We start from the raw sequence: 144,179 nt of genomic DNA, 5'->3' as shown, positions 1-144,179 counted from the left end.
GACAATGGTTGACATGGGATACGGCCGACGTGAGTTTCTGGGGATTTTTATTCATTTTTTGAATTTTGACACAAAAAAAATAAAAAGAACTCGTGTCGACCTTTTCATGTGTCAAGCTGTCAACCTTTTTGCCATGTCAACCTTGTGCATGTTGACCTAGACATTGCCAACCTTCTGACTGTCGACCCTTTGATCCATAACTGTGTCTTTTTACTAGAGGACCATCCCAACTCCAACTGTAAAGGCATCTACTTCTATGAAGAAAGGCCAATCAGGATATGGTTGTCATAGAATTGGTTCTGAAGTAAAGAGCTGTTTCAGACAAGAGAACACTCTCTCAGCTTCAGGAGGCCAAACTGGTATTTTGGGACTTCCTGGCAATTGCAGTGATGGGATCCACTACAGATATGAATAATTACTGATGAACTATCTGTATAAATTCTAGAACTCCAGGAATCACTAAATTACTTTTAATCGTTTAGGACGGTGCCAATTGGAGATGGTGGAAACCTTCTCAGGATAAATTTTTAGACTGGAACCAGAGATGATACATCCCAGAAATGCAATTTCCTCTATCTCAAAGATGGATATTTACAAATTGTGGGACTATTCAATTGCACGTGAATGTTTCATAAATCTTGTGCCGCAGGGTTTTTCCCCACAGACACAAGACTTTTGGTATTCAATTGGGTGTGTGACTTTTATTTATTCACGCAGCACTCTATTTTTTTTTAGCATCTTCTGAGCAAGTCCAATTTTTACTAAAATGATTATTTTAAGGAAAAGTTGTTAGGACTTGTTTCAGAAGACCTTGTGAACCTCCCCTTTCCCCCCAATGACTATATTAAGCAATTGGAAACTTACATTTTGCTTAATTAATCCATAATAATTACCTTCTGGCAGCACTGTTCTCTCTGTACGGTTCCCTAACGGGATCAGTACGAATTACCGCCAGACGGAATCCCGGCGGTCGGAATACCGACACAGGGATCCCGACCGGCACAATCCCGACAGGGGGGCGAGCGCAACGCAGCCCCTTGCGGGCATGGTGCCTCGCTACGCTTGGCACACTAATTTATTCTTCCTCTATGGGTGTCGTGGACACCCACAGAGGGAGAATATGTCGGGATTGTGCCGGTCGGGATCCCGGTGTCGGTAATCCGACCGCCGGGATTCCGTCCGGCGGGATCTTGACCGCATACCACCCTAACATGTTGCTCATTGTGAGAAGCTTGCATTCTAAAGTGAAGCTTGGATTTTTAAGTGAATTGTAAGTTTGAAACAGAAGCAGGTGAATTAGAATACAGAAAAAGGAGAGTTATAATACACAAACAGGAACACAAATATTGGCAATACCATTAATATCTGATACAATGTTTGGGCTAGTGCAGTGCAGTGGATGTAATACATTTGTTTTGTGAGAGGCATTCTGGAGACTGAACTTCTGTCCAATCTGTGAGCAATTTTCTCGGCTGAAGGAGGAGATAGCTAAACTGCATGCTGAGATATGTAGGATGTCGGTGTACCTGAGGCCACCACTGCCTCAGAGAGCCACCAGAAGACATTCTGCCTGGACTACTGTGAGCTCCCAAAGGCAGAGATTTCCAGCGGGACACAGACACCTCCCACAAGCTGTGACACTGAAAACCTCATATACTGCTCTTGCAGGGCTGGAATACATAACTAATAGAGGCATAACAGAACAGGAGGATATGGGGACTTCTACTAAATATAAGAAAGGAACAGGAAAATTGCATCTCCAAAAAGGATCACACTTCTCTTGGGAGATTCCATTATTAGAGGAATACATCTGGGAAATGCAAATGAAGTAGAGAAACAAGTAAAGGGGGGGTACTCACAGAGCGATTCCAGCCTAAAATTTAAGCAATCTGACTAGATTGCTTAGATTTTAAGAATGATCTCTCCGTGTGTACCCCCCCCCCCACAGCGATAGCGATGCGCAGCCCCGCGCATCGCTATCGCTGGTGCTAGATTGGCCTGCATGCAGGCTCAATCTAGCAGGTCACTCATTTCACCTACTGGGTGAAATGAGCGCCCCCCAGTGCCCCCCCCCCCCCCCCCCCCCCCTCGAGCGCTCAGCACACATCGCGCTGTGCTGAGCAGGAGGAGAGATGTGTGCTGAGCGGTTCGCTCAGCACACATCTCTCCCCACATCTGCCCGTGAATACGGGCCTTAAGGTGCTTACCTGGAGCTACAGCTCCAAGAGATAAGAATTGTGAAGGCAGCAAGAAAAGATGGGGAGGTGTATGTCACTGTCCACCATGGACAAATGACCTGACTAATTCTGTACTCAAGGCCGTAAAAGATTCATTTAGGAAATTAGGAACTGCTCTGAAGCAGGTGGTGACCACTGTGTCTTTTTTAGAAGTATTGCCAGTACACAGAGGGGAAGATAGACCTCATTGCATCAGAAACTTCAATGTTTGGCTAAACACGTGGTGCAATGAGGAGAAATTTTAATTTATAGACCATAGTCACATCATCTGGCAAGATAGGAGCTTATACAAAAGTGATGGCCTGCACCCATCTTCAAGAGGAATGAGAATACTAACTGAACAGTTTGGATGCTTCATCAACAACTAATTAAACTAGCAGAGGGGGCAGTGAACCAAATAGGAATAAAGAAATCTGCTCACCCAACCGAGAGTTTTTGTTTCTACAGGCAAAGGGAATAGGAAGCATATCCACAGCAACAGAAGATAATTCAGATCAAAACCAAATAAACATAGGCAGAGAGATGAACATAGCTAGGAACAGCACAAACAAAACTCTATAAGCTATGTGTGCAAATGCTAGGAGCTCAGGAAATAAAATCCGAGAACAAATTGCAATAATGACAAGGGATGATCTAGATATTGTGGATATTACGGAGTCATGGTGCAATGAAAATCATGACTGGGACATAGCTATACTGTGATATACTTTATTTAGGAAGGACAGAATGGGAAGAATTGGAAGAGGTGTAGCAATGTATGTAAAAAAAAAAAAGCATAAATACTACCTTAATACAAAGTATTGTAGAAAAAACAGAGGCCTTTTGGGTGAGCACAGAAACGGGAGAAGTCGATTATTCGTATTGGAGTGAGTTACAGGCCACCAGGTCAGGAAGAGGAACTGGAAAATAACCTATTGCAGGACATCACTAAAACGGTAATAAAAGGAGAGGTAATAATAATGGGAGACTTTAAATCTTCCTGATGTAAACTGGGAGGTGTCTGTTGCTAGTTCCACTAGAAGAAAGAAATTGGTGAGGGAGCCTCCTCGGAAAGACGCAATATTAGACTTAGGGCCTAATTCAAGGTTGATCGCAAAAGCAAAATCTTCCTCTAACGGGCAAAAGCATGTGCACTGCAGGGGGAGTGGGGGGGGGGGGGGGGGGGGGGCAGATATAACATGTGCAGAGAGAAATAGATTTTGGTGGGATGTGTTCATACTAAAATCTAAATTGCAGTGTAAAAATACAGCAGCCAGTATTTACCCTGCACAAAAACAATATAACATACCCAAATCTAACTCTCTCTGCCCATGTTATATCTGCACCCCCAACCCCTGCAGTGCACATGGTTTTACACATTGAAGGATTATTTTGCTTTTGCAATCAACCTAGAATTAAGAATTAGGCCCTTATTATTTACAAATGGAGACAGAATATCTGACACAAAAGTGGGTGAAAGCCTGGGATCCAGTGATCATCAAGGAGTATGGTTCAGAAAAAAGTCAGAGACTTACTGACTTATCTCTTACAAAAATAGGATTTTAATTACTTACCAGTAAATCCTTTTCTCATAGTCCGTAAAGGATGCCGGGTCCATATTAGTACCATGGGGTATAGACAGGTCCACTAGGAGCCATTGGCACTTTAAGAGTTTGAGAGTGTGGGCTGGCTCCTCCATCTATGCCCCTCCTACCAGACTCAGTCTAGAAACTGTGCCCGAGGAGACGGACATCTTCGAGAGAAGGATTATACACAGATAGTGGAGAGATTCACACCAGCTCACACACAAGGCAAACAAGCTAACTAGCTTGAAACATCAGCAACGGCTGAACAATATTACTTACCAAGTAACGAAACAGTACTTGCCAAGAACAAAGCAGTACTGAACTAAGTAACCACTGCAGGATCACGAAGTGCTGGGCGGGTGCCCAGCATCCTCTACGGACTAGGAGAAAAGGATTTACCGGTAGGTAATTAAAATCCTATTTTCTCTTACGTCCTAGAGGATGCTGGGGTCCACATTAGTACCTTGGGGATGTACCAAAGCTCCCAGAATGGGAGTGAGAGCGCGGAGGCTCCTGCAGAACTAATTGACCAAACTTCAGGTCCTCAGAGGCCAAAGTATCGAACTTGTAGAACTTTGCGAACATGTTCGAACCCGACCAAGTAGCTGCTCGGCATAGTTGTAAAGCCGAGACACCCCTGGAAGCCGCCCAGGAAGAACCCACCTTACGAGTAGAGTGGGCCTTAACAGACATAGGCCCTCATTCCGAGTTGTTCGCTCGCTAGCTGCTTTTAGCAGCATTGCACACGCTAAGCCGCCGCCTACTGGGAGTGTACCTTAGCTTAGCAGAATTGCGAACGAAAGATTCGCATAATTGCGAATAGAAATTTCTTTTCAGTTTCTGAGTAGCTCGGGACTTACTCTGCCACTGCGATCAGTTCAGTCAGTTTCGTTACTGGTTTGACGTCACAAACACACCCAGCGTTCGCCCAGACACTCCCCCGTTTCTCCAGCCACTCCCGCGTTTTTCCGCACACACCCATAAAACGGCCAGTTTCCGCCCAGAAACACCCACTTCCTGTCAATCACACTCCGATCACCAGAACGATGAAAAATCCTTGTTATGCCGTGAGTAAAATACCTAACTTTTGAGAAAAATAATTAAGCGCATGCGCTCTGCGAACCTTGCGCATGCGCAGTAAGCCACTAATCGCAATATAGCGAAACTCGGCAACGAGCGAACAACTCGGAATGAGGGCCATAGCACACGGCAGGCCTGCCGTAGAATACACATGCTGGATAGTGAACCTGATCCAGCGAGAGATCATCTGCTTAGAAGCAGGACACCCAATTTTCTTGGGATCATACAGGACAAACAGAGAGTCCGATTTTCTGTGACGAGCAGTCCTCTTCACATAGATTTTCAGAGCCCTTACAACATCCAAGGACTTTGATGAAATTGAGGAGTCAGTAGCAACTGGCACCACAATAGGTTGGTTGATATGAAATGCCGACACGACCTTCGGAAGGAACTGCGGACGTGTCCTGAGCTAAGCTCTATCTTCATGGAAGATCAAGTATGGGCTTTTACATGACAAAGCACCCAACTCCGACACACGTCTAGCAGAAGCCAAGGCCAACAAAGTGACAGCCTTCTACGTGAGAAACTACCTCCTGTAGAGGCTCAAACCAGTCCGACTGGAGGAACTGCAACACCACGTAAAGATCTCAGGGCGCCGTAGGCGGCACAAAGGGAGGCTGGATGTGCAGAACTCCCTTCACAAAGGTCTGAACCTCAGGGAGTGCAGCCAACTGTTTCTGTAAGAAAATGGATAGGGCCGTAATCTGGACCTTTACAGAACCTAATCACAGGCCCATATCCACACCTGCTTGGAGGAAGAGGAGAAACCGTCCCAGTTGAAACTCCACCGTAGGAAACCTCTTGGATTCACACCAAGACACATATTTTTTCCAAATGCCATGGTAATGTTTAGACGTTACTCCTTTCCTAGCCTGTATCAGGGTAGGAATGACTTTGTTCGGAATGACCTTTCGAGCTAATATCTGGCGTTCAACCTCCATGCCGTCAAACGTAGCCGCGGTAAGTCTTGATAAGTGAACGGCCCCTGCTGCAGCAGGTCCTCCCGAAGAGGAAGAGGCCTCGGCTCTTCTAGCAGTAGATCCAGAAGATCCGCGTACCGAACCCTTCTTGGCCAGTCTGGAGCAATGAGGATTGCCTGAACTTTTGTTCTCCTTATGAGTTTTAGAACTCTTGGAATGAGTGGAAGTGGAGGAAACACGTACACCGACTGGAACAGCCACGGCTTGTGGGTCCCTCGACCTGGAACAATACTGCCGAAGCTTCTTGTTGAGATGAGAGGCCATCATGTCTATTTGAGGTGCACCCCAAAGATCTGTTATCTCCATGAACACCTCCGGATGAAGGCCCCACTCCCATGGATGGAGATCGTGTCTGCTGAGGAAGTCAGCTTACCAGTTGTCTACTCCCGGAATGAAGATTGCTGACAGCGCCAACGCGTGTTTTTCTGCCCAGAGGATGATTTTTGTTACCTCTGACATTGCAGCTCTGCTCTTTGTTCTGCCCTGTCGGTTTATGTAAGCCACTGTCGTTACATTGTCCGACTGCACTTGAATGGCCCGATTTCTCAGAAGGTAGACCGCTTGTAGAAGACCGTTGCAGATGGCTCTTAGTTCCAGAATGTTTATCGGCAGGCCGGCTTCCAGACTTGACCACCTTCCTTGGAAGGTTTCCCCTTGAGTGACTGTGTCCCAGCCCCGGAGACTTGCATCCGTGGTTAGAAGGATCCAGTCCTGAATCCCGAACCTGCGGCCCTCCAGAAGGTGAGGCAATTGCAGCCACCAGAGGAGTGAGATCCTTGCCTTTGGCGACAGACGTATTCTCTGGTGCATGTGTAGATGAGAGATCCCAACCATTTGTCCAGGAGATCCAGTTGGAATGACCGAGCATGAAATCTCCCGTACTGCAGAGCCTCGTAAGAGGCCATCATCTTTCCCAGAAGGCGAATGCACTGATGAACTGACAATCGGGCTGGCTTCAGGACATCCCGAACCATTGTTTGTATCATCAACGCTTTTCCCTCTGGAAGAAACACCCTCTGCACTTCCCTGTCGAGGATCATTCCCAGAAATTACAACATCCTGGTAGGTTCCAAATGTGATTTTGGAAGATTCAGGATCCAACCATGTTCCCTGAGAAGCTGGGTCGTGAGAGCTATGGACTGTAACAGCTTCTCCTTTGACGATGCCTTTATCAGCAGATCGTCCAGATATGGAATTATGTTCACCCCCTGTCTGCGGAGTAGATTCATCATTTCCGCCATCACCTTGGTAAATACCCTCAGTGCTGTGGAGAGGCCGAATGGCCGGGCCTGGAATTGAAAATGACAGTCCTCCAGTGCGAATCGGAGGTAAGCTTGATGCGGCGGACAAATCAGAATGTGGAGGTACGCATCCTTGATATCCAGGGATACCAGGAATTCCCCCTCCTCCAGACCTGATATCACCGCCCTTAGAGACTCCATTTTGAACTTGAACTCCCTCAGAAAGGGGTTGTCAGAACTCTGGTATTTTGTGTATCCAAGTTAGAATCAATATGTGGTTCTGTGGTGGGCACACAGTGCAGGAAACTTGGTGGGCGTAGATAAGACTTGCGGATGAGGTACACAGGAAGATGAGGTTAATATTGATATGCTTTATTGTAGATTACATGAAATATACTGGCAAAAGAATCAGTTCAATATCTGGATTTCTTGAGCCGGACTGGAATCCAGTGAGACAACTGGAACTGGAGTCAGTTAATATCCGACTTGCTTGAACCGGCCTGGAATCCAGTGAGACAACTGGAACTGGAGTCAGTTAAATATCCGACTTGCTTGAACCGGCCTGGAATCCGGTGAGACAACTGGAACTGGAGTCAGTTAAATATCCGACTTGCTTGAACCGGCCTGGAATCCGGTGAGACAACTGGAACTGCAGTTCACATGAATTCACACTGATTAGCTTGCACTTGGACTGAGCTGTTTCAGGAATGCTTGCAGCAGCACACTCAAGGACACACTGGAAGATTATTTAACTTCAGGAAACTCAGCACAGGTGTTACTTCACAGTTGTAGGAAGAGTCCAATTGAGTATGGAATCTAACTTGGCAGGATCCATACGGAGTTCAGAGCCAGATATAATGTATCCAAGGAATGGAATAGGTGAGACTTCGAATGTACAGTTTGATAACTTTCCATACAAACGATTCTGACGAAGACGGCTGAGAACTTCTCTGACTTGTTGACGATGTGTTGCAAGATCTCGAGAAAAAATGAGGATATCGTCTAAATAAACAACGACAAATTTGTACAAAATGTCTCTGAAGATTTCGTTTACAAAATGCTGATACACTGCAGGAGCATTACTTAACCCAAAAGGCATCACAAGGTATTCATAATGACCATCTCTAGTGTTAAAAGCTGTTTTCCATTCATCTCCTTTGCGTATTCTTATAAGATTGTAGGCGCCTCGTAAATCAAGCTTGGTGAAGATAGTGGCTCCTTTAACTCTGTCAAAAAGCTCGGTAATTAAGGGCAAAGGATAACCATTCTTAACTGTAATATCATTAAGACCACGATAATCTATACAAGGTCGAAGACCACCATCTTTCTTTTTAACGAAGAAGAACCCAGCGCCTGCAGGAGATGAGGAAGGCCGAATGAAACCCTTTTGGAGATTTTCTTTAATGTATTCTGACATTGCTATAGTCTCAGGAACAGATAGTGGATAGGTACGTCCCTTGGGTGGAGTTTTCCCTGGAATGATATCAATGGGACAGTCCCACTCTCGATGAAGAGGTAACACATTTGCAGCTTGCTCACTGAATACATCTGAAAAGTCCTGGTATACATCTGGTAATACATCTGAAGCTTTAGTCTGTCGAACGGGAATAACATGCTGTAAACAGGACTTGAAGCAAGAGGGGCTCCAAGCAGAAATCTGAAGAGTGGACCAGTCAATGGATGGATTGTGCAATTGCAGCCATGGAAGACCTAGAACCATCTCGTGGGTAGCCTTGGGAATCACAAAGAACTCAATCTGTTCAGAATGGAGAATCCCAATACGTAAAGAAAAAGGTGCTGTCTGAAGGGTGATATTACTTTCTGGTATGCGACTTCCATTAACCGCAGTCAAAGCTATAGGCCTGAGTAATGTTTTAGTAGGCAGACCCAATTCATGTACTACAGAGAGGGTCAGAAAGTTGCCTGCAGCTCCTGAGTCTGGGAGTGCTGAGAGAAATCTTGTACCATGGAAGTATTCCAGAGTTGCAGGCAGAATACAATCTTTCTGTGGAGAAGTTTTCTGAAGGATTCCTAACCTGACTTCCCCTTTACAGGTTAGGCTCTGGCGTCTCCCAGACGGGTGGGACAAGAACCAGGAAATGACCTGGAGCAGCACAATAAAGGCACAACTTCCGTCGCTGTCTTCGAGAGCGCTCCTCAGAGGATAGGCGTGATCGATTAATCTCCATTGGTTCTTCTGAGGATGCAGATGGAGAAGATGCACAAGGAACAGAGTGTATCTTTGTGTGGTCACCCCTGAATCTCTCACTAATCCGTTCTCTCATACGTAGATCAATCTTAACGCATAAGGAGATCAGGTCATCTAACTTAGTCGGAAGATCACGCGTTGCCAGTTCATCCTTTAGTTTATCAGAAAGTCCATGCCTAAAAGCGGCCACCAAAGCATCATTATTCCAATTTAGCTCGGATGCTAAAGTCTGAAACTGAATTACAAATTGCTCAACAGGGCGTGATCCCTGCTGTATCTGGAGAATGTCAGCAGAAGCGAAGGAAGACCTGCCGGGCTCATCAAATATTCTTCTGAAGGTGCTCACGAAGTCTTTGTAGTTGGATAACAGAGAATCAGCACGCTCCTATAATGGTGACACCCAGTTCAGAGCAGAACCTGACAGTAAGGACACGATATAGGCCACTTTAGTTCTATCCGTAGGAAAGTTATGAGGAAGTAATTTGAAGTGTACTTCACAAACATTTAAAAAGCCTCGGCAGAGTTTTGGATTGCCGTTAAACTTGCAAGGTGTGGGCAGCTGAAGACATGACACCCAGGTGTCGGCTGTTGCTAGCTGGATTGATGTAACTGGTGCAGGACTGGATACTGGAGTAGCTGAATTTAAAGATGATTGCATGTTATTAAGATGTGTAGAGACCTCTTGCAAGAACTGAACCACTTGCCACTGGGCGGTTTCATGACCTTCTAGTTTGGTTATAAGACTTTGAAGAGCCCCTGGACCAACACTCTGATCATCACTTGAATCCATTGGTCCAGAACAAACTGTCAGAACTCTGGTATTTTGTGTATCCAAGTTAGAATCAATATGTGGTTCTGTGGTGGGCACACAGTGCAGGAAACTTGGTGGGCGTAGATAAGACTGGCGGATGAGATACACAGGAAGATGAGGTTAATATTGATATGCTTTATTGTAGATTACATGAAATATACTGGCAAAAGAATCAGTTCAATATCTGGATTTCTTGAGCCGGACTGGAATCCTGTGAGACAACTGGAACTGGAGTCAGTTAATATCCGACTTGCTTGAACCGGCCTGGAATCCAGTGAGACAACTGGAACTGGAGTCAGTTAAATATCCGACTTGCTTGAACCGGCCTGGAATCCGGTGAGACAACTGGAACTGGAGTCAGTTAAATATCCGACTTGCTTGAACCAGCCTGGAATCCGGTGAGACAACTGGAACTGGAGTCAGTTAAATATCCGACTTGCTTGAACCGGCCTGGAATCCGGTGAGACAACTGGAACTGCAGTTCACATGAATTCACACTGATTAGCTTGCACTTGGACTGAGCTGTTTCAGGAATGCTTGCAGCAGCACACTCAAGGACACACTGGAAGATTATTTAACTTCAGGAAACTCAGCACAGGTGTTACTACTATGAGCTGGAATCACAGTGTTAGTATTGCTGCAGTGAGTAGAAATCACAGTGCTGGTAATACTTGCTTTGAGCTGAAATCACAGTGCTGGTAATGCTGCTAAGAGCTGAAGTCTCTGTGCTGATGATATACAATGAGCTGGAATCACAGGTAGTTTAAAGAGCTTCAGGGCACAAGGAGTGAACCCTGAAGTCTGAGTCTAGACGCAGCTAGGAAGCGACGTTGTTCTGGACGATTTGCTAGGGCCCTGCCCAGCCCCTTTATCCCCCTTGCTGGACAGTGATTGGGCAGTGGAATCATGTGACTGAACCGACAGCCGTGGTTGGTAGAGTTGCGGTCAGCTGATCATCGGCAACATGGCGGCAACCAGTACCTGCGGCCAGCGGGGAGGATAGCGGTGAGCTGGAATGGAGTTCAGGGGTACTGGAGCCAGCACAGTGGGAAGCAGAACAAGTGGCGACATGACACCTGCAGGACCACCGAAGCCGGACTAGGCTGCGCACTGGTAAGATCTGTGACGCTAAGTCCAGATTCCTGACAGGGGTTTAGCGATTTTAAGTTCAGAATGGGCCTAACCGAACCATCCGGTTTCGGTACCACGAAAAGGTTTGAATAGTAACCCTTGTTTTGCATCTGGGGAGGAACTGGTACAATAACCTGTGCCTCCACCAACTTCTGGATGGCTCCCTGTAGGGTAGCCCTGTCTGCCGGCAAAGCTGGCAAGCCTGATTTGAAGAACCGGTGAGGAGGAAGATCTTGAAACTCCAGCCGGTACCCCTGGGACACAATATCTTGAACCCAGGGATCCAGGCCAGACAACACCCAGACGTGACTGAAATGTCTGAGTCTCACCCCCACCGGCCCTACCTCCAAGCCGCGCGGTTCACCGTCATGCTGAGGACTTTGGCATACCTGAAGCAGGCTTCTGTTCCTGGGAACCTGCAACAGCAGGTTTCTTGGATTTTGGTCGACCTCCTCTAAAGAAGGTGTTGGACGGTTTGGCCTTTCTTGTTTTAGCAACCCGAAAGGACTGTGATGTAGCGGAAGAAAAAGGTTTCTTTGTAGCAGGTGCAGCTTAGGGGAGAAAAGGTGACATACCCGCTGTAGCCGTGGAGATTCACGCATCCAACGCTTCCCCAAAGAGAGCCTGCGTAGGGTCTCCACACCTCTCCTGGATTCCGCGTCGGCAGACCACTGGCGCAGCCATAGGCCTCGGCGAGCTGAGACAGACATGGAAGATATTCCTGCAGCCATTGAACCCAGGTCTTTCATGGATTCCACCATAAATCCTGCAGAATCCTGAAAGTTACGTAAAAACAATTCAACGTCACTTTTATCCATTGCAATTAAAATCCTCAAGTAATGTGCCTGACCACTTTACTATAGCTTTGGAAATCTATGCACAGGCAAAAGTAGGACGTAGTATAGCCCCTGAAGCCGTGTATATGGATTTTAGCGTATCAATTTTGCGATCAGCCGGCTCCTTTAAGGTGGTAGATTCAGGGACAGGTAAAACCACCTTTTTCGAGAGTCTGGATACAGACGCGTCCACTATGGGTGGGCTTTCCCATTTCTTTCTATCCTCCTCAGCGAAGGGGAAAGCAACCAGAACTCTTCTATTGATCTGGAATTTTTTCTCTGGGTTTTCCCATGATTTTTCAAAAATAGCATTTAATTCTTTGGACGCGGGGAAGGTTAGCGAGGCTTTCTTATTATCAGTGAAGTAAGCCTCCTCAACCTGCTCAGGTGTTGTATCAGCAATATTCAACACATCCCTGATAGTCTCTATCATTAACTGCACCCCTTTAGCAAGAGATGCGGCCCCCCTGAGCACATCCCCATCACCGTCTGCCATGTCAGAATCGGTACCCGTGTCATCTTGCATAATCTGGGCAAGAGCACGTTTGTGGTAACCTTCAGAGGGGGGCCCTGAGGTAACAGAACCAGACCAAACTGCCATAGAGGTCTGTAAAACCTGAGTTGCAGATTCATTTGTGCAACCCTAGTAGAAATCTGAGAAAATAGGATTTTGGTTACCTACCGGTAAATCCTTTTCTCGTAGTCCGTAGAGGATGCTGGGGTCCACATTAGTACCATGGGGTATAGACAGGTCCACTAGGAGCCATTGGCACTTTAAGAGTTTGAGAGTGTGGGCTGGCTCCTCCCTCTATGCCCCTCCAACCAGACTCAGTCTAGAAACTGCGCCAGAGAAGACGGACATCTTTGAGAGAAGGATTTAACACAGATAGTGGCGAGATTCATACCCGCTCACACATACAAGGCACATCAAGTTAACTTAGCTTAAAAACTCAGCAACCGCTGAAACATTACTTACCAAGTAACAATGCAGTACTCAACTAAAACGAAGTTGTACTGAACCAAAAAACTATAGCAGGAAAACGAAGTGCTAGGCGGGGCGCCCAGCACCCTCTACGGACTACGAGAAAAGGATTTACCGGTAGGTAACCAAAATCCTATTTTCTCTTACGTCCTAGAGGATGCTGGGGTCCACATTAGTACCATGGGGATGTAACAAAGCTCCCAGAACGGGATGGAGAGTGCGGAGGCTCCTGCAGAACTGATTGACTGAACTTCAGATCATCAGAGGCCAAAGTATCGAACTTGTAGAACTTTGCAAACGTGTTCGACCCAGACCAAGTTGCAGCTCGGCAAAGTTGTAAAGCCGAGACACCCCGGGCAGCCGCCCAGGAAGAACCCACCTTACGAGTAGAGTGGGCCTTGACAGTCGTAGGACACGGCAATCCTGCCATAGAATACGCATGCTGGATAGTGAATCTGATCCAGCGAGAGATCGTCTGCTTAGAAGCAGGACACCCAATCAGAGAGTCCGATTTTCTGTGACGAGCAGTCCTCTTTACATAGATTTTCAGAGCCCTTACAACATCCAAGGACTTTGATGAAATTGAGGAGTCAGTAGCCACTGGCACCACAATAGGTTGGTTGATATGAAATGCTGACACAACCTTCGGAAGAAACTGCTGACGTGTCCGGAGCTCAGCTCTATCTTCGTGGAAGATCAAGTATGGGCTATTACAGGACAAATCCCCCAACTCCAACACACGTCTAGCAGAAGCTAAGGCCAACAACGTGACAGCCTTCCATGTAAGAAATTTGACCTCAATCTCCTGTAGAGGCTGAACCAGTCCGATTGGAGGAACTGCAACACCACGTTAAGGTCCCAAGCTGCCGTAGGTTGTACAAAGGGAGGTTGGATGTGCAGAACTCCCTTCAAAAAGGTCTGAACCTCAGGGAGGGCAGCCAATTGTTTCTGGAAGAAAATGGACAGGGCTGAAATCTGGACCTTCACAGATCCCAACCTCAGGCCCATATCCACACCGGCTTGTAGGAAGAGGAGAAAACCTCCCAGTTGAAACTCCACTGCAGGAAATTTCTTGGACTCACACCAAGATACATATTTTTTCCAAATTCGATGGTAATGTTTAGACGTTACTCCTTTCCTAGCCTGTATCAGGGTAGGAATGACTTTGTTCGGAATGACCTTTCGAGCTAATATCTGGCGTTCAACCTCCATGCCGTCAAACGTAGCCACGATAAGTCTTGATAGGCGAACGGCCCCTGCTGCAGCAGGTCCTCCTGAAGAGGAAGAGGCCTCGGCTCTTCTAGCAGTAGATTCAGAAGAGCCGCAGACCAAGCACTTCTTGGCCAGTCTGGAGCAATGAGGATCGCTTGAACCTTTGTTCTCCTTATGAGCTTTAGAACTTCTGGGATGAGTGGAAGTGGAGGAAACACGTACACCGACTGGAACACCCACGGAGTCACTAGGGCATCCACCGCCACTGCTTGTAAAAACAATTCAACATCACATTTCTCCATAGTATCCAAGTCTTCAAGTAACGTGCCTAACCACTTTACTATAGCTTTGGCAATCCAAGCACTGGAAATAGTGGAACGTAGTATTGCCCCAGAAGCCGTGTACATGGATTTGAGCATATTATCAATTTTACGATCAGCCGGCTCTTTCAAAGCGGTAGATCCTGGAACAGGTAAAACCACCTTTTTTGAGAGTCTGGATACTGACGCGTCAACAATAGGCAGGTTTTACCATTTCTTCCTATCCTCTACCGGAAAAGGAAATGCCACCAGAACCCTTTTAGGTACCTGGAATTTTTTATCTGGGTTTTCCCAAGCCTTTTCAAAAATACATATGGTCAAAAGAATGCCATTAGAATCCAGAGGCGCTCAAAAAAAACATAAATAAACATTCATAGTGTATCATACATATACAGGACTGATTCAGATGAAATCTTTTAATAAGCCTTGTACCTATAATTGAGTCTACTTTTTTAAGAGTAGACAATCACGCTTTTTGGGGGGAGCTGGAGTTCCACCAGTATAGGTTCTGAATGGCTTTGGTCTTCCTCTCCACAAGTATGACCCAAAAAAGAAAGATAGAAAACCTCCAATGGTGCAATATCTTTTATTCACTGTGCTGAACATATACAAGACAGGGATAAGGGTGGCATGCCTTGATGAAGATACTGCTTGTGTCGAAACGCGTCGGCAGGATGACTTGTCTGTTGTGAGGGAGACGGTTGGGACATCACCTGTGGAGTTGAGCGGCCGGTTCCGGGGACGCCCGAGTGTGAACATCTTTTAAAACCTGCTGGTATTGTCTACTTTGTAGACCACTTCATATGGTGAGAGACCACCCTTATCCCTGTCTTGTATATGTTCAGCACAGTGAATAAAAGATATTGCACCATTGGAGGTTTTCTATCTTTCTTTTTTGGGTCATACTTGTGGAGAGGAAGACCAAAGCCATTCAGAACCTATACTGGTGGAACTCCAGCTCCCCCCAAAAAGCGTGATTGTCTACTCTTAAAAAAGTAGACTCAATTATAGGTACAATGCTTATTAAAAGATTTCATCTGAATCAGTCCTGTATATGTATGATACACTGTGAATGTTTATTTATGTTTTTTTTTGAGCGCCTCTGGATTCTAATGGCATTCTTTTGACCATATCGATTTCTGGAGTGTGGGGTGACACTTCTTTGTCCATTTCCTGAAATCAGAGGCAGCCATCATTGGCGCACGGTATCTTATCATTATTGTTTGTTTTTTCAAAAATACAATTTAATTCCTTTGACGCAGGGAAGGTTAGCTAGGCTTTCTTATTTTTAGTGAAGAAAGCCTCCTCAACCTGCTCGGGTGTTGTATCAGAAATATTCAACACATCTCTAATAGCCTCTATCATCAACTGCGCCCCTTTAGCAAGAGATGCTGCCCCCCGCAACACATCCCCGTCACCATCTGCAGTGTCAGAATCAGTATCCGTATCATCCTGCATGATCTGCGCAAGAGCACGTTTATGTGAATATACAGCGGGAAGCCCTGAGGTACCAGAACTGGGCCAGACTGCCATAGAGTTCTGTAAAGCCTGAGTTGCAGATTCATTTAGTGCAACCCTATTTGAAATCTGAGAAATCATAGATTTGATAGAGGATAACCACTCAGGCTCCCTTGCTGGTATCTGTGCTAAACCAGTGCAATCCTGATTACATGGAATGGGATCATCCTGAGAGGAAATATCCTCTGAAGCATATGACACAGAGTCCCTGGACATTGCTTAATGGAGACCACAGACACTCCACACACACACAGGTGAGGACAGACAGAGTTTCACCCCCAAGAATGGCAAGAGAGACACAGAGATTGGAGCCAACCCACACACAGCACTTTAAATGTAAAGGGAGATCCCTACTAGCGCTGACTGTGCATCTTAATAGGTTACACAGTCTTAATGCAGCCTCCCCCCCTTCTACAACCCCCTGGTACCATGAGAGATAGCTGGAGTTGCTGTGGAGGGACTTGCTCTTCCTGGACAGCGCTGTGCAGGCAGGAAAATGGCGCTGAACACTGATGGGTCCGCTCTGAGGAGAAGCTCCGCCCCCAAACTGGCGCTGTCTTTCTGGTCTTCACAAGGATTATACTGGCCTGAGGTAAACTGCTGACTAAGATCCACGGACCCCGACAGGCTTGCTGACCAGTGCAGGGTTCAGGCGCTGGCCCAGTGCGCCCCTCACATCGCCGACCCATGAGATGGACGAAAAGCTCAGTTCAACGAATTATCTGGTCTAAACTTTGTTTGGTCCTCCCTTTGATCGGTGATCTGCTGGCTGTATGCTCAAAGGGAGGACCAAACAAAATGTAGACCAGATAATTTGTTAAACTGAGCTTTTCGTCCATCTCATAGACCATAGAGCAAGATCGAATCATCACTAAAGGAATCATCAAGAAATAAGTATTTTCCATCTTTATTTATCCAGGACCCTGACAGCGCCCCCAGGTTCATTTCCAACCAATTTCCGTTACCATTACATTTCCAGGACCCAATTAGGGATGAGTTCTTTATGAACCCAGAGGCAGCAGTCATCCACCAACTTGAGCGCCAATTAGACTACACATTCTATCCATACATTTAAATAGTTGTCTGGTATTGTTCTAGTACTAAATGGGAACTTTAAGAATTTGATATTTATTGACAAAATAATATTTGATCATCATGCTGTACCTTCTAACTGTTGCTATTTTGACTGTACAGTCTAGGGCTGGACATTGGAAACGGATGGTTGGCAGATATCAATGTTCCTGTCTCAATGGAAATCACATGCTTGTCGATTCAACTACCGACACCTGGAAGTGGTGTCCGTACCTTCAGTCTCTGGCTGAGCGGCGGGCTACTTTGCAACCACTACATGTTATCATCGCAAGGAGCAAACCTGAAACGTGATTTGAAAGGGAAGGGGCTTACAAGAACACAAGGGCTTAGGGTTATTAGGACGGTATCCGGTTGATAGATAGACAGTGTCTAGTTAGACAGTCAATAGACACCATATGTCATATGTTAGACAGACATTAGGTCGACAGGGTCAAAAGGACGACAGGGTCAAAAGGTCGACATGAAAAAGTAGACAGTTCAAAAGGTCGACAGGGTCAAAATGTCGACAGGGACAAAATGTTGACATGAAAATGGTAGACATAAAAAAGATTGACAAATGTTTTTATTAAATGTAACATGTTTTTGGACTTTCATACCTTCTCTATCCATGTCGGCATAGAGTTGGTTATAAACCTTGTGGCGAGCGCAGCGAGCCCCGCGAGGGTATGCTTTTCTACAATTGGGGGTCCCAGATGACAAAACTATCCAGACAAACCACAAAAATGCAAAAAACATGGTGTCTAACTTTTTTATGTCGATCATTTTCATGTCGACCTTTTGACCCTGACGATCTTTTGTACTGTCTACCTTTTTTCATGTCAACCTTTTGACCCTGTCGACCTAATGTCTGTCTAACATATGGTGTCTATCTATTGACTATCTAACTAGACACTGTCTATCTTTTATACCACACCCGCCGCCGCCCACTGGGGAGTGTATTTTAGCTTAGCAGAAGTGCGAACGCATGTGTAGCTGAACTCTGCAAAAACAGTTTGTGCAGTGTCAGAGTAGCTCTGAACCTACTCAGCGCTTGCGATCACTTCAGCCTATTCGTTTCCGGATTTGACGTCATACACCCGCCCAGCAAACGTCCAACCACGCCTGCGTTTTTTCAGACACGCCTGCATTTGTGCAAACACTCCCTGAAAACGGTCAGCTGACACCCAGAAACGCCCCCTTCCTGTCAATCTTCTTGCGGCCCCCAGTGTGACTGAAAACTTCGCTAGAACCTGTGCACAACCACAACGGGCTTTGTACCCGTACGTCACATGTGCGCATTGCGGAGCATACGCATGCGCAGAAATGCCGATTTTTAGCCTGAACGCTGCGCTGCGAACAACGGCAGCTAGCGATCAACTCGGAACGACCCCCATTGTGTCACAATTTTTCCAGAGTGAAGAGGTGAGATGTATCAAATCACGTTCAAGTGGAAAAGTTGTCCATCGCATACAATCAGCTCCTATCATTCAGTTTTATACAATAACAGTTAAAAGTTAACATTTGATAAATCTCTTCCAATATCACACTAATCTACTAACATATTACATAGCAATGCATTACATTAGACTGGATATAAGCACACACAGAGACCTCCTATGATAATCCTTTAGCGGCCAACTAATAATATGTCCCGTGAGTTACACACAGGGGACCCCAGCCCAGAGCGAGTCATAATTTATTAATGTGTTATCCCGCTATACCCTCACAACTCCACTAGCAAACGCCCAGCACATCCATTCACCAACGTCAGCTCCTCTCTCTCTCTCTCATCAGTCTCTGTCTGGTCACCTTAATAGCGAAGTCATGAGAGCTGCAGTGCTATTGGCTATCTTCCTGCCACTCAGCTATTGGCTGTGATTGTGTAAGTGGGCGGGGCGGGGCCGGTGTACGGAAGTACTGGCAGCGCGCAGTGTGGGTGGGGTACGGAAGTACTGGCAGAGTGCAGTGTGGGCGGTGTACGGAAGTACTGGCAGAGTGCAGCAAGGGTGCCCGGTGCCAGATGATCACCCGCAGCTTCCGTTACACCCTGTGCTCCTGCGTTGGCCGGGTGCGTGGTGTGTCATGTGACGTGCGGTGCACCGCCTGGCTGGGATAAGTAGTGCACAGCTATGGCATCTGGTATGTGCCACCATAGCGGGTGACAGTGCTGGCATGTGTACACAGGTCCGGTAAGTGGCATGGCAGGGTGGTTGGTCCCTGCTGGTTCAGCATGTAATATTTTCTTTGTCAATGTGATCTGCATGTATTAGTAACCACAGCAGCACCTAGTGATTCTTATCTTTAGAGCTATTGTCATCATTTTGCATTAAGGGGTTCAGCAAATGCTATTTTCTATGCTGATTGTGAAATAGACTCTTCATAGTGTAACTATATTTGCCTTTGCCCCTGTGGTTGTTAATCTGTGTAATAAGAAAGGAATGCTATGGGCTAACGTTGTGGCTTGCTCTGGTTCTGAGAGTTTCACACCTTGATGCAGAGATGGTAAATGAGCCCCCTGGTTATTTGTTTATATGTTAGAGCAGGGCATGAGTCTGAGGGTTGTGTAGTTGGCGTACCAGCAGCATCTGGGAGGGGAGAGACGCAACTCGTTAAAGGGACATTAGACAGAAATGTAATACTGTTTGCAGGAATGTAGTGCTTCTTATTGATGCAGCTGGTGGGGCAAGTTTTCAGTCTGTGTGACCTATTAAAAAAACTATATTGGATGTGATCTTTCTGCTTTACAAATGCAATAAACAAAATATATTTGTGTATGTGTGTGTGTATATATATATATATATATATATATATATATATATATATATATATATATATATATATATATATATGTGTGTATATATATATATATATATATATATATATATATATATATATATATATATATATAAAATATTACACACCAACAGGTGTGTGTATGTATGTATGTGTATATATATATATATATATATATATATATATATATATATATATATATATATATTACACACCAACTGACTGTTTTTCTAGTGCACATTAGAGGTGAAAGCAGTTGCCTAGTTGTTATTGGTTACAGTGCTTTTTTTATGTAAATGTGTGGAAGGACCGGGAGCCAGGTATCTCCTGCACAAATGACTTATGCACAGAAATTGAAAATCAACAATCGATAAAAGTATAAGCAAAACATTTTACTTTGTCCTTGGTTTAAATTATAACGGCATTATAAGTGCATCCTGTAATGTATCTGAAAGTGTAGTCTATACTTAGCATTGCTATTGGTCACCATGGTTTCTTACTGAACAGTAACATGGCTGTCAGAGTATAAGTGAACATGAAGGATAAGCTTGTCAGACTCTGGGGTCTATTTACTAAGCCTTAGAGAGAGAGAAAGTAACCAACCAACCAGCTCTGGTATCCCTTTTCATATGTCATGTTTTAAAACATTTGTTACCAGAAGTTTGTAAACAAAACAGAAACTTTTTGATGCCTTGTACACAATGTAATCTTATGTTAGAAGGGCACATCCATGACCCTGTATGTGCAGTTTTGTGTCAGATATTCTGTGAGTTTGTTTGGCAGATACTTGCATTTGCTGTGCTTCTTCCAGTTCCCTTTCTGTCTGAGCCATTTTGATTGAAAATCAATAAACCGGAACCCAGCAAAAAAGGTACATGAATATGTACAGCTTAAAACAGAAATAACTGAAAGTTATGGAAAGCCGGATTTATCAGTCCTTCCGTGTCAGAATATTTGTGCCCTTACCAAAAGGGTCTGAGTAGTGATGCTGATCAAAGGCTGTACCACCCATTGTTGATGGATTTAAAGAATCGGTGGTTGTAGCTATTGATGGCTGAGTACAGCGCACTCACAGACCTCAGCCTTGCACTGCCGATGTTTTCCCACCATCAGCCGTCCCCATGTATGGTGCAACATCGTGCTATGTCATCGATGGGAAAAACCCACTCGCCATCGATTGCAGTCCGTATGCCTGAGTGCATGTGTACGGCCACAAAATTGGGGTTCTGTCAACCTCCCAGCTCTGATTTTGACTGCAGACCCTGTATGTCTTATACTAGGCCTCCAGTACTGGATTTACCAAACTAAAGGGAGCTTTCTGTAGCTGGTGGACATGTGTAGCACTTAGGGAGACAGTTCAAATGGAGATTGTTGAGGCTTATCTGTCTGGATGACTTTTAGAGGGGGAAATTCAATTATCAGAAAGTATCTTGACCGGACGAATTTGCATGAAAACCGCCACACTTTGTGGCGGTGGGATCTCAGTCAAAAATGTTTACTACCCCAAAGGATAGCAAGCACTTCTGGGTGAATAGACCAGGTGAAGGGTGTGAATCGGGCTGCCGTTGCCGGCGTTTGAACACCACGGCAATTCGCCCCCATCGCTGCAGTTGAATTCCCCTTAGTCCTGGTTTAGATATGTTTTGAATCTGGATTTGCTAACTGCATAATGTGTTAAAACATGTCTTTGAAAGTCTGCCCAACACCCTTAGCCTCTGCCTACACTACAGCCAAGGTATACACAGCCATGTGCACTCAATATGTGCTCTGCGGGCTTCTACTTTTAAAAACAAATAATTACAGTTCAGAAATGTACAAATTCTGAGAAACTATTGCCCATTATTATGAAATGAAAAACAAGAACCTAACGTTGACTAAATAATTTCCACATCTTTTGCATTAGTTCTGTGTTTCACATTCTCTGCTGTATTTAATTATTATTTGTGCAGATGCTGCATTCCTGAGGGGACAGAATGATTTGTTAGTTGGGTAGAGTCTTTTGGAACCATCTGAGAAGCGCAGAAAACATGGCAACCCCTTATGTGCCTGTGCCAATAGGAAATACCTCTGCAGGCAGCGTGACCAATAGAAGCCAAAGGAGCTCATCGCTCGGAAGTAGCTCTACAAGTTCAAACTCCTCAAAGGACCCACATGAAGACGCCAACCCCAGGATCCGCAAGAAGCTGAGTGCGCCCGATCAAGTGAGCTGCATGTCCTCTGTATGTAGCAGCCCCCTCATCAGGACTAAGTTTGACTCCTCCGTGGAGTACACTACACAGCCGGGTGCACACAGACATGTTGATGATTCAGCAGAATTGGAGGAGAGGCCATCCACCCCAACCATCTTGGGATATGAAGTGATGGAAGAGCGGGCTAAGTTTACGGTAAGTTGTTGCTTTGAGTGTTTACGTGGCCTCTGTTGCTTGTAGTAGCTTTATTTAAAATACTGTAATATTTGTCTACAGACACAATTCCAGATAGCAGGCCTATGGTGAGAGGGGTTGGGTACGGGTGACCGGCGGTTGGTATACCATCGGTCACCATAACGACGCGGGGATCCTGGTGTTCAGATTGCCTGGGGGAGGGGGGGAGTGCAATGAAGCCCCTTGCAGACACCCACAAGTGGGAATGGTCCCTGTCAGTCGGCATGCCGACTGTCGAGATTACCCCGTGGGGGGATTCCGGCGTCGGTATAGCGACCAGCGGTCTCCTGACCGCATCCCGGTGAGAGGCCTATGCTCTGGACTTTTATGGAAAAGGTGTTATTTCTTGACCTCAGGTACAGAATGCTCTGTTCCTGGGTTTCCTTCTTAAAGTATGATTGCCATCACCTGTGTTGAACTAGGTTATTGATGAAAAAGGTGTGTCAGCACAGGTGATGGCAATTATACGATATGAGGGCCGCCATGGAGCAGGGTATTTTGTACCTGATGGAAAGGGTCATGTTGAAGGGTCTGTATTACTATATTGGTTAGGTAAAAGATCCAATAAAGAACAGATTGCCATAAATACTGCACAGAGAAACACCAGTGGGCGTAAGTGATTGAAAGATAAACACAATAATAATGGTTTGTTTTTTATGCCGTGTGGGAATGTTTCAGGTCACAGACTCCCTTCTACTAGAACACGAGTCTAAATAATTGCTCATAGTAGCATAGGGTTTGACGGCAGATAAGAACCCATATGATGATTTTATTTATGTGGCACATATAGTGGATTTAAAGACAAAAATAGATTTAGTGACTTCTACAGATTATTTCATACTGTGGAAAAAGAAATGCGCAGAAAATGGATTTACATGGGCTATAAATGAGACTGCATTTGCACGTCTCGTGACTGATCACTTGTTACAGGCTTACACTTTCGCTGTACTGGCTGTTTATTCGTTATTGGGATGACACAAATGTACAACACAGCTTCTGTGTCTAATAGCTGGCTAGTTACACTATAGCAGAGTATAGGTTACATTTTGTGCTGCTTGTTGTGCAGAAGGTCAGATATATGCAGTTGTCTGTCCACTCCCCACCATAGATATACTTGAAATTCATTGGTTTGCACTGAATGGTGTCAAAAGCTGCAGAACTATTGGTTATCCCTACCCGGCCCTCCACCCACTTTATAAATGCTTGATTTGATCTGTATGAACTTATTGTAATCAACTTTATTGTGAAGGCAGATTGCTGCAGAATGAAGAAGCTGACTGTTATTTAATTAGGGTTTACATACTCAGTATAATTTGGCTTTTACCTGTTATGTCCCGGATAAGTACAAACTATTGTTAGGCAGGGGATATTGACTGTAACAGTTTGCAGAACACACAAGCCCTTATCACAGGCATTCTTTGTTTGAAATGGGCATATTGTACGGAGTTGTTCCTGTTCACTATCATGCGCATACTTTCAGGTGCGGGGAAAGGGATAGATGTGGTATGACCTCATGTATGATAGGGATGTCACTGGTACAGAGGTGTCCTCTTACATCTTTGCTCCGTGCGCTACAAGTTGCGTTACACATAACTCGTGAGTGCCGTCTGACTCTGTAGCGCCAAGTGTCTTTTTGTTTTGTTTTTTGTTGTTTTTTTGTGTTTATTCCGTAAAAAATCATTGTATAGGCAAAGTAATGCAATAGGACAGACAGCTTCTGCTGATGAAAATGATATGCAGCATGCCTACATTCTGTGTATGACTGCGACTGTATTTGCATACAAAATGCTCTGCTACAGTGTTTTCATGGAAAACTCTGTAACATGGCATTTCACATGCAGATACAGCCGCAATTACACACATACAGGCATGCTGCATATCATTTTAATCAGCAGAAGCTGCGTGTGCATCCCATTACATTACTTTGCGTATAAGATGCATTTCCGTGGAAAATAAGTGCAAAAAAAATGCTTGGTACTACTGAGTCCCACCATGGCATGGCGCGACTGCAAGGGCTGTTTAGCGTGACTGCAGCAAGGATGTAAGAGGACACATCTATATGTTAGTTTATCCTTTTCATAAGATCAAGAAAGTGTTTGTTAGTTCTGAACTTTCTGAGCCAGATTATCTGCAAGTTGCTTTGGGTTCTGTAGTCATTCAAAATAGTGCATAGAACTTGCTGAAATCTATAACTGGGTCATAACAAGTCATTTAAAATGTCTGATATCTCTGTCTTGCTGTTTTATTCATGCCTGCTACCATTTATTCAATGACTGTAATCTATGAGATGTCATTTTTGTTATGGTGCAGGATAAAATATTGCATCACTTTTCACTAAAGGACAAACATGACACTCCTGGCTCTTCTTAGAGTTCTTTATACTGCTAGAGGTGACCTTTGTGCTAGACGTCTCTATTAGGGCATTCGAAAGGCAATATAAGTACAACTACTAGCAAGTCAAAGCTATAGGGCAAACATAATAATAATAATACTAATAATAATATTCTCCTTTTTTTTTTTTTTTTTTTTTTTTTTTTTTAACAAACTTAAAAAAAAAAAAAATCTGAGATTACCAATGGGGAGAGAAGTCATGTATTCACATCTAAAAAAGGACATATCCTGGGAGGAATTATATGTACTGTGTATGTGAACACCACTGTACTGCCCACTTTGGGAGCTCTCACAGTGATTAGTCTAAATGAACAGATACTGTATAATATGTTGTACTTCCAAGTTTTCGCAAACCTTTCTGGTTTACTATTGACAGGTTTACAAAATTCTCGTTAGAAGAAGCCCAGATGAGAGCTGGGTTGTATTCAGGAGGTATACAGATTTTTCAAGGCTTAATGACAAGGTAAGATAAATATTTTATTTCACAGATGGGTCGAACCATAGACCTCGCCTCCTGTATTTTAGTGGAGTATGGAGGTATTAGGTATGAACGATCGGGCATAAGCAACATGCCTTGCTACTGGCAATCTATAGTGCCATTTGGTATATACAAGTGCGCTTCACATGTTGGACCTCTGTATTGTTATTGAACAATATAGCTCCAATTTTTGGGAATATTTGGGGTTTAAATAGAATGAATTCCCAATTTTTATGTCAATTGTTATGTATTGTGCCAAATTTGGGAGGTTTCAATTTGTATTAATTTATGCATTGCATCGCAATGCAGGAACACGGTCACCAGCGGTGGTGACTTTTGGACTGTGAAGGGGAAGAGCAAGAGAGGGAAGTTTATAGATTTTAGAATTCTGTGAGAATGATGAGGGTGATGGGGTTGGAGATAAAGTGGTCATGGATGGAGGCCAATGTGTTACAGACAGACCTGATGTTCCAGAAGGCAGAGGAAAAGTTAGGGGGGGTTGAAGAGGGGGAGATGAAGATCGTAAGACCAATTGTGCTGGGATGATAGCATGGAAATACTGTAGTATGGCGAAGGCACATGCAAGGGGTGTAGGGGAGAGATGAGGGCGTGTTGCAAGAATAAAGGGGGTAAGCGGGGGGGGGGGCTTGGCAGCTGCAGCTAAAAGGGTAGACAGAAAGAAAAGAGAATGGGAGAGTGCGAATGGCAAGTGAGGGCTGGGAGAAGACAGATACAGGGATGAATGTAAAAGTGGCAATAGAAGAAGAGACATATAAGGTGCAGAATGTCACTCCTATAAGCCGGGCTGAAGGCTGCAGTGTATGGGGGAATGGCTTGGACCATTGGAGGGAGGGGGAAGCGGATGTATGAGGTGGGCACAGCAGAGTGAGTGGCAATAGTAACAATCACTTACATAAAATCACAATTATCACTTACTGTAAGTTAAATGACTAACAGTGCATTAACCACTGAACAGAATTTAAGCGGGACTAAACAAGATTATTGTGCAGCTATACTAGTTAAGCAGATGCTTATTTGTATAATAACTACGAAGTGACACAAGGAGGCTAGGCTGTACACTGGCTGAAAAGTCTCTAACACTTAAACGGAGAGTGGCGAAAAATAAATTGTAATAACAAAATGGCAACAATATGTATAAGTAGAAAGAAGTGATGGACTGCAGAAATCAAAATGACACTTGCATGCAAGAACAATATGGCTGATGGCTAAGGAATATGATGAAAAAAGCTAAAAAAAAAAACACGTAGGGAAAGGTATAAAAAGGTTATTACCCTGGTGGTATTGTCTTCGTAACACTTCCTTGTTGGTATGCCTTAAAATGTCGTCATTTTGTGAGTACGAATTATAAAAATTAAATTGAAAAAGATATAGAAAAGTAAAATAATTGTGAACAAAACAAAGATTGAAAAAAAAAAACCTCACGTATATTTATAGAATCAGTCACTAATTACTGTTATGTATCGCTCATTTGAAAAGTCCTAGATATCTGAAATGTAGTTGGATCCTCTTTATGCGCTCCTAAAGTGATCTCAATCCCTAACAATAATAGAAAATCTTTATACAAGCAATCTTTTTAGTGTTAAGCAAAGCTTTTTTTTTGCCAATCTTCTATTTTATTTGCATATTTGTTTCATATCTCTTCACGCTTGGGTTTTTATTGCAATGTTTTTAAATCTTATGACTCAAGGTAAATATTATGACATTTTAACGCCTACCAGTAAAAAATATGAATTTTAAGTATTTCTACACCTCGGGGCAGGGGTTAGCTAACCCAGCTTCTAACAATTCACGTTTTCCACACCACCTATGGTGCACAGGTTACAGACGCATTCTACAGATCCACAGGTGGCCTGGAAACCGTGAACTGTTGGTAGCTCTTGAGAACCAGGGTTCTCCCCCTGCTTCAGGGTAATAACCTTATTTCCCTCTACAGTATTCACTACTTTGGCATCCAATAGACAGCTGTGTTGGTAGAGGTAGCACCCCCTATAGGTACATATAAGATATTATAAATGCACACATTTAAATTATTAGGTAGTGATACATTTTGAAAGATTATAACAAGAACAAAGTAAACACTGACAGAATAACGTCTTTTATTCTTTACAATTGGCAGTCAGTGAGTGAAAATAATCAGTTAAACTAAAGCTAAGCAGACGGGTTCAAAAAGACGACATGGAAATGGTTGACGTGGGGTTTTTTTAAACATTTTTACTGCACTACAGGGGTAACTCAGAGTTGATCGCAGCAGCAAATTTGTTAGCAGTTGGCAAAACCATGGGGGTCATTCCGAGTTGTTCGCTCGCAAGCTGCTTTTAGCAGCTTTGCACACGCTAAGCCGCCGCCTACTGGGAGTGAATCTTAGCTTATCAAAATTGCGAACTAAAGATTAGCAGAATTGCGAATAGACACTTCTTAGCAGTTTCTGAGTAGCTCCAGACTTATTCGGCATCTGCGATCAGTTCAGTCAGTGTCGTTCCTGGTTTGACGTCACAAACACACCCAGCGTTCGCCCAGACACTCCTCCGTTTCTCCAGCCACTCCCGCGTTTTTCCCAGAAACGGTAGCGTTTTTTCACACACACCCATAAAACGGCCAGTTTCCGCCCAGAAACACCCACTTCCTGTCAATCACACTCCGATCACCAGAACGAAGAAAAAACCTCGTAATGCCGTGAGTAAAATACCTAACTGCATAGCAAATTTACTTGGCGCAGTCGCACTGCGGACATTGCGCATGCGCATTAGCGACTAATCGCTCCGTTGCGAGAAAAAAATAACGAGCGAACAACTCGGAATGACCCCCCATGTGCACTGCAGGGGGGGCATATAAAACATTTGCAGAGAGAGTTAGATTTGGTTGAGTTATTTTGCTTCTGTGTAGGGTAAATACTGGCTGCTTTATTTTTACACTGCCATTTAGATTTCAGCTTGAACACACCCCACCCCAATCTAACTCTCTCTGCACATGTTATATCTGCGCCCCCCCCCCCCCCCCCCCCCCTGCAGTGCACATGGTTTTGCCCAACTGCTAACAAATTTGCTGCTGCGATCAACTCTGAGTTTCCCCCTAAGTGCAAAGTTAGGCTATGGGAGAGGACAGTTAGGGTTAGGTATCAGCGGAACATTTAAAGCTGCATTCACACAGTGCGATATGACTCACACTCGCTTACAAAGCCCTCACCCACTCCTCTCCCATCTACATCTCTGATCTTATCTCCCTTAACACTCCCACCCATCCTCTTCGCTCTGCTAATGCACGCCGACTCTCCTGCCTACGGATTACTTCCTCCCACTCCTACCTCCAAGATTTTTCACGTGCTGCACCACTTCTCTGGAATTCCCTACCTCTCCCCCCTCAGACTCTCCACCTCTCTACAAAACTTCAAACGGGCTCTCAAGACCCACTTCTTCACCAGCCAAATCTCATCTTTACCCTCTGTTCTACACTCTCCATGTACCCCATCTGTGTCACCCCTATCTGTCTACCCCTCCCCTTTAGATTGTAAGCTCTCACGAGCAGGGCCCTCTTCCCTCATGTGCTTATCCTTTGTCTTACTTTAATAATCTTCAACTGTACCACATCCAGCAGTCTTCTGCCACCTGATACTTATTCCAGTGTCATCTGCTGATGTAACTATGTTTATTTACCCTGTACTTGTCCTATAATGTCATCAACTGTAAGTTGCTGTTTTCCTGTTTGATTATTTATGTACTCTGTAATTGGGTGCTGCGGAACCCTTGTGGTGCCATATAAATAAAGGATAATAATATCGCACGGAAATATAGTGCATGTTGCACAGTGTGTATAAGCTTGCGATGCTGATGTGGAGTCCCGCGGGATCGGCATCGCAAGAAAATATAGTGTCTGCAGGCGGGGACGATACTGACTACATGACTCCGGGCACAATATAGTTAGTATCTGCCAAAAGCCTGTATCGTACTGTGTGTATGCAGCTTTAGAGTTAGGCACTAGAGGAAGGGTTATATTTGGGCTAAAATAACAAAAAAACATGTGCTGGCTATTTCTTTGTCGACCCTTTGTACCTGTCGACCTAATGCATGACTTCCTGCCTCTTCACCGTCAATCTATTGACTGTCAATCTATACGTTATCAATCTTCTAATTCACACCCCTTGGGGTAATACACAAGCATTTAGCTCACTCCATCCTACAGTTGACCTCAATTTCATCAGGTCACCTGCATGTTTCCTTTCTACTCTCTCTGGAATTACCAAGAATTGCAATCCATTCCCTCCCCTTACGCTATGTCAGCTAGTCAGTATAGCTTGACACATATGAAGTAGTAATTCCATGTATGAAACGCGTAATGCCAGTGTTTTAACATATTGGTCTGCACCAGTAGAAACTTTTAAAAGGTGCATATTGCTTTGTTGCATTAGTGGTCTTATTTAATGAGTCCTGGTAATATTCCTGTGTGATGGGACACTGCTGTATTGCTGCTTCGGTCTGTTGAAATGTTTTCTGGGTGTTGATGTCACATGTGGAAGAATGACCCCTCATATTTACACGCAGGTGTTTGTTGTAAGTTCAGTTTCCAAGTCTTAAGATTCCTTCCCTAATGATGATTATTTTTCACATGCTGTTTTGTTGAATTACCCTCTTCTAATGTTGTATTCTTAAATCCCTGCTAGCTAAAAGAAATGTTTCCTGGTTTCCGACTTGCTCTTCCACCTAAACGTTGGTTTAAGGACAATTATGACTATGACTTCCTAGAGGAAAGACAACTGGGCCTGCAAGCATTCCTACAGAATTTAGTGGCTCACAAGGACATTGCAAACTGGTATGGCGACCATTTTCATTATGGTTATTTCCTTTAACCACACTCTGATCTGTGAATAATACTGAGTTTGTTTTATTTTATTTTTTTGTTTACTTCTATTTCAAAATATGATTCTAGACATCTTATGGTTGGGTACACACTTGGGCAACCGATCTAATGATGAACAAATGATCTTGTGCATACTTGCTTACCAGTCATCCGCCAGATGGATTCAGTATGATTTCCCGTTGGACGGGATGCCGGTGGTCAGAATACCAACAGCGGCATCCCTTCCATCAGAATCCCGACACTTCTTCCTAAAGTACCCTAACCTCCCTTGTGGGTGCCTAAACCTAACCCTCTCAGGTTGTGCCTAACCCTCCCCGCTTGATGCCTAACCCTATCCTCCCCTTTTGTGTGCCTAACCCTAACCTTCCCAGCTCTACACCCTAACCTCCTTTCTTCTGCCTAAACCCCCCTCCCCCATGGCAGGATGCTAGCACGTCCCGCTTCAGGACGATCTGGCTGTCGGTATAGTGACGCCGGTATCCCATGTGGCATCGGTGTCTAGACGCCGGGATTGTGTCCTTCTTCGGGATCCCAGCATCAGTATAGCGACCACCGGGATCCCATCTGTCGTGAAGCTTACTACTTCCCCGCCACATATGTCTGGCCAGCAGACCCAATTGAATATGCCCACCCATTTGTGACGTCCTATTTAATGGATTCTGCGTGCAATTTATTGCTTGATCTGCGGGTCATCCGTACACACACAGATGCTCTATTTGGCAAATGCTATGCTGCAGCTATAACACTGCAGGCATGATTGGGTCCTAGGCCTTGCTTCCCGGCCAGTGATGCCTATTGAGAAGGGGGCATTTCTATACAAATCAATAGTTTTTTATTTAAAGAGTACTTGTATCCTTTTTAATTACGGTCTACTCAAAGCCTAAAAAATAAGTACCATATCCGTGCTGTAGACCACTGAGGAACAATCATGGAGCTGTACCATAGGGTTTGCACTTTCTATCTATCCCTTTTAAGCTTATTTAGGCCTTAAATAGTATAAATTCAGAACTGTGCAGGTCCCTCTTTTTATCTTCTTCTTTCTTCTGATCCCCCAGATACCAGTACTGCATTTCATCGTGTGCTATCACTTGTAGAATCCCTGCCTTTGAGTACAGAGTTCCCTTTTGTAGAACTACAATAGTTCTTTCTATTTGTTTTGCCTATTATTATTATCTACATTTTACGTTACCAATTTGTAAATTTAGTATTTGATTTTAAGCTAGACATTTGAAGTTGTCAAACAAGTTTTACTCGAACTCTTTATAATTGTTATACATGTGTAATATAATCTGCGCACTGAAGCTAAGCCTCTATACATTTCACCATTGTGGTCGGTGAAGTATTTCAAATCCTTGGATAATTAATGGCAAACTGTTTTAAAACCACTTTGCGTGAAACAGACCTATCTACAATCCATTGAAAGAGTTTAGAGATAGATGAAGGCTAGCTATTTTCTGGACAGAATTACTTCATATCCTAGTAACAATGGTTTTTACATCGTATATGTCAGAAATAGTTAGTGTAACACTTTTATTTACGTTTCTTTTTCAGTTTTAATTCATGGGGCTTTTTTTTTGTTGTTGCAAATACTATAAGGTTACGGAAAACCAAAGTACAAGTGCCTAATTTCAAATCGCCAATTTTAAAAGCCAAAACTATATATATTTTCCCCCAGCTGTCAACTTGTGCTTTAGCTTTGCTTCCACAACAAATGTTCCTTTTAGGAGTGACGCCTGCTGTCCCCTTAGGGTGAGAGAGGTCATTTGGAAATGTCTGAACAGAGAACAATGTCCCACATTAGCCCTGGTAGGATAATAGGTCTTTGAAGTGAGGGAACACAAGAATAATTGGACGTTCTCCTTTCCAGGCTGTTGGGACTATGTGGGCTAATGTCTCTCCCGTAACTAACAAGGGAGGATGCCATACAAGTTTGGCAGATTGCTGCATTTCATACAGTGCTAGATACAGTCAGTCTGTGGGAATTGGATGAATGTCTTTCCCCCCGAACAATGCACTTACTGTACAGTACCCCCTTGGTCTGACATCTAGAACATCTGAATATTCTGATCTCAGGACGTCTTGACCACCTGCAGTGCTCTGCAACCCTGAGGAGCAGTGTAAACACTTCTTAATTTATTGGCTCAAATGTTCAGTTTGTGATATTTATAGCAAAGTAGTCTGGAAGACTTACTGTTCTGCTTTACCAGCTGTGGAAGCAGGTGGGCATCAGCCTGGATCATAACTTTAACCAGCCAACAAGGAGGTCATCTTGTTTGTCATTTGGATTGCCAAGCCTAAAATCTACTAAAGTTTGTGGAAATTGCTCTTATATATACCCCATACTGCCATTGCATTTCCCTCCTGGTTAAACTATGTACTAGAGATCCTCATATAAATTCTAGGAAAAATCATCATAGTCATGTGAACTTGCTGCTTTTGCAGGTAAAATAATTAGTTGTGAAGCACTACAGCATATGGTGACGCTATATAATACATCCCATACTTGTATATTTTAACGCTAGATGTGTCGGTGCTTTTATTAAAAATATAAAGTACTAGTAAAGGGACACTGTATATGCTGGGCCATCTCAGTTTACCCCACACCTCACATCCTCCCCCCACCCAGTCTGACTATGGGCTAGCACCCCTGCTCTGATTGTGGGCTCTCCCCAATCATGCATTCAGGAGATGGAACAGACCATATGAAATTACTATATAGATTAGAAACGATACAGAAGATTTGTAAATATGCAAATGTAAGAAACACCTGTTAAAGTGGCATTTTCTGCACCCTCTGAGTACAAGGGCTTCACATAATGGCCCAGATTTATCAAGCCTTGGAGAGTGATAAATTGCACAGTGATAAAGTACCAACCAGTCGGCTCCTAACTGCCATATTACAGGCTGTGTTTGAAAAATGACAGGAGCTGATTGGTTGGTACTTTGTCACCTTGCAATTTATTACTCTCCAAGGCTTAATTAAATCTGGGCCAATGGGGCAGATGTTTTAAGCCTGGGGAAGTGATAAAGCAGTGATAAGTGCATGGTGATAACGCACCAGCCAGTCAGCTCCTTACTGTCCATTTACATATTGGAGCTGATTGGCTGGTGCGTTATCACCTTGCACTTATCACTGCTTTATCACTTCTCCAGGCGTATTACATCTACCCTAATATCTCTAGTTCTGCAAGAATGAAAAGTGAGTTATGTAATATATTCCGCATTTACAAAATATTGGCTGAATTTACTTTTCTGTCTCTGCATAGTATTCCCAGGCACTAGAATTTATTTTTTTTATATGGGAAGTATCTGATTTACTACTGACTCTGAGACCTTTGTGTGACATTGTGATAAAGGGTATATATCTGTTTCAGTGCCTCAGTGAGACTGTTCCTCTGCTTGGACGATCCTCCTGGTCCTTTCGACAGTCTGGAAGAGAGCAGGGTGAGTAGGCGAGATTGGCTGTTGGCATACTTGGTAGAAGTCTGGCTGCGCGTGTGACCCTGTACCTGTATGTGTGTGTCCAGGCTTTCTGTGAGACATTAGAAGAAACCAATTACAGACTACAAAGGGATCTTGCAGAGAAACAGAAGGAGCTTGAAACCCTAAAGAAGTTGCTAAATGAGAAGCAGTTACACATCCAGACGCTTGAAGGACAGATTCAGTAAGTATTACCCTGAGATAAGGTGGAATACAGTGAATTCTATTTGTTTTCATGGTTCTATACTTAACTCGGCGTTTTTCTCTTCATTGTTGTATTTTTCTTTTTTCACCTATCAGTTTGTTTGAAACCAGCGGTCTTGTCTAAATATGCCCAACCACATGGGTTTTATTGTACTTGTTTTTAATAAATGGTCTGGGAATATAACCCTCCTAGGCCATCTGCATCCATAATCTATTTGCAGGGGGTATAAAAGTTATTTACCCCCAATTGATTTAATTAGAATTTATTCCCTCTAATCATCACAAAGCACTCGATAATATGTGAAGGAAAACTTGAATCCAACCATTTGCCAAAGTGAATTTGGAACAAGATACTGGTAATAACTGACTGCATAGTATTTCCCTTCTTGCTATAGCCATAATAGATTTCCACTGATGTTACCAACTTTCTTCACAAGTGTCAGACCTAGCTTATTAGAGGCCACCTGTGGTCAGGTAAGGTGTGCCACATAATTGCAGCATAGATACACCTGTACCTGTGAGCTCCCCCAAGTTGTTAGTGTATTTCCAAGCATAGACAAAAGAACATTCCAAGCAGATCCAGGACAAGGTCATTGTAAGCACTAATCTGGGGGAAAAGGGTACAACAATATTTGCAGTACACTGTATATACCCTGAAGCACAGTTATGACCATTAAAAAAAAAAATGGAGATAATATGGAAGAGCTGTGAATCTGTCTAGAACAGGTCATCCTCCAAAACGAGAGTACAGGCGAGAAGAGCTGGAGTAAGTGTGGCCAACCGCAACTCTAAAGGAGCTAGTCTACATGGCAGAGATGGGGGTAACTGTACATTGGACAACAATGGCACACATGCTTCATACATCTGGGTTGTATGGGGGAGCGGTGGCAAGAAGAAAGCCCTTGTTGAAATGAACTCCAATCAAAGCATGGCTGCAGTTTCTCCCATGATAGGACCATGGGAGGAAAATTCGGTAGTCTGACGAGACCAAAAACGAACTCTTCAGAGACAACGGTAAGAGCTATGCTTGGCGCAAATCTGACACTTTACATCACAGTAAAAACCTCATCCCTACAGTAACTCATGGTAGTGGCAGCATCATGTTCAGGAGATGAGTGCTTGGACTTGGAAGATGTATCTTCCAACATGACAATGATTCAGAGCATACATCAAAATCCAACCTCTAAAACTGCTGACTACCAACAATCACCATCCAGTTTTGCCCAAGAAGAGTGGGCTAAACACTAATGCCATCACTTATTTTTAGTTCGTAATTTAACCAATGCTTAGGTTTTTTTGTTTTTTTTGTTTTAACCACATTCGAGCAGTTGCATTGATTAGTGGGAATAAATTTCAATTAAATCCATCATGGTTCCATGTTATAACCGCAAAATGTGAAGAAGGCCAAGGGGTGAATGCCCTTTTATAGTCTTTGTACATTCTCTAGTGTGTAGAACACGTCTGTGGACCACATTTATTTAATCGTGGAATGGATATTTCCCATTTGTGCTGTGATGTCTGCAAATGAAGAGTCCAACCATAGACAGTGCTGTCCTGAAGATCAGAGTTTGGGGAGTGTACAAGATAATATTGAAAATATGATCGTATTTATATTTCCAAAATTAAGACCCCAAGTAAAAATTATATTGGCCTTTAAAATTGTGTTTAATTCTTGGAGATGTAATGGTGCCATTATCCGCTGTAGATCGCTGATTTGTGTAAAATAGAATTTTGCCTCCGTAAATCAAAAAGACATTTCCCATTCATGCTAAATATAGCTAAGCAGAAAATGTGCTGGTTTTGTTTTTACATCAACACGGTCACAACAAAGTAAAATAAAAATACTGTTGGTGCTATCTGACAAGATTATCAAATTTGTTTGATGTCCACTGAAATGTACAGCACACAATTAGCTTACAAAACCTTCTTCGTGTTTATGCTAGCAGGCACCAGAAAATGTAGTATTAATAAGTTGCTAAACCTCTTAGAAATTGGGGAGTGGCTTATGTGCCAGTGCCAAAATAAAATGTACTGTAAGTTCCATTGTTGGTATTTGCCTAGAGTAATTTGACAATAGATGTGCCAGGATATGTTTTACAGAATTTTTATGCAAACACAAAGGTGACTGTAAATTAGATTTATTTAGGTAATATAGGTCGAATTTTAAAGGAACATACTGTTTTGTGCCAAGTAAGCACACATGGACAGCTGTATCCTCTCACTGATGGCATCTGTTAAACCTAAAAAAAATTATATATATATATATATATATATTTGGTTTGACATACCTGTGGTGTGGGTCCTACATAGAGAAATCAGTGTGTCTGGCTGCTTGAAGGAGAGGGTAAGTGCTATGAGCACTGTGCTTAGAGTGTTTTTAACATGATTAGTGTTATTTATGGTGCCCATACACTTGTGCGATTACATTCAACGCAATATCGGACCCGATTTCCCTTGAAGCTCACCTTGAGATAATTTGCATCGAAAGTGCTTTTTTGTGCATTCGATGCGCTGACAATGCTAAATTCCTTTGTCGTATAACAACCCTTTATGAAGCTAAGAACACTGTACGCTGTTTACTTAAGAAGTACCGTAATGGTACGCTAGTTGCGTAACGATCGCTCAGCCGTAGGCGAGACGCTCAAGCGTCACGTTCGCTCACGGCCCAGCGATCACAGGACACGTTATTGGTTATGTCTAGGGTAATGATTCGCTATGGCGTAGCTTACGCTCGAGACCACGAGGAGGTCACCAGCGATGCAGACGCTCACAACACTATACCTTTATGATAAAACCTTATACCAATGAAATACACTGAATACCTTAATGTGAGTACAGGGTGTAAGTGCAACCTTGTGTAACCTGACTAACTACAAAGCTGCTTGAGCGTCACCGACGCTCAAGTGAACACTTAACACTATAGGAAATACACATATGCTGGTTTAGGTTCCAAAGCCTATTAACTGTATTATTTCTAATATACTTGTAAAAGGGGATAACAGTACAAATGATACACTACAATATAACAGAGACTTCCTAACCACAGAACTAAACAATAAATACAAAAAGACAATACTACACTGACCTAAATGCAATACAATACAATACTATCTAATACAATACAATACTAGCCTAGTCTAGGGGAGATATGAGAGAACAGAACAGAGAGAGAGAGAGATGAGATGAGAGAAATTGGCTCACAGAAAGACAATGATAACGGAGAGAAACTTACGCACAAAGGGTATGATCGCCTGCGCCTCGATATCCAGCTCCCGGCTATCAGCAGATAACCGTTGATGAGAGAGAGTGAGAGCTGGATGTGGTCGGCCTGCCTATTTATGCCCCACACACAATGCAATCTCCTGGTCCTACAATCCCATTGTCCATTGGCCGAAGGAATTCGGCCCTGTATCATAACAAAAGGTCATAGGGTGATTCATACAGGTGGGCTGTGACGATTTCCAACAGCTCAGGTGGGTGGGAAACTGGGTTTCCCGCCGCATACCTGAGTATGTGTAATTAATAGAAATGGACATAAACTTCTTATGTTCATAACTATTCGCACGAGCGATTAATACGCTCCAAACCAACACCGGAATATTGCTAATTAAATACTCTTCCGATGGGTACCAAACACTGCTGTGTGATTCCTGTTAGACCCTTTGTACGATATAAAGAGGGATTCCTCAGCTCTGGGACATTGTATTTTAACCAAACTTTCAGAATCTATCAAAGGGACCATGATCTATAAACTACATTAATTGTGAACATTTGTAACGAATGAGTCGCACGCTACGACTACATAAACTCTACCGTAAATACGCATACCGCGCCTGCGAGTGCACGTTATTGCGGGTATGCGAATCCACGGGAGAGCGCATGCACGCGCAGCGCGGACCAGTGTGCGGTGCAAATATGGCAACGTGCATTGAGACATTTTTCTGACTTTGACAGTCCACCCTTTGGCAGTCAATAATAACTGCCACAAAACATTTAAGGAGAAAAATGTAAGTCAGGGGTTAATTGATTTCCATGGTTGGGTAGGGGAGGAGAGAGGAGAAGGTGTGAAGAGGGTATGACCTAGTGAGAAAGCAGAAGCATGTGTGTATGAGTCCATGTTTGGAGGGTCATGTATCATCGTGCCGTACGTGTGGTAAATCAAGCTTCGAGGTATTGCGAAGTATACATTTGAATTCCTTCTTATCCTGTGGTACAGGTCTGTGGATGGGCTGTCAAACTCTACCGAGCTCATTTCGGATTTTGAACAAAATGGGGAGCACATTTTAGTTGATGATACATGAATGGGGGAGGTATGTGGTTGCTGATATCTGTGCCTGTATTCCCTATCGTCTATGTGTGTCGTTACCTGAGGGTTGTAGAGATGAAGATAAAGAACACTTACGAAAAATGCAATGATATTCTATGTCAGGGAAATGTACATCTGTCGTCGAAGTTGTTTTCGGTATCTGTTGAGAGTCGTCTTCTTTGCGCTGTATTGCTCCTTAGGCATGAGCAAATAGCTTTGTCTGAGCCATCAGATTTACAAAAATGTTGGGCTAGCGTGAGTTTAAAAATACTAGGGAAACTGGGGATCCATGGCAAAGTTCATCAAGTGTCCATATTTAAAGTTGTCAAATCTTCTTCTTTGGTCAATCCGTTGTCTGTATACATCTCGTCTCGTCAGCTTCCTCGTCCAAGGGGGTCTTTGTATCTTGGAGAAAAGCAGAAAAACAGGTGAAAGAAACGGACCGTATAATCGCATTTTCATCACATCCTGGTTTCTATCATTGGGTCATAAATCAAATCCAGGTTAATTACAGTTTCCTCACTCCTCAAGCTCATCACTTTTGTACTTTGTTTGCACCTCATTAAAGCCTGCCCGCATCTGAATATCAATCCAATCGATATAACGACACCCAAGATACATAGTAGAAACTTTCCAACATCCATTATGACTCCTTGAGCCCAGTCTCCTAAACCGGAGAACCAATTTCGCGGGTTCAACCATGACACCCAACCAGTCAGCTCATTACCTACAGCAGCAAGGGTGAGATTGTGTTTTCGACGAAATTCCCACTTCAATTGGAGAATATCGTCCATCTTTTGGTCTATGACCTCTGGTATCTGAGATATCATCTCTTCTACTTGGGATGGATTCCTATTTGTCATAATGGAATGTGACATTAATTTTGATGGGGAGTCTAACATGTCTCGTACTTCCTGAGCGTGATTCTCAGGAATGTCCAAGAATACACCTTCAGGGGTACAATAAATGACGCAACCCATTTTACATAGTAAGTCTCTTCCCAGGAGATTAGTTGGTGCAGATGCAGCCAGCAAAAAGGAATGCTTGGTATGCAAAGGCCCTATTGTAATCTCGGCTGGTTTGCTAACAGGGTAGTGCTGGACTACTCCTGTTACTCCCATGGCTGGAATTGTCCTACCAGTGGTTCTCATGCCCACTGTCGAATTTATCACTGACTTGGCCGCCCCTGTGTCTACAAGAAAGTTTAAAGTTTTACCAGCTACATTGATTGCAATTTCTGGTTCGCTTCCAAGACTGGCAATCAACTTAACTGGGTGCAGATTACAGGTATGGCCACACCCCTATTGGGTATGCTGACCTCCCTGAATCCCGCTGGCAGCAACTACTTGTGAGGGAGTTAGGGAACTACCAGAGGCATGCCAGTCTCTGTTTGGGGGATATCTTTTTGTTTCCCCTGTATGTGGCTCAAAACTCCGCCTCTGTGGACCCTGCTCCCAATGTCGTGTGTTGTGTTGTTGTCTAGGGGGTTGAAAAGACCTTTGTACATTCTTTGTTGTACATTCTCGTGCAAAGTGTCCCGGTCTGTTACAAGAAAAACATGTTATTACACTTGCCTTACCCACAGGATTCGGTGGTACATACGCAGGCTGCCTTGTGGTCAGCGCCTGTATACTTACGGACATCAACTTATCACTTTGCGATTCCCTGTGCCTAGTGATGTTTCTGTCGTGATCAATAGCAGCCTCTCTCAAGCCGGACACTGACAGACCTCGCCAGCACGGTTGCGTGGTCTGAACCCTAGTCTTTAATGTTTCCTTTAAACCATCCATCAGTACAGATACTGCTACTTCCCGATGGTTTGGGTTGGTCTTAATGTCTTCTATACCAGTGTACTTTGCCATTTCTAATAGTGCCCGGTGAAAATATTCTGTTGCCGTTTCGGACTCCTTTTGCTTAATGGAAAATATTTTATTCCATTTAACAACGGCTGGGAAATACTCTTTTAGCTGTAAATTTATCCTCTTTACATTATCCTTGTTGTACACGTCTGTAAGCGGTACATCTTTATCCAATGCACAATCAGCTAAAAACTGAGTTGCATCAACATTGGAAGGTAAACAAGCTCTTAGCAGTATCTGCCAATCCTTGTTGTTGGGTTCTACGGTGTTACCTAGATCCCTGATGTATTTTTGGCTAGCAACTAAATCCTTCCTGGGGTCAGGAAATTCGGACACTATTGTTCTTAATTCCATTCTGGAAAATGGAGTGTACATGGCAATGTTCCTTATGGGAGTGGCTCCAGACACATCTGTTTTTCCATTGGGAACTGCTATTACCCTTACAGGAGCAATTCTAACAGCCTCTTCCTGTGTAGATTCTACAGCTTGTTGTGGTACAATTGTTTCAGTGTAGTGCATGGTGCCGTACTTACCCGTTGACACGACCTCACCTATCCCTCCGCTAGGGGCTTTCACTAATCTCGTGGGTGTCGCTGTGCCTACTGTGGTCTCTGCTATGGTGGCTGCAAGAGAGAGAGCTGAAATTGTTGCTGAATCGTCTTCTTGATCACACTCCTGAGGAAGGTTCAAAACAGGGTACATCTTGCACGGGTTAATACTTGCATGAGTTATTTGGTTAACATCATTAACATTTACAGGGTTACTAAGAGTTTGTGTTTTACAACCCAGTGCGTTTCTCTCCGCAATCAACTTCTCTCCTGCAATGTATGGTGGAGGAGGAGCTGTGGCAATCAACTTCCTGACTGCCCCAGATCCTGCCGCCAGAGCCAAACCTCTCTGTATCTCACCTTCCTGGTGCCATAACTGTAAACAATCATGATGTTGAATTCGTCTCTTTGTTGATTTTACGAGACATATCCTCCTCCTTAAATTTTGTAACACTTCTGGACTAAAGCTACCTATTCTTGGGAATTTGTCCCTGTCTTGTACAGTCATTCTCTCCCATTCATCACATAAAGATTCAGTGTGAATTCCATATTTTTCACACATTACATATCGTGCCGACCCAACTGGTCGGTTCACAGAATCAACCTGAACCAGGGTTGATCGCCCCCTACCTGAACAAATGGCCCCCATAATCTGCAGGCGTTGCTTATTCCTCCTTGAATATCAAGGCTTTCAGCGAACCCTTACAAACAAACCAAGATGTCCTTGGGCAGGCCGGCGGTGGTGGTTTATCAAGTACCCCACTTACTTCTCGCCCACGTTGGCCTGTGCTGCAATCACTGTAGCCAGAGCTGCTGGACCCAACCTAGGGCCCCTGTGAACCTTTAGTTTACTGGAACATATGAGGGTTACCCGCAGGACACTTACTCTTTCCAGTAAAGTTGGGGTTGTTAGATAGTTCCTGAGTGACCAGCGAACTTCCCTTCCAAAAATAAAAAATTACACAAATCACGTCAGAATGTACAGATAGCGTTTGTGACCACTTTACTCTAATGGTATTAGGTCAGATTACTAACTACTGCACACAATAACGTGCGGTCCAATCGTTCAGTATACGAGCACTACTTGTCATGTACTGAAAGATCAATGGAATCTATGTTTCCGGCTGCGATTCCTTCAGCCAGAGCTTGTATGGCCTATATGGGTTCTGCACCAACACCCCAGGCGTTGTACCACTGGACTTTTATAGCGGACCTTTTACCTTACGACCTCCTGGTCTTGTTACCTTATGACCTCCTGGTCTTGTTACCTTATGACCTCCTGGTCTTGTTACCTTATGGTCCGCTATACTCTAATGCTCAAATATTATTTAACCAGAGATGCCTCCCTGGCCACCGTATATGTCACTTACACGTATGTCCCTTGACGAGTACCCGGCTTTCCTTTTGGTTCCACCTTGAAGTTATATAAACTTTTGTATACAAAACACACTCACTCAACACAAGCACACTTTTGTTTCTATATCTATTTCTGCGCAGAAATTGTCTTTAGGCCAAAAGTGTTACCAATTAGGAGCAGGATCTGTTAAACTAAATTTCAGATTTTCCAAAAATAGATTTGCGTTATTTACCGCGTCGCGTTATCTACCGCTGTGCGTTAATTATCGCCTTTGCGTTACTTCACTTTATCACAACTTGAGCTACGTGGGCGTAACCGGACGCTACGTTGCGTAATGTACGCTGCGTGCGTCTGCCTTTTGGATTGCGTACGCTAGTCTTTGTTAGCGACACGTGTATGCAATGCAAAGGATCCACCGTAACACAATATATTTTTATCAATGTAAATGATCCCTGATCATCTACCGCAATCCACACTGACTGCCTTGTATCTCAGACAAACCGTGTGTTTGTTCTATACTTTAACTATCACCTCTACTATTAAATAACAGCAAATCTCTTTTTAGCACTTTCTATCAACTATAAAATTTGGCAAACAGGAATAGTGATATACGAAAAATGAAATACACAAGTGAAAAGAAATGCAGGTATGTATGCGTACGCAAGACAAAAGAAAAATAAACAGTTTTAAAAAGACACAAGCGTTTTGTTCTTACTTCCGGTTACCGGGTTCCTTCAGCACTCTTTATCTAAGCGAAGCAGACGCTTATCCCGCCAGCACTATGAGACAACCTCCCACCCTTTGCTGGAGGGATAATGTCTGCTGATCTACCTAGTGCAGATATGAGAAGGATAGGACGAGCCCGCAATTGACAATGCTAAATTCCTTTGTCGTATAACAACCCTTTATGAAGCTAAGAACACTGTACGCTGTTTACTTAAGAAGTACCGTAATGGTACGCTAGTTGCGTAACGATCGCTCAGCCGTAGGCGAGACGCTCAAGCGTCACGTTCGCTCACGGCCCAGCGATCACAGGACACGTTATTGGTTATGTCTAGGGTAATGATTCGCTATGGCGTAGCTTACGCTCGAGACCACGAGGAGGTCACCAGCGATGCAGACGCTCACAACACTATACCTTTATGATAAAACCTTATACCAATGAAATACACTGAATACCTTAATGTGAGTACAGGGTGTAAGTGCAACCTTGTGTAACCTGACTAACTACAAAGCTGCTTGAGCGTCACCGACGCTCAAGTGAACACTTAACACTATAGGAAATACACATATGCTGGTTTAGGTTCCAAAGCCTATTAACTGTATTATTTCTAATATACTTGTAAAAGGGGATAACAGTACAAATGATACACTACAATATAACAGAGACTTCCTAACCACAGAACTAAACAATAAATACAAAAAGACAATACTACACTGACCTAAATGCAATACAATACAATACTATCTAATACAATACAATACTAGCCTAGTCTAGGGGAGATATGAGAGAACAGAACAGAGAGAGAGAGAGAGAGAGAGAGATGAGATGAGAGAAATTGGCTCACAGAAAGACAATGATAACGGAGAGAAACTTACGCACAAAGGGTATGATCGCCTGCGCCTCGATATCCAGCTCCCGGCTATCAGCAGATAACCGTTGATGAGAGAGAGTGAGAGCTGGATGTGGTCGGCCTGCCTATTTATGCCCCACACACAATGCAATCTCCTGGTCCTACAATCCCATTGTCCATTGGCCGAAGGAATTCGGCCCTGTATCATAACAAAAGGTCATAGGGTGATTCATACAGGTGGGCTGTGACGATTTCCAACAGCTCAGGTGGGTGGGAAACTGGGTTTCCCGCCGCATACCTGAGTATGTGTAATTAATAGAAATGGACATAAACTTCTTATGTTCATAACTATTCGCACGAGCGATTAATACGCTCCAAACCAACACCGGAATATTGCTAATTAAATACTCTTCCGATGGGTACCAAACACTGCTGTGTGATTCCTGTTAGACCCTTTGTACGATATAAAGAGGGATTCCTCAGCTCTGGGACATTGTATTTTAACCAAACTTTCAGAATCTATCAAAGGGACCATGATCTATAAACTACATTAATTGTGAACATTTGTAACGAATGAGTCGCACGCTACGACTACATAAACTCTACCGTAAATACGCATACCGCGCCTGCGAGTGCACGTTATTGCGGGTATGCGAATCCACGGGAGAGCGCATGCACGCGCAGCGCGGACCAGTGTGCGGTGCAAATATGGCAACGTGCATTGAGACATTTTTCTGACTTTGACAGCGCATACAATCCTGTGATTTATCGCATGCCCCTTACGACCACAAATCGGGTGGCATTGGATGATCGAATGTGAGCGCATCGCATGCTGACCAAAGATTTTGAAAAATTTTAATAGAGGGCTGGCCTATCTGGGGGATATATAAACAAGCAGCCATTTTAACTTTGTGCACTTCTGTTTGCTCTGTGACTAGAGAAGTTTGGTTTATACCTGCTGCTCGTTCCACATTGCTAGCTACCATGCACTGCTTTGTTCTGCTTGCATTACAAAGTCTTTCTATACTGGTGTGTGTGTGTGTGTAGAGATAGATTCTACTCGCTATCGGGCTCTCATGTGCTAATCTGTGCTCAAGATGAGGGGAAACAGGGAGAGGGTCCAGCAAAGGCGGAGGGAGAGATCTTGCTGGACCAAGCAGTGGCTGCTTAAGTGGCCTACTCGTTTCTACATACCCCTCCTGGATGAGATCAGGGAGAACAACCCGGCCGACTACGGTAACTTCCTGCGCATGGATGATGACGCCTTCCAGGAGTTGCTGCATCTGGTGACCCCCCCCCCCCACATACAGCAGCAGGATACCAGATGGCGGGTGCCTATCCCTGCTTAGGAGAGGCTCGTGGCTACCCTGCGGTTCCTTGCTACTGGACAGTCGTTTGAGGACTGAAGTTTGGGACCCGTATCTCTGTGCAGGCTTTGGGACACATCATAGCTGAAACCTGCAAGGCTATTATCAAGGTGCTTCAGTACAAGTACTGTAAGGTAAGAAAATGACACCACACATTGCTTGTCGTGTAACAAAATATTTTATTTTGCAAACTGAATTTGGTCGAAAAAATTTGCTTTTTATTTCAAGACATCATTTTATTAAATGGCTAAATTTTAGCAAACAGTATACATTTTCGTAAGGCAGCACATCTGCATCATTACATTTATGAAATGAAACAGCTATATACAGTATAGTGACAAATGTGGTGCATTCTGATACTACAGTGTTGAGTGTTACCGGTGCCAGGGGTGCAATGCACACATGCAGCTACGGGCAGGAAGATGGGTCCCCGGTACCATCAACCTGTCCCTAGCAGCATGTGTGCATTGTCCGCCTGAAAGCGTTGACACTCACCGTAGTATCAGACTTCACCACATCTGTTGGTATGTATAAGGGCAGCAGTAAATGAGAATCGCCCTACATTTGGAAGAGACTTGTCTCCTCTGCCTCCTCTTGTCCCCCCTGTGACATCAAGGAGGTCAAAATTGCGGAGGGGACGGTGGATGTGTGGCTGGCTTGGGAAGGGTAGCTGGGTTGAGGAGGAGAGTGGATAGTGGGGGAAGGGTGGATGGGGGTGGGCGTTGACGATAACTGGAAGTGTGGCTGGTTTGATGAGGAGGGGTAGGTGGATGGGGGCTGCGGTTGCAGATAACCGAAATGGTAGCTGGTATGCGGAGGAGGATGGGTACTGGAGGAAGGGTAGGTGGGTGGTGAACTGAAGGTCAATGGGAGATGAGGAGCAGGTGCTTGAGGTTCTGGCCCATGAACGTTCCAATCTGGTGTCCGTTGTCCTGTGAGTGTTTTGTACAAAACCTGTAACACCAGACGCTGGCACTCTACGTCCTGCTGCTCGGAAACCTTACACATGGTTTTGCTAACATATGACGCGAAGTCATCAAATTCATCAGGTTTCCAGGGCAGCTGTGAATGGGCCTCCAATAGTAACGGGTCTTCTACAAATGTTGTTTTCCGTGGCTTCCTCCTGGAACCCTGTAGCTGTGGAGATTTCTGTTGCTCTGGTAATGTGTTGTTGAGGTCAGGGGTACGGCTGAGATCTTCAGGTGTCTGTAGGGTAAAAAAAAACATATTTAGTAAATATTGAAACATATATTTATTTATTTTTCTTTTCCAGTTCCCTACAAGCGTGGCAAGCTATTGCAGAGGATTTTGACAGGCACTGGAATTTCCCAAACTGTGGTGGTGTGATAGACGGGAAACCTGTGCACATCACCATACCCACCAACAGCGGGTTGGACTACTTCAATTATAAAGGCTACTTTAGCATTGTTCTCATGGCGGTGGTCAATACAAACTATGAATTTATTTTCATGGATGTTGGGAAAAATGCTCGTTGCTCAGATGGTGGATCCTTGAAAAATATGCGCTTCTATGATAGTCTCACCACCAACTCCATTCATCTGCCGCCTGTGGAGCAAACAAAGAATGGCCTGGGATTTATGTTTGTGGCAGATGAGGCCTTTGCACTGCACGAACACATAATGAAGCCCTACGCGCAAAGAGTCCTGAACCACGATAGGCGCATTTTCTAATACTGCCTTTCTAGGGCCTGTTGGGTTGTTGAGAATACATTTGGCATTCTCTGCAACCGGTTCAGGATCTTCCACAAACCCATCAACATGAGGCTGGACAAAATTGACTGTGTAGTAAGAGCATGCTGTATACTGTACAACATGCTCCGACGCAAGGCCACAAGGCAAATGCCTTTGCTCCCAGCAGGACCGGAAGACCCCCAACCAGCCAGTGGTGACAGTGCCGATTTCCTCGGTGGGACCATCTGCAGTGACTTTACGCGGCACTGCAAGTGCAAAAGAGGTCCGGGAAAAATATTATTCCTTTTTTAATGGGGAAGGAGCTGTGGCATGACAGGAGGAATATATTAGGTAATGACAATTAAAAAGCAACTTACCCCTTTGGCCTCCTCCACAGCGAGACTTCCCTCCTCGGCCATCACACTAGAGACTCCTTAGCTGACTGTTTCTCCACTAGGAAGTTTAGTTCTTTGTAGTGCCACAGCTGCATCACATACACCTTGTCTGTACCCGCCCCTGACCTCTTGGACTCCTCCACCTTGCGGTTCTCTTTTGCAAAGACTGTCCGTATATTGGCAATTTTCTTCCAGACCCAGGCCACCGAGGCAGCAACATAGGTGGGCTTTGAGTACTCCACTAGGCAGTTATAAGCAGCCTCCCTCTTCTGTTTGTTGCTGTAGTCTGGTGAGGATGTCAGCCAGAGACACTCCACCTCACGGTACAGGCTGATAAAGCCCATTAAGAAATCACAGCTCTCATGGGACATCTGCAGAAAGCAAAAAATAGAAAATGAAAAAAGTTCCATTATTCTGGTTACATAATCTTTGTTTTCTAGTATTATTCTGGTTAAATAAAGTTTGTTTTCTAGTTACTGCTGTGAGTTGTCTGATATATGTTGTGATAATACATTGGTGTGCAGGGTGCAGCAGCATAATGGTGGGCTGTTGCTTGCATTGGGACAGCATAAAGGCGTTTAGGGCGCAGCCAGTGGCTTGCAGTGGTGCAGCATTTTGGGCAGTGCGCCAGTATATGGTTGGTGCAGCAGCACAATGGTGGCTTGCAGTGGCGCAGTATGATGGCATTTAGGGTGCGGCCAGGGGCTTACAGTGGTGCAGCATTTTGGGCAGTGGGCCAGTTTATGGTGGGTGCAGCAGCATAATGGTGGATTGCAGTGGTGCAGTATGATGGCGTTTAGGGCGCGGCCAGGGGCTTGTAGTGGTGCAGCATTTTGGGTAAGGGGCCAGTATAATTATAGGTAGAGCAGCATAATGGTGGGCAGTGGTGGTAAAACATCATAATGATCATTGGTGGCCAGTGGTGTAGCCTGCCTACCTTGTCCGCTGTTTGGGAGCTCAGCAGCGTGCTTGCAGCCTCCTCTCCAGTCATGTGCTCAGTGGGGGGAAGAGGAGTGGCCAGGAAATTTGCTCCTGTCTTCACATATCGCAGTGTGATAAATTGAAAGTGGTAAAAAATAGCATGCGATCGCACCGCGATTCGATAAATATTAAGTGCAGCACATACTTGAGACGCGAGATTTGACCGGCGTGCCCCCACATCGCGTCGCAAGGTACCTAAAATGTGCATACAATCCTTCGATTATATCACAGATGCTGTCGAAATCGAAGGATAGTACCCGATATCTCACAAGTGTATGGGCTACATAATAGCTACAAAATATTCTCTGGGATCAATTTGCACATTCAGTCCCTTTTTAAAAAGATAATAAAATAGATAGATTTTACATATATATCTGTGTGTGTGTATTTCTAATTAAGCAATAACCAGAACTGTACTTTTGTCTATTGAGTGTAGTAAATATAAACTGGAGTGTGTGTGTGAGAAGGTCCACCTAAAATCTGCTTTATGATTGGTAGATGTTTCTAACAATGTTGCCATAGTTACTGCTATGTGTGGTTTTCCATGAAGTTATTTAAGGAACTGGAAACTCTCCTTAGGGTAATGAGCGGTCGGCATGGCGAGGCGCGCAGGCGTTCTGTCGAAGAGAGTGAGTGCAGCGGAGAGGTGGAGTCCTCTGCTATAGAAGCAGACCAGGTGGCCGCCGCGGTCAATGGGTAAGATATGTGATATGTGACGGGGCTGTGAGCTTGATTCAGAACTAGGACCAAATAAAATTTGATCCGGGAACAAACTGTTGCAATGCAAGGAGTGCAAATGCATTTTTTTTTTATATATATATATATATATATATATGCAGGGTAAATGATGGCTACTTTTTTTTATTTTTTGTTTTTTGCTTGTCATTTTTGGATAAAGCTACCCTATTTAACGTGTAGTGATCCTTAAGCACATTTGTATTATTTTTAAATTATAAATTGCAGTATTATGTCTGATTACCTTATTCCTGCAGCCTTATGCCAAACCTATTCATGACTGTAAAACTGAGTGCACACTAGTGCGACCTGCAATCGCGTCGATGTGCAGAGCGATTACCCTTTGCCCTGCGCGTCGAGAGATTGCCGCTACACACTAGGCAGATATTAATGAGCCCTGAAATGATCACTGTTCTGTACCTCCTTAATATTCACTGCATCGCCTGCGAGGTGGTGTGCAGCATGACTAATTACACGACCTCGCATGTGACCCGCTGCCGCGGGAGCGTGCAATCCGCTGTACACCCTGCACGATACACCCGATTTGTCGTTCTGATTCGCCAAGATGGGATGAATCGGCACGATATTGTGTAAGTGTGTACCCAGCTGTTTTCTGTGATTTGTCTTTATTGAGATTTTTATTTTATTACAGTTTTTTGAGGATAGAGTGTGGGGGGAAGGGGGGGGGGGGGGTAGCTGATGAAATGGTTATATCTAATCCATAACTTGTTCTATTGCCCTTGGTTTCCAGCTCCTATAAAGACAGCCATGAGAACTGCTGGAGCGAGTCCCTACACGCGGATCTGCTGCCAGAGATTGAAGTAGCAGAGGTGGCGGATCCCGATGAAGACATTTAATGTGCCTGTAGTAACACTAACCATGTACTGCGGATCCTCATGTACTCTGAGCTGTTACCGTACAGTGAAGCACCAGGGCCCTTGAACGGCTAACACAGGATGTTTGCGCATACGAGTAACAGACAAAGAACTGCTGTTTTGCTGCTACTTATCCGCCTGAGAAGACGGCTTTACAATCAGAGGATATAAAGGGCTTGCACCTTAGCAATTGAATAAACAAGGCCCTCCTAAGGACTAATGTACACTGAGTTACCAGTTATGGCCTAGCTGTGTCCGTATAGTGGCATAATTCAAGCACTTTTCTAGACGTATACATTATTCCCGTGCCACAAGGGCACGTTCTGCTTTGCCATCACGCTGTCTCTTTATTTTTATACACAAAGAATCACTTGTTTCATGCTCTGGATGCTGCCAACTGAGTTATTTTAATCAGCCGCTGCTCCGATAGAAAAGCTTTTCTAGTAACTGAGCAACAACATATAAGTACAGGTTGTTCTATTATTAGCTCGGTGTGACTCATGTAATGCTGCTCTGCCGTCAGCTCACCTGACTTCCAGCACCTCCCTGTGAAACTGATTGGAAGTTTCTGTGAAGACATAAACACTGGGGCAGATGTACTGTGCTAAGCCTTGGAGAGTGATAAAGTGGAGAGAGAGAGAGTATTTTTTAACTGTCCATTTTTAAACACAGCCTGTAGCATGTCAGTCAGGGGCTGATTGGCTGGTACTTTCTCTCTCTACACTTTCACTCTCCAAAACTTGGTACATCTCCCCCAAAGTGTGCTCTGTGACCCATATAAATAGAACCTCCGCACAGATAATTCATATATGTTAGGTGGGTACACTCTATGCACATACGTCATCCTACATTTTTTTAATTAACATCATTTTTTTTTTTTTCAAAAAAAATTCTACACGTAATATACACTATATTAACAAAAGACATTTGGTCAGAAGAAAAGTATCAAACTGAAGTATTTATAAATTAAGAGGGAGTATCAGTTGTGTATATTTTATACCATGTACAAGGAAAAGTGATAAAAAAAAATTCTTTTTTTTTTTTTTTCTTTTTAAGTATATTCTCATCCCCCGTAAATGGTCTGCTATTTGCAGCGGAAATGTAAATCTAGCCATTCTTAATCATTTTCAAGCCATACTAAGGTTCTTCACCACGATTAGCTGGTCTTTTACGGTGTGCATTTTTTTTCTTTATTATAGAGTACTTTTTATTTTAGGGACAGCAATGTGATTATTACATCAAAGCCATAATGAAGTAGTAGCCTGCTATTCATGTTTTAAGAACTTGGTATTGTAACGGAAACTTATTCATATTCCATTTAACTCTGAACTTTAATCCTTTCCATAAAGGATTTCTATCCTCATTGACGCACGCACAGTTGCCATGGTAATCTTCATATATAGAAGTGGCTTTTGTTTGCTTTTACCGAAACACTAATTTCAGTGATTTGTGCAATGTTATTTGTATAATGGTGATCAAATGGAAAACATTTTTATTATAGATAAATGATGCATTGTTTCAAATGCAGCCTTGTATATTCATTAAAGATGAAAGCAGAAGTTCCCATGTTAAGTTGGTCATGCAATGGAATCTGAGGAATAGAACTGCGGGATCTTCTCCACCTGGTGATGTGAGTTGCTGGGTGAATTTGCGGTTACCGCATCCTTCCATCTTTAGTGGCCTGACTCTATGTGACCACTGTCTACGAACAGCCACTGGCTGCTGCATCATCGTGGAACGGTATGTTTTACTGGCAGATGGGATGCTGGCTGTCAGTATGCCTGCAGCTGCATCCCGTCGGACGGAATCCCAGCAGCAAGTTCTCTCATGGTCTTTCCACGCTCACCACACTTTGGGCCCAGGTTATATTCCCACTCGGTTGGTGGTGTGGACCCATCAACTGAGTGGGAATATCCGGCGGAGGTTGGCATTCCATCCGGTGGTATTTCACCTGACTGTTGGGATTCTGGCGTCTGTCTCCTGAACGCCGGTATTTTAACTGCATCCACATGTAGTGCAGCGTTGTGTAGTGTAGTGCACTGCACAAAGCAACTAACTAGTTGTATTATTTGTTTCAAACACAATGGACCTGTCCTGTAATGCATTTGTGTATTCTACAGAAACAGCTCATGTCGTAGTAATTTGCCATTATGAAAGCTGAACTGTCATTTGGTAGTCCCAGCAAAATGCATGTTTGTCTTTCTTAGGAATTGATTATGCAGCTGTTTGCCAGACCAAAGTATAGACCATAGTGTTGGCCACTGGGCTTTACACCGCTGCAGCTCCTTGTAGGGGTAAAGCTGTGTCTCCTGCCTGCTTCTACTTTAATATAGTGAGGAAAGCCAGTTCAGTGGCAGTCTTCTGGTAAACTTTCTATGGGTCTCTGCTATGGAATTCCTGCTGATAAAAAGCAGCATTTGATTTGCAGTTTTCTATACATGCTGTTTATGCATAAGCAGAGCCATCTAAATGCATAGTAATCCATTCTTAAGGCTCAATCCAATTGGCTGCAAAGAGGGCAGGTTGCCATTGACTGTCGTAGAAACACCAGCACCGCAGTTCGCCCCCACTTGCAGCCCAATGTCACCCCAGACGCGCAGATTTTTGTATGCAGCCCTATGGGACTGCCCAAAAAAACTGCAAGTTTGGTGGCACCATAAGTGCAGCATATAGTCACACTTACTCGCGCCCACAAATGTAGTAACAGCTAATTGGATTGAGCCCTATTTATAGTTTTTGGCTGTTTTACTTTTGCTAAAGTAAAATTGACAAAAAAAAAAAAAAAGCCTTAATAACAAATATATGAACTTGTGTTTAAACAACCAGATATGTGTTCTTAGGCCCTCAACTTGTGAGCCATTTGGCCACTCTCTTATTTGTCCATAATGTAAAAAAAAAACTTTATTGCAGTACAGAGGCAGAGCACGATTTGTTCAGCCACTGAGAGAACGGGCTGCGTGGGTGGGCTGTACCTGATCATGCTATACTTTCACTGAGCACTCTGTAAAAACTATTGAACCGCAAGTGATTAGGACCTCTGATAAGTCTTGTGACAGGCACTCCGTTGCACCCTTTCAGTTGTGTCCAGCTTGCACAGTGGTTGTGTTCACATTGCCTAGGCAACAGGCATATATTTAAAAATTCCTGCTCCATCATCTCCTTGTATGTGTATTGTTCTTTTAGGATTAAATAATGTACTATATAAATTTAGAAAACTATTATAACATTTCCAGTAGTAATATTTTCTTTGTTTATTTTTTTTTTTAAAGGTTATCCTCTCGTAAAGCGTAGCCCTGGCCAAAGTGTTTTATGTAAAACCAATATAAAAGGATTAGTAAATAATTAACGGTCTATAAATCTTTCATATAAAATACAATGCAGAAACTTTGCAGATTTCTTTTTTTCTACCTTAATCCTCTAGAGTCTAGTCATGAAAGTTGCTTATGCAACATTTAACAATTGTATCATTCTATATGTAGCAGATTTTAATAATGGATTATGAAACTCTGCCCCCAAACCTCTCCCCTTTCTCAGTGTTACAGATTTGTATATGGCAGTGGCCTTCTCTGTAATGGTTGCTGCAACACAAACTGCCTAAATTTGAAACGACTCCTACGGTATAATTTAGCTAAATTGAAGAGTTACAAAAATACTTGGTGCAATATACTGTACTTTAATTTTATTTCTTTTGCCTTTTTTTTTTTTTCTTCAACATCGAAGTCTCTTATTTTTCCTGGTTTCAAATGCATAATCTATGACTTTGCTCTATTTCCATCAATAATTCTTAGAATGTTTTGGATGAGTTTCCATTCCATTAAAAACATCTAGAAGCTTTAAAACCCCTGTGCCGGAGAATGAAAAGCAGTAGATCACTGGGGAGGGACATGTCCAATGACGCTGTTTAACAGCTCACATCAAAATGGTCTAATTTTATTGCCATCTGGGAAATTGTTTCATGCAGTTAGCCAAGGGCAGCGCAGGTTCCTGTCTGTGGGAAAGGAAAAAAATAAATACATTTGGAGTTCCCAAGGTATATGAATGTTCTCCGGAGAGATTAAAATGCAGGAGAGAGTATAAAAACCAATTAAAAAGTGTTGATGTCAAATTTCACAAACTGCTCATTGGAACGTAGCTTTGCGTGGTGCTTTTCTGTTAATTAAGATTATCGTGGTAAAAATATTACTCTGTAAAAGCTAATCTTGTCCATATCATTTAGCTTTCATTTAATTATTTTCATATGGAAGTATTGATATTTCGGTTGGGGTCACATAAGCACTTGTGCACCTGTAGCTTAGTGATTGAAGCTTGATGTTCAGCAGCTGGTTTACTATCACATGATTAAGGGGTCTATTTACTAAGCTTTGGATGGAGATAAAAGTGAACGAGATAAAGTACCAGCCAATCAGCTCCTGTCATTTTTCAAACCCAGCCTGTGACATGGCAGTTAGGAGCTGATTGGATGGTCCGTTAACTTTATCTCCATCCAAGGCTTAAGGGGTACTCATGGAGCGATCGCTGCTTAAAATCTAAGCAATCTGACTAGATTGCTTAGAATTTAAGCATGCTCTGTCCGTGTGTTCCCCCCCACAGCGATAGCGATGCGCAGCCCCCCTCATTGCTATCGCTGGTGCTAGATTGGCCTGCATGTAGGCTCAATCTAGCACATTGCTCATATCACCCACTGGGTGAAATGAGCGACCTCCAGTCTCCCCCCCCCCCTCCCCCCGCACGCTCAGCACGCATCTCTCCCCAAATTGGGCCGTGGATACGGCCCTTTAGTAAATAGATCCCACAGTATTTAATGAAATGTTGCATTGGACTCATCCTTTCCTTAACTGCCAGCACACAAGTCTCAGAATAATGCATTTCATTGTCGGGTTGCACAATTTAAATCAGACTATTTAAATCAAATTATTAAAAAGTCAAATGATTGATTTAAATCAAAACATTAAAAAAAAAACTTTTACTTAGAAAGAGACAGACATGTAGGTGGAGGCAGTCCTTCTTTTTTTTCTTTCTCTAGCCCACTTGGGGAGAATAATGGATGGTGTATGGGGGATTCTACCAAGTATATACTACCAGGTGACGTACGCTGGACTACTATTGCACACTGTTTGGAGTCCTTTCTGAAAAACTGTCTTATGCTTGTTAGAGTATGTGATGAAAATAAAGATGATATCCCACAAGACATTATTTACAAAGTTAATAACTTTGGTATTAAGCGGAGTGCTGAAGATTATTTCGCTCGACTGAAACCTGTAGCTGTAGCCCTGGATCGTGCACAAAGACGCAACTGCATAATCAGTGAGGTCATACAAGTGTGGAAGAAGCTGTTAGATCAGGCATGTCCAAACTGCGGCCCTCCAGCTGTTGTGAAACTACATATCCCAGCATGCCCTGACACAGTTTTGCTGTCAGAGAATGCTAAAGTTGTGTCAGTACATGCTGGGATGTGTAGTTTCTCAACAGCTGGAGGGCCGCAGTTTGGACATGCCTGTGTTAGATGATCTTGAAGAGACTGGACACCACATCATTGTAATAAAGAAGGCAAAGGCAAGAGCTAAAATTGCTCTCACAGATGCCTACTTGCTGGCTAATATACTTGATCTTAGGTACAGGGGAAAAAAGCTTAGAGGGAAATTCAGATCTGATCGTAGCAGCAAATTTGTTAGCAGTTGGGCAAAACCATGTGCACTGCGGGGGCGGCGGGTGGAGCAGTTATAACATTTGCAGAGAGAGTTAGATTTGGGTGGGCTATTTTGTTTCTGTGCAGGGTAAATACTGGCTGCTTTATTTTTACACTGCAATTTAGATGTCAGATTGAACACACTCCACCCAAATGTAACGCTCTCTGCACATGTTATATCTGCCTCCCCTGCAGTGCACATGGTTTTGCCCAACTGCTAACAAATTTGCTGCTGCGATCAGATCTGAATTAGGCCCCCAGTCTTGATGAAACTGAGACTGCTATAGAGTTTGCTCATGTCAAATTATGGCGATCATCATCAACTTTCGTGCATCCATGAAACCATTTGCACCATACATGTTTGAAGTGGACACTTTACGCCAAGTATCTCCTGTAGCCTGGTGGATGTCCTACGCACCTCAACTTCAGTTAGACACTTTTGTAGTAAATCTTCTGAAGCAGATGTTCACCGCAGTTTAATCAAGTGCAGGAATTGAAAGGATTTTTCCAACGTACGGTTTTGTACAATCCAAAACACGGAACAGATTGGGAAATGAAAAAGCAGCTAAGCTGGTTGGATGCTACAGAGCTTTTTCTGTCGAGGACAAGCGTGAGGACGTGGACAAAGACATGTACATGTTTGACTCAGACTCAACTGATTGAGTGAAAATCAGAGCCTAATTATACTTCTTGATGCAACTGTTTAGTGTGTATTTATTCTATTACTGTGTTCATTTTGTTACTGTTACCACTTCAAAAATTGTTCATGTATTACTAAAACATGGTGGAAACATCTAAAATTAAACAGTTTACTTTAAAAAATATCCTATTTAAATCCATAAAAACCGATTTAAATCAAATAAATCCATTTTTTTTTTAATCCGATTTTTATGCAACCCTGTTTCATTGGCTGAAAAGATATACATGTCTGTAATGCCAGCCTGACCTATGCCAATCTTTTATTTTGAAGGACCAAATTTGGGATTTTCATATATGAATGAGAAAAAGATAACCTGCCGCGCTCAATATATGAACCATGAAAATAAAATACTGTTCAGTGGCCAGCTTCCATTGCAGCTGAGAATGTAATTTGGTGAAGCGTGACATCACTTGCTCTGCATCTATAATATAATTTGGTGAAGCGTGACATCACTTGTTCTGCATCTATAAAACAGCCAATCCACATGTTGTATGTCTTTAAGTCTAGTCTAGTAGCTTTGTCTGTGTTAAAGAAGCACTTTTCTCTGGACATAGCAACCTGCTATAGAGGAATGTGAGCACATTGGATGTATCCTGTGTCGGCCATGGCAAGGTGCTTCAGTGTGCTGTATATGTAGGATGTAAGAGACTCCGGCCAGCGCTGGATGTATCTAGCAAAGTATAGACCCGGACTATTTCATGTGTAATACACAGCCTTTGAATTATAATATACCTATGGAATATAATGTATTTTCTAGACTATTGGCATTCTCCGTTTGTAGAAATGTATTGTTACTTTTGGGTTGGGTCACATGAGCACTTCATATCTGGCATAAATATTTCCATATTTCAAAGGGGGGGGTGTGGCTTGGTCTGCACACCCTAATTCTAAACAAAATGAGAGGTGCTACCATGCCAAGACTTGTAGTTTCACATAGAGTGTGCACCTGCATTTTCTCTTTTTCCTAAGTTCCAAACACGGATATCAGAATAATTATAATAAACTCTGCAATAAAACATTAAAACACCCTTGGGCAGGTGGGAGGGGTTCATGGGCAAAATTATACTAAACACCTCAATTTTTATATTGCAGAGTTTATTATAAAGAATATTTTTATAGCTGAACTAATTAATTTAAATTGCTGATGAAGGAGCATTGTACCGGTAAAGTCAGCTGGGTCAGTATTTATATTCTGGGTAAAATGTCATAGCCTTTGTGCGAGTCTAACAGGCTTTTAAAACGGCAATCGTTTACACTACAAAACCAACCTGCCACCTTAAAAACCTGATCAGACTAGCACAAAGTCCCCCACAGGCTATTACAGGTTATAGGTTGTACTTTACATTAAATGCAGCATAAAAAGTCCCTGTCACAGGACAGTTATTGTCAGACTACAATATTTGAAGGGGAATTTTTTTGCAAGCAGTAACTTTAATATGCAAATTTGTATAACATCTACATTCGGATATGGAACTTGCTTCTCTTTACATACAGTATGTAGAGACAGAATAGGGGAGGGGAGGAGTATTTGCATATATGCCTGGCAGGATCCTGTGTCTTATTTGCACAAAACAAGTAAAAGCAACAAAACTACTTTGCTATACTGCACGGATCATTCCGATGTTCTTCAGCTGCGACTTTGCATATATTTAAAAGGAATTATTTATTTATACTTATATAGTTCAGCATATTCCGTTTCGCTTTACAATTAGAACAACAGTAATAGAACAAAACTGGGTAAAAACAGACAGACATAGAGGTAGGAAGGCCCTGCTCGCAAGCTTACAATCTGTGGGGAAATAGGCATAGATACACAAGGATAGATGCTACCTATTGCATAATGGTCCACCAGATTGCTAGGTTCTTAATGGGTTGTATGATATGATCACCCCGCAATATTGGGCAAGTGGCAGGAGGGTCTGAGAGTAAAGAAAGACAAGATATGTGATGTTATGTACTGTACAGAGAGGATGTAATTAGATAGGGAATCACTGACGGTTATGTGGGTGGGTCTGGAATTTGATAGGCTTGTCTGAAGAGGTGAGTTTTCAGGGAACGTTTAAAGGTCTGGAGACTAGAGGCAAATCTTATTGTGCGTGGGAGGGCATTCCACGGAGTGCGTGAAACCCGGATAAAGTCCTGTAATTTTGAGTGTGGAAAAGTAATGCGTGTGGATGAGAGACGCAGATCTTGTGCAGAGCGGAGAGGTCGGGTAGGGAGATATTTTGAGATGAGTGATGAGATGTATGTTGGTGCAGTTTGGTTAATAGCCTTGTATGTTAGTAAAAGTATTTTATATTTAATATGGTAGAATACTGGTAACCAATGGAGGGACTGACAAAGCGGATCTGCAGACGATGAACGTCTAGCGAGGAAGATTAGCTTCGCAGCTGCATTCAAAATGGATTGTAGTGGTGAGAGCCTATGTTTGGGAAGACCGGTCAGGAGACTATTACAATAATCAATGCGGGAGATAATGAGAGCATGCATTAGAGTTTTTGCTGTGTCTTGTGTAAGATATGACACCTAGGCAGCAAGCTTGTGGGGTAGGGATGATTGCCGAGTTCTCAACAGTGATAGAGATGTCAGGTTGGTAATTACTATTGGCCGGTGGAAATATAATTAATTCTGTTTTGGAAATATTAAGTTTGAGGTGGCGAGATGTCAGCCAAGATGAAATGGCAGAAAGGCATTCAGTGACTCGGCCCAATACAGATAGAGACAAATCTGGGGAGGATAGGTAGATTTGAGTATCATTCTCATACAGATGGTACTGAAATCCGAAAGAGTTCATTAGTTTGCCAAGAGATGTGATATAGAGAAAAGCAGAGGATCTAAGACTGAGCCTTGCGGTACTCCAACTGACAGAAGTAGCGAAGAGGAGGTGGAATCAGAGAAACGAACACTGAAGGAGCGATTAGATAGGTAGGATGAGAACCAAGAAAGGGCTGTGTCCTGAAAACCTAGGGATTGTAGTATTTGTATTAGAAGAGAGTGGTCAACAGTGTCAAAAGCAGCAGAGAGATCAAGGAGAATAAGTAGTGAGTAATGGCCTTTAGATTTAGCAGTGACCAAATAATTCGCTACCTTAGTCAGTGCTGTCTCTGTGGAGTGTTGGGCACGAAATCCTGACTGAAGTGGGTCCAGTAGACTGTGGGGGTCATTCCGAGTTGTTCGCTCGCAAGCGGATTTTAGCAGATTTGCTCATGCTAAGCCGCCGCCTACTGGGAGTGAATCTTAGCATCTTAAAATTGCGAACGATGTATTCGCAATATTGCGATTACACACCTCGTAGCAGTTTCTGAGTAGCTCCAGACTTACTCGGCATCTGCGATCATTTCAGTGCTTGTCGTTCCTGGTTTGACGTCACAAACACACCCAGCGTTCGCCCAGACACTCCCCCATTTCTCCGGCCACTCCTGCGTTTTTTCCGGAAACGGTAGCGTTTTTTCCCACACGCCCATAAAACGGCCTGTTTCCACCCAGTAACACCCATTTCCTGTCAATCACATTACGATCGCCAGAACGATGAAAAAGCCGTGAGTAAAAATCCTAACTGCATAGCAAATTTACTTGGCGCAGTCGCAGTGCGGACATTGCACATGCGCATTAAGCGGAAAATCGCTGCAATGCGAAGATTTTTACCGAGCGAACAACTCGGAATGACCCCCTGTGTGAGTTAAGAAAGTATGTGAGGCGAGTGTATGCAAGTCTCTCAAGTAGCTTGGAGGGGCATGAGAGCTGAGAGATGGGACGGGAGTTTGAGAGAGAGTTAGGGTCAGAGTTTTTTTTTCAGAATGGGTGTAATCACTGCATGCTCGTACAGTGGAAAGATACCAATAGACAGAGAGAGATTGCATATTTTAGTTAAGGTTGGGATGAGCACAGCAGACAGAGCTATACTAATTTGTGAATGTATAGGGGGTCATTCCGAGTTGATCGCTAGCAACCGTTGTTCGCTGCGTAGCGATCATTGAAAAAAGCAGCTAATCTGCGTATGCGTATGCACCGCAATGCACACGCGAGTCGTACAGGTACAAAGTCCTCTGTGGTTTTGCACTGGTTCTAGCAACGATTCCAATCGCACAGCCGGATGCAAGGAGATTGACAGGAAGAGGACATTTCTGGGTGTCAACTGACCGTTTTCTGTGAGTGTTTGGAAAAATGCAGGCGTGGCTGGGCGTTTGCTGGGCGGGTATCTGACGTCATTACCGTGTCACTCGTCGCAGCAATCATCGCACAGGCTAAGATACTACAGGGCTGGTCTTGTCTTGCACAAAATTTGTTTGCAGGTGCTCTGCTGCACAGGCGTTTGCACTCCTGCAAAGCAAAAATACACTCCCCCGTGGGCGGCGACTATGCGTTTGCACAGCTGCTAAAAACTGCTAGCGAGCGATCAACTCGGAATGACCCCCACAGAGTCAAGGGGAGAGGTATTAGAGTAGGCAGATGAAAAGAGTGCAAATACTTCATCTTCATTTTTAGGATGAAATGAAGATAAGGTGTTAGAGGGTTCAGGCAGGGAATTGAGCAGGTCACTTGCAGTGGAAGAGAGTGAATTCATGTTCATTAAAGTCGTAGCCCAGCGTCTGCATACCTCCCAACTGTCCCAATTCTCGCCGGACAGTCCCGTTTTTTTGGGACTGTCCCGCTGTCCCACCCGCGGGCCGCAGTGTACTGCTGTAGGGCAGTTGGGAGGCTCCTGTCACTCACTGCTCTGCTGTAGAGCAGTGGTGAATAGATGCTAAGCGCATGCGCACACAGTGACTATTCACGGAGACAGAGGGACTGGGGGCATGCCAGCAGCTCACAGAGTGCTGGCCATGCCCATATAGTGATGGAAGATGGCGTGGCTCGCAATCGCAGCATTAGTGTGAAGCCATGCCCCTTTTCCAACGGGTGCCGCATCGCTGCGCAGGAGTCCCACTTCGTGCTTAATCAAAGTTGGGATGTATCCGTCTGTAATAGACTTTTAGTGGTGTTTTGCTTCATTTCCAAAGCAGGTAAGAAGCATTTCCTCTCTGAGCAGCACGGTGACACCAAGCATCTCACGCATTATGGAGGCTAGATGTATGAGGACACATCTGTAGCTAGCTGTTCCTGATAAGCAAAAAAATAATCTTGAAAACATCCGAGACCTCTGACAATCTCGGACACCATTACATCTCGTCCACCGTATTATTATTATTAATAATAATAATATCATACAGGTAGAATAAGGCCAGTGTAGCACATAAGTAATGGTCAGATTTATCAGCTTTATTTTTACACTGATATTGAGTTGAGCTTCAGCCGCCATTCCTTACTATGCTCCCCCTGCAGTGCAGCATGGGTGAGAATGAAACCTTTCTGTTGCATTTACGGAATGTCTTCCTCTGTGCTCAAATGCATGATTCATTTATGCAATCCGCTTTGTTTTCATATGTGGATATGAGACCTGTTGTGTTCAATGGTGCTATTATTGCTACAAATCCAACCCCTCTTACATTCTGTATGTTGACTGCAGAGGTAGGGAATGTTTACCCATGCTCGTATGGACTGATTAAAATACACACGAGCAGCTTCAGGTGATGTGCTTTCTGCTCACATGGGCATCAAGAAGAAATGAGCAAGAGACTCGACACACAAAGCCGCTGTCGTGTAATTGAGGGGTGATTTATCAAGCAGCACAGATAGTGGAGAAGAGGACCAGTTTACCACAACAACCAATCAGTTTTGAGTTGGCATAAACTCTATAAAAGGATAGATAGGAGCTGATTGATTGCTGTGCAACTTCTCCACTCTTTTTTCACTGGTTGATACCTTGTTCACTAACCCCTGATTGGCTCCCTAAAGTCAAACTATGCAATATCAGTTGCTCTCATGTTATATACCTCAGTTGGATTCATATGTAATGCCTGCTGACTGGATTCCGGCTGTCAGGATCCCGACTGGCTGAATCCCAGCAGCAAGCACAGCAAGTCCCCTTGCAGGCTCGCTGCACTCGCCACGCATTGGGCATTGTACTGGCAGCCGGAATTCCAGCATCGGTCTTCTGAACGCCGGGATCCCGACAGCCGGTATATTTAGTGCATCCCACCTGAGCTACCCTAATAATGTTAACAATTCATTAACAATTACAAAAGGCTTGTATTATTGTCTGTGATTATCCGGTGATCAAACCAGTTCAGGCACCAGTGACTCATTTACCACAAATGAATGTGCGTGTCCTACATTTACCATAGCAATGGAAGAAATGTGCTTCGTAAATAAAATTACAGAAGGAAAACAATGCAAGCGGTTATTTAAAGTGGTGCTATTTAAATTCCATCTTCATTTATAGTAAAAAAAAAAAAAAGTGTGTTCCTGTAATCTGCCCCATAAATGGGAATACACTGTCATTCTGCAGTTGCAGTAAGTACCATGAGAACATATTCTGTAGAGGGACAGTAAAGGGGGGTGCATGATGGATAGATCGACAATCAATAGGTCAAAACCATATTGTCGACAGTCAAAAGGTCGACAGTACACAACGTCGACATGTTTAAAAGGTCACCACACATATTGTCAACACATTTGGGTTTTGGGTTTGTTTGTTGTTGTTTTTTTAACTTTTGTTTAATTTACTATCCATGTCATCATCTATTACCTTTACCCACCTTGCCTGGCACATGGTGAGTGAAGAGAATCCGTGAGGGTAATTTTTTGTACTAATGTGGGTCATATATAATTAAACATACAAAATGACACCCAAAAATAAAAAAAATTGTGTCGACCATGTTCATGTTGACCTTTTTGCTGTCGACCTTTTGTACTGTATACCTTTCTCATGACAGCCTATGGACCCTGTCGATCTATTGTACCTGTTGACTATTCACCATATGGTGTTGAACTATTTACTGTCGACTTTCTGTCGATTTGTAAATCCACACCCAAAGGGAGCCGGCCTAGTGTGCCTGTGCGTCAGGATTGGATTCTAATGTACTTACTGTAAGTAACACACTGAGCAAGCAGACTAGGCTTAATACAATGACCTTCAGCCATAGGTATTTCTATAATGAGTGCAGTGTGTGTGGTGCACATCCTGCACCCATCTCCTATATAATAGCCCAGATCTGTGACTTTGTGCCTCATTTGCTAATGCTGGGAGGAGTCACAACACTGGGTGGAGTTAGTCAAATAAGTCACAGATCTGGGCAAATCTATAGGAGACTAGGAGCAGAAGCAGATGGTATGGGCATGGCACAGGCAGGGGTGCATACCTCCCAGCTTTATTCAGGCAGACAGGGGTGCATACCTCCCAGCTTTATTCAGGCCGAAGGAGGGACACATGCGCGGCGAAAAGGGGCGTGGGCAACGAAAAAGGGGCGTGGCTTCACGATCGCAAGCCACGCTCCCATTTTTGTCAGTGAGGGGGCATGCCCAGCGCTCTGTGAGCTGCTGGCATGCCCCCAGGGGCGGATTATGAGTCCGGGGGGCCCAGGGCACTTGAGACTGGGGGGCCCTATCTCATTGCTGTACCTGCTGCGGGTTTGGGGCGTGGCCTAATCGCTGGACGCGTGGCCACGCCCCTTATGCAAATTCCGGAAATTGTGTTTTTGTTTTTTTTTATGGGATTTTGGCCCCCTCAACTAGGGGTAAATCCAGAGGGGGTGGTCGCTCCCCCCTACACACCCACACAGGCAGAAGAAAGCAGGGAGGCTGCTGCCTCCCTGCAACACCACAGACCTGCCAACACGCAGCAGCGTGTGCTGACTGTAGCACAATGCTGCTGCTGTTGCTGGCAGGACGGGGGAGCTTCAGAGCTGGGACAGAGCTACTCTAGCCGGGGCCCCCCTAAAACTGTGGGGCCAGGGGTACGTACCCCCTGGCCCCCCCCTTAATCAGGCTCTGCTGCCGGGTCCCCCCCCCTTAATCCATACCCCCTGATGCCCCCTCTCCTCCTGTCTCCACTAAATAGATGCTGTGCACATGCGCACAGCGTCTATTCATCGCTGCTCTGCTAAGCAGAACAGCGAGTACAGGAGCTACCGAACTGCCCACCCCCCCACCGCGGGACACTGCTGCCCGCGGGTGGGACAGCGGGACAGACCCAAAAAAAGGGACTGTCCCGCGAAAATTGGGACAGTTGGGAGGTATGGGGTGTGTGAGGGGGTATGCCATTCAGACAGACGGGCACCGGCTCACTGTGTGCTTGACCCCCCACATCAGCATACTCAGCAGGGGCTCTCTGGCACGGAAGAGCGTCACTTTCTGGCAGTTTTGTGGGGCACCTGCCGCTGTGCAGGTTCCGTACTGCCTCTGTTATCTCCAGCCCCGGCAACCCCACCGCTAGCTGCAGCACTGCCACCCGCACTGAGGTGCGCCCAGCTCCTTCTCACACTTTAGCCGGCGGGCAGCACTGCAGAAGTCTGCGCCGCGTGCATGCTCTGACCCCCTCCTCCCTCCAGCCGCAGCGTCTCCTGGGGGCTAACCAGTCACTCCCAGTCTCCCCTTACCACAGTGCCCGGCAGCCGCGAGGTCTGCGCCGCATGCATGCTATGACCCCCTCCTTTCTCCAGCTGCAGCGTCTCCTGGGGGCTAGCCAGTAACTCCCAGTTTCCCCTTACCACAGTGCCTGGCAGCCACGCGAGATCCGCGGTGTGTGACTGAGGAGTGGGGGGGAGGGATGCAAGCGGGCGGAGGAAGCAGGACTCCAGCCTGAGAGAGTCAGCCATGCCAAGTCTCCAGCAGCAGCAGATCCCAACAGGTTGGAGTGGAACAGCAGCAGCCAGCGGCAGTGACTCTGGTAAGACACATCTGTCTGTAATCACTGTTTTGTACCCAATACCAATCTCTCCCGTGCCCTGTGTTCTGTCATGTCCCTGTCACCCCTGGCCTTGCCCTGTCACCCTTATCCTGGCCCTGTCACCCCTATCCTGGCCCTGTCACCCTTATCCTGGCCCTGTCACCCTTATCCTGGCCCTGTCACCCTTATCCTGGCCTTGTCACCCGTGTGCTTGCCCTGTCAACCCTATCCTGGCCCTGACACCCCTGTCCTGCTCCTGCCGCCCCTACCCTGGCCCTGTCACCCCCTATCCTGTCCCTGTCATTTCTGTCCTGGCCCCGCCGCCCCTGTCCTGGCCCCGTCACCCCTGTCCTTGCCCCGTCACCCCTGTCCTTACCCCGTCGCCCCTGTCCTGGCCACGTCACCCGTGTTCTGACCCTGTCACCCCTGTCCTGACCCTGTCACCCCTGTTCTGACCCAGTCAACCCTGTCCTGGCCCTGTTACTGCATACCCTCCAACTACCTTTTTGGCAAGTACAGTACCCGCAGTGCCTCCAGACCCCTCCCCAATGCACCACACCTCTGCACCTTCCCCTCCACCACATGCGGCACCCCACCCATCCCCCACATGCTGTGCCTCCAGACCCCCTACACCACCCGCGGCTCCCACTCACCCGCCCCTCCACCACCCACAGCACCTCCAGACCCCCTCCACCATCCACCCCCCATATATGTCTCCTCCCACACCTTCCCCCTTCTCCACCCGCAGCATCTGCAGACACCCTCCTCCATCCACGGTCCCCCCCTCCCCCACCCACGGCACCCGCGCACCCGCCCCTCCACCACCTGCAGCGCCTCTGGACCCCCTTCCCCATCCGCCGCACCACCCGCACCTGCCCCTCCCCCACCCACGGCACCTCCAGACCTCCTACCCCACTCCCGGCACCACCGCCTCTTCCCATCCCACAGCACCTCTGGAACCCTTCACCCATTCGCAACACCTGCCCCTCCCCCACCTGCAGTGCCTCCGAACCCTTCCCCCATCTGCAGTCCCCACTCCTCTGCCCCTCCCTAACCCGCAGCACCTCCCGACCCTTCCCCATCCACCCCCCCCCCCTCCGCATCCACCCTCCACCCGCAGCATCTACAGACACCCTCCCCCATCCGCAGTCCCCCCCGCACCCGCTACATTCTGTACATTGTGCCCTGCCGTTGCAAGGGGCTGCGCCTCTTTCACCATCGTACGCCCTTTCATTGTGCAATATTTAACCACTAACAAAGGAATACAGGTAATACTCCATATAATACAAATATTGAACCCCAGAAAGGCATGCAAGGGTTAAGGGGGCATAGCCCTTTGCGACGGTGTGAAGAGCGCCCGTAGGGCGCGATGAAGCACCTAGTATATTATACTTACCCTTCTGTTGTCCCATGGAGGCAGCCCTGCAGTGCAAACACAAATCACTTGGGAAATGGCTTTCTGGACAGTTTGCTCATGCGCACTGGAGATGTCCCCAGGAACAAGGCGCGGGTGCCATCTTCCTGGAGACCTGCACATGCGCAGTAAACTCTGCCATTATGCCAGAGTCTACTTGCTGTTGGAGGCTGCACGCGGGTGCCCTCCTGTCTTGAGCTGCCCCTGCCTTCGGCAGTCCTACCATTACAATAAAGAAGCTGTAGATTTAATTTTTAAACCTTAAGAAAACAGCATAATGTGTTTACCCTTAATGGAACTGTACTGCTTATGTTTAAAAAGGTAATAAACATGCCATATTGCACGGGTATAAATGAAAAGGTTATCGCAAGGCTGCATGTATGGCACTAATAGCTCTGTATCCTTTTGTGGGACTAGGGTAAAGAGTGGCAATTATTTAATGCTTCTACGTCTCTAATCGATATGTTAAAAAATACGTTTTAGGGCCGGATGTAATGACGCCCAAGTTCAGCGGCCGTGCGGATGCCAGCTGAACTTGGAGGGTTTTTTTAAACGGCAATCACTTACAAGACAAAACTATGCCTTGTAAGTGATTGCCCATTTAAAAAAAAAAATGGCCATGTTCGGCCGGCAACCCAACAGGGCCGCCGAACTCGGGCGTCAATACATCTGGCCTTTAGAACCAGATTTCTTCCCCTGATTACAGATACAGATGAAAAGCACCATGCCTGTACAGCAATGCCTATTTTAATCTATGTGGGTACTTATAGATGTAAGAATTCATCTTTTCCACCCCTTTCCAATGAACATGATTTCTCCATCCTATTTAGCACATCATAACGGAGATACACATATTCTCCATAACCTGCTAGCCATTTATTATTTATTTGCCGTTTCTTACATAGCGCAGCATATTCCATTGCACTTTACAATTGGAAACATTAGTGATAAGACACACTGGGTAATAACATACAGATATAGAGGTAAGAACCCTACTCACAAGCTGATGATCTATAGGGAAATAGGAAGGATACACAAGGATAGGCTCTATCTATAGAATAGCAGTCCCACCAGATTGCAAAGATAGTCCTGATGGGCTGTAATTAGATATGAATGCTTCTGAAGGTTATGTGGGCGGTTCTGGAATTTGATAGGCTCGTCTGAAGAGGTGAGTTTTCAGGGAACGCTTGAAAGTTTGGAGGCTAGAGGCAGGGCCGTAACTAGGTGTGTGCACTGTGTGCTTTGCACACAGCACACTCATGATAGGAGCATATCACATGCGCCTTGTTCCCGATTGGTCGTCCTACCCTGGGAGTGTGGCAGTGACGTATTGAGCAGAGTGCCATGCGTAAACTCCGGCAGCTTCGTTGCAATGTAGAGTCTCCTCCTCCGCTCCTCGGACAGCCCTGGTGGTCTAGTGTTTTACGTGGCTATAGCCGCGGCTGCTATCTGACCGTGACTGTCAGCTGCAGCCACGGTCACATGATCTCTCCACAGCGGGGCCAGATTTACAGCCTGTGCGGCCATTGCTGTGACAAGGGGAGAAGACCCGGTCCTGGGATGAGCTCGGAGCCGGAGTTTGGGGTGTAAGGAGAGGCGGCTGCTGCTGTTGCTGCTTCTCCAGTGTGCTGGGTCTGCCTGTGGTACCGCTTATCACACACTACTACAAGAAGGAAGGTGAGGCCTGGGGCACAGTGTAATTGGTGATCCCATGTACTCTGCCTGCCGTAATGTGTAAAAAAAAAAAAAAAGGGGACTATGCCTGCCTAATGTGTAAAAAGGGTGTCTGTGCTGCTGTAATGTGTAAAAAGGGTGACTGTGCTGCCGTAATGTGTAAAAAGGGTGACTGCTGCTGTAATGTGTAAAAGGGGCTCTACCTGGAGTAATTTGTGACAGGGGCTCTACCTTGTGTAATGTGTGTAAGTGGCGCTACTGTGTGGTGTAATTTGAATAATGGAGACTTCTGTACAGTGTAATATGTATTGGTATTATTTTGTGTCCACGCCCCTTCCCCATGAAGCCATGCCCCTATATTTTTGGTGCGCGCCAACCCTGTTTTGTGCATTGGGGGGGCGCTAATGGTATTTCTTGCACACAGCGCTAAAATGTCTAGTTACGGCACTGGCTAGAGGAGAGTCTTATTGTGCGTGGGAGGGTATTCCATACGGTGGGTGCTGCCCATAAAAAGTCCTGCAATAGTGAGTGGGAGTAATCCACGCAGCTGAGAGACGTAGATCTTGTGCAGAGCGAAAAGGTCGATTTGGGTGATATTTTGAGATAAGCAAAGAGATATATGTTGGTGTAGTTTGGTTAATAGCTTTATATGTGAGTAGAAGTATTTTATATGTAATATGGTAGAATGCAGACAACCAATGGAGGGATCTGCAGATGATGAATGTCTAGCAAGGAAGATCAGCCTCGCAGCTGCATTCAAAATGGATTGTAGTGGTGAGAATCTTTTCTTTGGAAATTGTGAATGTCTAACAGATATACCAACCCCCTAATACACTAGATAACTATAATATATTACATGATAAAAAATACGCTATGGGGGTCATTCAGGTGCGGATGCAAAGTGGCTGTTGAACGCATAGCGATCAATGTTTTTGCACTGCGCCTGAACGGCAGTGCACATGTGCAGCTAATGAATCGCAGTGCAGTCCAGCGAGATTTTAGTTAGAAAGCTAGTGGCAGGAAGTCAGCATTTGGCAGTGGCCAGGCGAATGCAGGCATGTTATGGCTGTTCGGGCGGCATTTTCTGGGAGTGCATACATTTGCAGCTGCGATCACACTTTCTACTGGAGAGAACTGTGCACCTTGGGAGTGCAGCTCAGCCAGCACGCCTTTAGAGTCACTCGGGCTTGGTGTGGCGACCCGATGTGTGACTATGTAAGCGATGTTTCTGCAATCGTGCGGCACCGTACACAAATTATGCAATTGCAGTGTGTGTTCTTTTGCATGGGTTAGCTTCTGCCCATATTAGTATATAATCACAATTCCATACGGCAAATCACTGCAACAAGAGTAGGAAGAACAAATGTACCTGAATGCTGCTTTTTCTTTGAGAGTAACAAGGAGTTAGACCTTACAAACAATATGGGAGGGGCTGTGATTGGGGACCTCACTCAGTGCATGTCGTGCAAGATGTATGCACACCTGGAGCTACCGGCCCAGTGTGATTACATCTGCACGAGGTGTGTGCGAACGGTTGCCCTGGAAGCCCAGGTAACTGATCTAGAGCAAACCGTTACGCGACTGAGGGAGATTCACAATCTCGAGCGAAGTTTAGACAGAAAGGTGGAGGAGTTGCGGGAGGGGTCACTGGTAGAAGAGGATGATGATCAGGTAGCCAGCGTGGTCACAGTTAGAAGGAAGAAAACAAAGAGGGGGAGGCTCGACATCTCCGAACTATCAAACCCGAACAAATTTGCCCGACTGGATGAGGAATCGGAGGATGATAGTGAAGAAATGACGGTGCCGGAGGAGACTGCTCCCTCTAGCATCCAGAGGTGCGGTCCCTCTGGCGCGGTTGGGATAAAAGATAGTGAGGTACCTAGTCAGATGGTGGTGGTAGGGGATTCTATCATCAGGAAGGCAGATAGGGCAATCTGCTACCGGGACCGTGATTGCCGTACAGTCTGTTGTCTCCCAGGTGCTCGGGTACGGCACATCGCGGACCGGGTAGATAGATTGTTGGGAGGGGCTGGGAAAGACCCGGCGGTCTTGGTGCACATTGGCACCAATGACAAAGTTAGCGGAAGGTGGGATGTCCTTAAGAAAGACTATAGGGACTTAGGAAAGAAACTGAAGGCAAGGACATCTAAGGTAATATTCTCTGAATTATTACCCGTGCCACGCGCTAGTCCAGGGAGGCAGAGGGAGATAAGGGAGGTAAATGTGTGGCTTAGGGATTGGTGCAGGAAAGAGGGGTTTGTGTTCCTGGAACACTGGGCGGACTTCTCAGTCAGACACCATCTCTTTTGTCGTGACGGATTGCACCTGACTGAGGAGGGGGCAGCGGTGCTGGGGGGAAGGATGGTTAGAAGGATGGAGGAAATTTTAAACTAGGAGCCTGGGTGGAGGGTTTAGCTAGAAACTACGGGTCATGCAGTGAGAATAGTGGGGATGGCGGTAGTAAACGAAATGGGGGAGAAGTTGGGGGGAGGGTAAGAGCAGGCGGTAAGGTTACTAACATGGGTACTAAAAGAGATTTTACCAAAGCACTAACCAATGACGATTACAGGTCATCATTGCTACATAAGGTGAAAGATGTCCCTAACGCAAGGGAAAATACTTATCTTAGTTGTATGTATGTAAACGCCAAAAGCATTACTGGTAAAAAGGGCGAACTAGAAATACTTGCAGCAAGCAAACAGTATGATATTATAGGCATTACTGAAACTTGGTGGGACGAATCTAATGATTGGACAGTCAATCTAGAGGGCTATACACTGTTTAGGAGAGACAGACTAAATAAAAAGGGTGGAGGGGTGTGTCTTTACGTAAAGCCGTTTTTAAAACCTGATATACGGGAAGATATTCAGGAGGGGACTGTAGACACTGTCGAGACATTATGGGTAGAAATTGCATGCGGGGAAAAAGGAATACAAAAGTTAGTATTGGGTGTATGCTATAGGCCGCCTGGTATCAACGCATCTGATGAGGAATTGTTACTAAATCAAATTGAAAGATCAGCAGGAGTAGGAGACATAGTAGTGATGGGAGATTTTAACTATCCAGAGATAAACTGGAAAAACGATTTATGTGATACTTCTAGGGGCAATATGTTTTTAAACACACTTAATGATAACTACTTAGTTCAACTAATTGAGGAACCAACTAGGTACAATGCAATCTTAGACCTGGTATTAACAAACAATGGGGATTTGGTATCAGGTATTATAGTAGGGGAACCCATAGGAAACAGCGACCACAATATGGTCACATTCAATATCAGTTTCCATAAACAGCCCTATACTGGCTCAACTAGGACTCTAAACTTTAGCAAAGCAAATTTTGATAAGATGAGGGTATTTTTCAGGGATATTGAATGGGAAGGTTTGTTTTTAGGAAAAAATACTACGGAGAAATGGGCGGTACTAAAATTCCTGCTAGCTAAAAATACACTCAAATTTATTCCTACGAGCAGCAAAAAAAGGAATAAAAATCATAAACCGATGTGGCTTAACAAAAAGATTAAGAAATTTATGGGCAAGAAAAGGCGAGCATTTAAAAAATACAAATCTGACGGGGAAGCAGAGTCATTTCAGCACTATAAGGAATGTAACAAAATATGCAAAAAGGAAATAAGAGCGGCTAAAGTAGAAACTGAAAAACTAGTAGCAAAGGAAAGCAAAGCGAATCCCAAAAAATTATTTAAATACATTAATAGCAAGAGATTAAAGAAGGAGAGTATAGGCCCTTTAAAAAACAAGTTGGGAGTCTTAAGCAAAAATGATAATGACATAGCAGACACTCTAAATGAGTTTTTTTCAACAATATTTACTAGAGAGGACCCAATTCAGGGACTAACATATAATCTCAATAATGAGAATATCCCACTGATAGGTACTTATTTAAGCGAGGAAGTAGTCTGTGACCGATTAAAACATTTAAAGATTAATAAGTCACCAGGTCCCGATGGTATTCATTCACCCAAGGGTTCTAATGGAGCTTCATTCTGAACTTACAAAACCGCTATTTTTGATCTTTAAGGATTCAGTAATATCAGGTATGGTTCCCAAAGACTGGTGTATAGCGGAAGTAGTGCCTATATTCAAAAAGGGAAGTAAAGCTGAACCAGGTAATTACAGACCAGTTAGTCTTACATCTATAGTGGGGAAAGTATTGGAAGGTATTCTAAGAGATAGTACAGGTTGAGTATCCCATATCCATATATTCCGAAATACGGAATATTCCGAAATACTGACTTTTTTGAGTGAGAGTGAAATAGTGAAACCTTTGTTTTTTGATGTCTCAATGTACACAAACTTTGTTTAATACACAAAGTTATTAAAAATATTGTATTAAATGACCTTCAGGCTGTGTGTATAAGGTGTATATGAAACATAAATGAATTGTGTGAATGTAGACACACTTTGTTTAATGCACAAAGTTATAAAATATATTGGCTAAAATGACCTTCAGGCTGTGTGTATAAGGTGTATATGTAACATAAATGCATTCTGTGCTTAGATTTAGGTCCCATCACCATGATATCTCATTATGGTATGCAATTATTCCAAAATACGGAAAAATCCCATATCCAAAGTACCTCTGGTCCCAAGCATTTTGGATAAGGGAGACTCAACCTGTATTCAGAAGTTCCTTGAAGTCAATAAGGTCATTAAAAGGAATCAACATGGGTTTATGAAGGACAGATCCTGTCAAACCAACTTACTTGGCTTTTATGAAACAGTAAGCGAAAACCTAGATCAGGGTAAAGAGGTGGATGTAATCTTTTTAGATTTTGCCAAAGCGTTCGATACTGTACCACACATGAGACTTATCTACAAGCTATAAGAATCAGGGCTAGGAAGCACAATATGCACTTGGGTCAAAAACTGGTTAGATAATAGGGAGCAGCGCGTTGTGGTTAATGGATCTTTTTCAACTTGGACTGAAGTGCTAAGTGGTGTGCCGCAAGGCTCAGTATTAGGACCGCTATTGTTCAATATTTTCATTAACGACCTAACAGAAGGTCTAGAGAGCATAGTGTCAATTTTTGCAGATGATACCAAATTGTGTAAAGTTATAAATGCGGAAGGGGATGCTGAGTCGCTTCAGAATGACTTAGTTAAATTAGAAGCTTGGGCAGCGAAATGGAGAATGCGCTTCAATACAGACAAGTGTAAGGTAATGCACTGTGGTAACAAGAACAAAAATAACACCTACCTACTAAATGGGGTAAAATTAGGGGATTCTGTACTGGAAAAGGACTTAGGTGTCCTCATAGATAGCAAACTAAGCAGTAGTACCCAAAGTAGGACTGCAGCAAAGAAGGCTAATAAGATATTAGCTAGAGATGAGCGGATTCGGTTTTACTCGGTTCTCAAAACCGAATCTTATTGGCTATCCAAAACACGTGACATCCGTGAGCCAATAAGATGTCGTTTTGAGAACCGAGTAAAACCGAATCCGCTCATCTCTAATATTAGCATGCATAAAACAGGGAATTGATGCTAGGGACGAGAGTATTATACTCCCGTTATATAAATCACTTGTGAGGCCACACCTTGAATACTGTGTACAATTCTGGGCACCTTACTACAAAAAGGATATCCTGGAGCTAGAAAAGGTTCAAAGGCGGGCAACCAAACTAATTAAGGGTATGGAGACGCTGGAATCCGAGGAAAGGCTTACAAGACTAGGCATGTTTACACTGGAAAAGAGGAGATTAAGAGGGGACATGATCAACATTTACAAATATATAAGGGGACAATATACAGATCTCGCGCAGGACCTGTTTTTGGTTAGATCAACACAGAGAACTCGTGGACACTCGCTCAGGTTAGAGGAGAGGAGATTCCACACAATACGGCGTAAAGGCTTTTTTACGGTAAGGACGATACGTGTTTGGAATTCCCTGCCTGAGGGAGTTGTAATGGCCAACTCAGTCAACACCTTTAAGAATGGGTTAGATAAATTCCTAATGGATAAGGATATCCAGGGTTACGGGGCATAGTCACGCACTATGGTTATTATAAAAAAGAGGGGTTAATCGTCACGGCAGTCAGCAACTTCAGTCAAAATTTTATACAAAATAATCGTGCACAGGAGACCACAAATAGATTGAACCCGAACCCGATGGACAATTGTCTTTTTTCAACCTTAGATACTATGTTACTATGTTACTATGTAATGACCCCTATATGCCTTCAGTTTGCATTTCGAGATACCCAGCAAAATAATTATCAATCAATAGTCCCCAGATTTCGAGCACAACAGTATTTTATTAAAACCGCCAAATAATAAAGAAAAAATACCCCTTAAATACAGATCATAGGGGGTAATTCCAAGTTGATCGCAGCAGGAAATTTTTTAGCAGTTGGGCAAAACCATGTGCACTGCAGGGGAGGCAGATTTAACATGTGCAGAGAGAGTTAAATTTGGGTGTGGTGTGTTCAATCTGCAATCTAATTTGCAGTGTAAAAATAAAGCAGCCAGTATTTACCCTGCACAGAAATAAAATAACCCACCCAAATCTAACTCTTTCTGCACATGTTATATCTGCCTCCCGTGCAGTGCACATGGTTTTGCCCAACTGCTAAAAAAGTTCCTGCTGCGATCAACTTGGAATTACCCCTATAGTACAGTGCATATCACATGTACAATAAAGTGTTTTTGGAATTTTAGTAATTTACAGCATTTATACCCCCAGCATACATTTATTTCAACTCTTTTCTAAGAAATAGTGATGACATACAGAAAACATCACACCGTAAGCCTCCTGCAAGAGAGATGACTTGGTATGTAAGCATGTATATGTCCACACAATGCATGAAACATTGACATCTTTGTAGATGATAGCTGCTTCTGTGATAAACCTGTTATCTTACGCAGCTGCAGCATGCCCTGACAATTATTATACAACAGTTAAAGTGGCATAAATTCATTATTCCTAAAATAGAAATAGGTACTTGGGGGGGGTGAGGGGGGGAGGGCGGTATCCAATTAGCTGTGAGGAAACATTAGGAGCATAAAATTTACGTTTTTAGTGATTTTTCCCCAATGTTTCTCCGATATTTTTTTCAGCCTAACCTATTGGGATCACCTGACCAAAAAAAAAAATTCTCCCAGAAACATATATGTTCAGTGAAACCTGTGTGATTTAGCTGGCTACAGTCCTGTTTTTGCAGGAAAATGGGGCTGCTTTCAGGGATTTGGTTTCATCTGCATTAGGTAGGTCAGGCCTACCTAATGCAGATGAAACCAAATACCATATTACATATTTTGTTTCACCTACCATATTACATATTTTGTTTCACCTGGTAGGTGAAACAAAATCCCTAATCAGCTGCAGCCCCTGCCAGATCATTGGGGCTAATTGGATAGCACCCAGTGAGACAATTACCGATGTAATTTACTGCGGGTAATTGGATACCCCTCCCCCCTCCCCCCCCCCCCACCCCTCTGTGTATATACAGTTTATTATCCTGTGTACAAATCTGTACAGCTGATAGAAGATTAAAATTGTTCCAGGTTAAGTGGCCCAAGCGGCCAGCATCTGCATGTCGTCTTCATCCTCCACCCTTCTCCGGGATGATGCTGCAGATAAACAAAGGAACACATTTAGTTTGGCGATAGAACAGGCATTATTCTACATCATTGTCATAGCTCATTTATCAGACACTACAGATGAGTACAACATAACCAATATATGAATATACATAAGTATAATAACAAAGACAAATTAGCATAAGAGCAGGTGTGTGGTACTAAACCCAAGTATGAGTTATGCCTGAGCTATTGCAGAGCTACGAAGTAGATAGACAGACATGAGGTATAGGGTAGAGAGGAACCTGTCAGTGTGCACTTACATTCTGGAGGGTGGTGGTAATGAGAGGCAGTAGGAGTAAGTGAATGTGGTGGGTAAAGTCGAATGAGGGTCTAGACCAGAGGCAGCCAAAACGTCGATCGCGATCTACCAGTAGATCGTGGAGCTCTCGCCGGTAGATCACGATCCAAGTGTGACTTGCCGCCTGAGTGCGGAGCGTTCCCTATGATGCATTGCGCGGGTGACATCATGACGTCAGCCGCGCAATGCACGATTGGGAACGTGATGTGAGGAGCCTGTGCGCCTGCTGGATCTGGTTTGATCCAAGCAGTGCCGGCGGCAGCAGGACAGCAGCAGCGGCGGGAAGTGGGAGCAGGCATGTGACAGTGGGGATCCAGCCAGCCAGCAGGGAGACAGCAAGCGGGGATCCAGCCAGCTAAAGTAAGTTAAAGTAGATTAAGGTTAGTGTGGGCACATGGCACTGTGGGGGCATATGTGGCACTGTGGGGGCAAATGTGTATCTGGCACTGTGGGGGCATATCTGGCACCAGCGATGGACTGGGGCTCTAAATCGGCAGGCATTCATGAGCGCGCACACGTAACGGGGGGCTTGCTGCCACGATGTACAGGGGCGTGCTGTGAGTCATGGGGGCGTGGACTCGTGGCACCCCCCGTTACCATGGCAACATTTGCTGGGGGCTGAGGTGTGCCGCGAGCCCAGGGGCGTGGACTCACGGCACACCCCATTTCCATGGACACTGGTGGGGGCGACTGAAACAGAGAGCCGGAGGCTGCGCTGCACGCGGCCTTCCCGGCTCTCTGATGGACCGGATCAGCCCACCTGCCCATCGGCCCTTCTGGTATGTGCCAGATGGCCAGTCCGGCCCTGTCTGGCACTGTGGGGACATATGTGATTGACGTTTTACCTGTGGGGGCCAATGTGTGATTTAGTGCGAGACAGTCATTACACCCTGTGCAGCAAGGCTATGCTTCTTTTTTGTTATACCACGCCCCCTTTTGTTATGCCACGCCCCCTTTTTTGGGCGTACGCCGCAGTAAATCACAAAAACTTTTCAGCTTTCAAAGTAGATCACCGACTCCAAAAGTCTGGCCACCCCTGGTCTAGACACATTTGTATAACTGATTACTAACGTGTAGGAAAGTGAAAAACAACGGCAAATTAATTATTTGCTATGCTCTGACACCTTGTTTGAGAGAGAAAAATAAGAATTTACTCACCGGTAATTCTATTTCTCGTAGTCCGTAGTGGATGCTGGGGACTCCGTAAGGACCATGGGGAATAGACGGGCTCCGCAGGAGACTGGGCACTCTAAAGAAAGATTCAGTACTATCTGGTGTGCACTGGCTCCTCCCTCTATGCCCCTCCTCCAGACCTCAGTTAAGGAAACTGTGTCCGGAAGAGCTGACATTACAAGGAAAGGATTTTGGAATCCAGGGTAAGACTCATACCAGCCACACCAATCGCACTGTACAACTTGTGATAAACTTACCCAGTTAACAGTATGAACAACAACTGAGCATCACTCATCCGATGCTAAATAACCATAACCCTTTGTTAAGCAATAACTATATACACGTATTGCAGAAAGTCCGCACTTGGGACGGGCGCCCAGCATCCACTACGGACTACGAGAAATAGAATTACCGGTGAGTAAATTCTTATTTTCTCTAACGTCCTAGTGGATGCTGGGGACTCTGTAAGGACCATGGGGATTATACCAAAGCTCCCAAACGGGCGGGAGAGTGCGGATGACTCTGCAGCACCGAATGGGCAAACACAAGGTCCTCCTCAGCCAGGGTATCAAACCTGTAGAATTTTGCAAAAGTGTTTGAACCCGACCAAGTAGCAGCTCGGCAAAGCTGTAATGCCGAGACCCCTCGGGCAGCCGCCCAAGAAGAGCCCACTTTCCTTGTGGAATGGGCTTTCACTGATTTCGGCTGCAGCAATCCCGCCGCAGAATGAGCCTGCTGAATCGTGTTGCAGATCCAGCGAGCAATAGTTTGCTTTGAAGCAGGAGCACCCAGCTTGTTGGATGCATACAGGATAAACAGCGAGTCAGTCTTCCTGACTCCAGCCGTTCTGGTTATCGTCTGAACCTCAGGCAGTGAAGCCAGTCCTTTTTGAAAGAAGATGGATAGGGCCGAAATCTGGACCTTTATGGACCCTAATTTTAGGCCCATAGTCACACCTGACTGTAGGAAGTGCAGGAATCGACCCAGCAGGAATTCCTCTGTAGGGGCCTTCCTGGCCTCACACCAAGCAACATATTTTCGCCATATACGGTGATAATGCTTTGCTGTCACATCCTTCCTAGCCTTTATCAGCGTAGGAATAACTTCATCCGGAATGCCCTTTTCTGCTAGGATTCGGCGTTCAACCGCCATGCCGTCAAACGCAGCCGCGGTAAGTCTTGGAACAGACAGGGCCCCTGTTGCAACAGGTCCTGTCTGAGAGGCAGAGGCCATGGTTCCTCTGTGAGCATTTCTTGCAGTTCCGGGTACCAAGTCCTTCTTGGCCAGTCCGGAACAATGAGTATTGTTTTCACTCTTCTTTTCCTTACGATTCTCAGTACCTTGGGTATGAGAGGAAGAGGAGGAAACACATAGACCGACTGGAACACCCACGGTGTTACCAGTGCGTCCACAGCTATCGCCTGAGAGTCCCTTGACCTGGCGCAATACCTTTTTAGCTTTTTGTTGAGGCGGGACGCCATCATGTCCACCTGTGGCAGTTCCCACCGACTTGCAATCTGCGTGAAGACTTCTTGATGAAGTCCCCACTCTCCCGGGTGGAGGTCGTGCCTGCTGAGGAAGTCTGCTTCCCAGTTGTACACTCCCGGAATGAACATTGCTGACAGTGCTTGCACGTGATTCTCCGCCCAACGAAGAATCCTGGTGGCTTCCGCCATCGCCACTCTGCTTCTTGTGCCTCCCTGGCGGTTTACATGAGCCACTGCGGTGATGTTGTCTGACTGAATCAGCACCGGTTGGTTGCGAAGCAGAGGCTCCGCTTGACTCAGGGCGTTGTATATGGCCCTTAGTTCCAGGATATTTATGTGCAGACAAGCCTCCTGACTTGACTACAACCCTTGGAAGTTTCTTCCCTGAGTGACTGCCCCCCATCCTCGGAGGCTCGCATCCGTGGTCACCAGGACCCAGTCCTGTATGCCGAACCTGCGGCCCTCGAGAAGGTGAGCACTCTGCAGCCACCACAGAAGAGACACCCTGGCCCTGGGGGACAGGGTGATCAGCCGATGCATCTGAAGATGCGATCCGGACCACTTGTCCAACAGATCCCACTGAAAGATCCTCGCATGGAACCTGCCGAAGGGAATGGCTTCGTATGATGCCACCATCTTTCCCAGGACTCGCGTGCAGTGAAGCACCGACACCTGTTTCGGTTTTAAGAGGTCTCTGACTAGAGTCACGAGCTCCTGAGCCTTCTCCGCCGGGAGAAACACCTTCTTCTGGTCTGTGTCCAGAATCATGCCCAGAAAGGGCAGACGCGTCGTAGGAATCAGCTGCGATTTTGGGATATTCAGAATTCAGCCGTGCTGTTGCAACACTTCCTGAGAGTGTGCTACGCTGATCAGCAACTGCTCTCTGGACCTCGCCTTTATGAGGAGATCGTCCAAGTATGGGATAATTGTGACTCCTTGCTTTCTCAGGAGCACCATCATTTCCGCCATTACCTTGGTAAATATTCTCGGTACCGTGGAGAGCCCAAACGGCAACGTCTGGAATTGGTAATGACAGTCCTGTACCACAAATCTGAGGTACTCCTGATGAGGTGGATAAATGGGGACATGCAAGTAAGCATCCTTGATGTCCAGAGACACCATAAAATCCCCCTCTTCCAGGCTTGCAATGACCGCTCTGAGCGATTCCATTTTGAACTTGAATTTCTTCAGATAAATGTTCAGGGATTTTAAATTCAAGATGGGTCTGACTGAACCGTCCGGTTTCGGTACTACAAACATAGTGGAATAGTAACCCCTTCCCTGTTGAAGGAGAGGAACCTTTACAACCATCTGCTGGAGGTATAACTTGTGAATTGCTGCCAGCACTACCTCCCTTTCCATGGGGGAAGCTGGCAAGGCCGATTTTAGGTAACGGTGAGGGGGCGTCACCTCGAATTCCAGTTTGTATCCCTGAGACACAACTTGTATAGCCCAAGGATCCACCCGTGAGCGAACCCACTGGTGGCTGAAATGTCGGAGACGCGCCCCCACGGCTCCTGGCTCCGCCTGTGGAGCCCCAGCGTCATGCGGTGGATTTAGTGGAAGCCGGGGAGGACTTTTGTTCCTGGGAACTAGCTGCGTGGTGCAGCCTCTTTCCTCTACCCCTGCCTCTGGCAAGAAAGGATGCACCTCTGACTTTCTTGCTCTTTTGCGAACGAAAGGACTGCATTTGGTAATACGGTGCTTTCTTAGGCTGTGGCGGGACATAAGGCAGGAAATTTGACTTCCCAGCCGTAGCTGTGGAAACTAGGTCTGAGAGACCGTCCCCAAACAATTCCTCACCCTTATAAGGTAAAACCTCCATGTGTTTTTTAGAGTCGGTATCCCCTGTCCATTGCCGAGTCCATAAGACCCTTCTGGCAGAAATGGACATTGCGTTTACTCTAGAGCCCAGCAGGCAAATGTCCCTCTGGGCATCCCGCATATATAGGACCGCGTCCTTGATATGTGCCAGGGTCATTAGAACAGAGTCCCTGTCCAGGGTATCTAACTCCTCAGACAGAGTATCCGTCCATGCTGCTACCGCACTACACATCCAGGCCGAAGCAATTGCTGGCCTCAGCAGCGTACCAGAATGTGGGTAAACAGACTTCAGGATAGCTTCCTGCTTTCTATCCGCAGGATCCTTTAGGGCGGCCGTATCCTGAGACGGCAGGGCCACCTTCTTAGATAAGCGTGTCAACGCCTTGTCTACCCTGGGGGAGGATTCCCAGCGTAACCTGTCCGTTGGCGGGAAAGGATACGCCATCAGCAATCTCTTGGAAATTACTACCTTCCTATCAGGGGAATCCCATGCTTTTTCACATAATTCATTCAATTCATGTGACGGGGGAAAAGCCACTTCTTGCTTTTTCTCCCTATACATATAAATCCTCTTGTCAGGGACAGGATTTTCCTCAGAAATGTGTAGCACATCCTTCATTGCCACAATCATGTAGCGGATGGCTTTAGTCATTTTAGGCTGCAACTTTGCATCATCGTCATCGACACTGGAATCAGATTCCGTGTCGACGTCTGTGTCAACTAACTGTGATATTGGGCGCTTTTGAGACCCTGACGGCCTCTGCGCTGTGGGAGCCCGACTGTCCCAAGGCTACAGCTTTATCCAATCTGTTATGTAAGGAGCTTACATTATCATTTAACACCTTCCACATATCCATCCAATCAGGTGTCGGCCCCGTCGGGGGCGACACCACATCTATTTGCACTTGTTCTGCCTCCACGTATCCTTCCTCATCAAACATGTCGACACAGGCGTACCGACACACCGCACACACACAGGGAACGCTCTGACTGAGGACAGAACCCCACAAAGGCTTTTGGGGAGACAGAGAGAGAGTATGCCAGCACACACCCCAGCGCTATATAACCCAGGGATTACACTGTACCTTAGTGTTTACCCAGTAGCTGCTGTTTTTATATGTATATATATATATATATATATCTCTGCGCCTAAATTATGTGCCCCCCCCCTCTCTTTTTTACCCTCTATTGCACCTGTATACTGCAGGGGAGAGCTTGGGGAGCGTCCTTCCAGCGGAGCTGTGAAGAGAAAATGGCGCTGGTGTGCTGAGGAAGAAGGCCCCGCCCCCTCAGCGGCGTGCTTCTATCCCGCTTCTCATGTGTAAAAATGGCGGGGGCTCGCACATATATACAGTGCCTGACTGTATATATGTATACTTTTGCCATCAGGTATCTTAATTGCTGCCCAGGGCGCCCCCCCCTGCGCCCTGCACCCTACAGTGACCGGAGTGTGTGGGTGTGCTGCGGGAGCAATGGCGCACAGCTGCAGTGCTGTGCGCTACCTTAAGTGAAGACAGGAGTCTTCTGCCGCCGATTTCGATGTCTTCTTTCTTCTGCTGCTTCTGTACTTCTGGCTCTGCGAGGGGGACGGCGGCGCGGCTCCGGGAACGGACGATCAAGGTTAGGTACCTGTGTTCGATCCCTCTGGAGCTAATGGTGTCCAGTAGCTTAAGAAGCGCAACTTAGCTGCAGTGAGTAGGTTTGCTTCTCTCCCCTCAGTCCCACGTAGCAGAGAGTCTGTTGCCAGCAGAAGCTCTCTGAAAATAAAAAACCTGACAAAATACTTTCTTTTCTAGCAAGCTCAGGAGAGCCCACTAGGAGCACCCAGCTCTGGCCGGGCACAGATTCTACCTGAGGTCTGGAGGAGGGGCATAGAGGGAGGAGCCAGTGCACACCAGATAGTACTGAATCTTTCTTTAGAGTGCCCAGTCTCCTGCGGAGCCCGTCTATTCCCCATGGTCCTTACGGAGTCCCCAGCATCCACTAGGACGTTAGAGAAATTGGTATGTGCTTTTACACGCATTGCAGTTATGTAGTGTTTAGGAAGTATTAAAATGCTAAAACAACATAAATCTATACTCTGGATACTCCTCAATCTCTTATACGCTGTCAATCACTCTTTTCTCCTTGGCACTCTACGCGCTCTTGGCCATTGTTACACTGCCCTAATCTGGTTTGTTTCCTGTCCCTCAGGTCGCTCCTTCTGTGTCTCCTCCTCTTTTTCTCTCCATCAGGATGTCCCTGAAAGTTCTGCCCTCGGCACTCTGCTCTAAATCCCCTTCTCAAGGTGAACCTATATACCAGTGTTTTTCAACCACTGTGCCGTGGCACACTAGTGTGCCCTGAGCAGTCTCCAGGTGTGCTGCCATAGAAGCACAGCCAGGCCCGTCAGTGTTTTTCCTGCTACTGAGGCCCTGGAACAATCAATACTGGTGGGTTTAGTGGTTGCAGGGCGAGTTCTAATTTTGGGCCCGAGCAGTGTTGAGCTATTCTGGCTTTCTCAGATGTGGCTCAGGCGTTACCTATGGAGAAGTTGTGACATGACATCATAGGACATGCAACTGCACCATGCATCACCATTATATTTCAGTGTGCCTTGGCAATATTTAAATCTTGTTCAGTGTGCCGTGAGTTGTAAAAGGTTGAAAATCTCTACTATATACAGTACTTCTTCAGCCTCCACTACAACCTCTACAAAGACAACACCTAAATTTACCTTCTTGCTTCCAACACGTTTTTCTTTCTTATTCTTTGTGTCCAATTGCATTCTCTACTTGAATGACCTAAAGCCAACTCAATCTTATAAAATGTCCGAATCTGAGATTATTATCCTTCGGGTGGGCCAAGTGGGCAAGTCTCCTGGAGCCCTCACTCGGCCTCCGCTCACTGCCCAAGTGGGCATTCCAAGTGTCTTTATAATTGCATAGGAGTGGGGCCACAATAGCATGTTAGCACCGCCATGGCACCCCTTTCCCCACAGGGGCGTTTTAAGAGAGGAGGAGGCCTGTGTTCAGCCTCCTCTGTCGGGCCCCCTCCTCTCTGCCCGGAGCGCCGTAGAGTCTGAGCACTAGAGGGCTCAGGCTCTACAGCGCATGCGCAGATCTCCGGGAAAATGGCGCGGCGGCCATTTTCCCTGAGATCTCTCTACTGCGCATGCGCAGAACGCCGTGAAAATGGCCGCTGGGCCATTTTCACTGTGTTCTAGCGGCGCTACGGATGCCGGCGCTGGACTTCGGAGGGGTAAGTATTTTACAAATGGGTGCAGTGTGTGCGGTGGGGGCCCCCTCTGGACTCAGGGGCCCGTGTGCACCGCACACACTGCACCCATTATAGAAACGCCAGTGCTTCCCCACCTGCACTACCCACGCATGGAGCAGCCAGAAAATTGGTAATTATGGTTTGAAAGGTTTAAAGTTTGGGGGAGAGTCTGGTGGGGCAAGGTGATGAGTTCCAGAGGTAGGGAGCAGCGTGACACCTCAGAGCAGCAGCCTTCTTGTAGCAACATGTAAAGAAAAAACATGTATTCTCATATGGTATTAGAGGAGGGAAGAAGAGTGGAATAACGCTCTGTCACCTTCCCTTAATTATAAGTATCCCCCTGCTGCCTGCATATGCTTTTTTTTTCAATTGGCAAAGACTGTGGCATTTAATGTAAAGGGGAGATGTACTAAGCCTTGGGGAGAGATAAAGTGGAGAGAGGTAAAGTACCAGCCAATCAGCTCCTAACTGCCATGTTACAGGCTAGGGAAAATTTACTAAGATGGGAGTTCTATTTAAGATGGGATGTTGCCCATAGCAACCAATCAGCTACTACTTTTTATTTATCTAGCACCTTCTAGAAGATAATACCTGGAATCTGATTGGTTGCTATGGGCAACATCCCATCTTAAATAGAACTCCCATCTTAGTAAATTTACCCCGCTGTGTTTTAAAAATTACAGTTAGTAGCTGATTGGTTGGTAGTTTATTTCTCTTTATGGCTTAGTACATCTGCCTCAATGTACCTATTGCATTATCAGTTGCTGTAGTCTTGACTATACATTTGGTGTGCAGTCATTCTATGCTTTCTCCACTCTCCCCGCTGTTTTCAACATAGCTGCAAGTTATAGCCAGTGCAGAGCCAGATTAAAAGGGGGGGGGGGGGGGGGGGGGGAGAGGGACCCGGGGGGTATGTACCCCGGGCCTCCTTTTACAAAAGGGCCCCCTGCCACACCACAGATCGGATCTCTCTTCCGATCGATCTGCGGTGCTGCGCTCCCCGACTCCCGTCCCCACTGCAGTGGCGGCCGCACAGACAGGACAGCTGAGCGGAGCGACGGCTCAGCTGTCCAATAATTTCTGAATGAAGCAGCCTGCCCCTGCAGCCTGTGTGCCCAGCCAATGACTGAGCGGCAGGCTGCTTCATTCATACATTATTGGACAGCTGAACCGTCGCTCCGCTCAGTTGTCCTGTCTGTGCGGGTGCCGCTGCAGTGCGGACGGGAGTGCAGGGAAGGCACGTTTTACTAAGCTGCTGCCTGTCATATATATATATATATATATATATTCATCTGCCATCTCTTTATTAGGGGCCCCACTGTCTTAAGTGCCCCGGGCCCCCCATGGTCTTAATCCGGCTCTGAGCCAGTGGCAGGGCAGTCCAAAGTTCAAATAGGGGAACCACACCAGCTGCCCTTCCAAACGCTGCCAAACATTCCCGTCCGGGACTCACTGGCAGTTTGGGTTTTGGACAGCGTTGCAGCACCACCTCTGGAACCAGCGCTGGTTATAGCAATCAAGTTTCAATTTATCTTATTTTTTTGTAGTGATATTGGCCCTCATTCCGAGTTGATCGCTCGCTAGCTGCTTTTAGCAGCAGTGCACACGCTAAGCCGCCGCCCTCTGGGAGTGTATCTTAGCTTAGCAGAAGTGCGACCGAAAGGATCGCAGCGCTGCTACAAAAAAAGATTGTGCAGTTTCATAGTAGCTCGAGACTTACTCCTAGCTAGCGATCACTTCAGTCTGTTTAGTTACTGTTTTGACGTCACAAACACGCCCTGCGTTCGGCCAGCCACTCCCCCGTTTCCCCAGGAACGCCTGCGTTTGTATCTGACACGCCTGCGTTTTTCAGCACACTCCCGGAAAACGGTCAGTTACCTCCCAGAAACGCCCCTTTCCTGTCAATCACTCACCGATCAGCAGTGCGACTGAAAAGCGTCGCTAGACCTTGTGTGAAACAGCATCGGCTTTTGTGAAAGTACGTCACGCGTGCGCACTGCGCGCCATACGCATGTGCAGAAATGCAGATTTTTAGCCTGATCGCTGCGCTGCGAACAACGGCAGCTAGCGATCAACTCGGAATGACCCCCATAGTTTGGAAAACATTGCAGTTGTCATAGGTTTCTATAGTTCTGGTAAAGTTATTCAATATTTTTGTGCTTGTTTACTAATGCAGCGATTAAAAAGAAATAAAAAACGCCAACAACTTAAAAATTCAAAACCCCTTGAAGATTAGTTTAGCTGCAGCGTTCATGATGATTTGTAGAGGAGAAATGTGAGTGTTGGGTGGAAGAGTTCGGAGAAGGTTACAGCATCTAAGGCAGGAGATAATAGGCAAGCAGGCCCGGCGCTACCCGCTCAGCGAAGGGATGCAGTGCAGGGAGGCGCTGGGACAGAGAGGCGCTTTCCCTGCTCTGAATCCCTTCACTGCTGCGCCGTCCTGTCCCCCCTGCTGCTGCTGTGTCTGTCACTGTATGACAGGCACTGGCAGCAGCGCCTGCAGAATCAAAAACCTCCTGCCTCCCCTCCCCGTGTGACAGCGGCTGAGTACGGGACAGAAGGGGGCGGAGCTAAACGGACCGAAAGAGGCGGGGCTAAACGGGACAGAAGGGGCGGGGCTACACTGACCAGGCTGCAGTACAGAGGGAGACTGGCTTAGGTGTGTGTGTGTGTGTGTGTGTGTGTGTATGTGTGCATATGGTGGGTGGGTGTGTATGTGTGTGTATATATGTGTGTGTGAGGTATGTCTGCATACGCGCACTTTATGGACGCTAGTACTGGGGGGGGGCATTACGTATAATGACGCTACTACTGGGGGAGGCCATTACATGCAAGGACGCTACTACTACTGGGAGGGTGCATTACGTATAAGGACGCTACTACAGGGGGGGCATTACGCGTAACAACGCTACTACTGCTGGGGGGGGCATTACTTATAAGGACGCTACTAGTACTACGGGAGAATTGCATATAAGGAGGCTTCTACTGGGGGTGCATTATGTATAAGGACGCTACTACTACTGTGGGGCATTACGTATATGGACGATACTACTATTATGGGGAATTACGTATAAGGACGCTTTTACTACTGGGGGTGCACTACGTATAAGGACGCTACTACTGCTGGGGGGAGCATTACGTATAAGAGCGCTACTACTACTTGGGGGCATTATATATAAGGACGCTACTATTACTCGGGGGGCATTACGTATAACAATGCTACCACTACTAGAGGGGCATTACGTATAAGGATGCTACTACTGGGGGGGCATTATGCATAAGGACGCTACTACTACGGGGGGGGGCATTACATGTAAAGATGCTACTACTGGGGGGGCCATTACGTATAAGGACGCTACTAGTACTGTGGGGGGGGGCATTACGTATAAGGACGCTACTACTACTAGGGGGGAATTACGTACAAGGACGCTTCTACTACTGGGGGTGCACTACGTATAAGGACGCTTCTACTACTGGGGGGGGCATTACGTATATAAGGACGCGTCTACTACTGGGGGTGCACTACGTATAAGGACGCTTCTACTACTGGGGTGGCATTACGTATATAAGGACGCGTCTACTACTGGGGGTGCACTACGTATAAGGATGCTACTACTACTCTGGGTGCATTATGTATAAGGATGCTACTACTACTGGGGGGGCATTACGTATAAGGATGCTACTACTACTGGGGGGGCACTACGTATAAGGATGCTACTACTACTGGGGGGCATTATGTATAAGGATGCTACTACTACTGTGAGTGCATTATGTATAAGGATGCTACTACTACTGGTGTGCATTACATATAAGGACGCTACTACTACGGGTGGGGCATTACGTATAAGATTAATAAGATTGTGCTACATTGTGGCGTAATTTTAAATGGGGGTACTATTGTGTGGCCATGCCCCTTAGTTGTGAGACCACACCCCTTTTCCCAGCGCACGCCAACGGAATATGGGAGGGCGCAATTTTATAGTTTGCAGGGGGGCGCCGAACACCCTAGCAAACACCCTAGGCAAGTGTATCAGAATTTTAGTAATTTCAAGAATGAGCAAGTGAAGTGTTAGGTGGGGTGAGGAGACTGAATGTGAGGAGTGAAGTTGAGGGTGGTGTTAATACTTGCACCAAGACAGCAGTTGCTGGAAACAGAGGATAGAGTGATGTCAGCCAGGAGGGAGATGTGACGTCCGAATATATGAGCTTAAAATCTTAAAAACATTTTTCGTTTGAGATGGCTTTGGGTGAGCCAGGTGAAGGCAGTTGGACACAAAGGGCAGTATTCAAATGATATATCACGCTCAATTTCCTTTCTAAAGTGATCCCCGTTATCGTGCATATCGCGCCTATAGTAATCAGGTTAAGCTGCGTAAAGGTTTGGGCGCCCTCGCTACCCCAGAGGTAGCAAGCTGAAATGATTATACCACACCGATCAGCAGAAACAGAATGGGTGTAGAAGGAGGTGAAAAGAATTGAATACTGCCCAAAGGATAAGAAAGAAAAACGTGTTGGAAACAAAAAGGTAAATTTAGGTGCTGCCTTCGTAGAGGTGGTAGTGGAGGCTGAAGGAGGATATAGGCAGGGGCGTAGGGAGGGCGGTTCCGGTGGAGCTCGAGCTCCAGGCGCCCAAGACAGTACAGGGTGCCGCAGCTCGACTCCGCTGGAACCTCCCTCCTGCAAGCAGCTCGCAGCCGCAGCTGCATCAAGGCTCTCCCTCCCCTCCGCTCCCCGCCGGTCCGTGACTTGCGTGTGACGTCACACGCATGGACGGGCGGAGATGCGGCCAGCAGCAGTCGGAAAGCAGGAGCGGACAGGTGAGTATTTGTCTTTTTTTTTCTTTTGTGTTTGTGGCGCTACCAGGGGGCACAGCTACAGGGGCATAATTACTCTGGGCAAATCTACAGGGGGCACAACTACTCTGAGCAAATCTACAGGGGGCACTACTACTGGGGGTAAATCTACAGGGGGCACAACTACGTCGGGCACATCTACTGGGGGCACAACTACTGGGGGCAAATCTACAGGGGGCACAAACCAAGGTGCACAATTACTCTGGGCACAGCTTCAGGAGGCACACCTACTGGGGACACACCTACTAGGGGCACACCTACTGGGGGCAAATCTACAGGGGGCACATCTACTGGGGGCACAGCTACAGGGGGCACAGCTACTGGGTCCATAACTACAGGGGGCATAACTGTGGCCACGCCCCCTCCCTATGAAGCCACACTCCTATTTTTTGCTGCGCGCCTTTGGCGCGCACTATGTTTGACCTGTGGGGGGGGGGGCGCCAAAGGAAACTTTCACCCTGGATCCCACAAGGTCTAGAACCGGCCCTGGTGGCCACGCCCCCCAAATCAGTACAGGGGAGGGGGGTGCCGAAATATACCTTGCTCCAGGCACCATGACACCTTGCTACACCTCTGTATATAGGCTGACCTTGGGAAGAGATATAGGGGTAATAGAGCAGAGTGCTGAGGACAGAACTTTCAGAGAGAAAGAAGAGGAGACACGCAAGGAGCGACTTGAAATGTAGGAAGCAAACCAGGTGAGTGCAGTGTCACAATGGCCAAGGAAGCATAGAATGCCAAGGAGGAGAGTGGCTGACACTGTATAAGAGGTTGAAGAGTCTCCAGAGTATATATTTTTTATATTGTCTTGGAGTTTTAAAATTTCCTAAACACTACAACTGCAATGCGTGTAAAAGCACATGACATTTTTCTCTTCCAAACAAGACGTCAGAGTATAGCAAATTATGCCTGCATCATTTTTCACTGTCCTACACATGTGTAATAAATTATACACACATGTCTAGATGTTTGTGTATTGTGACAGGGCATGGGAAGAATGTGCCTAGCCTCTTTTGACAACATGCATATAAGAATTGGCTTATGTCCAAATAAATGGATCATTTTAACTTGATCAAATGGGTGATGTCAGTGTTTGGCTGTGATGCGCCATAATACTGTTACTATTGTATATACTATAAGGATGTTAATTAAGACACATTACACAAAAATGTTTCAACTGTTCGGCTCACATTCCCTGTATTACAGAGACTTTTCAATGACGTACAATGTACCACCAGTTACTGTAAGTGAGGGAATATGGCTATAGTGAGGGAGAATACTGGCACAGGAACACAGAGAGTAAATTGGAAAGTGGAAATTATTTATGGGTTTTCCCATTTCTCCATTAGAGAGGTCATACAACCCCAGCAAATAAATAACTATATGTGTATTACCGGTCACAAATGGAAAAGAACAAAGTACGGAATCAATATATGCGCAGGTGATTGATTTTAGTTTTACCTGGTCTGGAAGGTAATTTGGCGGAAGGGTGTTTGGAGGAAGGCAGCTTGGTGGAAGGCACACTTGGCAATCTGTCGCTGGCCATATGTTTGTCTAGATCCTCTTGTTCCAACTCTTCTAATTCTGCCAGTAACTCATCCTGCAAGGGTAACAAACACTCTCAGCTGAAAGCACAACTCAATAAATAAAGGAAGAAGCTTTATTCAACACAGACAAAAATAACTAGTCTGAAACAAAAACAGATCACAATTCGCTGACACCATGGGGCTTATGCAGGCTTGGACTAGCCCACAGGGGTACAGGGGTAACCACCGGTGGGCCCCACTGCCTGGCTTCCCCCCTCCTGCTCTAAGGATCAGGTTCCAGACTGTGCACTTGAATTATACAGCCTACAGATGTTACCTTATACTGTACTATGGTGTATTTTCTACAGTGCATTGCTGTTATTAATCTGTTATTAGTCTGATACATTATCATGCATGCAGCAGCTGAATTTACTGTATATATTTATGAAGGGGACCAGACGTTGCACTCTCTAATGGTTAGTCAAACCAATGAGGTGGCAGGCCACAACCCCCTCTGTGGACTGGCCACACCCCTAAACATGGGCCCCTACACTGTATTCCCCCGGTGGGCCCTACATGCCCCAGTCCGACACTGGGCTTATGTAATAGCCTGCGAGATGCAACCTGGTTTTGCCATTAAAAAGGAGCACGATACATATTGGAGGGGTGGAGGAAGGCTGATGGGTTTTATACGGGCACATGGGTCTGGCAGCCTGTTTTCCATGTTTGCTTCCCTTCATGTGAAAACTGGTTATACCACTGTACAGCACTAATCCTAGTGCTTACAATAATATACTAATGTGAGAAGGCATATAACCCACAGTCATTGAGTAACCCCTGATATGGCACCAGCTGAGTTTTCCTGCAAGATAATCATGGTTCTAAAATATCATGACTGAAGAACTTGGGAATCTGTCTTTGCCTGCGCTTAGTCGGACTGGCTTTCTTAAAGTCACAGATCCCCTCTCACCCTCACAGTGCCGTGGAGCACACTTACCTACATTTACCATCTCTTCTCCAGGAGAAGCCAGGAGAGGAGATGCTGTAGTGAACTTCGGGGGCGGGGCTGGGCTGTGACATCATCAAGCCCCATCCAAACATTGAGAAAACTCCACGATTTGTGGGTCCGATTGAAGGGGTGGGGCTAAAATGATGTGATTTGCGTCATTTTAGCCCCTCCCCCACCCCACAGACCCACAAATACTGGAATTTATGGAAAGTATCTCTCCCATCCTGTCCGCTTCACTAGGGTGCGGACAGGATGCAGGAGATCCACCTGCTCTTCTGGGGGCGTGGGGGGCTACCCTAAAAATCGTGAGCCTCCCGCAACTTCCGGGATAGTGGGTAATTGCTAAGTATGCCGTGGAGGCAGGAAAGCTGTTACATACGGATGAAACTGATGCGGGTGAGAACATGGGGCCTGATTCATGTTTGTAAAGTAAAGCAAAAAAAAGCAAGTAACTTTGTGGGGGGTATCTAATTAGCCCTGAAAATTTTTCAACCACAAAAAAAATTTTCAGGATTTTATTTACATTACCACTGATTGTTTTTTTCTGCCTATCCACTTATACCGCTTTTTTTCCGGTCAAAAAATTTCCTTTTTTCATGCAAAAATTCAGAGGATCAGCAAAAAGTTGCGGACATATGTACAGTATTTCTGCAGCCACAACCAGGAAAAAAAACATACTTATTGGAGATTTGCTTTCGCCTGTCTACCAAATTCCCAATAAGTGCCGGCATCGGGGCTAATTGGATAAACCTGGGCAGGTCAAATAGCCGCGGTAACTAATTCGATACCGCCCTCTGACTGGAACTAACTATGTTGCCATACAAGGGGAGCAAATACATTTATATTGTTTCTGTGCAGGGTAAATACTGACTGCTTTATTCTTACACTGCAATTTAGATTTAATTTTGAACACACTCCACCCAAATCTAAATCTCTCTGCACATGTTACATCCATCCCACCTGCACTGCACATGGTTTTGCCCAGTTGCTTGCTAATTTGCTTTACTTATAAACATGAATCAGGGCCATAGTGCAGTCTGAAGCTTGATTTCATCCTAAATTGAACAAACTCAGCGGTTGATTTACTAAAGCGTCTAAGAATGTAAAGTGGTGTTGTTACCTATAGCAACGAATCAGACTCTAGCTATCATTTGTAGAAAAAAAAAACATAATAGTCAGTTATGTGGTCAAGGAAACCTCCCCTGAAGTTCATGACCTTTCCATAAACTGTATGATCATGATTTACCTCATCGAAGTCTTCACCAAAACCGACTGGCCGGGAAATGGCGTCGGATATTTCTTGTGCCACATCCTGCTGCTCGTGGATGTCCTGCATCAGTTCATCAATCTTATCTACATCCCTGCCAGGAACAATATGTGTTATGTTATAAACAGATTCACTTATATAAGTTACAAATATCTATATAACAAGTTTTCCAGTTTATCTTTAAGCTATGGAAAATGAATAATTATTTTTACAAAATGAAAAGAATAAGCGCCATTTATAGCGGCATAGGATCAGAGATGGACGATAATGCCGCCACAGGTGTGACTGTGTACTCAGCGACTGCACGAAACTCTGGAAATATGGATTTGTATGGAGACGCCCACCGGCAGCTATGCGCGTCCAGCAGCTGTGTATTAATAATATGCAGCAATTAGCAAACTTCTACATAGCCCTGTGATCCCGCAGCATGGCTGCAGGAAGTAAGACGCCGGAGCCATTGCAGCTGCGGGATCTCAGGCGCAGGCTGAGACACGCCAGAGAAATGGTAATGACTTGCTTTCATTTTTGCAGCCACTCCCCTGTAACTGCTCCCAAATGGCCCCTGACTGCAATCACCTTGCTATTAAATTCTCTCTGCGACAACTGTGCAAGAGCAGCCTGGTACATGCACAGTGTGACTTTAACACACGTGCAGTCAGCCGATAATAGCTCAACTGCATAAAACGCGGGGTTGTGTCCATATCTGAATCAGGCCCTTAGTTTTCTTTTGCCTTTATAGCCTCTTCTAAATAACAATACACATGATGCTATGCCTGCTGTTTTCTGGGAGTTGTAGTTCAGCAATAGGTGGCAAGGTGATATATTACAGAATGACATTGTTACAGAATGTAATCTCATATTATAACAATACTACTTCTCCATTAACCATCCTACACCTCTTATGTACTCAGAGCTGCATTTTATGGAATTGTGAATCCTGGAATTATCCCGCTGCCCTACACAATGATCAATAACTACGACAATCGTTCTGTCTGGTAAACCATATACAGAACACAGCTTTTATTTTTCAGTTGTAACAATAACTTTGTTTCATGGCGGAGATAAATCAATACTTTGCACTTGCTGTGAGCTCTGTGCTGTCCGTAGGCAACAGACTGATCAAAAGAAACAGTAAGAAAGTGATATATTGGATGAATCAGAGTATACATATCAATATGTAGCATACGGTTTTCAGCCTACACAAAGGGAATATATCATAATTGCAGAACCAGGATCACTGTGACTTTGTTCCTCAGCTTTGTAGTTCCTGCAGTGCTATTGAATATCAGGCCCATGAAAGCCATTATTATACTTTTATGTGTTTTGGTGTTGTTACAGGTTGTACATGAGTCAGGATAGAAGCAAACATTGTGACTGTGTCTTGTGAGCTGCTGCGCTAACACCACAATCCAGCCTGTGATGTAGGGGCAGATGTATTTAAGCCTGGAGAAGTGATAAAGTGGAAGGTGATGACGCACCAGCCAATCAGCTCCTAACTGCCATGTTACAGGCTGGGTTTGAAAAATGACAGGAGCTGACAGGCTGGTGCGTTATCACCTTCCACTTTACAACTTCACCAGGCTTAATAAATCTGCCCCAAAGCTCCTATGGGGGGTATTGAATTAAGTGTAGTTTTTCGACTGGTTGAAAAAACGGCACTAATTCGACACAGGTATTCAATTGCAGGCATTTTCGTCCATTTTTTTTATCCATTTTCGCCCATGCCATTTCACTTTTTTTTTCTTCGAATCAGCATGGGTGAAAATTGCGGCAAAACGCCCGCAAATTCGGCAAAACACATGTATCACGTGATACACGTGGTTTTCACCAGTGCCGGATTTTTCAACCAGTCGAAAAAAATGGCACAGGCATTGAATAGGTCGAATGTGAATTAAACCTAAAAACAGGCGAAAAGTGTAGTTTTTTCGACTGGTCGAAAAAACGCCACTAATTGAATACCCCCATATGAATTATCTAGCCGCGCATGTAGGGCCTGATCCTGAGTGGCACGCACTGCCAACGGCAGACCCAGTGGAGCAATTTGTTTTCTTCTATGTACTGTATGTGTCTGCAGCGCGCATGCATCCAAATAGGGTGCGTACTGAGTCAGAGTTGCAATTGAGGTGCACAGGAGATGTACGGTCTCAGACACTTCTTGAAAATGAATAAGGAATTATTTGGAGGTGACAGGGAAGTGGCTCAGCAGACGCACGGAGATGGTCCATTTTTGGGTGTGGTATGCGAGTGGTATGGGAGTGTCAGTGACAGTGGTTGCGTACACAGATGCTGAACTGCTCACATAGGAGGCCATACTCAGCTGGGGAACTGCACATGCCATAGGGCTGGGGAAAGTTTAGATGGTGTGATCGATGGTGGCATCTTAAGATGCACCAGTGTTTATTTCAGTGCCTACGGGAACTGACAGTGGGAGTCTCAGTCCTGGCACATTTGGACGCGTGGATGTACACCAGGGAAGAACACTGTAGCAGCAATTGCATAAAGTGCTAGAGATGGGTGATTGCAAAATACACAGACAGGAACGCGCCTGCGTCCAGGGGTTAAAGTGGGGGGGAACGAGGTGGAACTGAGTTCCGCCACCTGTAATGGTAGTGGGAACTAGTTCCACCATCTCCATTGCCCTGCACAGTAATTCCAACAGAAAAACCTGCTCCGTCATCTGTATCAATCGATGATACAGGCGGCACTTAGTGTTGCTGATGAGCTGCAGCCACCTACTCCTTCCTCAAATTCTGGTGCCTCCATGGTCCTCCTCCATGAGTTCCACCACCTCACCAGGACCACTTTAAGCCCTGCCTGCGTCCAACTAACAATTAAACCCATAATGTCAGACATGCACTGGAGCTGTGTTAGCATTCTGTTTTTCAGATGTAGTGAAGACACATCAAAGTACAACATGACATATTTATTACTAGAATGTCTACACTGCAGGCTCCCAGTATGTGCTTACCCACGGTAAATGTATATGACTACGGGGGTGATTCCGAGTTGTTCGCTCGCTAGCTGCTTTTAGCAGCATTGCACACGCTAGGCCGCCGCCCTCTGGGAGTGTATCTTAGCTTAGCAGAATAGCAAACGAAAGATTAGCAGAATTGCGAATAGAAATTTCTTAGCAGTTTCTGAGTAGCTCCAGACTTACTCAGCCATTGCGACCAGCTCAGTCCTTTTCGTTCCTGGTTTGACGTCACAAACACACCCAGCGTTTGCCCAACCACTCCCCCGTTTCTCCAGCCACTCCTGCATTTTGCAAATCGAACGCCTGCGTTTTTCCGAACACTCCCATAAAACGGGCAGTTTCCGCCCAGAAACACCCACTTCCTGTCAATCACACTACGATCAGCACAGCGATGAAAAAGCTTTGTTATGCCGTGAGTAAAATACCTAACTTTTGTGTAAAATAACTAAGCGCATGCGCTCTGCGAACCTTGCGCATGTGCAGTAAGCGACTAATCGCAGTATAGCGAAACTCGGCAACGAGCGAACAACTCGGAATGACCCCCTATAACAAGATGTGTTCCACAAATCAGAACACATATGGAATTCTAATGCAATATGACTAACAGTAGTACTGGGTAAGATTACACTAAGGGGGTAATTCCAAGTTGATCGCAGCAGGATTTTTGTTAGCAATTGGGCAAAACCATGTGCACTGCAGGGGAGGCAGATATAACATGTGCAGAGAGAGTTAGATTTGGGTGGGGTGTGTTCAATCTGCAATCTAATTTGCAGTGTAAAAATAAAGCAGCCAGTATTTACCCTGCACAGAAATAAAATAACCCACCCAAATCTAACTCTTTCTGCACATGTTATATCTGCCTCCCCTGCAGTGCACATGGTTTTGCCCAATTGCTATCAAAAATCCTGCTGCGATCAACTTGGAATTACCCTCTAAATACATTGGTTTCTTGAGTCTCAGTTGTTTGTATGTGGATGGAACACATGTGGTTAACACCAGTGGGAGCAATAACTTACGTAAACTACATGGTCTAAAGCATGTGGCCAGTAGAGATGAGCGCCTGAAATTTTTCGGGTTTTGTGTTTTGGTTTTGGGTTCGGTTCCGCGGCCGTGTTTTGGGTTCGAACGCGTTTTGGCAAAACCTCACCGAATTATTTTTGTCGGATTCGCGTGTGTTTTGGATTCGGGTGTTTTTTTCCAAAAACACTAAAAAACAGCTTAAATCATAGAATTTGGGGGTCATTTTGATCCCAAAGTATTATTAACCTCAAAAACCATAATTTACACTCATTTTCAGTCTATTCTGAATACCTCACACCTCACAATATTATTTTTAGTCCTAAAATTTGCACCGAGGTCGCTGTGTGAGTAAGATAAGCGACCCTAGTGGCCGACACAAACACCGGGCCCATCTAGGAGTGGCACTGCAGTGTCACGCAGGATGTCCCTTCCAAAAAACCCTCCCCAAACAGCACATGACGCAAAGAAAAAAAGAGGCGCAATGAGGTAGCTGTGTGAGTAAGATTAGCGACCCTAGTGGCCGACACAAACACCGGGCCCATCTAGGAGTGGCACTGCAGTGTCACGCAGGATGGCCCTTCCAAAAAACCCTCCCCAAACAGCACATGACGCAAAGAAAAAAAGAGGCGCAATGAGGTAGCTGTGTGAGTAAGATTAGCGACCCTAGTGGCCGACACAAACACCGGGCCCATCTAGGAGTGGCACTGCAGTGTCACGCAGGATGGCCCTTCCAAAAAACCCTCCCCAAACAGCACATGACGCAAAGAAAAAAAGAGGCGCAATGAGGTAGCTGACTGTGTGAGTAAGATTAGCGACCCTAGTGGCCGACACAAACACCGGGCCCATCTAGGAGTGGCACTGCAGTGTCACGCAGGATGTCCCTTCCAAAAAACCCTCCCCAAACAGCACATGACGCAAAGAAAAAAAGAGGCGCAATGAGGTAGCTGTGTGAGTAAGATTAGCGACCCTAGTGGCCGACACAAACACCGGGCCCATCTAGGAGTGGCACTGCAGTGTCACGCAGGATGTCCCTTCCAAAAAACCCTCCCCAATCAGCACATGATGCAAAGAAAAAGAAAAGAAAAAAGAGGTGCAAGATGGAATTATCCTTGGGCCCTCCCACCCACCCTTATGTTGTATAAACAAAACAGGACATGCACACTTTAACCAACCCATCATTTCAGTGACAGGGTCTGCCACACGACTGTGACTGATATGACGGGTTGGTTTGGACCCCCCCCAAAAAAGAAGCAATTAATCTCTCCTTGCACAAACTGGCTCTACAGAGGCAAGATGTCCACCTCATCTTCACCCTCCGATATATCACCGTGTACATCCCCCTCCTCACAGATTATCAATTCGTCCCCACTGGAATCCACCATCTCAGCTCCCTGTGTACTTTGTGGAGGCAATTGCTGCTGGTCAATGTCTCCGCGGAGGAATTGATTATAATTCATTTTAATGAACATCATCTTCTCCACATTTTCTGGATGTAACCTCGTACGCCGATTGCTGACAAGGTGAGCGGCGGCACTAAACACTCTTTCGGAGTACACACTTGTGGGAGGGCAACTTAGGTAGAATAAAGCCAGTTTGTGCAAGGGCCTCCAAATTGCCTCTTTTTCCTGCCAGTATAAGTACGGACTGTGTGACGTGCCTACTTGGATGCGGTCACTCATATAATCCTCCACCATTCTATCAATGTTGAGAGAATCATATGCAGTGACAGTAGACGACATGTCCGTAATCGTTGGCAGGTCCTTCAGTCCGGACCAGATGTCAGCATCAGCAGTCGCTCCAGACTGCCCTGCATCACCGCCAGCGGGTGGGCTCGGAATTCTGAGCCTTTTCCTCGCACCCCCAGTTGCGGGAGAATGTGAAGGAGGAGATGTTGACAGGTCGCGTTCCGCTTGACTTGACAATTTTGTCACCAGCAGGTCTTTCAACCCCAGCAGACCTGTGTCTGCCGGAAAGAGAGATCCAAGGTAGGCTTTAAATCTAGGATCGAGCACGGTGGCCAAAATGTAGTGCTCTGATTTCAACAGATTGACCACCCGTGAATCCTTGTTAAGCGAATTAAGGGCTGCATCCACAAGTCCCACATGCCTAGCGGAATCGCTCCGTGTTAGCTCCTTCTTCAATGCCTCCAGCTTCTTCTGCAAAAGCCTGATGAGGGGAATGACCTGACTCAGGCTGGCAGTGTCTGAACTGACTTCACGTGTGGCAAGTTCAAAGGGCATCAGAACCTTGCACAACGTTGAAATCATTCTCCACTGCACTTGAGACAGGTGCATTCCATCTCCTATATCGTGCTCAATTGTATAGGCTTGAATGGCCTTTTGCTGCTCCTCCAACCTCTGAAGCATATAGAGGGTTGAATTCCACCTCGTTACCACTTCTTGCTTCAGATGATGGCAGGGCAGGTTCAGTAGTTTTTGGTGGTGCTCCAGTCTTCTGTACGTGGTGCCTGTACGCCGAAAGTGTCCCGCAATTTTTCTGGCCACCGACAGCATCTCTTGCACGCCCCTGTCGTTTTTTAAAAAATTCTGCACCACCAAATTCAAGGTATGTGCAAAACATGGGACGTGCTGGAATTTGCCCATATTTAATGCACACACAATATTGCTGGCGTTGTCCGATGCCACAAATCCACAGGAGAGTCCAATTGGGGTAAGCCATTCCGCGATGATCTTCCTCAGTTGCCGTAAGAGGTTTTCAGCTGTGTGCGTATTCTGGAAAGCGGTGATACAAAGCGTAGCCTGCCTAGGAAAGAGTTGGCGTTTGCGAGATGCTGCTACTGGTGCCGCCGCTGCTGTTCTTGCGGCGGGAGTCCATACATCTACCCAGTGGGCTGTCACAGTCATATAGTCCTGACCCTGCCCTGCTCCACTTGTCCACATGTCCGTGGTTAAGTGGACATTGGGTACAACTGCATTTTTTAGGACACTGGTGAGTCTTTTTCTGACGTCCGTGTACATTCTCGGTATCGCCTGCCTAGAGAAGTGGAACCTAGATGGTATTTGGTAACGGGGGCACACTGCCTCAATAAATTGTCTAGTTCCCTGTGAACTAACGGCGGATACCGGACGCACGTCTAACACCAACATAGTTGTCAAGGACTCAGTTATCCGCTTTGCAGTAGGATGACTGCTGTGATATTTCATCTTCCTCGCAAAGGACTGTTGAACAGTCAATTGCTTACTGGAAGTAGTACAAGTGGGCTTACGACTTCCCCTCTGGGATGACCATCGACTCCCAGCGGCAACAACAGCAGCGCCAGCAGCAGTAGGCGTTACACGCAAGGATGCATCGGAGGAATCCCAGGCAGGAGAGGACTCGTCAGACTTGCCAGTGACATGGCCTGCAGGACTATTGGCATTCCTGGGGAAGGAGGAAATTGACACTGAGGGAGTTGGTGGGGTGGTTTGCGTGAGCTTGGTTACAAGAGGAAGGGATTTACTGGTCAGTGGACTGCTTCCGCTGTCACCCAAAGTTTTTGAACTTGTCACTGACTTATTATGAATGCGCTGCAGGTGACGTATAAGGGAGGATGTTCCGAGGTGGTTAACGTCCTTACCCCTACTTATTACAGCTTGACAAAGGGAACACACGGCTTGACACCTGTTGTCCGCATTTCTGGTGAAATACCTCCACACCGAAGAGCTGATTTTTTTGGTATTTTCACCTGGCATGTCAACGGCCATATTCCTCCCACGGACAACAGGTGTCTCCCCGGGTGCCTGACTTAAACAAACCACCTCACCATCAGAATCCTTCTGGTCAATTTCCTCCCCAGCGCCAGCAACACCCATATCCTCCTCATCCTGGTGTACTTCAACACTGACATCTTCAATCTGACTATCAGGAACTGGACTGCGGGTGCTCCTTCCAGCACTTGCAGGGGGCATGCAAATAGTGGAAGGCGCATGCTCTTCACGTCCAGTGTTGGGAAGGTCAGGCATCGCAACCGACACAATTGGACTCTCCTTGTGGATTTGGGATTTCAAAGAACGCACAGTTCTTTGCGGTGCTTTTGCCAGCTTGAGTCTTTTCAGTTTTCTAGCGAGAGGCTGAGTGCTTCCATCCTCATGTGAAGCTGAACCACTAGCCATGAACATAGGCCAGGGCCTCAGCCGTTCCTTGCCACTCCGTGTGGTAAATGGCATATTGGCAAGTTTACGCTTCTCCTCCGACAATTTTATTTTAGGTTTTGGAGTCCTTTTTTTTCTGATATTTGGTGTTTTGGATTTGACATGCTCTGTACTATGACATTGGGCATCGGCCTTGGCAGACGACGTTGCTGGCATTTCATCGTCTCGGCCATGACTAGTGGCAGCAGCTTCAGCACGAGGTGGAAGTGGATCTTGATCTTTCCCTAATTTTGGAACCTCAACATTTTTGTTCTCCATATTTTATAGGCAGAACTAAAAGGCACCTCAGGTAAACAATGGAGATGGATGGATTGGATACTAGTATACAATTATGGACGGACTGCCACGGTTAGGTGGTATAAAAAAACCACGGTTAGGTGGTATATATTGTAATACAATTATGGATGGACGGACTGCCTGCCGAGTGCCGACACAGAGGTAGCCACAGCCGTGAACTACCGCACTGTACACTGGTTGATAAAGAGATAGTAGTATACTCGTAACAACTAGTATGACTGACTATGACGGTATAAAGAATGAAAAAAAAACCACGGTTAGGTGGTATATATTGTAATACAATTATGGATGGACGGACTGCCTGCCGAGTTCCGACACAGAGGTAGCCACAGCCGTGAACTACCGCACTGTACACTGGTTGATAAAGAGATAGTAGTATACTCGTAACAACTAGTATGACTGACTATGACGGTATAAAGAATGAAAAAAAAACCACGGTTAGGTGGTATATATTATAATACAATTATGGATGGACGGACTGCCTGCCGACTGCCGACACAGAGGTAGCCACAGCCGTGAACTACCGCACTGTACACTGGTTGATAAAGAGATAGTAGTATACTCGTAACAACTAGTATGACACTATGACGGTATAAAGAATGAAAAAAAAACCACGGTTAGGTGGTATATATTATAATAATACAATTATGGATGGACGGACTGCCTGCCGAGTGCCGACACAGAGGTAGCCACAGCCGTGAACTACCGCACTGTACACTGGTTGATAAAGAGATAGTAGTATACTCGTAACAACTAGTATGACTGACTATGACGGTATAAAGAATGAAAAAAAAACCACGGTTAGGTGGTATATATTGTAATACAATTATGGATGGACGGACTGCCTGCCGAGTTCCGACACAGAGGTAGCCACAGCCGTGAACTACCGCACTGTACACTGGTTGATAAAGAGATAGTAGTATACTCGTAACAACTAGTATGACTGACTATGACGGTATAAAGAATGAAAAAAAAACCACGGTTAGGTGGTATATATTATAATACAATTATGGATGGACGGACTGCCTGCCGACTGCCGACACAGAGGTAGCCACAGCCGTGAACTACCGCACTGTACACTGGTTGATAAAGAGATAGTAGTATACTCGTAACAACTAGTATGACACTATGACGGTATAAAGAATGAAAAAAAAACCACGGTTAGGTGGTATATATTATAATAATACAATTATGGATGGACGGACTGCCTGCCGAGTTCCGACACAGAGGTAGCCACAGCCGTGAACTACCGCACTGTACACTGGTTGATAAAGAGATAGTAGTATACTCGTAACAACTAGTATGACTGACTATGACGGTATAAAGAATGAAAAAAAAAACACGGTTAGGTGGTATATATTGTAATACAATTATGGATGGACGGACTGCCTGCCGAGTTCCGACACAGAGGTAGCCACAGCCGTGAACTACCGCACTGTACACTGGTTGATAAAGAGATAGTAGTATACTCGTAACAACTAGTATGACTGACTATGACGGTATAAAGAATGAAAAAAAAACCACGGTTAGGTGGTATATATTATAATACAATTATGGATGGACGGACTGCCTGCCGACTGCCGACACAGAGGTAGCCACAGCCGTGAACTACCGCACTGTACACTGGTTGATAAAGAGATAGTAGTATACTCGTAACAACTAGTATGACACTATGACGGTATAAAGAATGAAAAAAAAACCACGGTTAGGTGGTATATATTATAATACAATTATGGATGGACGGACTGCCTGCCGAGTGCCGACACAGAGGTAGCCACAGCCGTGAACTACCGCACTGTACACTGGTTGATAAAGAGATAGTAGTATACTCGTAACAACTAGTATGACTGACTATGACGGTATAAAGAATGAAAAAAAAACCACGGTTAGGTGGTATATATTATAATACAATTATGGATGGACGGACTGCCTGCCGACTGCCGACACAGAGGTAGCCACAGCCGTGAACTACCGCACTGTACACTGGTTGATAAAGAGATAGTAGTATACTCGTAACAACTAGTATGACACTATGACGGTATAAAGAATGAAAAAAAAACCACGGTTAGGTGGTATATATTATAATACAATTATGGATGGACGGACTGCCTGCCGACTGCCGACACAGAGGTAGCCACAGCCGTGAACTACCGCACTGTACACTGGTTGATAAAGAGATAGTAGTATACTCGTAACAACTAGTATGACACTATGACGGTATAAAGAATGAAAAAAAAACCACGGTTAGGTGGTATATATTATAATAATACAATTATGGATGGACGGACTGCCTGCCGACTGCCGACACAGAGGTAGCCACAGCCGTGAACTACCGCACTGTACACTGGTTGATAAAGAGATAGTAGTATACTCGTAACAACTAGTATGACTATGACGACGGTATAAAGAAAGAAAAAAAAATACCACGGTTAGGTGGTATATAATTATACAATTATGGATGGACGGACTGCCTGCCGAGTGCCGACTGCCGACACAGAGGTAGCCACAGCCGTGAACTACCGCACTGTACTGTGTCTGCTGCTAATATAGACTGGTTGATAAAGAGATAGTATACAACAATATACTACTATACTGGTGGTCAGGCACTGGTCACCACTAGTCACACTGGCAGTGGCACTCCTGCAGCAAAAGTGTGCACTGTTTAATTTTAAATTAATATAATATTATGTACTCCTGGCTCCTGCTATAACAACCTGCAGTGCTCCCCAGTCTCCCCCACAATTATTATAAGCTTTTATACATTGATGTGCAGCACACTGGGCTGAGCTGAGTGCACACAGACTGAGTCACACTGTGTGACTGCTGTGTATCGTTTTTTTCAGGCAGAGAACGGATATAGCAGAGAACGGATATATTAAATAAAAGTTAACTTAACAACAACTGCACTGGTCACTGTGGTAAACTCTGTCTGCACAATCTCTCTCTCTCTCTCTCTCTTCTAATCTATTCTAATGGAGAGGACGCCAGCCACGTCCTCTCCCTATCAATCTCAATGCACGTGTGAAAATGGCGGCGACGCGCGGCTCCTTATATAGAATCCGAGTCTCGCGAGAATCCGACAGCGTCATGATGACGTTCGGGCGCGCTCGGGTTAACCGAGCAAGGCGGGAAGATCCGAGTCGCTCGGACCCGTGAAAAAAAAAGTGAAGTTCGTGCGGGTTCGGATTCAAAGAAACCGAACCCGCTCATCTCTAGTGGCCAGCCCAACATAACACTCATAGGGGGCGATTCAATTGTTTCTATGCGCCCGATCTCCCGTCTAAAGTCACGGGAGATTGGGGGGCGCTATTCAAATGTTTTTTTTTAAAGCACATGTTGTGCCCAAACAGCCCGGATTTAGCCACAAAAAGCAGAGAAAACCTGTCTAAGGTAATGGGCACATTGTGAAAAGTGCAGTTTGGGTGCCCAAACAGACGATTTTTTTTGCACTTTTCAGCTCGCCACCCCCTGCAGCGATTCGCACCCAAACAGAGCAACTATTGATATAAAAGGGGGAACGAGCGCTGTGATTTGTAATAGTGTTGTGTAATGTAAATAAACGAGTTACCAACAATGTCTAAGCTCTCTTTTGAACCATTTGTATTTCACGGCATGCAGCTGGTCCCGATGTCAGCCACTACTTTTCTCTCCCGCGGATGTCCGTTCTACAGCATGCAGTATAGTCAGCGTCAGCTTTGTGATGCGCTCCGTGCACTAGCAGGATTCAGCTGATAGCAGCGGTGAGCGGGATGGCAGTGATTAGCGGGCGGTGACTGGTTGACCAGGCGGCTGGAGATACCAGTCACCGCCCACTAATATTACTGAACACAGGGACGTGCAGTCAGTGTTGGATTGGCCCACAGGGGTACAGGGGAAACCACCGGTGGGCCCCACTGCCTGGGGTGGCCCCCACCTTCCTCTACAGGGATAAAGGCTCCAAACTGTGCATTTGAATTATTTCTACAGTGCATTGCTGTTATTAATCTGGTACATTATCATGCATAAACTAGCAGTATTTTCTATAAACTATATGAAGGAGCCCAGACCATGTACTACCTAATGCAGGCCTGGCCAACCTGTGGCTCTCCAGATGTTGCGAAACTACACATCCCAGCATGCTCTGTCACAGTTTTAGCATTCACTAATAGCAAAACTGTGGCAAGGCATGATGGGACTTGCAGTTTTACAACAGCTGGAGAGCCACAGGTTGGCCAGGCCTGGCCTAATGGTTAGCCAAGCATATGTGGAGGCTGGACACACCCCACTGGAGAGTGGCCACACCCCTAAACATGGGCCCCTACAACTGCATCCCCTCGGTGGGCCCTTCATGCCCCAGTCCGACACTGCGTGCAGTCAGGGAAGGCAGGGGTGTGCATTCACCTGACATAAATGCACGCCCCTGTCAGTCCCGCAGATGTGATTGGATCAGTGGATCCGCTGGCCTGCAGGCACATGCGGCAGCACAGCACGGCGGGTGTTGTGGGCACTCGTGGCGATGGGACCCGGCGGAGAAAGTGTGGCTGGTGGTGGTCCTGGACCCGAGAGGATCCAAACCCTGCCAGCCATTCTGCAGAGTTCAGCAGCGTAGGCAGATAGCCGTATACCCATTTTAAAAAATGGCGCCTCAGCATCATTTTTGAAATTCAAGATGACCACCGCGAGCCAATCACGGCTCGCCCCGTCATCGCCTTGCCCCCTCAACTGGCATATATATGCTAGCGGCGAGGCAGCGGCTGTCAGTCCACCGGCGGGGAGGGAGCAGGCAAGAGCTCCTGAAGATAGAAGGCAACAGAAGCCCTGGAGAGGCGGCGGCCATGAAAAAGAGCTTAAAGGCCACCGCCCCCAGGCGAAGACGCAGTATAATAAACTATTCAAACAGCAGGTGTTGTGTTTTTATTTTAATAATTTCTTTACAGACGGTCTACGGGTGCCAGCGGGCCCTTAGTGTCTGGGCATGCTGGCACTTGTGGTTCTCCAAGTGCCGGCATGCTGGGGCAGGCTTGCTGGGACATGTAGGCCGCCTGTACAGAACAATATTGTCATACTTTGAACTCCACATCCACCGCCACCAGGGGTGCGGGGCATAGCACTGGTCTTTCAGCCCAGTTCTGGATGTTGCTCAGGAGGGGGAATTCCATGTTAATTTTATGGGGTCCCCACTTTCTGAGAAATTCCAGCTCTGGGCTGACTGGTTTGGGGGGTGTTCAATGTTATGGCAGGGGGACCCCATACTGAGTGTCTGCTCTGCTATAGCATTAACCCCCTGGCTGGTGATATCTGTGCGGGTTTGTATCCATTCAGCCACAAAAAGCATTAATGAGGTGAGGCCAACTTTTATGTTTAATAGGGTTGAATGCAGAGCTATGTGCAGGCAAGTGAAGTTCCACCAGTGCGCCAGGGTGACATCACACTGAGAGAGCGGGCCATCTACCCCAGGAAGTACAGCACTGCTCAGCGTGTCCTTAGGACTCTCCGGGTGGCTGTACAGGTTGCAGGATGCCATTTTGGGTCCCTTTAAATCAAATGTAGGTGCCATAGGGCAGCTGCGGTGCTGCACCCGAGCGCCCTGCACCCTGGGTGACAGCAATGTTAGCATACCTCTTGTTATGAACCTATCTTCCGAACTTAATCTGGTAAAAATAAAAAATTGATGAGCTTCGCTTTGTGCATGGGGTCACTGTTTAGATGTGATGGCTAGTAGCCATCCCCATTGAGTGATTTGATGTCCATCCCTAGATCCAGAATTGATAATATTGACAACAGATTCCAGGGCTCCAGGCTGGGCACAGTGGGCAGCTCACCTCCTCACAATGATAACATAAGGGATCCGGTCATTAAGAGAAAGGAAAGGCTACATAAATGTGTGGAAATTGAAGCTGTATGGAAAACAGTTACAGGAGTTTCAACAGCAATGGCTGGGGAAGCATCTCACGGGATTGGTATGGTATCCAGCGACATGGGATGCCAAAGGTCAGTATACCGACATCCCGAGCGGTGGAATGCCGGCAGGGGGTGAACACAACGAACCCTTTGCGGGCTTGGTGGCAACTACACTCGCCACAGGTTCTATTCTCCCTCTATGGGTGTCGTGGCCACCCATAGAGGGGGAATCACCTACCTCACCAGTATACCGGCAGTGGTATGGTGCCTTAGTTGGGATCCCAGCATCGGTATTGTGACAGCCGGGATCCTGACCAGCGGTTTGCTACCCACATACCCATCTCACAGTATTTTCAGACAACCGAACAGTGTTGGCCTTCATATATCCCCAGCGAGGCACCTGAAGCAAAACTATGACATATTGGGCTCATCCAAAGATTTATGACTGTAGAGAACCGGGGTGCGCTAACCACCAACACTAGGCTAGCTCCTGGATACAACCGAATGAGCCCTGGGTCTATAGCCTGGGACAGCTTCCTGCTGCTTGGTTATGCTGAGTGCAGTCAGAGCTGGATGAAATTTTGTGGGAGCCCAGAGGCAAGGGGGCCTATTTGTTGATTATTAGGTTTTTGATCAGATAACTGTAATTTTTTATTTTATTCATAGGAATAAGAAATTAAGTACCGCTGTTATGATGCACAGTGATGAAGTTTATATTTTTATATATGTTTATGTTTCACTGTGGAATGTTCCTACTGAGACTGGCGGTTATATGTCAGCACATAATGAGATCGCTATGTACAGTACATGGCTTTACCTTATGGTTTTGTATACCTTAGCTGTTCTCAGTTTGTGGCCTGTCAAACTGTATCATTCAAAGTACTCCAAATATTTGTTATAGAATATATCATTCTGAGCTACAACAAGACAAGATTGCATTGGCTAATACCAAAACTGGGTTTGGTTTGTTTTGCTGACATCCATCACGTCAACTTTATTGTAATGTCAGTCAGGCAGTTTCTTCTTTTTCTGGCAGTCAGCTGAGTCAACTGTAGCACTACCACTAGCCCTCTCTCCCTAATACCTAACCCGCCCCTCCCACAGCCTATCCCTAATCAACCCCTCCCTCAGGATAATGTTAACCCTCCCCTCCCGCAGCCTATCCCTAATCAACTCCTTCCTCAGGATAATGTTAACCCTCCCCTCCCGCAGCCTATCCCTAATCAACTCCTTCCTCAGGATAATGTTAACCCTCCACTCTAGCAGCCTATCCCTAATCAACCCCTCCCGCAGGCTAACTAACCCTTGACTTGACATGACAACATTTCAGGTTGCGCCATTGTGAACATGCTGATATTCTGCCGATGTCAACAATAACAACATAATGGGCCAGATGCATCATCGTTTGGAAAGTGATAAAATGGAGAATACAAAGTACCAGCCAATCAGCACCTGTCATTTTTCAAACTGGGCCTGTGACATGGCAGTTAGGCCCTGATTGTCTGGCACTTTTTCTTTCTCCATTTTATCACTCTCTAAGCGATGATACGTCTAACTGTCGACATTGTGGTGTCAACATTATGACTGTTGACACTGTGTTTTGTTGACATGGTGACTGCATCCCCTAAACCTGTATACGTGTAGTTGTTTGGAAAGGAGACTTGTTGAGTTCAAAGCTGTGACGTTGTTTCACACCTGTTTAGCATGTTTAAGTTTCATTTTACTTTTTCACTGAGATTTATAACCTATCTGGTTCTCAGACACAATAAATGGAATACAAGGCATTCTTACATGTTTTGGTGGACTGTTTTCATTGCTTTTGCAGCGTAACCCATGTTTTTCAGAACCTCTGTGTTGGTGTGGGAGTTCTCTAGTGCTTCTCTCTGGAATTCAATGGTGGATAGCGTCCCATCAATCTGCGTTAACTGCTTCTCCAATCTTTTCTTTCTCTTCAATGCTTGTAACGCAGCTAAGTGAAGACATACATTTGCATGTTAAGGAAGGCTTTTAAACATATTTTCTACATATAAGATTGAATGACAGGTAGACTGTACATACTGTACATACTTCCTCAAAACATGCAGAACTGAAGCTGAACACAAAAGCAAAACATGAAGTAAAGTAAAAATGCAAACCTTTCCAGTGCACTAACTGAAATTTACAATGAGTCCATGGAGATAAGCTTGGAAGATGCTGGTCTAAAGCAAAGTACCTAAGTTCTAGCTATATAATTAATTGATAAAGTTGATGCTTATAGGTATTGTTTTGTATTGTATTGTAAAGTATGTGATACCCCTTTCACACATAAGCCCCAACTTTAACCCAGCTCGGACCCAGGAAACTTATCACGGGTTGAAGACGGGGGTTTAAGTATTTACCCCTTTTCACACATCCATGTAACCCAGATCGTTGCTGTTCACACATGACCTGGGTCTTCCGGCTTACAGTAGACTCTTGGAGAAGACGTCTCACATACACATATCTCACAACACAACATGATGGCATATGCAGCCTTCCAACCTATAGTAGAGATGCAGCTAACTGGTGGTGGACACTGAACCGGACACTGTGGATCATTAGGCCCCACCCCCTCACTGTGTAATGCTGTGGATTGTGGGTTGATGAGAAAGAGTGTGGCCAAATAGCCTTGCCCCCTCCCAATGGACCCGCAATTCCCAGCATTGCCCATCCTGCCCACTTTGCTAGAAAGCGGGCAGGATGTAGGAGGACTGCCTCCTCTTTTGGGGATCTGGTAGACTCCCCGTAGATTTTGGAGATTTCTTGACATAGCAGGAGACTAGGCAAGTATGGTTTGGGAAATCCTTTAGCAGTTTTTGCAGAAGATATTTTTTAAATATTAATAGATGTGAAGGATAAAATATTGGGAGAGCATCAGCTACAGCATTCATGGAACAAGAGTGATAGGTGAGGGTGGAGTCAAACTGGAAAAGAAGAGGATCAGTTGGCCTGCTGAGGATTGAGATTCTAACCTTCCTTCAGATACTGAACATTTTCATGAATTGTGGGGGTAATTCCAAGTTGTTCGCAGCAGGATTTCTGTTAGCAATTGGGCAAAACCATGTGCACTGCAGGGGAGGCAGATATAACATGTGCAGAGAGAGTTAGATTTGGGTGTGGTGAGTTCAATCTGCAATCTAAATTGCAGTGTAAAAATAAAGCAGCCAGTATTTACCCTGCACAGAAATAAAATAACCCACCCAAATCTAACTCTCTCTGCACATGTTATATCTGCCTCCCCTGCAGTGCACATGGTTTGGCCAATTGCTATCAAAAATCCTGCTGCGATCAACTTGGAATTACCCCCTGTGAACACAAAAATGGGATGAAGTGATCTGTGTAAAAATATTTTACATTCTCCAAGGCAAAAAACAGTTAAAATTGTATTTTCCCATACTTGAATTTATATTAAATTTTTAAATATGTAGGGGTTGTTTTCTCCTTTTTTAAAATGTATTAACTGCAATAAGACTGCTCCTATTCTAAGCATGGCGGCAGAGTGGTTAGTATTACTACCTAAGAGCAATGGGGTCATGGGTTGGATCTCTCTAGAATCAGGCCTATATATGTGAACCTTGTATGTTCTCTTTATCATTATATCCTAGTGCACCAGCTTCTTCCCAAAATGGCAAAACATCCTAGTAGATTGATTGCATGCATTACAGTATTTGTGTGGCAGGAAAATTAGACTGTAAGCTCAGGGCCTTCTTTTCATATGGTCTCAAGGAGTATAAGGGCCCTAGGCCAATAGCTGGGGATCCCTTTTTTGCAGGGGCGCCAGATTTTTTTTAAATTGACCCTGGGGAACCGGAGATATCCGACTTCAAAGCAGTTGTCCCTATCCAAGACTGTTAACTGCTCTTCCCAGACAGATATCTCAGGTTCTGTCTGACTAGAATTTTTCTGAGGGTATACTCTAGAAGCTGGGACTCTCCTCTTTTGTGCCCAGAACCAGAGATATCAGCCTTCCAGCAGCTGTTCCCTGCTCCAACACCACACAACTGGGATGCAGTTTTATATTTTCGTCTGTAGATTGCTCTGGCTCCTGAACTCTGAACCCCAAGTCCCCAGTAACTCCTGAAAGGTTGACTCTCTAGTTTGTTATCCCACTGAAAGCTAAGAAATGTATTTCCAGGAACTGGAGATATCTCCAGTTAAGCAAGCTGCCCTCCCACCAGAAAATTGTGAATATTAAGCCCACTACATCATCCACCCCTCCCCTGCTTATTAAACACCCCCTACAACCCTGGAAGTCATGTACTGAGGCCCCGTCATTCAGCCCAATGCCCCCTTCTACAGTTTAGTGTTCTCCCTCGCGCACCATATCCCACCATCTGTACAGTAAAGGAGTAATTAGCACAAATTAGTGCCCTAGGTCCTACATGCTGAGTGGGAGATAGAACACCCCCTTCAGGACATTAAAGCTGCCGCTGATAGCACCCCCACCCCTACCGCTGGAGGATGGGTAGGACCTCAGTGCATTGTTGTGCCCAGGGGCCTACACCGCTGTTAAGCCGGCCCTGTGTAAGCTCCAATGCTTATTGTCTTGGGCAGCACCCCCACTTTGTAGATTTTATTGTCTATCAACATAAGTAATTGTGGAATCTTATAACGGTAATCCAATACCAGAAATTCAAACCCCATCCCTTACCCCTTTATTAACAAGATCCAATGCTGTATATATGGTGTGGTATATACCTAATCAATAATAATAATAATAATAATAATCATAATAACTACCTTGAGTATGTACCTCCTTTTTGCCCTGGATTCATATAAATGCTACCTTCAAAAACTGGCTGGTTGACAAACATTCTGATGGCCAGATTTAATAATCTGCCCACTTTTTTTGCCACAGCTGTAAAGGGAGAAATGTTGGATTCTAGGTTTTTTGTGTGTTTTTTGTGTAATATTTTAAATAAATTGTCGATAGTAATTTGCAAATCCGAAGAAATGTTGAATAGTTTTCAGGTCTATGGTTATGTCTAGTTTAATATTGCTGTTTCTTTCTCATGGTCAAAATCTCTACCCAGAAGTAACTGGTGATTTCTCAAGAATAAATTTTCGATGTTTGATAAGTCCATTTTTTGTAGCCACTGATATAACATGTGAGCCGTGTAAAACTAAATCAGACATTGGGAGCGTATCCAATTAACCGAGAAAACCCGTTTTGCTATCCCAGTGTCCGCAAAAACTTACTTGCAATAATTCTCCATAGGTTTTAATGCAAATTTCTTTTCACCACTTCTGCCAGTTAAAAAGTTGGGGAAAATCCATATTTTAAGCTAAAAATGTATTTGGTTCCTAATTAAGGATTGCATTTGCAAAGCTGCTTGCAGCAGTCCTTAGCAAAGCAAATGCAGGATACGGTGCACAGCCCCTCCTTCCAAGGCTTAGTAAATAGATCCCTAAATTACTTGAGAAAATGCTCACCGACTCTCATGGAAGTTTAGAAGTAAAGAAAACAAACTCTGTAGTCCTAATAACTGCAACAATGTCAATATACCTGCTGGGTCCAGTGTTATAGGGCGCAAGTTCTCCAAAATATATTCTGGTAATGCAGGCTAATGTTAGTTGGACTAACACAGACAAAGTTGTAGTATTCTAATATACAGCGGCTGTGATGAGAAGCCAGACCATAACTAGAGGTTGGCCAGGAAGGCACCAGCCAGGGGCGCTAGTCAAAGGGGGGAGAGGGGCAACACAGACAAAACCACGGCAGTCCTCCTGGCCTGACAAATTATAGGGTTCCTCAAAGAGAGTCACAATGCCATCAATTGGAAAATGTGAAAGGACAGGAGTACTAATGGAGCTGGGGAAGAGGGGGGGGGGGGGTAACGTGGCATATAATTAGCTTTTACATGTCAACCTTTAACCCTGTCAACCTCTTTATAGCCCCTGTGAACAGTAAATGAAAGGCGGAGAAAAATATTTTACGGTCATGATGTTGGGACTCAGGCCCTCATTCCGAGTTGTTCGCTCGCTAGCCGCTTTTCACAGCAATGCACACGCTAAGCCGCCGCCCTCTGGGAGTGAATCTTAGCTTACCTGAATTGCGAACGATGTATTCGCAATATTGCGAAATGATTTTACTTTGCAGTTTCTGAGTAGCTCGAGACTTATTCTTCCGGTGCGATCAGTTCAGTGCTTGTCGTTCCTGGTTTGACGTCACAAACACACCCAGCGTTCGCCCAGACACTCCCCCGTTTCTCCAGCCAATCCCGCGTTTTTCCCAGAAACTGCAGCGTTTTTTCACACACTCCCATAAAACGGCCCATTTCCGCCCAGAAACACCCACTTCCTGTCAATCACACAACGATCACCAGAACAAAGAAAAAACCTCGTAATGCCCTGAGTAAAATACCAAACTTCTTAGCAAATTTACTTGGCGCAGCCGCAGTGCAAACATTGCGCATGCGCAGTTTGCGGAAAATCGCTGCGATGCGATGAAAAATAACGAGCGAACAACTCGGAATGAGGGCCTCAGTGCAGAAGTTCTAGTGGGATACAGTCGTTAGGTCTACACAGCTTAGGTCGACAGTCATTAGGTCGACCACTGAGGGTCGACATGCATTAGGTCGACGTGTCAATAGGTTGACGTGTACTAGGTCGACAGGTCATAAGGTCGACATGAGTTTTTCACTTTTTTCCCATTTTTTGGATTTTTCCATACTTGACGTTCCACGTGGACTACGATTGGAACTGTAACCTGCCCAAAGCATGGTGAGCGAAGCAAGCCATGCGAGGGGACACAGTGCACAAATTGGGGTTCCCCGTCACTTTACGAAGAAACAACACCCAAAAAAAGTCCAAGAACTCATGTCGACCTTTTCACCTGTCGACCTAGTACATGTCGACCTAATGCCCATGTTGGCCTTCAGTGGTCGACCTAATGACTATTGACCTAAGTTGAGTCGACCCAATGACCCGAACCTGCTCTAGTACACCCACAAATCTCCTCCGATGACTAATCATGCACTTGGAGGCATTTAATTGGGGGGCTCTGCAGGGAAGTATAGCATACTGCCTTGTTGATGTCAGCAGTTATAGTTGTGTGGTGCAGCTATGGTGCCTTTGCAATGTCAGCAGTTACTGCTGGGTAGTCCAGCAATAGGGCCTTTGTGATGTCAGCAGTTACTACTGGGTGGTCCAGCAATAGGACCTTTGTGATGTCAGCAGTTCCTGCTGGGTAGTCCAGCAATAGGGCCTCTGTGATGTCAGCAGTTCCTGCTGCGTAGTCCAGCAATAGGGCCTCTGTGATGTCATCCGTATCTGCTGGTTAGTCCAGCAATAGGGTCTCTGTGATGTCAGCAGTTTCTACTGGGTAGTCCAGCAATAGGCCCTTTGTGATGTCAGCAGTTACTGATGGGTAGTCCAGACATAGGGCCTTTTTGATGTCAGCAGGTACTACTGGGTAGTCCAGCAATAGGGCCTTTGTGATGTCAGCAGTTTCTACTGGGTAGTCCAGCAATAGGGCCTTTGTCATGTCAGCAGTTTCTACTGGGTAGCCCAGCAATAGGCCCTTTGTGATGTCAGCAGTTACTGATGGGTAGTCCAGACATAGGGCCTTTTTGATGTCAGCAGGTACTACTGGGTAGTCCAGCAATAGGGCCTTTGTGATGTCAGCAGTTACTGCTGGGTAGTCCAGCAATAGGGCATTTGTGATGTCAGCAGTTACTGATGGGTAGTCCAGAAATAGGGCCTTTGTGATGTCAGCAGTTACTACTGGGTGGTCCAGCAATAGGGCCTTTGTGATGTCAGCAGTTCCTGCTGGGTAGTCCAGCAATAGGGTCTTTGTGATGTCAGCAGTTACTGCTGGGTAGCCCAGCAATAGGGCCTTTGTAATGTCAGCAGTTACTGCTGGGTAGTCCAGCAATAGGGCCTTTGCAATGTCAGCAATTACTGCTGGGTAGTCCAACCGTAGGGCCTTTGTGATGTCAGCAGTTACTGCTGGGTGATCCAGCAATAGGGCATTTGTGATGTCAGCAGTAACTGCTGGGTAGTCCAGCAATAGGGCCTTTGTGATGTCAGCAATTACTTATGGGTAGTCCAGAAATAGGGCCTTTGTGATGTCAGCAGTTACTGTTGGGTAGTCCAGCAATAGGGTCATTGTGATGTCAGCAGTTTCTGCTGGATAGTCCTGCAATAGGGCCTTTGTAATGTCAGCAGTTACTGCTGGGTAATCCAGCAATAGGGCTTTTGTGATGTCAGCAATTACTTATGGGTAGTCCAGAAATAGGGCCTTTGTGATTTCAGCAGTTACTGCTGGGTAGTCCAACAATAGGGTCATTGTGATGTCAGCAGTTTCTGCTGGATAGTCCAGCAATAGGGCCTTTGTGATGTCAGAAGTTACTGCTGGATAGTCCAGCAATAGGGTCTTTGTGATGTCAGCAGTTCCTGATGGGTGGTCCAACAATAGAGCCTTTGTGATGTCAGCAGTTCCTGATGGGTAGAAAAGGCTGCATTCATAGCTGATATCAGCATGTTAGTAATAAATACTAATGTTGGGGGCAGGGAGGGGGATAGTGTGGCATATGATTAGAAGACACAGTGTGCCAGATTCAGATGTGTTGCTGGAGGTGCTAACGCTGCTGCTGACATGCAAGCAGCAGTGAAACCATGAATATATGTTAATGCAGCAGGAGGCATCTGATATAAGTAGACGGACACAGCATCAGATTACTTGGAACACCCATGGGGTTGCGCAAGCCAGCTGCAGCAGATCCAACAAGAGGCCAGGTCTATCTTCCGATGCAGATCCCAGACTCGTCACTCTCCCAAAACGGAGGAGTCACACCTCTGTTTTGAGAAACAGCAGCTGTTGCTGCCCCCTACTTGCTACCAAAAGGCAACAGGCTGTCAATCACTGAGTCTGCAGCCACAGTGTGACCGCCATCACAGACCCATACCGCACATGCGCAAAAAGGATCCAGTGCATGCGTAAAATACTGAACACTGGTACATTGTGGCATATGATCCAACGTGACCTGAATCCGGCCGTGTGTCATAATATGAATTGGGGAAATTGGCAGCATGCATAGTGTGACATAAAGGGGGTCATTTCGAGTTGTTCGCTCGGTAAATTTCTTCGCATCGCAGCGATTTTCCGCTTAGTGCGCATGCGCAATGTCCGCACTGCGACTGCGCCAAGTAAATTTGCTATGCAGTTAGGAATTTTACTCACGGTTTTTTCTTCGTTCTGGTGTTCGTAATGTGATTGACAGGAAGTGGGTGTTTCTGGGCGGAAACTGGCCGTTTTATGGGTGTGTGTGAAAAAACGCTACCGTTTCTGGGAAAAACGCGGGAGTGGCTGGAGAAACGGAGGAGTGTCTGGGCGAACGCTGGGTGTGTTTGTGACGTCAAACCAGGAACGACAAGCTCTGAACTGATCGCAGATGCCGAGTAAGTCTCGAGTTACTCAGAAACTGCACAGAGATGTCTTTTCGCAATATTGCGAATCTTTCGTTCGCAATTTTAAGAAGCTAAGATTCACTCCCAGTAGGCGGCGGCTTAGCGTGTGCAAAGCTGCTAAAAGCAGCTTGCGAGCGAACAACTCGGAATGACCCCCAAAATGTGAACTTTTTAAGTGCCCTCACATTTCCTTTCAGTTGGTGGCAGGAGTTAAAAAAAAAAAAAACCCATCTAAAACTAATTTCACAGCATCAAAGTTACTAAATCTTCTGGGAGCCCATGCAGCCAGCAGGCCCCCAGCCATTTACTTCACATTTATGGGGCTACTTCAGTTAGATGAAAGTTGGATGACAATTAGTTAATGTGGCTAAAAAAAAAACCACAATTGCAACGGGTTGTATTCGTGTGACCGGCGGTCGGGAGACCGACGGTCACATGACCTCCACCGTCATCCCGCCCCCTCATTATCCCGATGGTCAGCATGCCGACCAACAGGGGCTATTTCCACTCGTGGGTGTCCACGACACCCATAGAGTGGGAATAGAACCCGTGGCGACCGCAGGTCACCACCGAGCCCGCAGCGTGGCGAGCGCAGCGAGCCCGCGAGAGGCTTGCTGCACTCGCCCCTCCCCGCCGGGATCCCAGCGTCGGTATGCTGACCCGCCGGTCAGACATACTACACCCAATTGCAACATTTTGCTATTCCAGTAGAGAATTTGTGTTGAGTTAAGATAGGACACAATGGGAGTTTATGAGGATATTAGCTTGCAACCTCTGTGTATGTGAAAAGTAGGGAAACATATTTTAAGGTAATAATGATGGAACTCAGTACAGAACCTTTCGAACAGCCCTCTCAATGGCTAATCATACACTTGGAGGCATTTAATTAATCATTTTTTGTTTTCTGGAGGGTGTGTGTGTGTGACGAGGGGGAAGCAAATAATTCACTTTGCCAGGTGCACCCAGACGTCTGTTGGAAGCCCGCTGTTACTTGTATACTCCCAAGGTGGTCTGTCCCCTTTCTGCTACCACATGTGCTGCAGATCGGTAAAAGTGGATCCCGTGAGGCTACTCAGTGTTCTTACCAACCAGTTCAGGAACTGAGCAGCCGTGATTCCTTCCAGGTGCAGGCTGTGGCACTGAGCTCCTGGAAATGTCTGTGCTGTGGCTTTGTCAGTGTGTGCACATTTTAATGGCGGTGCAGCCGCCCTGCAGGATAATGTTGAAGATTGACAGCAGGTTGGGAAAGGGTCCCATTTAAGAACGTGTCTTAATAGCAGTGGTTTATTCCATTTAGTATCGCAGTGATACTAACGAATAAGCCATTGGTATTCAACATTACTTACCTCACCAGTGAGGTCCCGTGATGTCCCCTTCTTCAGCGGTATCCTCTGCTCTGCTGCCGGCAGCCTGTTTCAGTCAGCAATGGACTGCTGCGTCATACGCATGTGCGACAGCCAGTCTGAACATGTGCATGACTCTTTTTAATTTTGAGAACTCTGTAATTCCTGTAACGCTTCACTGAAGCCAGAAAGGAGGCTCTAGGTGCCCCTTGCCAGCAAGGGGGACCATATCACTCTCGTCATCTATTGAGGATGTAAGCGATACAGTAACAAATAGTGGTAATCTTATAGGCCCTACACATTAGGCAATATAACTGAACGATATGAACATTCTCGTTCGTTAATGAACGAGAACTCATTCATATCTTTCAGTGTGTAGGCATCAACGATGAACAATGCGCGGCCCCACGCTCGTTCATTGTTGGTGCCGGGTCGCTTATGCATGCAAGCCAATATGGACAATCTCATCCATATTAGCTTGCACTGCTATGGAGCTGGGTGATGGAGGGAGTGAAGAAACTTCACTAGCCCAGTCACCTCCCCCCCGCCGCCGTATCAGCCGCCGGGCAGCTCGGTCGCCGAATGTGTTTATGGCTATTTGCTGAATACTAAAAGAAGGATTTAACCTATTTAGCGAGTGCTAAAGGGTTTATGTCTTCAGAATCAGAATCACTTTATTGCCAAGTATATCAGTGCACAGTACACAAGGAATTTGTTTCCGATAGCCACCGCTCTCAGACAGTATACATACATAACAAGACCAAAACACACATGGGGAATAGCAGCATGATAGGTACGTAGATACATGTGCCAGGTTGAATTGCAGATGGAATGGGCTAGGTGTCCATCGAATTTATTAGGGTAGTTGCTTGGGGGGAAAAGTGTTCCTGTGTCTGGCGGTTCTCACCAGTTGCGAGCGATACCGCCTCCCTGATGGCAGCCTTCTGAACATGTCGTGAGCGTGGTGGGAGTGATCACCGATGATCCTTTACGCCCGCTTAGTATCCCTTGCCCGATATATATCCTCAATCGCCGGGAGATTTGTCCCTATGATTTTTTCCGCTGCCCCCACTATTAGCTGTAGTCTGTTCCTGTCATGAGTTGAGGCCGAGCCAAACCACACTATTATCGAGGTGCAGATAACGGATTGAATAATAGCTGAGTGCCAGGAGTTCCTGCGGCAGTTTGAACTTCCTAAGTTGGCATAAGAATTACAGCCTCTGCTGGGCTTTCCCCACAATGCCATCGATGTTGGCCTTCCACTTCAGATTCCTATCAATCGTGGAGCCTAAAAATCTAAAGGATTCGACTACCGCTACTGCGCTGCTTGCAACTGTTAGTGGGGGGAGTGTAGGGGGATCCTTCCTGAAGTCTATGATCATCTCAACTGTCTTTGATGCATTTAACTGTAGATTGTTTGTGCTGCACCAGGTGACCAGTTGATCTACCTCATTCCTGTAAGCAGTCTCCTCTCCCTTCGCGATCAGGCCAATTAGTGTGGTGTCATCCGCAAATTTGAGGAGTTTCACCGACATGTCCCTGGAGATGCAATCATTGGTGTAAAGAGAGAAGAGGAAGGGGGAAAGAACACACCCCTTGGGGGCGCCCATGCTGGTTGACCTTATTCCCGAGGAGAACTTCCCCATCTTGACTGTCTGCTCCTGCTCCGTTAGGAAGTTCAGATAGCCTATCTGAGACACCTAGTCTGTGCATTTTCATTTGCAGCAGACCAGGAATGATAGTGTTGAATGCAGAGCTGAAGTCTATGAAGAGTACCCTTGCATACCCCCCCGGCGAGTCCACGTGCTGCAAGATGTGATGCAGACCCAAATTCACTGTGTCCTCTGCCGATCTATTAGCCCTGTAGGCAAACTGTAGAGGGTCAAGGAGGGGACCTACCGTGGACTTTAGATGGGTCAGTACCAGTCGTTCCAACGTCTTTATAACCACGATGTTAGTGCTACCGGCCTGTAGTTGTTCAGGTTCACAGGCGCAGCAGGTTTCTTTGACACTGGGATGATGGTTGAGCACTTGCAGCAGGCTGGCACCACTCCAGTACCAAGCGACTTGCTGAAGATGGCCATGAAGACTGGAGCAAGCTGTGTGGCACAAGTTTTTAGGGCGGATGGAGATACGCTGTCGGGCCCCGATGCCTCCCTGGGCTTCAGTCTGCTGAAAAGCTTAGTGACTTCCGCAACATTCACGTAAGGGATGGGCACGGCGCTTAGTGAGCACGAGGGAGCTTCCGTCCGAGCAGAATGAGGCGGGGCATCGTAGGGCTTCTCGAACCTCCAGTAGAAGTGGTTCAGGTCCTCCACCAGCTTTTGGCTAGAGCCAGCGCAGGGGGTGGAGCCCTTGTAGTTAGTGGCAGCCTTCAGGCCCTTCCATACCGACCGAGGGTCATTTGCCGAGAAATTGGGCACAAGCTTGTCGGCATAGCGTTTCTTTGCTGCCTTGATCTCTTTGGATAGGGTATTTCTGGCCTGTCTTTAACCGAGTTTGTCCCCACTCCTGTGTGCCTCCTCCTTAGCCAGGCGTAGGTGCCTTAGGTTAGCGGTAAACCAAGGCTTGTTGTTTGCATAGATGCAGACAGATTTTGATGGCACACATAGTTCCTCACAGAATTTGACGTACAACGTAACAGTGTTGGCAAGGTCATTGAGGTAATTTGCAGCTGACTCAAACACGTTCCAGTCGGTGCATTCAAAGCATGCCTGTAGATTTTGTTCGGCTTCGCTGGTCCATCTACTCCCCGACTTGACAACTAGCTTAGCAGATTTCACTAGTTGCTTATAGGTGGGGAGCAGGTGGACCAGGCAGTGATCAGAGAGCCCAAGAGCTACCCTGGAGACAGAGTGATACAGTAGGCATTCTTTATGTTAGTATAGCAGTGGTCCAAGATATTGTCTCCACGCTGGGGCATTTAACATGCTGGCGGTATTTCGGTAGCTACTTTGACAAGTTGGCTTTGTTGAAGTCACCCAGGATGATGAACAGAGAGTCCGGGTATTTGCGCTCCGTGTCATTACACAAAGAAAGATGTTGCAGCGCTGTCCTCACGCAAGCCTGTGGGGGTATGTAAACCCCAACTAGGATAAAAGAAGCAAACTCGCGAGGGGAGTAGAAGGGTTTACAGTTGATACACAAGGTCTCCAAGTGAGGGCTACAAGATTGTTGCAGGACGGCAGTGTCGGTGCACCAGCCGTTGTTGATGTAAAAACAAATACCCCCTCCTTTTGACTTCCCCGACAGTTCCGCTGACCGATCCGCCCTATACATGCGAAAGACAGGCAGGATCAGGGACTCGTCGGGCACGTGCTCACTGAGCCAGGTTTCTGCGAAGCACACGGCAGCCGAACCAGCAATGCCAGAGCTGGCGCTACGCAGAAGCATCTGCAGTTCATCCCTTTTATTGGCTAGGGAGCATACATTGGCCAGTACCACTGCCGGGAGGGCTGATCTGAACCCCCTGTGTCTCCACTTGACTAGGACCCCTCCTTACGTGCCTCTGCAGTGCTTCCCCCTAGGGGCTACCATAGAACCCCCTAGTGTCATATCCCAAGTGTAGCAGAGTGCCTTGATCAGATAAATGTGTTTTGTTCTCCTATAAGAACTTTTTCAAGATTACAACATAACATATAGAGTTTTTATTGCTTCTCTATATACATGTTGATTTTAATGTAATAAATGTTTCAATTCATGTTATGTATCCACTGTTTTTATGACACAAAGTAGATATTTTACCATTTGAATTGTTTGCATTAGTGCAGTGAGTTTTTCTGCATTTGTTCATTTTTAGAGGAAAGGGTTTTTGCATGCCCCAATTAAATTCAGCAACAGGCGACTGTTTCTCTGACATACAGTATATGGGGGAAATCTAAAGTGACGGGAGATCACAGGGGCGATATTCAAGTGATGCCCATTATCGCGCCGATAGCGCCCAGTAGTGTCGGGTTTAGCTAAGTAACACAGCTGTACCTGACTAAACTAATGGGTGCGATCACAAAATGTGCCATTTGGCCGCCCAAACAGATCACTTTTCACACATTTCCGCTCTCCACCTGCGGGAGGTATGAGCTGAAAGGCCGGTGACAACAACTGATTGCTCCCAACAATTGAATTGCTTTGCCAGGCACCCTCCTGTTACAATGGGAAATATTGCATTCTGTTTATATTATTGACACTGACCTAAAACAGAAAGAATAGCGAGCAGCTGGATTTGTGCTGCTTGGGCACCCATGCATGTGGGCAAACCGTAAAATGATCTTATTACTTGATGGACTGAATGGCAGAAACGCTGTGTGATCAGATTAACTGTAAAAAGAAAAGATTGCCTATGTTACAAGATGTCCTTAGCTATCCTGGATGTGCTGCTTGGTTTTTATCTTCAAGCCACAAATGTTGCTCCTGTATAAATTATCCAAGATGTTAAACATTAATAGGTAGCACAGGTGGATAAAGGTGAGGCTGCTATTGTAAGAAAGGTCCCTGTTGGCAAATAATATTTCAGGTCTTCCTGATTGCTCAGGTACACAGAAGCAGAACTAGTGAGCGGTGGGTCAAGGTGCAACAATATGCTTTGTGCCCCTGGCCCCCAACATTCCCCCCCCCCCCCCCCCCCCAGCATATCACAGCACCCCTCCCACGATCCCCATTGATAGCAGTCACCATTTACCTATAGGAGCACCATATAAACAGACAGCATTAGTGACCCCCATATACTGCATAAAACAAACAGATATCACCACAATGGAATGAACAGGTGTTACTCTACTTGCTTCTGTGGCACTCTACTGGCTTCTGAAAACAAGATCAGTGCTTTATGTCCTTATTTTCTTAGGGATATCCTTTTGTTATTAACATTATAGGAAGGCACCATGGCATATTAATAAGGCTTCCAGAGTTTCCATCTACATGTAGAAACGAAACATTGGATATCCCGTATATATAATATATACTGTGTGTGTGTGTAGATAGATAGATAGATAGATAGATAGATAGATAGATAGATAGATAGATAGATAGATAGATAGCAAAACCAAACGTGTGTGTGTGTGTGTGTGTGTGTGTGTGTGTGTGTGTGTGTGTGTGTGTATACACAATCACATTTACTGGCTTGGTCATGCCCTACCGACTTTTTTTTTCCTTTCATTCCAGCTTTCAGTTCACTGTAGCCATTGTCGGACTGGGGCATGAAGGGCCCACTGGGGGGAGGGGGAGGGGGTATGAGGGGGGGATGCAGTGGAAGGGGTCATGTTTTAAGGGGGGTACTCACGGGAGAGATTTGTGCTGAGCGATCTTAACACAGACCGCTCAGCACACATCTCTCACCCCGCTCAGCACAGCGCGATGTGCTGAGCGAGGGGGAAAGCCGACGGGGGGCCGCTCACTTCACACAACGGTGAAGTGAGCGACCCGCTAGATTGAGCCTGCATGCAGCTCAATCTAGCATCGGCGATAGCGATGCGCGGGGCCGCGCATCGCTATCGCTGGAGGGCATACACACGGCAGATCTGTGCTTAAAATCTAAGCAATCTAGCAAGATTGCTTAGATTTTAAGTACGGATCTCTCCGTGTGTACCCCCCTTTAGAGTGTGGCCAGTCTCCAGAGGGTTTTTTTTCCTATCTGCACCAGGCAAGGTCATCCACAATTCTGGCAACACAAGAAGCTGGAAGTGTTCATCGCTGACGCCTGCGCACGCTTGCGTTTTTTCAGACACACCCAGAAAACGTCAGGTTTCCTCCCAAAAACACCAGCTTCCTGTCAAACAGTGTCTGCATTGCGACCACAATGTGTACACATTTTCTGTTGATATTATTACTTGTGCGCATGCGCAGTCATTTGATAATCGTCCAGATTGCGATTCGCAAATTTTGCGATCCTTACTGAATAAAGGGGCTATTTCAGGTTGGATCGCAGGGTGTGATCCAACCGCAAAAATTACAAAAAAGATGTGGGCACATGTGCAGCGCCCATCCTGCACATGCACTCGCATTTTCTGCGGGGGGGGGGGGGGGGGGGGGGGGGGAGAGGGTGGTTGCAGAAAATGCGATCACCTCTTCCAGTCAGTCAGGCAGAGGCGGTTGCGGGTCTGAGGCCAGTAAATGGGGGGCGGTGCAGCACGAACAGGGGCGTGATTGTGGTGGCTGTGTGACATCACACACAGCCGCGGTGAATGGAAACATGGCGCCGGGCCTCCTGTGGGCGCAACTAAGGAGGCAGGAGACAACCTTAATTTCTGCTAATAAGCACAAATTGTGATGCATTCGCAATTTCTGCTTATTGAAGGGGGGGGGGAGGCGGCGGTCAGCATGCTGGGCGGTCTTGCCCTGCGATGGGCGGCCCCAAGCATGTGAACAGAAGGATTGCAAATTCTAGCAGAATTTACAATCCATACTGAATTAAGCCCTAGGTCCACAGTCTGTAGTATGCAGTTTGCACTGATTGAAGATGAATTTACTGTGGCTTTTATATTGGATAGACTGTGCAGATGCATCCATACAGGGCCGAAACTAGGGGGGGGGGCCTAGGGGGGCATGTGACCCAGGCGCAGGATTTAGAGGGGCGCTGAGAGAGAGACCCGGGTACAGTCCAAGGCAGCAGCTGCGATGCAAGCGCAGCTCCACTTGGTGCCTGTCAGTGAAGCAGAAGAACACGGAGCTGTGCAGCTGTGAGAGGCGGACCCGGGGTGGAGCTGTTACACAGAATCAGGACTCTCCTTGGAGCACTGTTTGAAGCCGCGCCTCCCGAGTCCGCCTTTCACAGCCGCCACTCACCCTCGATGCTCCGCCTGCCAAAGCCGCTCAGGGACACACTGTTCTATCCCTGCACGCTGTCCCAACTATACGGCAGCGAGCCTCCGCCCTCCAGTTACTAGAAGACAGTCCGGCTGGAGGAGAAGTGGCGGGACAGCAGAGTATCAGTGAGTGTATTCAATTTCTGCTGCACCCGCCTCCTCTGCAAGTGATCTGCTGTATGTGGTGGCTGGTCCCTGCTCCAGGACCAGCCACCCATGTGCTGCTGCGGACCAGGCCCGTCCCCGTCCCTCCACTGAGTCCATCATTCAACAGGGCTTCACAGGACAAAGGAGTAAAGATCTTCCTCATGGTAGGCATGTATTGTAGTGCAGCGTACAGGGGATAGTGTAGTAATAGTAATGTAGTGTTATTGTTGGTAATGCAGATGTAGTGTAGTGTAATGAAGTAATATATAGTACAGCATATAGGGTATGTAGTGCAGCATATAGGGGATGGTGTAGTAGTGTAGTGCAGCATATAGGGGATAGTGTAGTAATGTGGTGCAGCATATAGGGGCATGTACGTAGTGTAGTGCAATATAAAGGGCACTTAGTGTAATCATGTAGAGCAGTGATGTGGTGCAATGTGTGGGGACATACAGGGGCTATGTGACAGATGCTTAGGACATTTGGAGCACATGAGGCGCAATTTTGTTCAATGGTATCCCCTTTCTAAATATTTGATAACATGACAATTTTTTGTGTAATGAGAGGGGAAGGCGGGGGGGGGGGGGGGGGGGGCGCCAAAATGCTTCCTTGCCCCGGGTGAAGACAAGTCTAGTTTCGGCCCTGATCCACATACGGCTACTGTATGATGACCCACTTGAAGTTTTTGTTGTTCACGTGGGTTGCTCGGCGGCAATTCCCCACTGTGAGTCACAAACAGTAAATACTGATAACAGAGTTGATCCACATCCCTCAAAAAAAAACATGTGAATTTTTGGAGAAGAGCTCCTGCTTATTCTGCAGGATAATACTGCTACAGGCTAGCAGTTGATTTACCGACGGACACAATACCGACGCCAATAATCCCGACAGCCATTGACCGACAGTCAAAATACCGACACGGTCAAAATACAGACATTCATTATACCGACATGTTCAATGTCACAATGCCTAGATGCGTTTTTAAGGAATTTTTGCCCCAAAACAGACTTGTTCATACTTTACCATCCCAGTGGACCTGGTGGGGGAATATAATAGTGTGCTGAGCACAGCGAGGCTCCGTGTCCAAGCATAGCAAGTGCAGTGAGCCATGCGAGGGGATGTGGTACATTTACACGGTGTCCATGTTGACCTATGTAGACACTGGGAAAAAAAACCTGAAAAACTCATGTCGGTATTTTGAAATGTCGGCATTTCAATTGCTGGGTTTTTGACTGTCGGCATTTTGAACATGTTGGCATAATGAATGTCGGTATTTTGACCGTGTCAGTATTTTGACTGTCGGTAAATCATACTGAACCCCTGCTATATACAGCATACACCATCATTTCACAGTAACATCACAAAAGCTGCAAATAGCATAACAGCATGTACAGTACTGTGTGTTAGAAATTGCACTTGGTTCGGGTACCTGAGAGTTTAGTTAGAATGAAAGTGGACCGTGTCTCAGTGATCCAACTGATTCTACTGCCTGGCTATTTGCGGTTGGATCGCATCGGATAGCAGATGAGAGTGCATGCTGGCTGAGCTGGGCTGAAAAAGAAATATGTGTCTCTGCTGTCAGCGGCCGGGATGCAATATGTCCCTGTTGCACTATGACATTGCAGGGAGAAGTCAGTCCGGTACTGACTGATGAGAGGACACTAGTATGAGGAGTAAGAGAGGTGCCTTAACCTTTGAGAATCACAGATATTCACAGATGTTCAGTGTTGGCGCCTGTGGTCAGGGACCGTGTGCGCTGCATGGCCGGCAGAGGTGACATGACATGATGATCGTTTCACCCATTAGAGGCTTGTTCACATGTAGCCTATGAGGATGGGCTGGGGCTGCAGATGATGCAGGTGAGGAGGCAGATAATTGTCTCAACTGCCTTATATATTCTGTGCGCCGGTGGAGGGGCAAGGCCCTGTGCTTGCCCCTCCCACACCCTGCACAGGCCACGCCCAGACCCCTTCGGCCAGCTGCTGGTGGCTACTGGTGTCCTCTACCCCTAGACTGGGCAAGAGCTGTGCGGGGACTGGTGAGTTTAAGTACTGGTGAATATAATGCAACATCATTATAGCCAGCCCATTACAGATATACAGCATCTATATTTATAAAAGGCTAACGCTACACCCTCAGCATGACAGAGCCCTAGCTCCCAGCAGCAGGACTTCCAGAAACCTGGCAGCTCCTCTGTGAGTAGCGACCCTCCCCCGTATAATCTGGCCCTAGTGTCCGTCATTTTGACGGGCTATTAACTAGTCCATCCAGAATTTAGAATGAAAAAAAAATTGACTTGTCTGTGTAAGAAGTTTTATATGTTACTTTGTTTATTGTCAAACACACACGTGTAAGTTTCTCAGCCCTAAACTGCATGAAACAACCCATTGGAGTTACGACACAGATAAGCACACAGTAATATGCCAAAAAAGCCTGTGCCGACATTTCCATCTCCAACATTTCATTGTTGACCTTTTTACTGTGTGTACCTTTTCACTGTCGACCTATTGACCCTGTGGACCATCTGCATGTCGACCGTATGGGGTCGACCTAGTGACTGCTGACCTAATATTGGTCGACCTAATGACCCACACCCAACTCTAACATGCACACATCTCCCCCCACCCCATATGTATCATCACCTTAAGCAGGACATTACATTTTCTTTAACATAAGCTAAGACGTTAAACTCTTCAGTAAAAAATCACCAGTGTTAAAATAACAAAGGACTATATAATCGCTAAAAGCAATTGGTTACAATTCTTTGTGGTATGCATGTAAGAGTGCAGAGGGTGATCAATTCTGCATACAGTGGCAGAGGGAAGACAACAGGGCCAGGCTACAGAGAGTGGCGTCAGCAAAGGACTGGCAGTGGATCTTGGTTTCTGTAAATGTGTGTGTGCTCCCTTTCTTTATTGGGGTTGACCGGCATTCGGGATGCCGGTGGTCAGAATACCAACAGCAGCATCCCGATGGAGAGAATCCCAACAGGGGCTAGGTAAGTATACTTACCCTCCCCCTAACCCAGCCCTCCCTTCCTGCAGCCTAAACCTAAGCAGTCTAACCCTAACCCTCCCCAGTGGTGTCTAAACCTAACCCCCCTCCCTGTAGCGTAAACCTAACCCTCCCTCCCACACAGCCTAACCCTTTCTGGGGGTACCAAAACCTAACCAGCCCTCACCGTATCCTAACCCTTACCCTCCCTACCCCGCAGCCAAATCCTAACTGTTCCGCAGGCTAACATTACAGTAGGACACATACTTACGATTGGGTTGCTGGGTGTCGGGATTTCATCGTCGACATTTTGGCATATGTCGGAGTTCTGGTGTCGGCATTTTAGACGTGTGTAGGGATTCCGGCACCGGGATTCCAACTGCTGGCATCCTGACCGCATCCCCTTTATTGTAATGTGTAATTAAAATAGCCCAGGGAGAGGTAATGACACTGGCTGGCTGTGACAGGAAGAGGTACTGTAGTGAGGCTGACTTATATTAATATGTGTGATAGAAGGAAGGGGTTCCGTAACTATCTACGTGTGCTTCATATTTCCCAGAGTATAGACTCTGGTATGTGTACTTTATAGCCACTGGTCCCCCAGATTCACAATTATATGTATCCCAATGTATATATTATCTATATAGTCTTTCTTAAACCCATGTATTTCTTATTCATTCAAATTGTCTCTGTTTTTTGACTGTGCACGCATCTAAATCCCTACAAAGTGGCAGTGCGCATGCATCCCGCGGTGTGTGTACAGAGTCACAGGACCAATTGAGCCACACAGTCTCTGGAACATATTGGGCATTCCTTGGAGGTGACCCAGAGGTGGCCATTCAGATGCACCGAGATGTTTCCACCTTATGGGAATGCTATGAGTGGTGTGGACACGTCACAGGAGTGATTTCGGTCTCAGATGCTTTAATCACGTACATTCAAGGCCATACTCTGAAGGACATTCTGCACCTAGTATGGGACGGGTGCTAGTCTGATGGTGCATCAGATGTTAGCATCTAAAGACGTCCCAGTCCGTGCACATTGAGACACACAGATGTACTGTACAGATGTGTCCACTTACATCTAGCCTCCCTGCCGTTACACAGTGCTTCTAGTAGTGCCATGCGCAACTTGTTCCATTAAAATGCATCCTATTCACAAAATTATTATTATTATTACAGTTTATTTATAGGGCGCCACAAGTGTTTCGCAGCGCCGTACAAAGGACAGTACAGGGAGACAAAACTTAGCATAACAGTAAATAAATAACAAAAATGGAGTGCAGGTAACAAAGAGCACCACGATTCTCAAAGCATAATACAGCTTAGATGTAAGTAGCGAAGGAGTAATCATTGTACTACTTGGGGCTGGCGGCCATAGATAGAGAGGGGCCATTTACCAGCACGAGAAAAAGCAGGTAAAGATGGTCGCTGAGTGATATTTGTCAAGAAGAGGGCTTAGACAAGAGGAAAGAGGGCCCTGCTCTGAAGAGCTAACAATCTTACAATAGGAAGCTCAAGCAGATTATGCTGATTAAAATGATATGCATCATGCCTATATTCTGTCTGCAACTGTGACTAAATCTGCATATGAAATGCTACGTTAATGTGTTTTCCAAGAAACAGATGGATACAAGCATGGCTACAGGTGCATGGGGTTTCTCTTACACATGGCTTTTTGTAGATAGGCTAGGTGGTTGGTTAGGAGCATTTAGGACTGCTGCAGTTTTGTGCTTGCCTTGGTGAACCAGCAGGGGGAAATGTATTAAATCTTCCAAACAGTGAAGAAGTTGCCTTAAGCAACAACTCAGATTGTAGCCAGCCTTTATCCTGTACAGCTGAATGGTTGTTATTGACAACTTTCCACCTTTTTCACTCTTATACATCTCCTTTTAAGTTTCTGCAAATTAACCCTCAGTCAGGCGCAGCTGGCCTGACAGGCACCGCAAAGCTGTTCTCGCTCCCCTCACCGCTCCAAGGGGGCGCAGGGGCCTGTCCCTCCCAGTACCTTCCTACAGTATCTCTAGGTGCTATTCGAAACCCCCCCTAGTTAGTTTTACCGCCGCCTACGTGGAGTGCAGTAGTGACCCTCCTGGCCTCTCAGGCACACTGCGCACAAACTCCTCCGACTTTTGAAGGTTCGTTTTTACTTTTATTTTCATCTATTAATTGTTTATTTTGCTCATTTTCTGAATGAAAATGACACACATTGTGGATATTTTGCGTAAATATGTAGGTTTGTCCAGGGTGGCCTCTCAGGCACATTGCGCCCAAACGTATACTCATGTTTGTGTTTTCTCTTTTTTGCTTCAGATTTTCTGGTGAAATGGCGCGTAAAACCTACGATTTCTCTCTTTGTACGTCCTAATGAAGGTCACTGATCACTTTAAGAGTGTTAGAATTGAGTTAATTAGGTGCTAATTAGAGGTGTGCCTGACGGAGGGTTAAGAGTTTATTGTGAGACTATCGACCAGATAAGCTTTTACATTTCTCTCTCTCTCGTTCTGGTATTTTCTGACCATTGATAAAGCGAAGATGGTGTGCAGGTTAAACACAAGTGAAAAGGAAATAGTAACAGGTGCTATGATTTAAATAACATGAAACAACATTTGTACATAATAGTGATCAATAAAGGTTGCCGCTTCTAAGGAGAGGTAACTACAAATCTGAGAAACAGAAACACTATAGACACTGGCCCTCATTCCGAGTTGTTCGCTCGGTAATTTTCTTCGCATCGCAGCGATTTTCCGCTAATTGCGCATGCGCAATGTTCGCACTGCGACTGCGCCAAGTAAATTTGCTATGCAGTTAGGTATTTTACTCACGGCATTACGAGGTTTTTTCTTCGTTCTGGTGATCGTAATATGATTGACAGGAAGTGGGTGTTTCTGGGCGGAAACTGGCCGTTTTATGGGTGTGTGTGAAAAAACGCTGCCGTTTCTGGGAAAAACGCGGGAGTGTCTGAAGAAACGGGGGAGTGTCTGGGCGAACGCTGGGAGTGTTTGTGACGTCAAACCAGGAACGAAACTGACTGAACTGATCGCAGTTGCCGAGTAAGTCTGGAGCTACTCAGAAACTGCTAAGAAGTGTCTATTCGCAATTCTGCTAATCTTTAGTTCGCAATTTTACTATGCTAAGATTCACTCCCAGTAGGCGGCGGCTTAGCGTGTGCAAAGCTTCTAAAAGCAGCTTGCGAGCGAACAACTCGGAATGACCACCACTGTTCCTAATACTGCCCTATAATAAAATAGTGTATACGGAAGAGAGTGTTGATATATTATTAAAATATTTAAATTAGTAACAGTGGGCATGATTTGGAAGTAAAGCAAAATAACCATGTTGTACAGCAGATGGGGCAGATGTAAAATGTGCAGACAGATTTAGATTTGAGTGGGGTGTGTTCATACTGAAATCTAAATTGCAGTGTAAAAATAATGCTATCTTAACATTTGTGGGCTACAGGCAAAAGCAGCCAGTATTTACCCTGCACAGAAAAAAATATAAATGTATTTGTACCCCTTGCATGGCAACATGGTTTGTTCCAGATACAAAGTTACTTGTTTTTTTGCTTTACTTCCAAATCAGAATCAGGTCCAGTGTCAGCAAAAACAAGTAATACTGGGTTGCAATGGAGCAAAGTGCATAAGCATTCCCTCCAACATGACCCATTCCATTAGGTATAAAAATGCTCTGTTCCTGGACTTCTTTGCCAGTGGCAGTTACAGAGGGGGACTGTAGTGCAGTCCACAATTCAACTAGGGGAGCCACAACAACTGCCACCCAAACACTGCCAAACATAACTGGCCGTGACTCACTGGCAGTTGGTGTGGCTCCCCTATTTGAATTTTGGACTGTGCTGCAGGCAGCCCCACCTCTGTAGAAGTCCAGGAACAGAGCATTTTGTACCTAATGGAATGGGTCATGTTGGAGGTTATGCATAAATAAGGGTATAGTTTGTGGAAGCATATGGATTTTCCTTTTTGTGACGCAAAGCTGTCAGATGCCCTCCTGAGTATGCTGGAGGGAAGTATGAGTTAGGGATGACATCTGAGATTGATCCCATTTAAGTGAAATGCAAATGTAATTTTAATAATGTAAATATACAGCCAAGATATGCTGCTGAGTTATTAATATCAGTATGTCCAATGTCCATCTCTAATTAGTTAGTTCCTACAGTATGTGGGGGTTGGACACAAAGCAACAGCAGCTGCACCTTTTCTCACATCTGTTTGCCACTAATGAAGCATTTTTGGGTTGGGAAGCCACGAAAAGGATGCTCAACAGAAGCTAAGTCACACGGGACATGGCGTCTCACTTACGTCAGTCGTCTTGTGCCGCATGTCATATTGGGTCTAGGTGTATGAGAACACATTTGTATATTGCCACCAGCAGTACTTAATGGGAGCCAGTATAAAATAATATCATATATTGTATATTTTCTTTTTCTCTCTTGGTGATTAATTTGTCTCCAATGCTGTAGCCATTGAGGCTGAGTTATTTACATTGTTCTCAGTGCATTTTGGTCTCTTTAAAAATGGCTGCCACTTATATGACTCAGTCAGTAATAGAGACACAATGTAAGGTGGAAGTGAATTCACCTGTAAATTATGTTCTGGCAAAACATTATTCCCATCGGCAGAATGAACAAACCTGGAGATCTAATACGTGCCAGGTAGATACTTTACATATTGGGGGTCATTCCGAGTTGATCGTAGATGTGCTAAATTTAGCACAGCTTCGATCAGGCACTCAGACATGCGGGGGGACACCCAGCAAAGGGCTAGTCCGCCCTGCATGTCAGTGCCGCCCCCACCCCACCCCACAGAAATGCAAAAGCATCGCACAGAGCCGATGCTTTTGCATTTCAGGAGTAACTGCCCGGGTCGCAGCGGCTGCGCGTGACGTCACTCAGCCGCCGCAGCCCGCCCCCCCAATGGTCCGGCCACGCCTGCGTTGGCCGGACCGCGCCCCCTAAACGGCGGCTTAACACCACTGTCCAGCCGCCTCCCGCCCAGCAACCGCCTCTGCCTGTCAATCAGGCAGAGGCGATCGCTACAATACAACGCCCTTCAACGACCCAATCGCTGCTCTGCATTAAACTGCAGCGAGCGATCGGGTCGGAATGACCCCTATTGAGCTACTTACTACTGTATATTATTCTCAGTGTCTGTTCTAGGTGTGTCTGTCTGTGTATCGCCTGTGTATATGTGACATGAGAGACTTGGGATACACAGAGCCATAATTTAATATGCTCTTTAACCCTCAAAGTGCTATTATATTGCATTTGTATTTTCATTTAAATCTTTCAAAATCCCTAAAGCTTTTCGGGAGCTAGGCAGCCCCCAGCCATTCAAGTACATTTACCATAGGATCACTTGTAAATTCCCAATCGACAACTGACTATTAGGATACATATTTTTACTGACCACTGTACAGCATACCCTCCAACATTTTACACATAAAAAACAGTACAAATTAGGAAAGGGGCGTGCCCACAGGTAAGGGGCATGGCCACGCCTCCTTTCCTATACTTTCAATGTAAATTTGGAGAGTAAAAAATTGGTACAAAGTCTTTTTTAGCAGGTGCAGACCATTAAAAGAGGTACTGTACCTGACAAAAAGGTACAGTAGATTGTTTTTATTGCAAAAAAGTTACCACATAACCATTAACAGATAACCATCAGTATTACAGTTACTGATGGTGAGCCTCATAGCCTTCATTAAATGCATAGCACAGATGACAGGGATACATTCTGCTCATTATTATTAATATCTTTCAGAGTTTTGGGTTTCCAGCTACTGAGACAAAACTTCTCTTTTTCCAAGATAGCATTTCACCTCAGCATTCTCTTCACTAATAAAGAAACTTCATTATTCATTAGAAGACACAAAGTGAACAACTTCCAGTACCAACAATGAATGTCAGCAGTTCTCCCAGCAGAGATTATGAAGGTGAGCTAACTGGAGTATAATGACTGTAATGTCAGAGCCATAAAAGAAACAAAACAAGTTACGCCTTTCCTGCTGAGCCCTAAGAATAGTCCCCAATCCTAAAACTGCGGTTTTCTGTGGACAAGTCTACCTAATGTTTTCTTAACCCCACGGTTTCCGAATGAGTCTTAGGAAAATGTAAAATATTGTCATATAGAAAAAACTACTACACAATATAATATTATAAGATAAAACTGACCTAGTTAGCTTAAAAGTATAAAAATCAGAATAATCAAGTGAACAAAACAAACTGGATTTAGCCACCAGTAGTGTCAGTAGATTTAGCCACCTGTGGATTACTCAGGAATCCAGTAGTGTCAGTGGATTTAGCCACCTGTGGATTACTCAGGAATCCAGTAGTGTCAGTGGATTTAGCCCCCTGTTGGTTACACAGTAATCCAGTAGTGTCAGTGGATTTAGCCACCTGTGGATTACTCAGGAATCCAGTAGTGTCTTTTTTGCTCACCTGTCTTATTCCTGGTTCCGTGTCTCCTTGCATTTGCGAGTTCCTGTTCGATCTTCTTTTCTAAGTACTCCTGTTTTTTAGTTAACATTTCCTCTGTTTCCCGAAGTTTAAATAGAGCCTCCTGAGCACTCGGACCCCCTTTCCTGCTTTTGGAAGCACTAGACGACTTGAACATTTTGGTGATCTTGCTCATTTTTCCGTCTGATTTGCTGACTAGCACTAGTTAAATGGGATGTATCCAATACTAGAAGATATCCTTCCGACACAATGGATATAGCACGAAATGTACGGAGAGCTGACCAAGTAGTCAGGCACCTGTCATTTCCTGTCAAGTAAAACTTGAAAAGCAGCTTCAAAGATCAACTTGGCAGAAGGGGTGGGGCAACATGAACATGATCAAGTGACCTGTTACGTAACTGAATACCTGCCTGATAGTCACACACCTTGCTAGCAGCAGATACTGACTAAAATGTCAATGTGTTCCTTTTACACAATGCAGATACAACAATAACATTCTGTTTGTGTTATGTTAAATTGTAACCAAAGCCACTGTTTAACATTAAGACAGTACAGTATATCCCATAGGCTATGTATTACTGAGCTGACTAATGTACATGAAATAACTGATGTATTTATATGTGAATATTTCTGTCATGCTCTCTTGTACTGCTTAAAAGCACAGTGCTACATGGACGGTGCAGAGTGTGAGTAGCAGGCTTGCATGGCAGAAATGCAGATTGTTAATTGGTGGACTCATGCAGAGGCACGGGGTCAGTAATGTCACAGCAGCTTAACCGACAGAAATTTCATATTTTTTTTCCCATATATCGGATACAGTTCTAAATGTATAGTATTGTGATTTCACCTGTCTAAATAATATGGACGTATGTCAAATACATGTTTTTACTCTTAGTAGCAGATTTTTTAGGTTTTCTGTTTTTGAATGTCAATATCCTCATTGTCATCACCCTGAATGTCAACATATTGACTGGAACTCCACTCCTTGTGGGTAGAGGCAGTGATGGATTACCAAACAAGCAGAGTAGGCACCGGCCTACGGTCCCCGCACCATTTAGGGGCCCGCGACAATGGATCAAAATGATACTGATTTGATCTTGAAAGAAAATTACAATGAAGCTTTCTTAAATTGTTTCAAAAGATTAATCAATTGATCAGCTCAACGAAATGAAAACTTTACATTAAAGACTCTGTAGAGAAAATACTGTATTAATGTAATTTACCTATTAACAACAAAGGGGTATATTCAATTAAAGTCGGATCCATTCCGACATGTATATGTCGGAATGGATCCGACAACCCCTATTCAATTCCATCTTAATTCGACTTTTTCAAGTCGAATTGAGATGGGACGCAGAGGAGGAGGAGGGGGGGGGGAGCCGTGGGGAGACATGCGGGGGGACAGCCGGCGGGCATACAGGGAAGATCAGCGCTATGCTGCAGCAGGATGTCACTCAGCCGCCCGACCACACGGCAGCTTCCACCTGGCTCCAGCAGCATGCTGGAGCCGGGTGGAAGCTGCCGTGAGGTCGGGCGGCTGAATGACATCCAGCTGCGGCTCTCCCCCCCCCTCCTCCTTTGGGTCCGCATCTCAGTCAGACATCTTTTTGATGTTGGACTGAGATGGTCGAAAAGGGGGCCAACAAGCACGTGGATCGGCAGCTATTCCGCCGATCCACGTGCTTTTCGACTTCGAATTCGTTGACTTGTCGAAAAATGTAGGAATATATTGAATAGGTCGAATCAGGATTCGACCTTAAAAAGGCGAAAACTGCCATCTTTTCGACAGACGGCAGTTTTCGACTTCAATTGAATATACCCCTAAAAGTACATCAACCACAGACAGCAGATTCACGTTACAGTTTCCAGATCGTAGACTATTGGTTGGTAAAATTAAAAACATATTAGGAGATAAATTGTGAGGGGGGGCCCCGAGAGATTGATTGCCTGGGGGCCTCCACAGGGTTTAATTCGGCACTGGATAGAGGCTACCTCTAATAACATTTAATGAGCAACTGAAACTTGAGAGGGCCAGACACAATCGCACACTACTCCTGTATCCTACATTTCCTTCCCTCCTTGTGGGGTGCTTTATTTTTTCCTTCCTTCTCCAGAACCACCATAGTCTGAATTATTCTAATGCCTGTGCTGTGCTGTCCTGTGCTGATATGCTCGTGGTCTGCCACAATGTGTCATTATAAACAGATAACAGAATTTACATACAGTGATATAATACAGAAAAGAACTATGCACTAAAAATGCTGTAATGACAGATTTGGGTTATCCAGACCTCGTTAGAAGTACTTACAGACTATTGAATTGAGTAATGCACTGTATGATCTTATCACCTTGTGTAATAACATAATTTAACATAACAATATAGGAAAACACAGTCAGGAAAAGCAAGTTTCTAAATATCTGCACATAGGCCCTCATTCCGAGTTGTTCGCTCGCTAGCTGCTTTTAGCAGCATTGCACACGCTAGGCCGCCGCCCCCTGGGAGTGTATTTTAGCTTAGCAGAATAGCGAACGAAAGATTAGCAGAATTGCGAATAGAAAATTCTTAGCAGTTTCTGAGTAGCTCGAGACCTACTCCTACACTGCGATCAGCTCAGCCCATTTCGTTCCTGGTTTGACGTCACAAACACGCCCTGCTCGTCGGCCAGCCACTCCCCAGTTTCTCCAGACACTCCCACGTTTTATCCTGGCACGCCTGCGTTTTTCCGCACACTCCCAGAAAACGGTCAGTTTCCGCCCAGAAACACCCACTTCCTGTCAATCACACTCCGATCACTTCAACGATGAAAAATCTTAGTTCGGACGTGAGTAAATCTACTAAGTTTTGTGCTAAAATACTTAGCGCATGCGCACTGCGTATCATGCGCATGCGCATTTTTGCCTTAATCGCTCCGTTGCGAAAATCGGCAACGAGCGAACAACTCGGAATGACCCCCATAGTCAATTACCCCCACTATCCTGCATGCTGTAATTTTTCCCACAGTGTATCCAGGTCTGCTTCTACGTCAGATGGGCCCAGGAACTGAGGATGTCCATTGACCATCCATGGCTTGCCACCGATGATCTTGCATTGATGGCAGAGGTCCGATGGTCCTGACCATCAATGGCGGAGAGATGGAAATGTTTTCTTTCCCCCATCCACTGCTCACAACTCAAAGCTCCTGTCTCATTGGGCAACTTAGCTACGTCCCCTTTCACTATTGGTTTGCTATGGTCACTTGCACAATGCAGCAATTCCATTGATGGTTCTCAGTTGATGGTTTCATGTTATCATGGAAAGCACAGATGACAACATCAATGGAGATACTTTTTTAACACTAGTAAAGGTATGTAAATGGCTATGGTGAAGGAATATACAGGTTTCAAAGACCCCACAAACCTATATTTGCTTACTTCCCAGAAATGTTATGGAAGTTCTCAACCCTCACTTCCCCAACGAAGAGTGTAGTCCGGGGCATAATAACACCTATACAGAGGCCCGCAAAATGTCTTGGTGGTCCTGCCAACATATTCCATCCAGTAGAAAAACACACACACACGCGGTCATTACATACAACTACAAAATACATGGAACTGTTTCTAATTTGGCCACAAATGACTCTTGGAATATTTTTGTCCATAGAAACCTAGAATCTGAAGGCAGATAAGAACCACTGGGCACATCTAGTCTGCCCTTTTTAACCTTTAGGGAACCTCAACCTATTTGATCCTTAGTTCTGTGTAATGATATTCATATGCCTATCCCAAGCATGTTTAAATTGCTCTACTGACTTAGCCTCAACCACCCCAAGCGATCCCAATTATCCACTACCCTTTCTGTGAAGTAGTTTTTCCTTAAATTTCACCTGAACATGGATATGCACACACACACACACACACACACACACACACACACACACACACACACACACACACACACACACACACACACACACACACACACAATTGCAGCAAGGGAATGGCACTCACGTTTTGATGAATCCTTAAAGATTAGTCCTGATAGCCTCCACAGACACGATGAATTAGTGGTGGCACTCAGCTCACAGAAATCAACTATACTCAAGCAAAATGATATACGTTGCTTTCATCAGGGATAAAAACAAATAACATGTGCTCACCCTAAATACTGTACCTTCATAACATGTGCAAACAATGAGTGGCCTAATTGCTGTGTGAATCACAGTGGTGACATCATCGATTAGAGACAAACAACCATATACTGTTTTATAAGTCTGATTATATCACCAAAGTAATAATCACATTGCCTTACAGACATTCACATATGAACATCCAGTCACATACTGTACTAGATAAATGCATCACATAAATAGATCTATGTATCTTTCTAAAGCAATAAAACTTCCAGAACAAATAGAATATCCAATAATAATCCATATGAATATGTGTCCATATGAATGGACATAATCCATATGTAAATCATATGAATAATCCATATGATTGTATAAATTAAGTATACAATCAGATTTATAATACACGATAATAATTTTATTTAACTATTGAAATTATTATCCGAACACCAATCAGCTAGAGTTGTTGGCTATTAGCACAGGACTGGTTTTCCTAGGTAGAGGCATTTGTTTCACAGATCTGATTCCTCTAGGGAATTTAGCTCTGTGCCAAACAGCCTTTCATAGACTGGTGCTGGTTTTGGTGTTTGCATCCTCCTGCATTAGTGGGAACCAGCCCACAGGATATGTTAGAGGACAACCATCGATGGACAATGGTTTTGCCATCAATAGCAGAGGTCCGATGATTCTGCATCATAGTTGGCAGAGTTGGTGCAATGTTTTTTACCTGTACAGGGCACTTAGCTCCAACTTATCACCACTTAACCGCCACCTCCTTTCCCTCATTGGTCCGCCTTCTTGCCATGACCCAATAGTTTCCTGCAGTTTCCTGCCATCAGTCGAAAGCACAGAAGGTCTCTATCGATGTTGAACCCTTCAATGACCATCCCTATGTTAAGAGGAAAAAAAAGTAATACATTATCTCTGGTGCTGGAGAAGGGTATAGCCAGTGGCGGCCCTACATTTTTGGGACCCTGAAGCTGGAACTGTTATGGGGCCCCAACCAGCAGCAATAGGGCAACATCCAACAAAGTCCAAAGGGACTTGCTGCCCTTGCAAGGACCTCAAGGCTCAAATGACAGAGAATGGAGTGGTGGGGTGGAGTCCTCGAAAATGGGCCATAGAGTGAGCTCCTTCCAACCAGTAACGAGGTCTGGGTAACCGCAGTTATCTTCTACAATGTGGTTGTTCCATGGCAGATCTCCACAATTTTTTTTCACTCTTACCCATGGATGGCACCAGCAACAGCTGTAGCCTGTGTCTGCGGGGACATGTCAGGTATTTGGCACGGTGAGAGAGTCTGTGGGGGCTGATTTGGTGGGTGATGGGGTTAGAGTTTGTGGGGGGCAGACGTGAATCTGGGTGGGTGGTGGGTGACAGGGCGTGAATCTGTGGGGACATTTGTGGCGGGTGACAGGGTGAGTGTCTGCAGGGACAGGTGTGGTGGGTGACAGGGTGAGAGTCTGCGGGGCAGATGTGGTGGGTGACAGGGCTAGTGTTTGTGGGGCAGATCTGGATACAGCATCCCCACCTCCCATCCCCTTTAGTGTCTACGTTTCACAGCACTCCCCCTTCAGTAATCACCTCACAGACACCCCCCCACCCCCCTCTTCAATAAACACCTGACAGCACACACCGCACAGCGCCAGTAAAATTACTTTATTAGATGCCTCCTTGCCCTGGGCTCACCTTTCATTGCTCCCAGTCTCCTTCCTAGGACAGGCCCTCTCAGGGCTGATGGGAATTGTACTTTAAAACAGATACACGTTTCACACTATGGGGGTCATTCCGAGTTGTTCGTTATTTTTTTCTCGCAACGGAGCGATTAGTCGCTAATGCGCATGCACAATGTCCGCAGTGCGACTGCGCCAAGTAAATTTGCTATGCAGTTAGGTTTTTTACTCACGGCATTACGAGGTTTTTTCTTCGTTCTGGTGATCGGAGTGTGATTGACAGGAAGTGGGTGTTTCTGGGCGGAAACTGGCCATTTTATGGGTGTGTGCGAAAAAACGCTACCGTTTCTGGGAAAAACGCGGGAGTGGCTGGAGAAGCAGAGGAGTGTCTGGGTGAACGCTGGGTGTGTTTGTGACGTCAAACCAGGAACGACAAGCACTGAACTGATCGCACTGGAAGAGTAAGTCTCGAGCTACTCAGAAACTGCACAGAGAAGTCTTTTTGCAATATTGCGAATCTTTCGTTTGCAATTTTGATAAGCTAAGATTCACTCCCAGTAGGCGGCGGCTTAGCGTGTGCAAAGCTGCTAAAAGCAGCTTGCGAGCGTACAACTCGGAATGACCCCCTATTTACAGAGCGCAAATCCCAGAGCTAGACTACAACTTCCAGCAGCTCCCGCGGCGGCGGTACTAAATGACACGCATCCAAGCAGTAATAGTAGCTGTTATGTACTAGAAGCCTGATTGTTCATGGTGTTATTGGTGACGAGCTGTAACCATACAGTACATTAAAAGTGAAAATCTAATTTTTTGGTGTTAAAATGCACAAGCGAGTGAGTGACGATTCTATCACTGGAATAATCTTATTTTTTAATAACACACACTTAAAAAAACTCCATCGATTTTGTTGAAAAATTCACTCATTATAACAAAAATGCTTCAGATCACCTCTAGGATTAGGGGCCCTGAAATGTTATCTTAATTAGTTTCATACTAAATCCACACCCAGGTATAGGAATAATCTTGTAATCTGATAAAATGTGTCTGTGATTTAGGGGGACATTTACTAAGCAGTGATAAGAGTGGTGAAGTGAGCCAGTGGAGAAGTTGCCCATGGCAACCAATCAGCACTGAAGTAACATCTAAAATTTGCATACTATAAAATGATACAGAGCGGCTGATTGGTTGATGGGGCAATTTCTCCACTGGCTCACTTCTCCGCTCTTATCACTGCTTAGTAAATGTCCCCCTTTGGGGTCTATTTACTAAGCCTTGGATGGAGATAAAGTGCACGGAGATGGAGGGCATGTACTAAACAGTGATAAAAGTGGAGAAGTGAGCCAGTGGAGAAGTTGCCCATGGCAACCAACCAGCTCCTCTGCCTATTTTCATAGTATGCAAATTCTAAATGTTACGTCAATGCTGATTGGTTGCCATGAGCAACTTCTCCACTGGCTCACTTTTCCACTTTTATCACTGCTTAGTACATATTCCCCCAAAGTACCAGCCAATCACCTCCTAACTGCCATGTCACAGGCTGGGTTTGAAAAATGACAGTTAGGAGGTGATTGGCTGGTACTTTAACTCTATGTACTTGGGGGGGGTAATTTAGACCATAGTTGCCTACCCTCCCGCATTCTGCAGGAGTCTCCCTGAAATAGCAGCAGTCTCCCTGACTCCCTGAATAATCCATCAATCTCCCTGATTTCACCTTACCCCCATTTTGCAGCTGTTACATTCTTGGGGAAAAACAGAAATACATACATTAAAATGGGCTCAGTGCCATTTCCCTGCATTGGTGATAAGGCACAATGATCCCTATGGCTACATGCATTTTAAACAAGGTTTCTCGTGGCCACTTACATTATATGGAACCTCTTGTAAAACACAATACACAAACAAATCTTGAAACATATCTGTGTCTTTTCTTCAACAAGTAGATTTTACTAATTTTGGGGCTCATTTACATTTGGATGTAAGTCATTTTTATGAAACTCCTCTCAAAGGTAGAGGTGTATGTCAGCCTGATTGTGCTATTTTCACAATCTCCCTGAAAAGCTTTTTCAAAAGTAGGCAAGTATGATTCAGACCTGATCGTAGCAGCAAATTTGTTAGCAGCTGGGCAAAACCATGGTGGTCATTCCGAGTTGTTCGCTCTGTAAAAATCTTCGCATCGCACCGATTTTCCGCTTAATGCGCATGCGCAATGTCCGCACTGCGACTGCGCCAAGTAAATTTGCTATGCAGTTAGGAATTTTACTCACGGCTTTTTCATCGTTCTGGCGATCGTAATGTGATTGACAGGAAATGGGTGTTACTGGGCGGAAACAGGCCGTTTTATGGGCGTGTGGGAAAAAACGCTACCGTTTCTGGAAAAAACGCAGGAGTGGCCGGAGAAACGGGGGAGTGTCTGGGCGAACGCTGGGTGTGTTTGTGACGTCAAACCAGGAACGACAAGCAGTGAAATGATCGCATATGCCGAGTAAGTCTGGAGCTACTCAGAAACTGCTACGAGGTGTGTAATCGCAATATTGCGAATACATCGTTCGCAATTTTAAGATGCTAAGATTCACTCCCAGTAGGCGGCGGCTTAGCATGAGCAAATCTGCTAAAATCCGCTTGCGAGCGAACAACTCGGAATGAGGGCCCATGTACAGTGCAGGTGGGGCAGATATAACATGTGCAGAGAGAGTTAGATTTGGGTGGGTTATTCTGTTTCTGTGCATGGTAAATACTAGAGATGAGCGGGTTCGGTTTCTCTGAAACCGAACCCGCACGAACTTCATGTTTTTTTTCACGGGTCCGAGCAGACTCGGATCCTCCCGCCTTGCTCGGTTAACCCGAGCGCGCCCGAACGTCATCATGACGCTGTCGGATTCTCGCGAGACTCGGATTCTATATAAGGAGCCGCGCGTCGCCGCCATTTTCACACGTGCATTGAGATTGATAGGGAGAGGACGTGGCTGGCGTCCTCTCCATTAGAAATTAGATTAGAAGAGAGAGAGAGATTGTGCAGAGTCAGACAGAGTTTACCACAGTGACCAGTGCAGTTGTTGTTAGTTAACTTTTATTTATTTTAATATAATATATCCGTTCTCTGCTATATCCGTTCTCTGCCTGAAAAAAAACGATACACAGCAGCAGCCAGTCACACAGTGTGACTCAGTCTGTGTGCACTCAGCTCAGCCCAGTGTGCTGCACATCAATGTATAAAAGGCAAAGCTTATAATAATTGTGGGGGAGACTGGGGAGCACTGCAGGTTGTTATAGCAGGAGCCCCCAGGAGTACATAATATTATATTAATTTAAAATTAAACAGTGCACACTTTTGCTGCAGGAGTGCCACTGCCAGTGTGACTAGTGGTGACCAGTGCCTGACCACCAGTATAGTAGTATATTGTTGTATGTATTGTATACTATCTCTTTATCAACCAGTCTATATTAGCAGCAGACACAGTACAGTGCGGTAGTTCACGGCTGTGGCTACCTCTGTGTCGGCAGTCGGAACTCGGCAGGCAGTCCGTCCATCCATAATTGTATTACAATATATACCACCTAACCGTGGTATTTTTTTTTCTTTCTTTATACCGTCGTCATAGTGTCATACTAGTTGTTACGAGTATACTACTATCTCTTTATCAACCAGTGTACAGTGCGGTAGTTCACGGCTGTGGCTACCTCTGTGTCGGCAGTCGGCAGGCAGTCCGTCCATCCATAATTGTATTATTATTATAATATATACCACCTAACCGTGTTTTTTTTTTCATTCTTTATACCGTCATAGTGTCATACTAGTTGTTACGAGTATACTACTATCTCTTTATCAACCAGTGTACAGTGCGGTAGTTCACGGCTGTGGCTACCTCTGTGTCGGCAGTCGGCAGGCAGTCCGTCCATCCATAATTGTATTATTATTATAATATATACCACCTAACCGTGGTTTTTTTTTCATTCTTTATACCGTCGTCATAGTGTCATACTAGTTGTTACGAGTATACTACTATCTCTTTATCAACCAGTGTACAGTGCGGTAGTTCACGGCTGTGGCTACCTCTGTGTCGGCAGTCGGCAGGCAGTCCGTCCATCCATAATTGTATTATTATTATAATATATACCACCTAACCGTGGTTTTTTTTTCATTCTTTATACCGTCGTCATAGTGTCATACTAGTTGTTACGAGTATACTACTATCTCTTTATCAACCAGTGTACAGTGCGGTAGTTCACGGCTGTGGCTACCTCTGTGTCGGCAGTCGGCAGGCAGTCCGTCCATCCATAATTGTATTATTATTATAATATATACCACCTAACTGTGGTATTTTTTTTTCTTTCTTTATACCGTCGTCATAGTGTCATACTAGTTGTTACGAGTATACTACTATCTCTTTATCAACCAGTGTACAGTGCGGTAGTTCACGGCTGTGGCTACCTCTGTGTCGGCAGTCGGCAGGCAGTCCGTCCATCCATAATTGTATTATTATTATAATATATACCACCTAACCGTGGTTTTTTTTTCATTCTTTATACCGTCGTCATAGTGTCATACTAGTTGTTACGAGTATACTACTATCTCTTTATCAACCAGTGTACAGTGCGGTAGTTCACGGCTGTGGCTACCTCTGTGTCGGCAGTCGGCAGGCAGTCCGTCCATCCATAATTGTATTATTATTATAATATATACCACCTAACCGTGGTTTTTTTTTCATTCTTTATACCGTCGTCATAGTGTCATACTAGTTGTTACGAGTATACTACTATCTCTTTATCAACCAGTGTACAGTGCGGTAGTTCACGGCTGTGGCTACCTCTGTGTCGGCAGTCGGCAGGCAGT

At 45.4% G+C, this 144,179-nt stretch overlaps 2 protein-coding genes across 3 annotated transcripts; one reads left to right on the top strand and one right to left on the bottom strand.

Moving 5' to 3' along the window:
- Positions 1-19,118: 19,118 nt before the first annotated feature.
- SNX16 (sorting nexin 16) lies at positions 19,119-51,081 on the top strand. Of its 2 annotated transcripts, XM_063924004.1 has the most exons (8): positions 19,126-19,382; positions 21,936-22,370; positions 25,177-25,263; positions 29,954-30,102; positions 33,525-33,594; positions 33,678-33,814; positions 48,492-48,608; positions 49,399-51,081. In XM_063924004.1, exons 2-8 carry the CDS (start codon positions 22,014-22,016, stop codon positions 49,502-49,504), a joined length of 1,023 nt encoding a protein of 340 aa, XP_063780074.1. In that variant the 5' UTR covers positions 19,126-19,382; positions 21,936-22,013; the 3' UTR covers positions 49,505-51,081. The 2 variants fall into 2 exon arrangements, with proteins under 2 accessions (XP_063780073.1, XP_063780074.1); XM_063924003.1 differs by lacking the exons at positions 48,492-48,608; positions 49,399-51,081 and adding an exon at positions 46,119-47,639 and having other exon boundaries at positions 19,119-19,382.
- A 24,141-nt stretch (positions 51,082-75,222) lies between these two features.
- CHMP4C (charged multivesicular body protein 4C) lies at positions 75,223-133,827 on the bottom strand. The gene is made up of 5 exons (XM_063924002.1): positions 133,552-133,827; positions 108,177-108,354; positions 92,043-92,157; positions 89,723-89,861; positions 75,223-75,356 (listed from the first exon to the last, which is right to left on the bottom strand). Exons 1-5 carry the CDS (start codon positions 133,742-133,744, stop codon positions 75,292-75,294), a joined length of 690 nt encoding a protein of 229 aa, XP_063780072.1. The 5' UTR covers positions 133,745-133,827; the 3' UTR covers positions 75,223-75,291.
- Between the last annotated feature and the right edge of the window lie 10,352 nt (positions 133,828-144,179).

The sequence above is a fragment of the Pseudophryne corroboree genome, chromosome 5 (assembly GCF_028390025.1).
Source record: "Pseudophryne corroboree isolate aPseCor3 chromosome 5, aPseCor3.hap2, whole genome shotgun sequence".
Lineage (NCBI taxonomy): Eukaryota > Metazoa > Chordata > Amphibia > Anura > Myobatrachidae > Pseudophryne > Pseudophryne corroboree.
Note: the sequence above shows the minus strand (reverse complement) of the source record. Positions and strands in the feature narration are given on the sequence as shown.

What these genes read in the sequence shown, in the direction of transcription:
- SNX16 (XM_063924003.1), top strand. Translation starts at nt 22,014, where the DNA reads ATGGCAACCCCTTATGTGCCTGTGCCAATAGGAAATACCTCTGCAGGC. An exon ending in CACAAGGACATTGCAAACTG is followed by an intron (nt 30,103 to 33,524) that starts GTATGGCGACCA and finishes TATCTGTTTCAG; the next exon opens with TGCCTCAGTGAGACTGTTCC. An exon ending in ACGCTTGAAGGACAGATTCA is followed by an intron (nt 33,815 to 46,118) that starts GTAAGTATTACC and finishes TTTCTTTTCCAG; the next exon opens with TTCCCTACAAGCGTGGCAAG.
- CHMP4C (XM_063924002.1), bottom strand. Translation starts at nt 133,744, where the DNA reads ATGAGCAAGATCACCAAAATGTTCAAGTCGTCTAGTGCTTCCAAAAGC. An exon ending in TTGGTGAAGACTTCGATGAG is followed by an intron (nt 89,862 to 92,042) that starts GTAAATCATGAT and finishes TTACCCTTGCAG; the next exon opens with GATGAGTTACTGGCAGAATT. An exon ending in CAAATTACCTTCCAGACCAG is followed by an intron (nt 75,357 to 89,722) that starts GTAAAACTAAAA and finishes GTTTATCTGCAG; the next exon opens with CATCATCCCGGAGAAGGGTG.